At 36.6% G+C, this 144,179-nt stretch overlaps 1 protein-coding gene and 1 non-coding gene across 5 annotated transcripts; both read right to left on the minus strand.

Annotated features, from left to right (window-relative positions):
- Window positions 1-65,911: 65,911 nt before the first annotated feature.
- LOC131078108 (callose synthase 12) lies at window positions 65,912-117,308 on the minus strand. 4 transcript variants are annotated; one of them, XM_058015772.2, is made up of 5 exons: window positions 116,943-117,308; window positions 116,593-116,692; window positions 116,410-116,467; window positions 110,509-115,959; window positions 65,912-66,180 (listed from the first exon to the last, which is right to left on the minus strand). In XM_058015772.2, the coding sequence occupies exon 4, from the start codon at window positions 115,880-115,882 to the stop codon at window positions 110,519-110,521; it is 5,364 nt and encodes a 1,787-aa protein (XP_057871755.2). In that variant the 5' UTR covers window positions 115,883-115,959; window positions 116,410-116,467; window positions 116,593-116,692; window positions 116,943-117,308; the 3' UTR covers window positions 65,912-66,180; window positions 110,509-110,518. The 4 variants fall into 4 exon arrangements, with proteins under 4 accessions (XP_057871755.2, XP_057871751.2, XP_057871753.2 ...); XM_058015768.2 differs by having other exon boundaries at window positions 110,514-115,959; window positions 116,943-117,307; XM_058015770.2 differs by having other exon boundaries at window positions 110,514-115,959; window positions 116,593-116,745; window positions 116,943-117,307.
- On the minus strand, window positions 112,803-112,887 carry LOC131078124 (small nucleolar RNA J33). The gene has a single exon (XR_009113735.1). It is a non-coding gene; the product is annotated as a small nucleolar RNA J33 (small nucleolar RNA).
- Window positions 117,309-144,179: the final 26,871 nt, after the last annotated feature.

The raw sequence follows: 144,179 nt of genomic DNA on the forward strand, positions 1-144,179 counted from the left end.
AGAAAAAGTTGAGACTGGGACATAACTAAAGGTGAAATGTCTGAGATCTGACAGAGGAGGATAATTTTGTTTCGGTGAGTTTAATTCATTCTATGAGAAGCATGGGATTAGAAGACAATTATCTGCTCCTAGAACCCCACAACAGAATGCAGTTGTTGAAAGGAAGAACATAACTATCTTGGATGTTGCAAGGACTATGTTGATTGAAGAAAATGTTCCAAAGATCTATTGGAGAGAAGTTGTTAGCACTGTTGTCTACACATTCAACCGAGTGCATATAAAAGGTGATACCGGTAAGACTCCTTATGAGATATGGTTTGGTCATGTTCCTATTGTGAGATATTTCAGAATTTTTGGAAGCAAGTGTTATATCAAGAGAGATGAGGATGTAGGAAAGTTTGATGCAAGAAGTGATGAAGGAATTTTCTTGGGATATTCAACAAAGAGAAAATCCTACTGGTTCTACAATAAGAGACTAAGAAAGATAGTGGAAAGTGCAAATGTAAAAGTTGATGAGAATTTTGGAGAAGAAATCAGAGCATGTGGATAGGATGATGATCAGCATGTTGTTCTAACTCCTATTTAGACTGAAGAATTGAAGCAGAATGATCCGGTAGAGATTGCTAACCTGGATATTGTTGTTGCCAATGGAGAGGTGTAGGAACCTGAAAATCAAATTAATTAGAAGACTCTGAAGTATGTAAGATTGAATCACTCTAAAAATCAAATTATTGGTGATAAAAATAAAGGTGTGACGACTAGAAGAAGGCCAGTTGTTGAAGAGGTATGTTTAATTTCTAAAATTGAACCTAAAGATATTGTTGATGCTTGCAAAGATGAAAATTGGATAAGGGCTATGGAAGAAGAATTGAATCAGATTGAAAAGAATAACACATGGGAACTTGTGCCTAGACCTAAAGATAAGAATGTGATTTGTTCTAAATGGGTATTCAGGAACAAATTGAATGAAGCCGATGAGGTTGTCAAAAATAAAGAAAGACTGGTATGCAAAGGATACTCACACAAAGAAGGGATTGATTATGAAGATACTTTTGCTCTGGTAGCTAGACTTGAAGTTGTTAGACTATTACTTGAATTTGTTGCGTATAATGATTTCAAGGTATATCAGATGGATGTCAAGTAAGCTTTTTTGAATGGTGATATTGAAGGAGAAGTCTACATTGAGCAACCTAATGAATTCTCATTATCAGATAATGGAGACATGGTATGCAAACTGAAGAAATCTCTTTATGGATTGAAACAAGTCCCTAGAGAACAGTATGCTAGATTGGATAAGTATTTGTTGAAATTAGGATTTAGTAAAGGTATTGTTGATAGTAGTTTGTATTTCAAGATTGAGAATGATAACATCTTGATTGTTGAAGTTTTTGTTGATGACATTATCTTTGGAGGAGATGATAACTTGAGTATGAAGTTTTCTGGTGATATGTAGAAAGAATTTGAGATGTCTATGATAGGAGAGATGAAATGTTTCTTAGGTTTGCAGATTTCACAAACTAGAAAAGGTATTTTTATATCTCAAACTAAATATGTGAAGGAATCACTAAAGAAGTTTGGGTTAGAAGACTCTAAACAAATTGGAACGCCTATGGTGACTGGTTGCAAATTATCTAAAAGTGATGAATCTCTGAAAGCTATTCAGACTTTATACAGATCTATGCTTGGTGGACTACTATACTTGACTCAACCTAGACCTAACATTATGCATGTTGTGTGCATGGCTACTAGATATCAAGTTGATCTGAAAGAAATTCATATTATTGTTGTAAAGAGGATATTCAGAATACTTGAAAGGAATTATGGATTATGGTTGTGGTATTTGAGGAATGATGATTTCATGTTATGTACTTACATTGATGCTAATTGGGCTGGTGATTTTGATGACCGGAAGCATACCTCCAGTGGTGCATTCTTTTTGGGTAAGAAATTGGTTTCATGGGCTAGTAAGAAACAAGATTTAGTTTCCTTATCTACTGTTGAAGTTGAATACATTGTTGCTGCTAGTAATTGCACTCATGTAGTTTGGATGAAGCAAATGTTAAAAGATATCAGAGTTATCTATGATAAGCCTACTGTCATATACTATGATAATTCCAGTGATATTAATATGTCAAAGAATCTAGTGCAACATTCAAAGACTAAACATGTATCAATCAAATATCATTTCTTGAGAGAAAAAATCAGTGAAGAGGAAGTGAAGCTAGAATATGTGTCTACAAAGGAACAAATTGTTGATATTTTCACTAAGCCTTTGCCTGTAGATACATTATTTGAGAGACAAGTTAGGGTTATCTACCCCTCCTGATAGGAACTAGATGCATTGAGTTGCATCAATCTAGTGGACTTAACAATCTTATCCTCTTGTATGGATTAATGAGTTGGTGCTACTACTCTACTAGAGTAGTCATTGTGTTTAAGGAGGAGAGAATCATGATTTGCGAGGAGAGTGAGTTTGGTTTTTGGTTTTGAGAATCTTTGGCATTGTTGTCAAAGGGGGAGAGAAGCATGTGAAAAACTATTTTATCTTCTTGATCTTAGGGGGAGTCTGTTGGAGATGTTTTCTTTCTTTGCATTGATTGTTTTTCACATCCATATGTTTCCATCAATGCCAAAGGGGGAGATTGTTGGGCATTGTTGCTACTAGGATAAGTTGTTGTCATTGATGTCAACATATTCCTATGATTTATTGCTCTGGTGGATGCAGATTGGTTTATTGAGATCATGCTTTGGTGTGTGGAGTATTTCTAGTATCATTATATCTTTTTGTATTGGTTTCAGTGATCCAGAAACTTCAATGATCATATCATATGATCCAATTTGGAGTTTAGTTTTTCTAATCAGTGCTTTGCAGAGTTCGGTAATTCCTCCAGTATACTCCAGTGTGATTAGATCTTGAGCCAATATTTTGGGAGATTATTTAGGATGGCCTGTGTATCTTAATTTTAGATGGTTCATGATTTGGTGCTCCACAAGTTATCTTTCTTCGTGACAATTGTTGTTGTTTGAGTGTTATTGAGTTACAAATGTTGATCGATGAAGATTTGATAAGTGGTGTTGGTGCAGCTGTTACAAATAATTCTAACGTGCTTGTTGGTATTTTCTAATTGTGTCCTATTTGTTTTGATGGTTTACATTGATCGTTGTGTGAGTTTTTTGTGATTTTTCTCAACTCGTGATATTCTTCGTGTTATGCGGTTTTCTTGGAGGTGGAGCGTGTTGCAGTTGATCTTGGCGATATTTTTGGTGGTGATGCATGTTTGGAGATTTGATTTAAGTCCATTATATTGTTCCAGTGGTCAATCTTTGTATCGTGTGATGTAATTTTGTAATTGTGAGATGAGGATTTAGCCGACCTTATAGTAAAGGTTGATGAATTGTATAAATAGGTGGTATAGTCATGTAATTTGTGTGTCGATGTTGTGTTTGTATTATCAAAGAGTGGTATATGTGGTGCTTAAGAGAATTTATCCTTCGGTGTGGTGTATTAAGTTGAGGTTTTGCAAGGCAGATGAATTTTCTTAACCAGAACTGTCATCAAGCATTAGCAGATGTTATTATTGCAGTTCATTCCTTTCGAATTGTAGTCTGAATCTTGTTGTAAGTCAATGAGACATCCCTGAGGGTTGCATCCTTCTAGGTTATTATATCTTGAGTTGTGATCTCTAGGTAGTGTGCCTGAATACTAGTGCATTCCCCATTGTAATTATTTTCACATACTACTGTAGAGTATCATCTTATTGTGGGTAGGTTCCTCCCACCATGGTTTGTCCCTTAACTAGGTTTTCCACATCAAAATCTTGGTGTTATGTGTTGTGCTATCAATTTTCTTATCTTTGATGTTGTTGTAGTTTATTAGATTTGTATTTGTGGTTAAGTTTGTTAATCTGGTGAAAATTGATTCACCCCCCCCCCCCTCTCAGTTTTCTTTCATTATTGTTGCCAATAGTTTTGTGTCACGACAGTGACACATTTTCACTCCAGATGGGCTACGGTGAATTTCTTAATGACTGCAAAGTTGGGAAGCCCAATATGAGTAATACGTTGCTTAGATACTTCCTTATCCTGCCTAACTTGTGCCACCTTGTTCGCATGATTTTCCAGGTAATTGATGTAGAGGGTTAATAGAGACTCTATTTTTGCCACCCTAGAGAAATCTTTTGTTGTCCATATTTTTGCTTCTTTTACATGATCAATCTTTTCTTGGAAAGACTGAATTATGTTATGTATAGCCTCTATGGTTTTACCATCATCTTTTAAACATTTGACATCAATACATTTTAAATCATTCTTCATTGACAAAGTGAGTTATGTTAATTCTTTCAACAACTTAACTGATTCCTCATGTCCCTATTTTACAATTGAATTCCTCCATTCTATGCTTTTCTTGCATACATATAACACATTATCATCTAAACCAGGCACAGCCTTCTCTGTGAGAAATTTAATGATACCATACTTTTGAATTTCACTCATCTGAGTGATCATTGTCGTCCATTTGGCTTCTTTCTTTTTCCATGAGGCCATTTCTATTTCTAATTATTGTATTATCACTAGAGTCTCTTCATATACTTTTCTCAAATCTCTAATATATCATGTAACTGCTTGAATCACTCCCTCTAACCAATCAAGAAATACATTAGTTATCATTTTGCTTCTTTGAATCTGACCTAGCATCTTTTGATTGATTAGGGATTTGGGGTCAAAAGAAGTAGGCAGTTGAGTTATTGGTTGGGGGTTGGGACTATGAATTGCTTCAATGTATTCAACCATTAACTTCAATGTCTACTTCAGCTCTTATTTATCTTTTTCATCCTTCCAAGTCCTGGTGATTATCTTTTTGGTAGAGGCTTCCAAGTGATGTACATCTATAGCTCTCAAGGCAGTCCCAAGATTGATCTTTTCAACAATAAAATCTTTAGTTGTGGGGTTTTCTACCTCTTCATCTATTACTGGACAAGTTAACTCTGCAATCCAATTTCCTATGTCTGGATCGAAATCCACCCTTGAAGTAGTTTTCAATTTCTTAGACTTGGGGGTTTTCCCTAAACATTTGCTTACCATGTCTTTGATCGACAGAGATATTGGTACCCCATTCCTTTTCTTGTTGTTGAAAGAGGTTTCCAGCCATTAAGGGGTACTGGTTGCTTCACCCTTATCTGGAGGAGCCTGGTTGGGTGTCACTTCTATTACCACCATAGTGCTTATAGGATCTGACACTTCTTCGAGTGGTTTCTTTGCATCAATATTCTCCACAACAAGTGTTTCCTTGTTTTCATCAACTATTGTATCTTCAATCTCTTGAAGTGCCTCTAAATCAATGACCACCTTATTATTCAGACTTCTTTTACTTTTACTCTTACTCCTGGATCGAATCGCGCGGACGAGTAGTTGGGTGACAGAGGATTTCTTTGTTTTCTTGGTAGTTTTACCTTCAATTTTAACTTTAATAACACCAACACCACAAGATTGGATAGATTCATTAGATGAAATATTTAGGGCCTATGAAGGAGGATTTTTTATCATCACTTTTCCAATTCTTTGGTCCCTTAACCATTTTTCAGTTCTTCTTATCACAGGGAATGTCCTAAGACATATTTGATCTTCTTCATCTTTATCCTAGTCAATCTCTGGGATAGGATGACCCTGAACCTTTTCAGCATATTGCGGGTCTACCACATCCTCTCCTTCATATGTAAACTCAGAAACATTCATCTCCAATTTGAGAGTAACAATTTGGTTCACAGTGAACCTAGACCACATTCTCCTTCTGACTTCGAATTCATTATAGCAATCCTCCCAAAAATCCTCCAAATGAGGAATGTGAGAAAAACCTACCCTAAGGCTCAAATGAGCATGTGCATAACCTTTACTATCAAATTTTGGGTGAGATGTATAATACTGCAAATTAAGCTTTTTGAACTCCACTTCCAGGTTTAGAGAATCAAAAATTAACTTACAAATATAATACCCCAGCTCAATAGGGAAGGAAACACCTGAATTTTGCTTTGCTATTGATGTTCTACCAATGTGATGCAATTGTATGTAGATTTCAATCAACACAAAATGGTCTAAGGCATATCATGGAAATTTGAATGGCTCACCTTCAAAACCTCCCACCATAACATATGTGAATCTGGGAAATTGAATGAAATAGTTGTTATAAGTACTTATTAACTACATAGCTTCATATGACAGCCTTCTATTGACATTTCCCTACAACTCATGAACCAATCTACCTGTAAAAACATCATTCACCCTTCTAAAATTTTCATGACATCTCTGCAGCTATAAATGAGAGTGATACTCATAAATTTTCATTCCTTCGACTAGTGATTCATGATATAATCCTTGTGATGGTCTTATATAAGCTAAACAATAGAAAAGATAAGAAGGCATGTAGAAATTTTTATTTCCAAGATAATTAATTAGGCCTTCATGAAGTCTTTCAGCAATGAGTTCCGCCCAGTCTAAAAACCGCTCTCCTTCTAAAAGCACTTGGATAAAAAAGTACATCCAATCTTCCCAAAAAAAGGCCTGTTGGCTTCCTTTCACTCTGTGCAACAGAATTACAATATCTCTAACCTCCTTAATGAGGTGTTCTCTCATCAACAACATGGGTAACCTTGAACCTCCTTTTTGGAACTTCAGAAGCCAGTTTCTCACAATTACACTCCTATATTGGGCCTTCTTCTCATAAAAGAAACCATAGGATGAAGTTATGGTCTAGTATGCATAAGGTTATTTTGGAGGAATATTCATTACATCCATTATAGTCTCCCTATTTAAATTCAATAGTGTGCCCCCATCTGTAGACCTAATGCACCTATGCTCTAGATCATACATGTTCATACATTCAAGAACCAATTCTGGGCATTGCACGATTGTGGGAAAAGTAGCGGCTTCTGTAAGACCACTCTTAACAATTTTCTCCATCATAGGGGAACTTGCAAGATTTCTAGCCCTTTCTAAAAAGTCTTCTAGACTAGCTTGTGCTAAGGAAGTATCCCCAAATATAGGTAAATAACATGCAAGACCAGAGTTCGGCCCTAATTTTGGACAGATGGGTCTCATGGCGATGATTTAAATAGATAAAAAATGAAGTAATAAACCTAGCTAAAACAAATGCAAGAAATTCAACTAGCTTCCTTCTACTGCAAAGAAATAAGAGAGATGACAAGAAAATTTTAAAACTCGCCTTTCATGCAAATTGTATCCCTGCTAACCCTGAAGATCAAAACTAATTACCTCCAGTGTTGAATTCCCTTTCTTGTCAATTTTAGCTTCTTAATGACGGAGAAATTTATTTGAAATTTATAAAAGACTTAAAATTCGACTTCATAATTGTCATGCTTCAAATATCAAATATTCTCGTGCTGGGTTAATGTCGAAGTGACGTAATTTTGACACTTGCATTAATTACATGTAACTTCACTCAAGGAACTTACTGTGTAATGATCACTTTCTTTTATAGAAACTTTTAAAATTTAAATTCCCAAGATTCCTAGAATATTCCTCCTTTCCTTAAACATTTCCCTTCATTGATTACCCACCTTCATATTTACTTGCACCATGGCCTCAATTTGTTCATAAGATCATTAAGAGTTTATTTTTCATCATCATCACTCTGCATCTTTTCATGAAGTTATTTTCTTTTATTTCTAGAAATAGTGAGATTCTCCTCAAGTCCTTGAATAAATTTTTATGCAGTCCTCAGATCATCTTCAAGTTTGATATTCTTCAACTTCTTTGCATCATAGTCCGCAAGAGCTCCTTCTAATTGTTTTCTCAAGTTTTCCATCTGTACTGGTGTCAGAATCTTCCTCAAGTTGTTAGGCTTTTGAAAATAGAGGACCAGGCTCTGATACCAATTGTTAGGATTAATGACAGTCCCAAAGATACTGAGAGGGGGGTGAATCAGTATCTAATCGGTTGATAGAATATTTTGCCTTATTAAGTATTTTGCGTTCCAAAACAGTGTACCAGTAAATAAGAATTAATGCAGTAAATAGGAACAATAAAGACAACATAGAAAGCACACCATAACACAATATTTTTAACGAGGAAACTCGGTGTGGGAAAAACCTCAGTGGGATTTGTGACCCACAATATTCACTCTCTAGCCAATGAATGGATATTACTTACAATGTGGTGCCTGCACATGCAGGAAGGCCAATTGCCTAGAGCTCACTACTCAATTACAAAATGGAAGTCTCACTGACTTACAAAATAGATTATGAGAATCCAATATATTGTACTGCTACAATTCAGCATCTACTATGCCAGGTTCAGTACTGGTTTAAGCTCATACTATAACCACAAAATTCTGCCTTAATATTCACTCATCACTTCTACCTTATCCATGTGTCCATCCTATATATCAAAATGGTTTACAAGATCTCATACATATATGAGTCTATTACAATATGCCATGTCATCTTAACAAAATATATTTACAATTAAATACAATAAACAAAAGTTGTTCATGTCGGTTGGGGTGCCAATATACATTGTTGTCACTGTCGGTGAAGTGTCTGCCAGTGTCGGTGCCTACCAATGGTTGTGCCTGCCGGTTTACCAGATGAATGCCACAAGATTGCTTGAAGGTATCCACAAGGTGCAAGGTTTCCATCAATGACAACACCTTCAATTACCTTCAATTCTCATTAGAGTGTGCAATGCCAACATCAACACATAGACAAACCAGATGAACTTTGAACCAATGAGCTATTGAACTTACACACAGGTTCAAGTAGAAGGTTCACATGGAAAACTTAGGCATATAAAGGCCAAAACAAGATGGATTTATAATGAAACAACATCGGGATGGCATTAATGTATTCTATTTTTGCTTGAAAAAAGAAATTATCGAAAAAATTAAACATGTACAAAAATAGGGGTAATAGTTCGCATGTGATATTGTAGTGTATGTGGTTATCTTTTTTTAATTAGGTGGTGTGTGTTGAGTCGACCTTGTTGATCTTGCCAAGGTTGATGTAATGTATAAATAAATATAATATCTTCATAATTGTGTATGTCGTGGATAAGTATGTGAACGAATAATATATTGATCTTTCGAAGGCAGAGCAGAAGTGTGAGAAGGAAGAAGCTTTTATGTGCTTTACTAGAACAGTAACCAAGCATTAGGAGATGCTATTCTATCAATTCATGATCTTTCAAATGTGATATGAATCTATTTGTAAGACAGTGAGTCTTCCCTAGGTTATATACTTTTTTTGTGTTTTGAGAAGTGAGCTCTAGGAAGTGTGCCTAAATGCATGTGCATTCCCCATTGTAATATTTCATGTACTTCTAACAAAGTATCATCATATTGTGGGTAGGTTCCCATTGTAGTTTTTCTTTTTATCAGGTTTTCCACATCAAAAATCTTGGTGTTATGTGTATTATTGATGTGTTGTTGATTTTGTTAGACAGTTCAAATAACTGGAAGACAACTAAGAGAGGGGGGGTGAATCAATTGTCACCAGATTACTAGAACCTTAAGCAATTAAAACTAATTTAATATCAGAAACTAGAAGATCAATACCGGAATGCATAAACCAAATACCGAAATATCAGATAAATCAATTAAGCATAAAAAACAATCAGAGAATAAATACTATCCACATGACACCAATATTTGTACGTGGAAAACCCAATAAAGGGAAAAACCACAGTGGGAAGCCTACCCACAGTCAGATAATACTTCTGCAGTAAGTATATGATTACAATTGAGGGGCCTGCACTTGTAGGAAGGCCAATAGCCTAGAGCACACTGCTCATTACAAAAGAGTCTCAGTGACTACATAGAAATCCATACTACAATCTATAAGAATGAATGAACTGTAATGATAGCATCTCCTATGCATGAATACAGTTCTATTTAAGCTCAATACCAGAGGACTAAATCCTCTTACATAAACCCAACTCGATCACCAATGATTGACCAAATCCTCTGCATGAATGATTATTACATTATTCGCTCCTTACATATCCATATCCCTTATGTTGGCATTATGGATGAATTGATTATGTGTTGCATTTATGTTTTGTCATTGATGTCAACACTAGTTGATATAGTTGGTTACCGGCACTGGCAGACAGGTTTTGGTTACTGGTAGGATATCTAGTGTTACCGACAGATGAGACTATCTATTGGACACTTTCGACATGTTTGGATCTATGAGATATGTTTGATTTCATGTGGTACGTGCTCCTGGAGCATGTCTTAGTTAGTCGGTATGGACTTGGTAATTGGATTCTATCATACACTCTGGTAAACCCTTACTGGCATTGGTTTAAGGCATTACCGACAGAGCTTTCACTAAGGAATCTTGACAGTATGCATAAGTGGTGTTGGTGTGGCTTCTAGATGGATTCCAAGATGCTGAAGATGTTCTTTGATCGTGCTTCAAACTTCTTGAAAACATTGCTTCGATGTGGTGGACCCAGAATAGGTCTGGTACCTATCTAGGTTATGCACTGGTATCATGCTAACGTGTTCTCTACACATTACCGGGATATTGTGGGATATTCTATGGATTTGTTATTATTGTTTTGGTCTTAAGCCGACATAGCATATCATTGTAATATGGATTTATGTATTGATCTTATTGTAATATCTTTTAGGTGGCCGACCTTATTGGTTTAGGCCTTAGGGTTTGTATAAATAAGAGGTAGAAACTCTTTGTAAAGTATCATGGTTATTGGAAAGGTCATGGTCAAGGATTGTAATGTGTGAATATTGTAATATCATTCAGGCAGACGATTTGGTCGATCATTGGTGATCGAATTGGGATTAAGGAAGAGGATTTAGTCCTCTGGTACTAAGCTTAACCGGGACTATAATCAGGCATGGTAGATGCTATCTCTGGAATTTCACTCTATTGGATTGTTGTCCATTTATCTTGAGAAGGTTGTAGCCTCTTTGTAGTCAGTGAGACTCTTTTGTAATGAACAGTACACTCTAGATAGTGTGCCTTCTTGCATGTGCAGGCCCCTCATTGTAACACATACTTTCTGCACAAGTATCATCTAACTATGGGTAGGCTTCCCACCATGGTTTTTCCCTTTCCAAGTTTTCCACGTACAAATCATGGTGTTATGTGGTATGGTTTCTTTGCATTGATTATTTGTTTATTTGTTAAGTTGCAGTGTTTATCGGTATCTATTTCTGCTTTATGGTAATTAATTTGGTTAAAGGTTATTGAGTGGATTAAATGTTATAATCTATTAAAAACTAATTTACCCCCCCCCCCCCTCTCAATTTTTCACTGGTTATTCTAACAATTGGTATCAGAGCTTTGGTCCTCCTTTACAGAAGCTTAACTGCTTGAGGTAGATCTTATGGCTGCTAAGACTTCTAATCCACCGGCAACTATTTTTAGAAGAGAAATTCATAAGCTTGATGGAACAAACTATGGAATATGGAAGATCAGGATGGAGACTCATCTTAGATGTCTTGGCAAGGATATTTGGGAGATCACTGAGAAAGGATATACACCTTATGATCTGGCATCTGGTAATCCTACTCCTGCAGACTTGGATAAGAATATTGACAATGATTGTAGAGCTAGAGAAGCCCTCTTGTGTGCACTTAATGATCAGCAGATTATGGGATTAACTGATAAATCATCGGCAAAGGTTATGTGGTACGAATTGTAAACCCTCAATGAAGGTGCCCCTTTCATGAAAATTGCTAAACTTGATGGTTACCAGGTAAGATATGAAAACTTGAAGATGGAAGATAATTAAAGAATTGCTATGTTTATGGAAAGAGTAAATGAGATTGTTATGCAAATTAAATATTGTGGAGGATCTTTGAGTGAAGATGAAATAGTTTCCAAAGTCTTGAGAGCCCTTCCACTAGCTTACAAGATGAAGGAAGCTACAATTAATGAGTTGGGAACAATGGAAAACTCTTCAATTAACAGAGACCTTTTGATTGGGAAATTATCTGCTTTTGAGCTTGAAGAATTTGGATCTTCTGGAGTTGTAAAGTTTGAACCTTCTTTTCATGCATCATCATCATCATCAATTGGCAAAAGTGATTGGAAAGCCCTATATGCAAAATAATTAGAAGACATGAGGAAAGAAGAAGAAGAATTTGAGCAACTTGAAGCCTTATTTGCTAGAAGGGTACCTAAAGGTCTGACGGGAAGTAAGTATGAAGGAAAAGCACCTTTTAAATGTTTTGCATGTAATAAGATTGGTCATTTTGCTTCTAGATGTCCTGAAAGGAATGCAAGATTTGAGGAAAGAGTTAAGAAATCATTTAAGCCTAACCAGAATAGATATAGATTGAAGAAACATAAACAATGCTACATAGCGGATGAGGAAGGAGTAAGTGATGACTCTAGAGATGAACCGGCAGAAGAATCTGCTAGTACATCCGACAATGGAAAGGAATGGGTGTTCTATGCTTTAAAGGAAGATGAACAGGAACCGGCTATCAAAAATGAAGAAAAGGCCCTGGCAGCAAAAGTTGAAGATAAGGATGAATAAGTAATTGATAGTGGATGCTCACACCATATGACCGGAGATAAAAGAAAATTTATGTCACTGCAAGAATAGAAGGGCGGTCAAGTCATATTTGGAGATGACAAAGCATGTATGATCAGAGGTAGAGGTATTATTTCTTTGGATGGAAACCATAACACTAATAATGGCTATTATGTAGAAGGTTTAAAGCATAATATTTTGAGTGTTGGTCAACTGGTTGATAAGGGTTTCCAACTTTAGTTTAAAGATAGAAAATATAAAATCATTAACAAGACTGGTTTAGAGATTGCAACCAGTATTCAGACTGGAGGTAATATCTTTCACTTGAACACTGGTAATAAGACATGTTTGATTGCTCATATTGATGAGAGTTGGCTATGGCATAAACAGTTGTGTCATGTTAATTTTGATTGTATTGTTAAGATCAGTTCAACTAAGGTAGTTAGAGATATACCTAGGATTGTGAAGCCTCATAATCTGGTATGTAAGGAATGTCAATTGGGAAAACAAGTTAGAAGTTTTTTTAAGAGCATACATGATAAATCTAATGATGTACTTGATTTGATTCACACTGACTTATGTGGTCCAGCAAGGACTGGAAGCTTTCAAGGTGATAGGTATTTCATGTTGATTATTGATGACTATTCTAGAATGATGTGGGTGACTTTTCTTAGGGAGAAGTCTGAAGCCTTTGAGAAATTCAAGATCTTTAAGGTGAAGGCTGAGACAGAAACTAGATTGAAAATCAAATGTTTGAGATCAGATCATGGCAATGAGTTCACTTCTCATGAGTTTAACAGTTAATATGAGATAAATGGCATAAGGAGACAGATATCTACACCTCAGACTCCTCAGAAGAATGAAGTAGCGGAAAGAAAGAATAGAACTATTTTGGATGTAGCAAGATCTATGATGATGGAAGCTAAATTGCCTCATATCTACTAGAGGGAAGCAGTGAGTACAGCAATCTACACATTCAATAGAGTTCACATCAAAGGTGAAACCAATAAGACCCCTTATGAATTATGGTTTGGACATACACCTACTGTTAAATATTTTAGAATTTTTGGAAGTAAATGGTATATCAAAAGAGATGATTCTATTGGGGGTTTTGATCCTAGATGTGATGAAGGGATATTTCTTGGTTATTCAATTCAAAGCAAAGCATATAGATGTTATAACAAAAGATTGCAGAAAATTGTGGAGAGTGCTAATGTGAAAGTGGATGAGTAGTATAGAAATCAATATATATCATATGACAGGGAACCAATGGTGGAAATGATCATAACATAACCGGTAATGTCTCAACCAGTATAGTAATCTAAGATAGTTACACCGGCTCTATCAGAAAATTCCACTGTGACTTATGATCAGAGCAGTGAACCTGAAATTCAGAAGACACCAAGGTATGTAAGATTAAATCATTTTGAAGATCAAATTATTGGAGATAGGAACAAGGCAGTTATGACAATAAGAAGATTGGAAAATGATGAGGTATGTCTTATTTCTCAAGTTGAACCAGCAACTGTTATTGAAGCTTGTAAGGGTAAACATTGGTTAAAGGCTATGGAAGATGAAATAGATCAAATAGAGAAGAATGAAACTTGGACTTTAGTTCCCCGGCCTAAAAATAAGAATGTCATTGGAACTAAATGGGTTTTTAGGAATAAACTGAATGAGGATGGTAAATTTATAAGAAACAAGGCTAGATTTGTTTGTAAAGGATATTCTCAAATGGAAGGAATTGATTATGGTGAAACTTTTGCACCTATAGCTAGAATTGAAGTTGTTAGACTATTTCTTGCCTATGTAGCTTATAAGAACTATAAGGTTTATCAAATAGATGTTAAATGTGCATTTTTGAATGGTGAACTTGAAGAAGAAGTATACATTGAGCAACCTGATGGTTTTTCACTGACAGATGATAAAGATATGGTTTGCAGATTGAAGAAAGCTTTATATGGATTGAAATAGGCTCCTAGAGCTTGGTATGCAAGGTTGGATAAATATCTTTTGAAGCTTGGTTTTACTAAAGGCAATGCTGATAGTAATTTATATTATAAGATCATTGATAATGATATTTTGATTATTGAAGTATTTGTTGATGATACCATTTTTGGAGGAGAAGATAAATTATGCATGGAATTTGCTAACAATATGAAGAATGAATTTGAAATGTCTGTGATTGGTGAAATGAGATTTTTCTTAGGTTTGTAGATTACTCAAAATGACAACGGTATTTTTATCTGTCAAACTAAGTATCTGAAGGAATTGTTGAAGAAGTTTGGTATGGATAATTCCAAACTGGTAAGTACTCCTATGGTGACAAGTGAGAAATTATCTATCAAGGATACTTCTACACCAGTAAACCTGACAAGGTATAAATCTATGATTGGTGGTCTATTATATTTGTCACAGACTAGACCTGATATTATGAATGCAGTAAGTATTGTTTTAAGATATCAAAGTAATCCTAAAGAAAATCATGAATGTGCAGTAAAGAGGATATTTTGATATTTGCAAGGAACAAAAAAGTATGGTTTATGGTATTCTAAAAATGATGACTTCACTTTATGTGCATATACTAACTCCAATTGGGCAAGAGATACTGATGATAGGAAGAGAACTTCTGGTGGAGCTTTCTTTCTTGGAAAGAAATTGGTTTCATGGATCAGCAAAAAATAGTCATGCATTTCTTTATCTACTGCAGAAGCTGAGTATATTGAAGCAACAACTAATTGCACTCAGGTCTTGTGGATGAAGCAAATGTTGAAGGATATCAAGGTAAATTATAGTGAACCGGTAGTTATCTACTGTTATAACTCTGCAGCGATTGATATGTCTAAGAATCTGGTATTTCACTTTAAGACTCTGGTATTTCACTCTAAGACTAAGCATATATCAATAAAGTATAACTTTTTGAAGGACAAGGTAGAAGGAAAGGAAGTCAAATTGGTTTATGTGAACACTAAAGAACAGATTGCAGACATATTCACTAAACCACTGTCTAAGGAATCATTTGAATACTTGAGAGATGGGTTAGGGGTTTATGCCCCTCCAACAGAGACTTGATTGATGCAGTTTGTCATCAGTTCGGTATGCATTATTAGAGATATTATTCATTCGGGTACTGATGAGCGGTGCTACTACTCAGGGGGAGTACTCACCTTTAAGATACAAAGGTTTTCACTCTTTCTTTGATATTTGTGTCAGATTTTTGGCATTGATGTCAAAGGGGGAGAGATAGTGATGTGAAAAATAGAAAAATTGGGGAGAGATAATGACTGGGAGAGATGTATTCAGAAACTTACAAAGATTCATTCACTGGGGGAGAATTATTCAGGAGATTGATGGTTGTCTTCCATAGGGGGAGACTTGTTTGGCATTTCTTGGTACTTAGATGTTTTTTCACATCTAGTGTTATCATCAATACCAAAGGGGGAGATTGTTGGCATTATAGATGAATTGATTATGTGTTGCATTGATGTCAACACTACCTGATATGGTTTTTTACCGGCATCGGCAGATAGGTTTTGGTTACCAGTAGGAGATCTAGTGTTACCGACAGATGAGACTATCTGTTGGACACTTCTGGCATGTTTGGATCTATGGGATATGTTTGATTTCATGTGGTGCATGCTCCTAGAGCATTTCTTGGTCATTTGGTATGGACTTGGTAATCAGATGCTATTATACACTCTGGTAAACCCTTACCGACATTGGTTCAAGGCTTTACCGATAGATCTTTCACTGAGGAATCTTGACAGTATGCATAAGTGGTGTTGGTGCGGCTTCTAGATGGATTTTAGGATGTTGAATATGTTCTTTGATCATGCTTCAAACTACTTGAAGACATTGCTTCGGCATGGTGGACCTAGAATAGGTCTGATACCTATCTAGGTTATGGATCGGTATCATGCTAATGTGTTCTCTACACGTTACAAGGATGTTTTGGGATATTCTATGGATTTGTTATTATATTTTTGGTCTTAAGCCGACATGGAATATCATTGTAATATGGATTTATGTATTGATATTATTGTAATATCTTTTAGGTGGCCGACCTAATTGGTTTAGGCCTTAGGCTTTGTATAAATAAGAGGTAGAAACTCTTTGTAAAGTATCATGGTTATTGGAAAGTTCAAGGTCAAGGATTGTAATGTGTGAATATTGTAATATCATTCACACAAAGGATTTGGTTGATCATTGGTGATCGAATTGGGATTAAGGAAGAGGATTTAGTCCTCTGGTACTAAGCTTAATCGAGACTATAATCAAGCATGGTAGATGTTATCTTTGGAAATTCACTCTATTGGATTGTTGTCCATTTATCTTGAGAAGGTTGTAGCCTCTTTGTAGTCAATGAGACTCTTTTGTAATGAGCAGTACACTCTAGGCAGTGTGACTTCCTGCATGTGCTGGCCCCTCATTGTAACACATACTTTCTGCACAAGTATCATCTGACTGTGGGTAGGCTTCCCACCATGGTTTTTCCCTTTCCAGGTTTTCCATGTACAAATCATGGTGTTATGTGGTATGGTTTCTTTGCATTGATTATTTGCTTATTTGTTAAGTTGCAGTGTTTACCGATATCTATTTCTGCTTTACCAGTACTTAATTTGCTTAAAGGTTATTGAGTGCATTAAATGTTATAATCTGTTAACAAACTATTCAGCCCCCCCTCTCAGTTGTTCACTGGTTATCCTAACACCTTACACATATATTCTCATGATCTACAATGAGATCTTACATCATATATATACAAACCCTCGACCACAAACAATAAGGTTGGCCACCAAAAAATAAAACAATTACATAATTACAAAACATGTCGTCTTGAGACCAAACAAACAATATCCAACCCATAAGACATCCTGGAAACACATCAAGAAGTCCAATCCACATGTTACAATAAGTCAGTCCATAACCTAGATAAATCGGGACCCAATTTAGGTCCACACATGCTAAAGAAATGATCCCAATCAACCAAGTCTTGAACATGATCACCATCAACATCCTGAATCTCCACTAGAAGTCACACCAACACCACTTATGCATATCATCAAAGCTCTGTCAGTGAAACCCTCACCTGAGCAACAAACCAAGCTTACCAGCATACAGGATAGCATTCGATCACCAAATCAAAACCAACTGACTGAACATGAATCTGAGTAGCATGAATAAGCTAGTTCCATAACCCAAACATATCGGAGCATACCGGATCATCATGATCTAATCCAACCAGAGACCAAACATCTTATCAAGACCAAAAGAATATCGGTAAAGTAGCCAAAACAGCTAGTGTTGACATCAATGACAAAACATCATTCCAACACATAATCAATTCCTCCAAATGGCCAACAATCTCCCCCTTTGGCATTGATAGCAACACTAGATGTGAAAAATATCCAAGTGCCAAGAAAAGCCAAACAAATCTCCCACACAAGAATATAGCAATGAAGTTCTGATCCATACTCCCTGTAAATGATATCACAATTAAGTTCTGCAAATTTCTCTCCCTAATGTATATATCCCTTAAGTTTTTCACATGAATATCTCTCCCCTTTGACATCAATGCCAGAAATCTGACATAAATATCAAAGCAAAAATAAAAACCACTAAATCACAAGGCTAACTAGTCCCCCTGAGGAGTACCATCCCCAAATCAATCTAGAATGAATAATATCTCTTATAATGCATACTGGATTGATGCCAAATAGCATCCATCATTTCTCTGTCGGAGGGGCAAAAACCCATAATCTATCTCTAAGGTACTCAAATGATTCTTTAGGAAAAGGTTTAGTGAAAATGTCTACAATCTTCTCTTTAGTGTTCATGTAAACCAGTCTAACCTCATTTTCTTCCACCTTCTCCTTCAAAAAGTTATACTTAATAGATATGTGCTTTGTCTTAGAGTGAAATACCAGATTCTTTGATATGTCTATAGTAGCAAAGATATCACAATGAATAACTACCAGTCCAATACAATGCACTTTTATGTCCTTCAACATTTTCTACATCCATAGAACTTATGTATAGTTAGTAGTAGTAGCAACATACTTAGCTTCAGCAGTAGATAAAGAAGTACATGACTGTTTCTTGCTAATCCATGAAACCAACTTCTTCCCAAGAAAGAAAGCTCCACCGAAAGTACTTTTCTAGTCATCAACATCACCTGTCTAATCTACATTTGTATATGCACATAAAGTAAAGTGGTCATCCTTAGGATACCACAATGAATATTCAGATGTACCTTGCAAGTATCTAAAAATTCTTTTCATCGCACTCTCATGATTTTCTCCAGGATGACTTTGATATATTGATGCAATGCAAACAACATTCATATATCAAGCCTAGTCTGAGTCAAATATAGCAGACCTCCAATCATAGACTTGTATCTTGTAGGATTTATTAGTGCATATTCATCGTTCCTTGTCAATTTCTCACTTGTAACCATAGGAGTACTTACCGGTTTAGAGTCTACCATACAAAATTTCTTCAATAATTCCCTAGCATACTTAGTGTGATAGATGAAAATACCTTTATTAGTCTGAGTAATCTGCAAACCTAAGAAAATTTCATTTCCCCAATCATAGACATTTCAAATTCTTTCTCCATATTCTTTGAAAATTTCATGCACAACTTATTTTCACCTCCAAAAATGATGTCATCAAAAAAAACCTCAATAATCAGTATATCATCATCAGTGACTTTATAATATAGATTATTGTTAGCATTAACTTTAGTGAAACCAAGCTTCAAAAGATATTTGTCTAACCTTGCATATCAAGCTCTAGGTGCCTGTTTCAATCCATATAAAGCTTTCTTTAACCTACAAACCATGTTTGTATCATCTGAAAGTCAAAAACCATTAGGTTGCTCAATATAAACTTCCTCATCAAGATCCCCATTCAAAAAGGAACACTTAAGATCCATCTGATAAACCTTGTGGTTTTTATGTGCAGCATAGGCAAGAAATAATCTTACAGCTTCAATCCTAGCTATAAGTGCAAAAGTTTCACCATAATCAATTCCTTCCTTCCGAGGATATCCTTTACAAACCAATCTAGCTTTATTCCTCACAACTTGTTCATCTTCATTTAATTTATTCCTAAAAATCTATTTAGTTCCAATAACATTCTTATTTTTAGGCCGGGGAACTAAAGTGTGTGTATTATTCTTCTTTATTTGATCTAATTCTTCTTCCATAGCTTTCATCCAACATTCATATTTACATGCTTCAATTATTGATATCGGTTCAACTTGAGAAATTAAACATACCTCATTAACTGTCAATCTCTTTCTTGTCATCACTCAATTGTTCTTATCCCCAATGATCTAATATTCTGAATGATTCATCCTTACATACCTAGGAGTCTTCTGATTCTTTGTCCCTCTTCCCAGTTCTTCAGTTATTGTTGAATTTTTTGATACTGTTGGAGTAACTGGTTCAACATTATTTTCCGGTAAAGGTGTTACCGGTTCAATTATGATCATTTTCACTACTGGTTCATGCTCATAAACTTTGTTTTGACTTTTATTCAGCTCATCCACCTTGACATTAGCACTCTCCACCATTCTCTGCAATCTCTTGTTATAACATCTATATGCTTTGCTTTCATTAGAATAACCAAGAAATATTCCTTCATCACATCTAGGATCAAACTTGCCAATGAAATCATCTCTCTTGATATAACATTTACTACCAAAGATTTTGAAATACGTAACTGTAGGTGTATTGCCAAACCATAATTCATAAGGTGTCTTATCAGTTTGTCCTTTGATACGTACTATGTTGAATGTATAAATTGTTGTGCTCACTGCTTCTCTCCAATAGATATGAGGTAGATTAGCTTCCATTATCATTGTTCTAGCAGCATCCAAGATATTATGTTCTTCCTTTCCACAACTCCATTTTGCTGAGGTATCTGGGGAGCAAACAATTGTCTCCTTATACCATGCTTCTCACAAAAGTTATCAAACTCACCGGATGTGAATCCTCCACCATGATCTGACCTTAAACACTTAATCTTCAATCATGTCTTAGTTTCAACTTTAGCTTTAAAGATTTTAAACTTTTCAAAAGCCTCAGATTTCTCCCTTAGAAAAGTAACCCACATCATTCTATAATAATCATCAATGATTAGCATAAAATATCTATCACCTTGAAAACTTTTGCCTCTAGCAGGGCCACACAAATCAATATGAATAAGATCAAGAACACCATTAAATTTGTCTTGTATACTATGCAAAGAGGTTATGACCTATTTTCTCATTTGACATTCTTTACATACCAGATTATAGGGCTTCACAATCTTAGGTATATCTCTAACTGCCTTAGTTGAACTGATCTTTACCATGCAATCAAAATTAACATGACATAGCCTTTTATGCCATAGCCAACTCTCATCAATTTGTGCAATCAAACATGTCTTCTCATCAAAATTCAAATGAAATATATTACCTTTTGTCTGAGTATCGGTTGTAATCTCCAATCCAGATCTATTAATGATTTTGCATTTTCCATTCTTGAATTGTAATTGAATCCCTTATCCACCAATTGTCCTACACTCAAAATATTATGCCTTAAACCTTCAACATAATAAACATTATCAGTATTGTGCTTACCATCTAATGATATAGTTCATTTTCCTTTGATCATACATGCTTTGTCATCTCCAAATCTAACCAAACCGCCATCAAATTCTTGCAAATATAGAAACTTCATTTTATCTCTAATCATATGATGTGAACATCTGTTGTCAATTACCCATTCATCCTTATCTTCAATTTTAGTAGAAAGTGCCTTCTCTTTAGGTACATTCTCTTCCATTGCCGAAAAATCTTCCTTGATAGCCAAGAATACCCATTCATTTCCAATGCCCGACCTACTAGCAGAGTCTTGTGTCGGTTCATCATCAGAATCGGTCACACCTTCCTCATCCGCAATGTAGCATGATTTATCTATATTTTTCTTGTACTTATACTTGTTCTGATATCCAGGGTTAGGCTTAAAAGATCTTCTAGCTCTTTCTTCAAATCTTGAATTCCTTTCAGGACATCTAGATGAAAAATGATCTATCTTATTAAATGCAAAACATTTAAAAGGTGCTTTTCCTTCATACTTACTTCCTATCGGTCCTTTAGGTACTCTTCTAGCAAATAGGGCTTCAAGTTTCTCAAATTCTTCATCTTCTCTCTTCATACCATCCAATGCCTTTATATATAAAGCTTTCCAATCTTGTTTGTCGATTGATGATGTAAATGCATGAAAAGTAGGTCTATACTTCACAGCTCCAGAAGGTCCAAATTCTTCAAGCTCAAAAGCAGATAATTTCCCAACCAAGGTATCTCTATTGACAGAAGTATAGGCCATTGTTCTCAATTCATTAATTGCAGTAGCCTTCATCTCATAAGCTAGTGGAAAAGCTCTCAGAACTTTAGAAACTATTTCATCTTCACTCAAGGCTCCACCACAACATTGAATTCCCATAACAATTTCATTTACCCTTTCCATGAATGCAGTAATCCTTTCATAGTCTTCCATCTTCAAGTTTTCATATCTCACCCGGTAACCATCAAATTTAGCAATCTTAACAGTAGGGTCACCTTCATTAAGAGTCTCCAACTTGTCCCATATAGCCTTTGCTAATGATTTATCATTTAATCCCATTATTTTTTGATCAGAAAGTGCACACAAGAGGGCTTCTCTTGATCTACAATCATTCTCAAGCTCCTTATCCAAGTTTTCCAAAGAAGGATTTCCAGATGTCGGATTAAAAGGAGTAACTCCATTCTCTGTGATTTCCCAAACTTCCTTACCAAGACATCTCAAATGAGTCTCCATCTGAATCTTCCATACTCTATAATTTGTTCCATCAAGCTCAGGAATATCTCTCTAAAAGATAGCAGCAGATGAACTAGATGAACTTGAAATGTTAGTCGCCATAGGATCTTCCTCAAGTAGTTAAGCTTCTGCAAAGAGGACCAGAGCTTTGGTACAAATTGTTAGATAGTTCAAATAACCAGAAGACAACTGAGAGAGGGGTGGTGAATCAGTTGTCACCAGATTACCGAAATTTTAAGCAATCAAAACTTTAATACTGGAACCCAGAAGATCAATACTGGAATGCATAAATCAAATATTGAAATAGCGGATAAACCAATTAAGCATAAACAACAATCAGAGAATAAATACCATCCACATGACACCAAGATTTGTACATGGAAAACCCAGTAAAGGGAAAAAACACGGTGGGAATCCTACCCACAGTCAAATAATACTTTTGTAGTTTGTATGTGATTATAATTGAGGAGCCTGCACTTGCAGGAAGGCCAACAGTCTAGAGCACACTGCTCATCACAAAAGCAATCTCACTGACTACATAGAAATCCAGACTACAATCTGGAAGTATGAATGAACTGCAATGATAGCATCTCCTATGCCTGAATACAGTTTTGGTTAAGCTCAATACTGAAGGACTAAATTCTCTTACATAAACCCAACTTGATCACCAATGATCAACCAAATCCTCTGCATGAATGATTATTACATTATTCACTCCTTACATATCCATATCCCTTACACATATATTCTGATGATCTACAATGAGATCTTACATCATATATATACAAATTCTCGACCACAAACAATAAGGTTAGCCACCAGACAATAAAACAATTACATAATTACAAAACATGTCGGCCTGAGACCAAACAAACAATATCCAACCCATAAGACATCCCAAAAACACATCGAGAAGTCCAATCCATGTGTTACATTAAGTCGGTCCATAACCTAGATAAACCAAGACCCAATTTAGGTCCACACACGCTAAAGAAATGATCCCAATAAACCAAGTCTCAAACATGATCACCATCAGCATCCTGAATCTCCACTAGAAGCCACACCAACACCACTTATGCATATCATCAAATATCTCCATCAAAGCTCTATCGGTGACACCCTCACCGAAACAACAAACCAAGCTTACCAGCATATAGGATAGCATCCGATCACCAAATCAAAACCAACTGACTGGAAATGAATTTGAGTAGCATGAATAAGCTAATTCTATAACCCAAACATACCAGAGCATACCAGATCATCATGATCTAATCCAACCAGACACCAAACATCTTACCGGGACCTGAAGGATACCAGTAAAGCAACCAAAACAGCTAGTGTTGACATCAATGACAAAACATCAATGCAACACATAATCAATTCATCCAAATGGCCAACAGATTCATTCTTACATGATTAATAATCAGATTTGAGAATGAGTTTAATTTGTGTAAGTTTGTGAGACAACTGATTCACCCCCCCCCCCCCCCCCTCTTAGTTGTTTATCAGGAATCAATCTATTGCATCAGTTTATTGATGAAAAATAATAATAGATGCCCAAAAGGAGAAAATCTCAATTGTAGACAACTAGATAATAGTACACATCCCATTAGGAAAAATTACAAAAGAAACCTATGTGGAGGAAGTGAATGTGATAGACTATGAGGATGATGACAAAAATATTAACACCTATTGGATATTGTTGAGAAGTTTGTTGCAATGATGTGTTGTCATTGATGTCAAAATATTCCTCTGTGTGTTCTAGCGTTCCAGACAGATTGAGTGAGTTGGATTGGCCAGTGTGTTGCAGATGAGTTGTTGCAGATTAAAGGGTTTTGAGATAAGTATCTCTAGTCAATTCAGCTAAAGTTTCAGAGGTCTGCATGATGGTTTGATCTAGTTATGAGATTTAGTATTGTGGTTGGTTTTTTAGTTGTTTGTGTTGTTTAGTGTTCTGTATTTTGCTCTGCATTGCAATATCTTGGTTTGCAGATTTGGTAGAGTGTTTGGGACATTCATATGTGTCCTCAATTCAGACGGTTTGTGATTTGGAAGTCCGCAAGTGAATCTTACAGTTTGACAGTCAGTATAGTTGATGTTCTTGAGGTTCAGTATAATAATGATGAAGATTCTAGTAAGTTGTGATGTTACGGTTGTTGCTATGGTAATTCATGATGCTTTTGGATTTTTCTAGATCGTGTCCTATTTATGTTTATGGTATGTATTGATCATTGTTCTCATTGTTTATTTCTCTAGTATGTTTGTGTTATGCAATGTTCTTGGCCGACCTGATGGTTATAGCATGTTGGGGATGTTCGTGGCGTGGTCCTTGATGGTGTTTCATGATCGAGGTTGTGATTTAGGTCCATACTATGTCTTACCCGACATTGTTTTGGTCTGCATGTAATGTTGTAGTGTGTGTGATTATACTCTTATAATTTGTGATGTGTGTTGAGCCGACCTTGAAATATAGGTTGATGACTTGGATAAATACATGTAATACTCATGTGAGAGAAGTATTAGTGAAGGAATAATGTATTAATCATTTGGTAGTAGAAAAGAAGTGTGAAGAAGTGTGGCAGAGAATATCAGACTATGTGCTTAATCGAAACTGTAACCAGGCATGAGGAGATGCTACTTTATCAATTCATGATCTTCTGGATGTAATCCAAATGTTTCTATAATACAGTGATTCTTCCCAAGGGTTGTAGCCCTTCTTATTATTATTTTTAGCAGGAGCTCTAGGCAATGTGCCTGAATTCATGTGCATTCCATATTGTAATATTTCATATACTCCTAACAAGGTATCATCTCATTGTGGATAGGTTCCAACCGTGGTTTTTCTCTTAACTGGGTTTTCGACATCAAAAATCTTGGTGTTATGTGTGTTATTGATGTGGTGTTGATATATGCTTTCATTGTTATTTATCAAATCTGAAATTGTGTTTGAGATAGGTAAAGTTTCTGAGCAAATTGATTCACCCCCCCCTCAGTTTGTTGCCTTGTTGTGAACAATGTTAGAATCAATGACAGTCCCAAAGACACTGAGAGGGGGGGTGAATAAGTGTCTAATCAATTTACAGAATATTTATATTTATTAAGGTTTTTGCATCTCAAAACAGTGTACGGGTAAATAAGAATTAATGCAGCAAATAAGAATAACAGAGACAGCATAGAGAACACACCATAAGACAAGATATTTAACGAGAAAACCCAATGTGGGAAAAACCTTGGTGGGATTTGTGACCCACAATATTCACTCACTGGCCAATGAATAAATATTACTTACAATGAGGGGGCCTACACATGCAGGAAGGCTAGCAGCCTAGAGCTCACTGCTCAACCACAAAATAGAAGTCTCGCTGACTTACAAAATGGATTATCAAAATCCAATACAATGTACTACTTCAAATTGGCATCAACTATGCCAGGTTCGGTACCGGTTTAATCTCAATCTATAACCAAAACCTTCACTGTCAACTATATCACCTTATACAAAATTGCCTTATACTTCTCATATTTCCTCTATATAAAAAGACCTATAAGATTTCATACTTATATGAGTCTTTTAAAATATGCTATGTTGTCTTTTACAAGAGATGATTACATTATTAAAAAAATAAACAAAATTTTATTCCATGTTGGCTTGAGTGTCGGTATGCATTGTTGTCGTTGTCAATGAAGTGCATGTCAGTGTATGTAGAAGTCTATTGCCGGTGTCGGTAACTGTCAGTGGTTTCCAGATGATTTCCAATTGGTTTCCATCAACTATAACATCAACTATTCTCATAAGATTGTAGAATGCCAACAATCTCCCCCTTTGGCATTGATGGCAACACTCATGAGAAAAATCCAAAAATTGTTCCAAAAATGAAAGTCCAAAAAATTCCAAAAGGAAAAAGCTCCCCCTGAGAAAATGATCTCCTCTATATAATTATTTTTCTCTCCACTACTCCCCCTTTGACATCAATGACAAAGGTTGTCAAAAATAGTCAAACAAGTGCAAAAATTTCACCTCAAAGTCTGTAACCGATTGGTTACAATCTGAAAAATATCCACCACAATTAGATTTAGACTCTGCATAAACTTTTTGTTGTCATTCAAGGTTGCCTCAGTTTGTTGGATCATGTCGGTGAGATAGTACATGTGTTCTTCCGGTGATCACTCTCCTTGAAGTAATGCCTTATAAATTTCAATTCTTTGAGAGATAAGATTGTCCAACTTAGGACCAAGTTTATTTTTAAGTTCTCGGACATTTGACCTTATCCTTTCCTTCTCTTTCTCAAGTTTCTCTTATTTCTCCTCAAAACGTGTCATTTCCTGCTCAAAAACTAATATGGGTTCAGATGAACCAATTATATTATCAGTTATGTCATCAATTTCTTTCTATGTTTTGTTGATCTCCTTATCTATGTCCTCTGTCAAAAGGTGAGGTTTGCATGTTTCCCTATATAGATAGCTCTTTGTACTCCAAAATTGTAGAGTTAAGTACTAGTAATAATGTATTCAAGTTTTTGTGCACTTCTTAATGGTGTCTTCAAAGAATTTGTTTTTCTCCTTTTCAACTTTCTCCTTGGTTGTGTCCTTATTCACCTTGTCAATAGTTATTACATTATTAGCAATAAATTTGGACAATGTGTCCAATTTACCTAAAGAATCCTTAATATGATCTATGTTACAATTCGGTGCAATCAACTTAAGAATAGGCAATTGCCTTGTAGGCCAATGCATTGCAATCCGCTATCTTCTTGATTGAATCCAAAAGTATCTTTGTAACATTGGTAGGTCTAAATTCACCTGTAGATGTGTCGGATGTCTAACCAATTATCTATATTACCTCTGTGCTTCCATCAAATGTAACCATTTTGCTTGTATTTTCCTCTGGTGGATCAGTCTGGATTTGCATCTCAACTTGCAATGGTTTCTCAGACTGTTTTAATGTCACTATGATTGCCAGTTTCTCTATTTCTGTGAGTACCTCTGCCTCAGTTTGTTTTCCTGAAATTTCAATTGTTGGTATCTCTATCTTTGGTGGCCCTGTGCCAGCATCTTTATCTTCAGTAGTTTTTTCAGTTTCTAATGGTTACTCTGTCATGTTGCCACAACAATATTTACTTCTTGAGTATCCACATTCATGGTAAAGAGTATCTCAGATACAAGATTTGCATCATCATGTGTGATACCTTCAGTGTCAACAATTGGTGGATCAACTGAATGTACCGGTGCATTATCCAAAGGTGGTGGTGGTAGATTGTCAGTGATCTTGATGTTTGGAACTCCACTAATTTTTCCTTTTCCCTTGTCCTTGTCCTTCTGATACACTTTGAATGTCTTTTTAGGTCGGTTCATTTCCTCTTGTTTTTCCTTTTCCACAAAAAATATATCCCAATTATCTACAATCTCATCTGCAATCTCTTTCACTCTTCCTGCCATTAAGCTCACTTGTCGGTGTCCACTGGAAAATATGGATCAGTTAACCTCATAAATAAGTTCATCAATTTCTTCTTTTGAATTAACAGGATGTACAGCTAGAAGTTTTTCAATTTTTAGTTTCTTGTCTAATTCCATTACTGCTATCCTTTTTGCTTCCAATCTTTTATAAAGTTCATTTGGTAAATCATCCACAACTTCAATTAGAACCTTCTTATAAATGTCCAAGTGTAGAATAATGCTATTCTCAATACTCTCCCTGTCAGAATCATTAAATGTATTATATAGTTTGTGTCCATTAGCCAAATTGTTGTCATCAATTATTTCATTTAATAAATCATTCAAGGAAGGGGTAACCGGTTGTTGTTTCTTCTTTGGTGTTACTTTCTTGGGTGGTTCCCTTACTATCTGTTGTTTCTTTCTCAAAGTCCTTGTTCTCTTATGTGAAGGAGAGGGTACTAGTGAAGGTTTTCTCTTCCTCCCTTCAACTCTTTTAAATTCAACTGCCTTATCACTGTCAGTTCCAGAAGATGTGTCAACCGGTGAAATATGTGCCTCTAGTTGAAGTCCTTCAAGCTCGCTAGCTGATATGCCACTAAGGTTCATGACATTTTCTTTGATTTCCTTTACTTTCTTATAAGCATCTCTAATGTATTTTTCTCTTTTCTTTCTTTTCTTCAATAGATTTACATTACTCTCAATAGTCTTAGCACTACCAAAGACCTTTTTAAACAATTTCATTGATTCCTCAGAACCTAGTTCTTCTATATTGCAATGTATATAAATCCTAGGGTCTTCTGCAAATGCTACACCTTTAGGAATTTTCGAAAATGACCCTACAGAGTCATCTTGCTTCGCAATTTTGGGAATTATCTTAAACACGAGCCTAGGGCATTTCACATTTTCCACAATGGTAGGGTTTAGAATAAATTCAGGAATAGAAGAAGAGGCCATTGAAAAATACCTTTTACTGCCTGAAAATATTATGAATATCTAAATAAATCACTTCGCACCTTTGCCTTGAATGCCTTCGCTCATTTTTCGCACTCTCTGATAATTTGAATGTTCGGTGAGTCAAAAATGAGGGAAATCAACTGATTTATAATGACATATCTCTCACCAACTGCATTAAATGCTCATCAGTTAAGTGAAAAATTAACATATTTGTCGGTAAAGAAGAAATCTATCTTCTCACCATCAACCGAGGGTAATCTGCATGATTTTCAACTTGTTGCAATACCCCCAAAGGGTTACTTCTCAGTTGAATGAAGAATCTCCTATTAGTGGAGGATTACTCTGTTCTATCAATATAGAGATAGTTTCATCAACTTTCTGATCCCTCTTCTTAATCCATTATTTTGAAAATTCTTTCTTTACTTCATCTACCTTTTCGTTTCCTTTCAAACTGGATCCTTTATTGTTTGCCAGTGAAGTCTTGCTTCTACAAAATTTTGCAATATGTCCAATTTTTCTACAAGCATAACAAGTTACATTATTCCTCTAAATAGCCTTTCCATATCCTATGTCAGTTTGTGTTCTGCATTGATTAGATAAATGTATGTATCTTCCACAAACATAGCATTTCACATTCATTTTGCAATTTTCTGAATTATGACCAACTTTGTTGCATTTGGAACATTGACCGATGGGTGCATTAATATTCTGATTATTTCTAAATCTACATTGATTTTCTCTATGACCATATTTGTTGCAATTGAAACATTTACCATTAAATTTATAAGCATTAGATTGTCTTACCGGTTTTCTCTGATCTAGATTGTTTGCGGTACCAGAACTTTCTCCAACTTCAAATCCAAGTCCATTAGTATCTCCATTAGGTTTCTGACTTTTCAGCATGTCATCAAGCTCCTCTGAACTTTTCTTGAATTTGGCTTTGTGTTTATTTGTAGTAGCCAATTCATTTTCCAGAATTCCCATTTGTCTCATAAGCTCAGTTTTATCATGTTGCAAGTGAATCAGATATGTCTTCAACATATCATTTTCATGACTAAGTCTTAGATTTTCATTTCCTGCATCATTAAGTCTCCTATTCAAGTCTTCTTCATTCTTCTTCATGTCTTCAATATCTTTACATAACCTCATAGTCATATCTTACATTTCATTCTTCATATTATTGTTTTCTTGTCTCAACTTGTTTGCAAATTCTCTAAGAGTTTCTTTTTCATCATCATCTTTCTACATCTTCTCATGAAGTTCTTTTCTTTTATTTTGTGCTATAGCAAAGTTCTCCTGAATTCCTTTAATGAATTCTTGTGCAGTCCTTAGATCATCTTTGAGTTTTATATTCTTCAATTTCTCTGCATCATAATCTACAAGAGCTCCTTCCAACTATTTTCTTAAGTTCTCCATCTGTACCGATGTCAGAATCTTACTCAAGTTATTAGGCTTTTTAAAATAGAGGACCAAGCACTGATACCAATTGTTAGAATCAATGAAAGTCCCAAAGACACTGAGAGGGGGGTGAATTAGTGTCTAAACATTTTACAGAATATTTATATTTATTAAGATTTTTGCATCTCAAAACAGTGTACCGGTAAATAAGAATTAATGCAGTAAATAAGAATCACAGAGATAGCATAGAGAACACACCATAACACAAGATATTTAATGAGGAAACTCGGTGTGGGAAAAACCTTGGTGGGATTTGTGACCCACAATATTCACTCACTGGCCAATGAATAAATATTACTTACAATGAGAGGCATGCACATACAGGAAGGCTAGCAGCCTAGAGCTCACTGCTCAACCACAAAATAGAAGTTTCACTGACTTACAAAATAGATTATCAAAATCCAATACAATGTACTACTTCAAATCAGAATCAACTATGCCAGGTTCAGTACCAGTTTAAGCTCAGTCTATAACCAAAACCTTTGTTGTCAACTATATCACCTTATACAAAATTGTCTTATACTTCTCATCTTTCCTCTATATAAAAAGACCTATAAGATCTCATACTTATATGAGTCTTTTACAATATGTCATGTCAAATTTACAAGAGATAATTATATTATAAAACAATTAAAAAAAAGTTTATTCTATGTCAGCTTGAGTGTCGATATGCATTGTTGCCGCTGCCGATGAAGTGTCCGTCGATGTATGTAGAAGTCTATTGCCAATGTCGGTAACTGTTGGTGGTTGCCAGATGATTTCTAGTTGGTTGCCATCAATGACAACATCAACTATTCTCATAAGAGTTTAGAATTCCAACAAACAACACCTTTGTTAGATTGTTCACTATTATAAGAAAAGAAGAATCTAACTTCGAAGGGGAAATTGAGATCGATTAAACAAATAGTGACACAATACTCAAAGCTTGGATAGATGAGCAATCAAAGGTATATTATTGCAAGATCTTTGAATACTAAAGGGTGTTCATGATCATAAGGTTATTTGAAGATGAGTTACCAAAATGAGAATGTAATATAGATAACACATATGAGGAAGATTCCACAAATGAAGATACCAATGAGAAGGAGATACCATAAGATATCTGCACTAATAGTTGGAGTTATTAGGAGGAAGAAACACACCCAATAAAACCACTCACAAGAGGAATATCACATATTACACTAACAAAATATTTTGAAATTGGTGATTTAATAGCATATATTGATCTTAAAAAAAAGAACTTTCATAAATAAAGGCCATTGATTGGAGATTTATAGATATACACTATTTGCAATGTTACATGTCGGTTCAATACACATAAGAAGACAATTAGGTGTTGGGAGACCATTTCCATGCTACGTCCAAAGAATAAATTTTGCAAGAACATCTATAAAATATAGAGAAAATAGGAGAAGTAGTATTAAGTCTACAAAGCGTTATTCACATATACATAGGGACACAACACTCCCCTTAGCACAATAATTAATATTTTTGGCAAATACCTTAATAAGAGAGGTAAAAGAAAAGAAATAGAGCATCTAGATGGAAGGCAAAGAAGAGATACTAAAGTAGAAAATAGATGAATTCATATAGAGGAGTGACGAATCCCAATCAAAGATCAGTTCATAGATCTAGAAGCTACATGATGGAGTGTTAGAGGTCAAAGTGATTTATCAATTTTGTGAACAACAGCCAGCAACAACAAAGAGCTTCAAAGAAGAGATGTTATAGTTGGAGGAATTGATCACCCCGGATAACATTACATACAATCTTCTCACAAATATGAATGGGTAAAAGTGGATGAAAATAGAGGCACTAAATGGAAAGCTACAACAAGTTCAAATCCAATCGGAGAAGTTAAAGAGTCAAATTAAGGAGCTCTTCGGGATCATACACACACACTTGCAACATCTACAAGAGACCCTACCTATTGCACTTAGGCATATAAAATAATAATTTCAAACCCTAACAACAATAACAAAGGTAGAAACAATGACAATTCAAATATAGGGCCATATTTCAATGATGAAATAGGCCAAGAGCAATTGGTAAAGGAGTTTGAAGAAATTTAAGATAGTGTATCTAATAATCCTACCCTAAGCTTATGCCTTGAGGATAATACATCATTTCAAAAGGGAGTATGATGTTGACAGTGAAGACTAGGAACATAGCCAGCTTAGGCTAGTGCTTTGGGTCCATGGTATAGAAATAGACCTCTAGGCCGACTTGTAGAGTAGTAACCCAACATGAGAAAAGTATATAATAGAATTTTATTATACATCTAGAAGTAATAGAGTAGAATGAATATGAACTAAGATATATGACAGATGATAGAGGATATATTATGATCTAGAACTCTTGATTTGTACTTGAATATTTATCATATAGTATAAAGACATTGTTGTTGTTTTGAATATATGTGTTATGATCTTTTATGTGTTATTGAGGTATGAATGTTATTTTTTTGTGATTATTGTCATCTATGTCAGCTTCCTTCATTGCATCCTTTGGAGTATAAATACTGCATTAGGATCTAATTGGTGTACAAATCATCAAAATATAGTTTCCCCTTACTTCTTGTTAACAAATATCAAGGTGTTACCACAATCTTCAAATATGGATTTAAAATTAAGATTATCACAGGTACATAGATTGGGTACACATACTTAGAATCCATGAAGAATGATGCGTTTCATGACAATACCACTAGAAGGTATAATAAAATAGCTAACTTAGGGTTAGCTCATGCAACATGCTTCCCACAAGCAATACAAAGCCTTGAGTTGATAATGTAAATTTCTCAACATTACAACAAATACACTAGGTAGTGTGTAGATTCTAAAGGCACAATGATAGTTGATCTCACTCCCAAGATGGTGGCTCAAAATTTTGACTTAAGGTCTTCAATGAGTTCTCCACCTCAGATAATGAATTTTATCTAGTTTTTCAGAGTAAGCATATGCACCTCTAGTAGGTACAAAACCATCCACTATCTTTCCATCAACATTCTCATTAGATTTCTTCACTCATGTCTTCTATATCTTCTCCTTTATGTCATTAATGTCAATCTTCTTTTCTAAACTAGAGGTCTTTCCTCTATAGAACCTAGCAATGTGTCCTAATGTTTTGCAATTATAACAAGTGGGACCTTTTTGCAGACCACTTACATTCCTTCTAATATTATATATACACTCAATAGCCTTGTGCCCATATTTTTTGCATGCATAAAAATATCCATTAAAACACTCAACATTACTACAATAGTTTGTATTCACATATCCATACATCAATTTACTTATGCATTCATTTTCCTTACGTTCAAACTTATTGAAAGCATAGCATTGTCCATTAAATGATTGAGATATAATCTAACTTTTACATTCACTAGCTCTGTGTCTAAATTTATTGCATGTAAAAATTTTACCATTGAAATATGGGGAATACCTGGTTTGAGCAGGAGGAGACTTCTTGAAGTTTTTCTCATTTCGGACCTAAGTGAAACTTTTTTATCTTCATTCATTTTCTGAGATTCATCCTTCACCTTTTCCTTTCAGTTTTCATCTTTGCAGGGTATTTGAAAACATTTTCCTTTATCAAATCCAAGTTTGCCATTATCTTTAGATGGTTCTTCATAACTTAGCATCTCATTAAGCATATCACTACCAACTTTGAGCTTTAGGTTCTTATCAATTTTCTCTTTTGCCTCTTTCAATTCTTTCCTCAACATGGCCATTGCTTCTTCAATCATAGTGTGTTCTCCAAATTTTCTATGTAGCTTTGTTTCAAGATCATCAATGGTCTTTTTCCCTTCATCAATCTGTCTTTTCGGATGGAAAACATAATCTTCTACTTTTTTGAACTTTTTCTGATTATCATCAAGATCAAATAGAGCTAGCCTTAATTATCCTTCAATATCCCAAGTTCCATAGAATCCAAATCTTCAGATTTAAACATTGTGTTCAAATTTCAAATCTACCTCAATTGTTAGACTATTTCTTGAGAACCTTGCTTTGATACTAATTTTTTAACACTTGTGGATGTTGAGAGGGGTGGGGTGAATTAGCATAAATTAAACATAATCTACTTTAATCATTCATTTACCATTCATTCCAATTAACACGTGTAGAAGAAAAGAACTAAAAAATAAAAGATCAATCACACATGAACACCAAGATTTTATGTGGAAAACCCAATGAGGGAAAAACCATGGTGAGAACTATCCCACTAGATGAAAATGGGTTACAAAGGTTTAGGCTCAAGGTGAAGGAAGCTCATTGCTTCTGAGCTGGACTTGCAAGGCTAAGGCGCACAATTTTAGGGCAAGATATAAGAGACTTGTAAAAATTGAAGATCAATTCTTCAGAGAAAGATACAAAAGATCTGAATACATTGTTGAACTACAGAGAAATGCATCCTTTGAAATGTTTATTACATTTTACTATTGCTACACATCTAAAACTGATTTCATCACTTCTCAACAATACTTGCAAACTTTCACAATTACAAGATACTCCATACACAACATTTCATCTTTCTCATACAACATATATTACCCTCCAAATATATTTTGTCTTTATATACCATTTGCAGCCAACGAAACATCAATTAGGTTGGCCTAATTAGATGCAACATGTATGATATAAACAGTAAGTCCAAAAAATCTTCAAAGAAATATGAAAGGAAAAATTAAACATGTGAAGTATCTCACCATGGTGACACACCTTCCTATCCATCCTAGATCAACGCCTACAACTCCACTCACTACTGTACAGACCAAAACTAAACTAGTCAACTCCAAAGGATAGAACCGTTAAAGAACACCAACAAAACTTACTCAAAACATGATATGGACTACCAAAACTCTTGCAGATTGATGCAGGAACATCCCCAGTTCATAGAAATCTTGCATCAACCAAAAACATTTTCTTTCTATTTTTCTTTTTGTTTGCAGTTTCATCTTTTCTTTCTGTGTGTTCTAGTTTTGGCTCACTAGATCATGTCGAGTTGGATTCTACTTGAAGAATTGATCATATTTCTTAGTTCCAAACCGCATCGAATTTAGATCATTTTTTTGGCAAGATATCACTATCAATTTCCTTGACAGTTTCCTATTACCGGTTGACAGTTCTTGTTACTGGTTGCTTGGACCTATTTTGGTGATCTACCGGAACCCCTTCTAAAACTTGTGGAGACTTGGGCATTGATTCCGATGTTCCTTGGCATGTGGCCGACCTTTTCTCATGATCTACATTTCATCCTTTGGATTTTTTGGAGGAATCTCTTGGTGGAGGCCGACCTTGTTAATTTTACATGTTAGGTCTTGTTCTTCGAGTTTTGATCCCTTTTTGGGCCAACCGGATCCTTTGGATCGTATATATAATTTTAATTGCACATTATAATAGAATCAATTGAAGAATCAAGTAGTGAGACAGTACATAGAAGATAGATCTTAAGATTCAAGGTCTCGGTTGTGACCTATTATGTATATTCTACCACGCCTATAAGTCCGTTATGTTGTAACCCCGTTGTTACCGATTGGTTGTAATCAATTTTCATGAAATAAAACAATCTGTTATGCATTGCCTCCATCATACCTTTGTCTTTTCGTTGTGTTACTCTTGCTGACCGGTCTAGATTGATCTCTTTGAGGTCCCTCCTCACTGGTGATTGTTTCAAATGGTATCAAAGCGAAGTTTTATTCTAGAGGTTGTGTGTCCTAAATTTTTTGTTGTAGGGTGGCGAATTGTGGATCTGACCTACAGCTACAGAGGATTTGTGTAAACAATGGCGCGAAGAGGAGCTAGGAATGGTGGAGTGTGTGGGAATGCAAATCCTATTGTGATGGAGATGTTGCGAGGTATAGAGGCCCAGTTGGAAGTCATGGAGACAGCCCAGAGAAGAGGCTGCCATATTGAAGATGTAAGTGAATGTGAAGGATAATAAGCCTCGGCAAAACAAGTAAACCCATCGACGATTGATCCGGATGACGAAAGGTTTTTGAGGGTTTTGAGTAGGGCGAATACTAAACCTCATTTTACCCCACCAAAATATGATGGGAAGTTGTATTTGGATGAATTGATGGACTGGATCTCAGAGATGGAGAAGTATTATGATTTTGAAAATACTACACAAGAGAGGAAGGTGAAATATGCCTGTACCCGGTTGAAAGGTCATGCATCTATTTGGTGGGATCATTTGCAAGTTGATAGACAAAAAAGAGGTAAAGAGAAGATTAAGACATGGGATCAGATGATTGCTAAGATGAAGTCAAAGTTTATGCCATCTGATTATCAAGTGAATCTATTCTAGAAGTTGTAGAATTTGATACAAAAGGAATCTAGTGTGAAGGAGTACACCGAAGCATTTTACAAGTTGAACTTCGGATATGGACATGTTGATGATGAAGTTGAACAAGATACAAGATATTTGAACAGATTGTGGATGTTTATACAAGATGAACTCATTTTGATCAAATTGGAGAATGTTGAAGAGGCTTACCAGTATGCCCTAAAGGTGGAAGAAAAGATAAACAAAAGACATGAGCATAGACAAAGAGGCAGAGGTGGAAGGTTTACTGGAGGAAGATTTCAAGGAGGAAGAGGAACTAGTATAGATCAAAACAAGGACAAGGAAGTGAACAAAGAAGGTAATTCATACCGAAAGAATGATAAAAAAATTTACCAAAGGAGAGAACCGAATGGCTACCAGAATGAGAATTTTTGAAGACAAGACAAAAGAGCATTTAGAGGAACTTGCTATGAGTGTGGAGGAGAAGGACATTGTGCATTCAAGTGTAAGAAGATAGAGAATACCAGAAGAGTAATAGTGGTGGAAGAAAACCCCATCAAATTAGACAATAAACTGGAAGATGGAGAACTGTTGATGATGAGGAGAGATTTGTGTCATATCGAAGGAGATGAAGAGCCCTTGCAGAGGAATAATTTGTTTAAGACCAGATGTAAGGTATCTGGTAAGTGTTGTGAAGTTGTTATTGATAGCAGTAGTTCAGATAATCTTGTTTCAAAAGAAATGGTGAATAAGTTAAATTTGGAGAGACTAAAACACCCTAAGCCTTATTAGATAGCATGGATTTAGGATGAACATAAGTTGTTAGTAAGTGAACAATGTTTGGTGAAATTGAAAATTAGGAACTATCATGATGAATTCTTATGTGATATTATGTCTATGGATGTTTGTCATCTTTTGTTGGGTAGACCTTGGTAGTTTGATAGACAAGCAGTACATGATGGGAGGAAGAATGCATACATTATTATGGCCAATGGGATTGAGAAAACCTTGTTGCCTTTGGAGGAACCTTTGAAGAATGAAGTATGTACGAATGCTAGAATCTATTTGGTAGATGGAAGGAAATTCCCAGATTGATTGAGACATGAGAATGTGTGTTTTTCCTTAATTCCTAAGAAGACTGACAAACCAGAACCAAAAGGAGAACAACCAGAAGAGATAAAAGAATTGCTGACAGAATATGAAGACATCATTTCAGATAATAAACTTGATGGATTGCCACCTATGAGAAGTATTAGTCATTGTATGAACTTGGTTCCTAGAGCTAGTTTTCCTAACAAAGTTGCACACCGGTTGACACCGGCAAAGAATGAAGAGCTGAATAGACAAGTGCAGGAGTTGTTGAAGAAAGGTTTGATCAGGGAAAGTTTGAGTCCTTGTGCAGTGCCAATAGTATTAGCACCTAAGAAGAATGGAGAGTGGAGAATGTGTACTGATTCCAGAGCAATAAACAAGATCACAGTGAAATATTGGTTTCCTTTTCCTAGGATGGAAGACATAATGGATTGTTTGAGTGGAGCAAAATACTTTACAAAGATAGATTTGAAGAGTGGATATTATCAGATTAGGATCAAAGAAGGAGATGAGTGGAAGACAGCTTTTAAGATAAATGAAGGACTGTATGAATGGTTGGTGATGCCTTTTGGGTTAACTAGTGCACTGCATACTTTCATGAGGCTGATGAATGAGGTATTGAATAAATTCTTGGGTAAGTTTGTTATTGTGTATTTGGATGACATTATGATTTTCAGTAAGACAAAAGAGGAGCATTTGTTGCAGTTGTGACAAGTTTTGCAGAGGTTGAGAGAAGAGAATTTACTGATAAATATTAAGAAGTGTAATTTCATGAAGGATGAGTTAGTATATTTGGATTTACGATATCTGAGGATGGTTTGAAGATGGACCCTGAGAAAGTGAAAGTAATTGTTGAGTGGCCTACACTGGAAAGCATTGGAGAGGTAAGATCATTTCATGGATTGGCTAGTTTTCACCGAAAGTTTATCAGAAATTTTAGTTCAGTTTGTAACCCTGTGATTGAGACCATGAGAGGAGATCGGAAGGAATTCAAGTGGACCACTGGAGCAAACAAAAGTTTTGAACTGTTGAAGTAGAAAGTGACTGAGCAGCCTGTGTTGGCTTTGTTGGAATTCAATAAAGTATTTCAAGTGGATTGTGATGCAAATAAAACAACAATAGGAGCAGTCTTGAGTCAAGAAGGGAGAGCAGTAGCTTATTTTAGTGATAAATTGAATGATGCCCGGAGGAGATATTCAGTATATGATCAGGAGTTTTATGCCATAGTTCAATCCTTGAAGAAGTGGAGACATTACTTATTGCCTAAGGAGTTTTTGTTGTATACAGATCATCAAGCTTTGCAGTATTTGAACAAGCAGAGTAAGTTGAATCAGAGACATGTGAAATGGGTATAATTCTTGAAGAGTTACACCTTTGTGTTGAAGCATAGAAATGGGAAATCTAACAAATTTGTTGATGCATTGAGTAGGAGAAAGAATTTTCTGACAAAGATGAGAGTGGCAGTATTAGGATTTGAAGATTTGAAGACCTTGTATGATGAAGACCCGGATTTTGCATAACCTTAGAAAGGATGTAGAGATCTGGTTATGGTAGATAGAAGCAAGTGGTTGGATTACTTCATTCAGGATGGGATGTTATTCAGAGGAGTTCAGTTGTGCATACCTAATAGTTCTACGAGGGAGAATCTGATAAAGGAGAAACATCGTGAAGGACTAGCTGGATATTTTGGTATCAAGACAAAACAATAGCATTGGTGAGTGAGTAGTACTTTTGGCCACAGATTCATAAGGATGTTAAGAGATATGTGCAAAGTTGTAGAGTTTGTCAAGTTGCAAAGGGTAGTAGTCAAAATGTGGGATTGTATAAACATTTGACAATACTGGTAAGACCTTGGGAGGATATAAGCATGGATTTTGTACTGGGATTGCCTAAAACACCGAGAGGGAATGATTCTATATTTCTGGTTGTGGATATATTCTTGAAGATGACTCATTTCATGCCTTGTAAGAAGACATCAGATGCATTGCATGTAGTATAACTATTTTTCAAGGAAGTAGTGAGATTGCATGGATTACCTAAGAGCATAGTTTCAAACAAAGACACTAAGTTTGTTGGCTATTTTTTGAGAACACTTTGGAAAAAGATGAAGACAAATTTGAAGTTCAAATCTACTTTTTATCCACAAACTGATGGACAAACAGAATTATTTAACCCGAGTTTGGGAAATTTGTTGAGATGTTTAGTGGGAGATAAAACCAGAAGTTGGGATTTGATCCTTGCACAAGCAGAGTTTGCCTACAACAATTTAGTGAACAAGAGTACCGGAAGAACACCTTTTGAGATTGTTATCAGAGTGCATCCTAGAGGTATATTAGAATTGAGGGATATTAGCAGTGAAGACTGGAGAAGTTCATAAGCATAAGACTTTGCAGATCACGTAGCAGCCTTGCATATTCAAGTTAAGCAGCATTTGGAAGACATGAATAGCAAATATAAGGAGAAGGCAGATAAGAAGAGGAGACATAAGGAATTTGAAGTTGGCGATGAAGTGATGGTATATCTGAGAAAAAAGAGATTCTCGGTTGGAACTTATAACAAATTGCAGATGAAGAAGTTTGGACCTTGCAGGATTTTGAGGAAGTTCAGTTTTGGAAATGCATATGAAGTGGAGTTATCGGATAGCCTGAGTATTTCACCTATGTTTAACATTGTAGATCTTCATGAGTATCATGAACTAGAATTCAGTGAGGATGGAGACTTGGAGAAACAGTTGTCTTGGAAGGAACCGGATCAAATTGAAGACATTTTGGATAGTAGGATTGGGCATAGTACCCAGAGCAGTCAGTATAAAGAGCACCTTGTAAAGTGGAAGGACAAACCTGTTGAAGATTCATCTTTGATTTCTCAGGTGGAGGTAGACCGCCTTGGTTTTCCTCTTACCCCAGAAAAGTGAGAGGCTCACTTTTTCAATAACCTCGGATGTCTGATGTAGGAGCATCCCCGGTTCATAGCAATCTTGCATCAACAAAAAACATTTTCTTTTTGTTTGTAGCTTCATCTTTTCTTTCTGTGTCTCTTGGTTTTGGCTCACTGGATCCTGTGGAGTTGGATTCTACTTGAATACTTGATCATCTTTCTTAGTTCCAGACCACATCACATTTGGATCATTTTCTGGCAAGATATCGCTATCGGTTTCCTTGACAGTTTCCCGTTACCAGTTGACAGTTCTTGTTACTGGTTGCCTAGACCTATTTTGGTGATCTACCAGAACCCCTTCTGAAGCTTGCGAAGCCTTGGGCATTGATTCTGATGTTCCTTGGTGTGTGTCTGACCTTTTCCCGCAATCTACATTTCATCGTTTGGATTTTCTAGAGGAATCTCTTGGTGGAGGCCGACCTTGTTAATTTTACACATTAGGTCTTGTTCTTCGGGTTTTGATCCCTTTTTGGGCCAACCGAATCCTTTGGATTGTATATATAATTGTAATTGTGCATTAGAATGGAATCAATCGAAGAATCAAGTAGTGAGACTGTGCATAGAAGATAGATCTTAAGATTCAAGGTCCTGGTTGTGACCTATTATGTATGTTCTACCAGGCCTATGAGTCAGTTATGTTGTAACCCGGTTGTTATCGGTTGGTTGTAATCAATTTTCATGAAATAAAAAAAATTGTTTTGTATTGCCTCCATCATACCTTTGTGTTTTTGTTTCATTACTCTTGTTGACCGGTCCAGATTGATCTCTTTGAGGTCCATCCTCACCGGTGATTGCTTCACAGATGCACAATGTAGAATAACTTGACACTAGCATAGTTCAATCATTAAGCCGCACCACCAAACCTACTAAAGGTAGAGGAATGCAACACATTATTGCAAACTGTCACACTGTCATTGTACAAGCCAATACTCGAGCCATCACAAATTCAACTGTAGACAAAATGAGAACATACAAACTGGGATATGAGAATTGCAACTGCAAGAAATGATGAAGCAATATACCATAATGCAAACCATAAAACTATACCTAGTTTGACAAATTGTTCATCGGGATAGTCACCTTTAGCCATATTCAATTGTGGACCACAAAATACATCTTGAAAGTTTTGAGACAGCTAAATATACCATCTAAAGCAACCACAATCAATCTCCACATATCCACATTACTCTAGAACACAATTGATCAACCTTTCAGACCAAGTTATCATAAATGGCAACAAGTTTGACATTAATGACAACACAAACTTATATTTGGAGCCTCTCCATTTATCAAGTTCTCCTATATAATCTAGCGGTTTAAATGCACCAAATAGACAACTCCAAAGAGATTTCCAAAACTCTAAAATAGAGGGACACTCACAAGAGGGAACCCAAATAGCTTACCAGTGAATCCACCTCCACAACCAACAAGCCACACTCAAAAATATAGCCTCTTCAAAATATCAACAAGATGCAGACAAAAATGAGGCAAATAATTCCATGTGCCTGCAACACCAACCAAATTATCCAAAAAGAAGGCCTCAACAACTTCCACATCTCCTTCAGAATCATCTTTCCCTTCTCCTCCAACATATATAACTCCATCTACCCAAAACCCTAAACCCCACCTTGTACCTACTCCCTCTTAATATCCTCGTAGGATCTACCAAACATCTAAAATCAGCATAGAAAAGCCCCAAGAACCTTATAGTATACAGAACAATAGCTCCCAAAACTGCATGGGAGATCGCAACTCATAAAAAAGGAGATAGTAATGTTGAAAGCATGGATCTCTACAAAAAAAAATACAAGGCCCATAATAGCTATGTAGAAAATAAAGAAGAAATCCTCTCCAAGCACAAATAAACATGCCTCCAAAATAACTTCAAAACAACCCATCTCAAGACAAAGAATACAGAAATCCTAGGAAAAGGCTCTTCAAAGGCAAAGACCATAGCTTCAAAACAAACCATGCAATTGAGGAATACCAAAACAACCACACAAGGTTCAGCCAAAAAGGACAAAGAAAAAGAACTCACCTCTATAATCAGAACGAAAAGATGCTTCAACCATCATCTACTTCTCCATTCTCTACATCCCTAGCTTCCTCGAAAACCCTATTACCACTTCCTTCACTCGCACCACCTTCCATTATTGAAATCTATGTTCTTCTTTCCATTATAGGAATTATTTCCCAAAATATACAAGAATTTCTAGTGAGATTGTCTTTTGGATAACAATTCTAGTGGAGAATATGAGTGATTAAAGACGACAATAATCATTCCTTTAATAAATGATAGATAATTTGTATAATATATTTAAAAATAACATTAACTTTGGTTCCAAATCACAACAAAAATTCTTCCATAAAATATAATAACAAAAAGCTCCCCCTTTTTAAATTTCTCTGTGTGTTGAGAAATGTAATATTCTTATCAAATTAATTGCATTTATAGGATGGGAGAAAAGGGTAAAATTGAACTATAAAACTCTCCATGCAAGCATTTGGGAATTATTGTAAGTTTGGATTGCCAAAAGTGAACACTAAGTTTAAACTAAGATATGTTATTAAAATGATAGTTCTAAGTATTGTTAAAATATGAAATACATGGATTTTAGGTAGGATTTATAGGGAGATAGCTTTGAGAGAAAATAATAAGAAGTAGTTTTGATGAAAATGAATAAGATAAGAAGTTAAATAATAAAATATTCATGTCATTACTCTTGATTAAGATTTTGCAAATGGGATAAGAATCTAAGAGATATTTATTTAGAAAAATATATGATTAAATGCACTTGATTTGGGTTAATACTAGAATGAGTGACATCTCACAAAGACTTGGTAATTTACTATCTTGAGCATTCCTTATATGCAATGAGACTAATAGGTTGCTCAAAATAACTACTCATGAGATATGGATAAATTAGTATTTATAATGAAATTACACGTTTGAATCTCAATAAATTATTACATGATTTCACCAACTACAAAAATAAGGCATTTGCATGAAATGAATGAGTCACTTCAAACTCTATAATAAATTATGTGTATGGTGTAACATGTGTTCAAGGTTTTTCAAATGGGGTAGCAACCTAAATTGTCTTGTTAATGGGGAAATCCCAAGGTTAAGAATAATTGAGTAGGAGAGGTGTCAAAATGGATGATAATTCAACAAGGCACAATTTTTCACCCTTATGAACATCACTTATATGAAAAAAGTATTGTATGAGTCATCTAAGATCCTAAGAGATGGGTTCTTGGAGAACAACTACGCATGAAATATGAGTCAATAAGGATTGGCATGAAACCACATAACAATATAAAGAAAATTTATCTTATAACTTCAAAAATAAATTAAAATACCATTTATAGTTAAATATATTAGATGGGTGGGCTCTCTAATGAATAACTCATAAGGCACGTCTCTTGTTAAAAAAAATTGTAAATGAGGTAGCAAGCTAAGCAGGTTTGATACTATAACACTCCTCTAATCCTATCATAGTGTAGAAGGTATCATGGTACCAAACCTATGCTTAGATGCAAATGAAGTATATTTGATATTGAATGCTAATCAATGTGGTTAGAGAAATATGTTAGATTAAATGAATTACTATGATTTTGACTCCATTCAGGGAATAGTTATATGTTCATCATCACAATGAAATAATATTGATTTTATTAAGAAATGAAATTACCTAATTATTTAAATTTAATTATTTCCAAAAAATGAATAGTATGTTCTCTTAAAAGGGAAAAAGAATGCATTTTGATAATTAGCCAATTTTTTAAGAGAAAAAAACCTCTCCTTGCTTGATTTTTGAAAAAAGGAGATTGGATTGGATTATGGATGGATTCTTGTGAGATTGGATGCATTGGAATAGGAATTTGAAGATCTTCAAGTTGACCAATGGATTTACAAATTCATTTGGTATGTTGGGAGTTCATTGCATTTTTATTTTGAAGAAAAAAGAGGTAGGACATCTCAAATTTCCTTCATTTTGTCACATTTTAGTTTAAAATTCATTGCAAATGAATGGTAGGATGATTTAAAGCATATTTCCTCTTTCAAGAATTTTATTTGGATGAGTTTTAATTTGTATGTTTCAAATTTGTAAAATATGGGTTTATAAAGAGAAATGCTACTTAAATTTTATTGGATCATGGGAAGGGCATTTTAAATAAATTTTAATGTTGTTGGGTGCATAAAGACCAAGGGGTTTTCTCAGTTTTTCATTTGAATCATTTTGAATTTATAATCTTTTTGAGGTCCTTCAATGGAGGATGGTCTGTTGGATTGGTTTTGTCCAAAAAAGAGTTTTATTTCAAAAGTGGAATTTGAGTGTTTTGATGTCATAATATAATAGAGTGATAGGTTAATATAATAAGATTTCTTATTTGACTCGATTTGAATCTAAATCATATAGTTATGGCCATTTGAAGATTGGGTGTGCATTTGAATAGTGTAATTGAAATGTGAATTATAAAATGTATGTTGGATGATGGAACTAAATGTGAAATGGTGAAATTTAATGAGGAATGGTTTATTTATCATGATGAATTGATTTAACGTGGATTTAGATGTTTGATCCATGCCTTCTTGAGAATGGATGAATTGATGTGTTATGATATGAGCAAATGAGATGAATGAAAATGTGTTTATTGCAAAATAATTGTAATTGCTATCTTGAGTTTACTCTTGTGATTGTAATTAATAATACATCATCATGAAGAGTGTGATGATCCTTGGGTGTAGTTGATAGGGATGGTTGGGAAGTGGCTTCCAATGTGGCACCAAGCATGTGTTAACTCAGTTGGCCATTTGGAGTAATGTGAAACAAGTGGTTTGACAAGTTTATATAAGAATGAAATAAGTACAATGGATATGTGTGTAACCCCTCATGCCTAAGTTCTTGTTTGGGCTTGGGATGAGTTGGGAGGTTGAGATTGTCCATGAGAGATGGCTTATTCGTAGTGGACTCCTCATCCTCATGAGAGGATTGTTCATTACGCATGAACTATTGATGCTCCAAGATGACACTTCACTATTATTTACCATATCATCTAACTCCATTCTAGACTGAGTAGTACCCACAATGTATTGTATTCCATGTGCTTATGATGTTACTCTCTATGATCATGTGTTTTCTATGTTTACTTTGTATTTGGTGTGAGTGTAAGCCTCTTTCCCCAAGTGTCTTCTATGCTTGTTGTGTTTGGGTCATGTGATTGGGTAGCATTTAAAACCACCGTTGGGGATTGGAAACTTGGCATCGAACTCCATTTTCATCTTCTTCTTCTCTCTTCCTCTCATGTACTTATCTTATTCTATTTCATGCTTATGTACATATCTTAAGGATTCATGTACTATGCATTGTAATCTTGTAATAATGTTTAATTGACCCTCACTATAAAAGGAAATGTAATATTAGAATGATACATGTGGTTTAGTAGATTTATGTGATAATATGATGAAACAAACAAGGAGCCGGTCCACTACTAAGAGGGGGGTGAATCAGTAGATAGAAAACAAACTAAAATTTCACCAAACTTAATCCCAACTCAGAAACAACTTGCTAATCTAACCAGTTTAGTCACTATATCAAAAATTGCAACTGCGTTGTCAAACTTTACCAGTTGACCAAAACATCAATGATACAATGTAACAGATCTTAAACTCGCATACCATTTAACCAAAACATTAAACCACTTTACTAATATCAGTAATATCTCATTTCAGATCACTTTGGGTTATCTAAACATATCTAAGTGGCTTTACCATTTAATCATATCAACCATATCAAAACATATCCACAAAATCATTCACCACTTGACACAATGATTTCTCACGTGGAAACCCAAATGGAAAAAACCACGGTGGGGATGAATACCCACAAGTATTTTGAAATCTTCTGAAGTTTGCCTTGTTAGGAGCCAAGCCTTATTAGAAGCTTATACAATAATTTCATGTTAAGAACAGATCCGGTTAGGGACCACCCGGTTAAGGGATTGACTACAATACCCTGTTAAAGGCAATACCCTGTTAGGAGTAACCTCAGTAGAGGATTTCAAATCAAAGATAATGGATCACTTGGTTAAAGGATTTAGACAACACCAAGTCTGTTAAAGTTTACCCGGTTAAGGGATTTAACTGTTGTAATGGTTAGAGAACAACAGGGTCTTTGTTGATCTGGTAATAGCACTATCTTGCTTAGTCAGATCCTTTTTTGCTCCTATCTGCCTTGACAACATTCTGCAAACACTCCTTCTGGTTCAGCAAAAATCACACTACCACACTTAACCAAATTGCCAACACAATTACAAACAACTCATCAACCTTAAATACAAATGGGTGAACTCACAATACTGGTTCCCACTTTTTGACCAACTTTGACACTTAGATGAAAATTTTGAAAAAAAACCTTCACTTTCTGACACCTATAACTTTTAAACCATTAAGAATTTGAAGATGATGTAAACTAGTGATTTGTAACATCTTGTTTGTAAATTCTAAATATACTTTTTTCAATTTTTTTTTAATAAAATTTTATTCATTTTTCCATCTCCCTCAAAAAGTAGTTTTTTTACAGCAAACAACATTTTTTAAGAGTGATGTGTATCCTAAAACGCATAACTTTTTTTCTATAAGTGATAAAAACTTAATTCTTTTGAATTTTGGTTCCCAAGGCATGCAGTTGGTTTGATAGTGATATGTTGAATATTTTTTATTTTATTTAGTTTTGAAGTTCGACTAAATATAATTTAGATATAGGTGTACGTTTGAACACATAACTTGTTCTATATATATCAAAATTCAATTTTACTTTTTTTGTTAGAAAGAAGACATCAATACCTAGGGCATAGATATTTTTCAAAAAAGTTTTGAATTAGTTTACTATTTTTCCCAATGCATTAAACAAAGAAGTTCATGTTCAGTGAAAAACCTACATTCATAAGAAATAAAACAAAAATATATTAATGAAATTAAATATATTAAAAATTATACTATATGGAAAGCTTATAATAAGGACTAAATACTTTTAAAAACAAAACTTCTAAATGAATTCATTTGAACCCCCAAAAGCTAATGTAAAATTGATTTTTTTATCAGCATTTGATAGATGCAAAGGAGACTCAATTGCAAGTATGATTTAGAAGTAGAGAGGTTCTATCGAAGAAATTTTGATCTAAGAGCCTTTGATCTAACTCTCTTCAATTAATTACTTTAAATGGGACCTCTTAAAGCTTAAATCATTATATTTTCTAAAATATGTATGATTTCAGCAAAAATCATAATGTACCAAAAAGTGGGAAGTAGTATTGTGAGTTCACCCAAATACAATAGGTCGGTAACACATCACAGAACCTACAAATCTCATAGAGATTACAAACATATCGGTTCAATCATAACCGTTGGATTACATAGCAATCAACTACACATTGTTCTAGACAACTTCAACCGCCCCTGGATCACCGCACATTGGATCCTATAGCTCATCGCGCATTTTCCACTTCATGCTGTGCATTTGCTCATTTCCAAGATAAACGGTTATCTTCACGCACCAAAACCACTTTGAAACTCAACACGTGCATTGTGCATACATGGCCTCTTTATCTACGATCATCATTCGGTTATAGATCATCACAACTGATTCATCAAGCGCCATCAGTTAGGGTTTTTCTTATCAACTGGTTAGGGTTATCGGTTGATCACTCTGCTTGAAATACCAATACTGGTTTCCTTCATTGCTCTACTACCGGTTGTTTTGTTGCATCATTACCGATTGCAATACAACTCCATTACTGGTTGCTATTGACATCAATGACAACACTATACTTCATCAATGCAATCTTCATGCAATGCCAACACTATGTGTGTCAGTGTTGATATCAGGAATGAAGAGCATTGTATTATCTATCTTGTGATTTCAATGGTGTATTATGGTTTATCATAGGAACACTTCAATTGGTGCACTAAAATAAATATTTTTGTGTTTTGAGTAGCGATGAAGGTTGATTTAGTCATCTCCTTTTGTGGTAATAAGTTAATGGCTGAGTAATAGTGGATTTTATCCCTTTGGAGCCAATCCGATCTCAATTGAAACCACTCGATGGGTGTCTCATGGAGTCCTATTGTGGTTTCTAGTTGCATTGGAATGTGTTGTGTTTGGTTGTTTTTTTTCTAGTGTTTTGGGTTGATTAGTGGCGTTATGAGTCCACCTGAACTCTGCCTTGTCTTGCAGGAGCCATCTGGTGGCTTGGTGTCACTCAACTTGACTTGTTTTCACACCTTTTCATCATTTTCTCCCAATTCTTGGACCCTATATGTATGTTGACTTCATCAAGGGGTTTTAGGCATCCAATATGTTATACAATTCAACTAAGAAGCTCACTAATCCGGACAAACATGCATCTCAAAGGATGACAGTACAGATTACTAGTCTCAAGGGCACCATCATGTCTTAGGAATGTCAGCATATCCCAGGAACACAAGGACACTAGTGCACTATGCTAGTGTCCATCTATGACACCTAATTCCAATCTGAGATCATATGTATTGTCGTTCAATCTAGAGATGACTTTGGGAGCTAGGGGTGTCAAATGGACTCTATTTCTATTATGTTGTGAATGTAGTGATGTCTAGGAACCCTCATAGGTGTTTTGAGTAACTTTGAGTGGTTTTGTTTTATGTCAGGGGTGTCCATTGTAACTAGGGTTTTGGTAAAGCTCATTGGTGACACCTAGGACCTAGTAGGTGGTTTTGTTTGTCAATCCAAGTCTTGTAACTCTAGGGATGGTCTTGAGTGATCATAAAGACATTAATAGCTCTTTCTTATGGATTCAAAGACCTTTCCCCATGTTTAGTTGGTGTTTCTTGTGTTTAGTATTTCACTTGTGCATTGTCGTGTAATGACAAGTTGATCCTTCTAGAGGTGTGAGTGTTTGTTCTTAGTTGTGTTGTATGCATGGAACTTACTACAAGAAAAAAAATATTTTCATATATTTCTTGTATGTTTTTCTTTTGTCCTATTGGGTTCCTTGGTGAGGCATTAAAGGTTCTAAAGGAAACCCTACATGGTTAAATGTACTTGAGTTTAATTTGTATGGAAATAGGCCATATCCAAGAAAGTCTTGACCATTTACTCTTATGGGCATCATCTTGTTCTATTGAGTACTATGTGGACTATTTATGCTCATAATTAAGTTCTTGAGAATCTACTAAGAAAATATTGATAAATAAAAAGTGAATTGAAACCACTTTGTCAAACTCTAGTAAATCAACACATAAATTGATAAACTTCTTACACACTACTTTAGTAGGTCAAGGAGCTTTATAATAAGTGATTCATAGGACAAAACATTTGCTAAAGGTTTTTCTTTTAATGGGTGAACAAGTTATGCAAGTTTGATTGCAATGCACACTTCATAATTAAACATAATTGATTAAAAATAGCATTGAGATAGATGATCTCTTCTGAAATCTATATGCTTCATCTTTGTAAATATCATTTAAATGAAATGAGTACTAAATAAGAACAATTACTAAGAAAAAGAAAATGAAAGGTTAATAAAAATTAACTCAAACCTACTCAATTTAACACTGATAAATCATCGCATACCAAAGAGAATTGACTTGTAAAATGCCACTGCAAATCTTTAAAGAAGTTACAGGGATAGTTTTGAAAATTTTAAATGTGGATAATGAGTGAAGGAAGGAGATAATAACATCAATCACAGTGACGAACTCATATCAACTTGCACAAACAAAGGATGTCATAATCAAAGGGACATTCAGAATTTTATGGGACTGGAAAGGCTGAGCACCAGGTTTTATCGCTCTTAAACAATCGTACTACATCTGGTTGGTTTTCTGGCTGAATTGTTTTAAGAAGTCTCTGTTGAAATAATTACAAGTCTAAATCAAAATCCCGCTGGTTCGTTTTCAGCTTACAAGTGCATATAAAACATTATGAAAGTACGTCTACAAGTTGTAGGAATGGATTCAATTTGTATTATTGATCTACTGGTCTTGGAGGACCTTTTCAATCAAGTTGTTGTTCAGACTTTAGTGTAAATATACGTGGATATCTTAAATATTCCCCATTGCCAGCATCGTTTCATTAAGTAAACACAGATAGATAGCATGGAAGAACTTCCACCATCCAACAAGACAAAAATAAGCGTAGCCGAAGACAAAATAGATCAGAATTAAAGCACAAAATGAAAAGGAAAAGGTAGCAGAAGAAGAAGAGAAAACAAAAGGAATAATAGATGATAATAAAACATTTAGATCATTGTCTACCTCAAACATCCTCCTTACAACTGCACAATTGTATCTCTTGTTACGAGGGAAAAATAAATATGTAATAGAATAGGTTATGCTATTTTTCATCTGAAGTATGCCACATAACTTTCTGTTTTATTCTGATCTATCTCCCAACCTGATCTGCTTTATTCTCCCAATCTGAATGGTATGCTATGCTGTGGACATCTATTACGTCTGGTGGGATTGGGAAGGGCAAACATCCCTGCTGGATTTCTGAAAGAATTGGCCAAAGTTCTTAATTAAAAAGCATCGTGAAATACCTATCACCTAAAAGAAAGAGTGTTTTGCTATAATTATAGCAAGTGAAACTTTGATCAAAGAAAATAATGGACACCCTCTTAAAATAATCAAAAGAAGCAAAGAAAAAAATCAACCAAGAGATCTTGTAATACAATATTCTAAGAGGAATAGGAAAAGAAATGCAGAGGAAGAAGATAAAAGGAAGAACTAAAGAGGATAAAGAGGATAAAGAGGAGAAAAAAAGAAGCAAAATTTGAAAAAAAACAATAAGCATTGAGAGATACAATAGAAAATATTATAAGAACTATCTACCCCAAGGCTCTAACCACGAGAACAAGTTTCTCCATCCATCTCAACCTCACTAACACTTTGTACAAGAAATCAAAAAATTATTAGCGGGCAACGAAACTAACTTACCCCATCACAACCCATTTACCATTTTACCTTCCTATCTCTATAGATCACAATTGAGCTAACCAAAAAATTTCCTTTGTAACACACTATTAAACATTGCAAGAGAATATCTCTTACACCAAAATGTACTTTCCTCTAACATTATCCAACGATTCATCATCACCATCTATTTTAAAATAGATGGGTAACTGTATTTTAGTTAAACTAGTATATCTATATTTTAAAAATATATGTAAAATATGTCGAAAGATATCTTATAATAGAAGAGAATCATATGTAAAATAAATGTTCTTCTAAAATACTAAACGCCAAGAATACAAATCCATTAAAGTCTTCCATGCAAAAAATTGTGAATCTAACTGGAGCAAGTGGCGAGGGTTCTATTTTATTTGGAGTAATAAAATAACACCTCCACAAAAGCTGAAACATGGCATATTTTATGCATTTACTTGTCGTTTGCATGTCAAATTATTTCAAAACTGGATTTTTGTTTACAGACATTTTAAAGTCATTGTAGATGCCTCTCGGCATAATTAGTATATAAATAGGTCATATCCAATGATGCCTCGATCATTCACTCTTATGAACATCACTTAGATATAATTAGTACTATATGAATCATTTATGTTCATAAAAAAGTTGAGTTCTTAAAAACAACTACTCATAAAACATTGACCAATAAAGATTGACTCAAACCCACACAATTAGGCCCTAATAAATCATCACATATCTTGATAAACTCTTAAACACCACTTCTATAGGCTAATAAGCTTTATAATAAATGGTTTATAAGGTAAAACACTTGCTAATTTTTTATTTTGTTTATGGGTGATAAAACTATGTAAACTTGATTGTGAGGCAAACTTCATACTTGAACATAACTAACTAAAACATACAATTGAAATGGGTGACCTATCTATGAAAGCTATGTATTCAACTATTGTAAGCATCACTTCAATGAAATGAATATTTAATAAACAATTCAACTATTAGAAATTGTTATTATTATTATTATTTTAATGAGTAGGGGAAGGGTAGTAGTAGTAGTAGTTGTTATAGCTAACTTTGCGCACCCTAAGCTCCTAAATGGTAAATCAAGTTTTGGCGAATTATTTTGGTCTTTGTAAGCGACTTAGTGTTTATAGCTTTTATTTTGGCTTTCGGGTAGTTATGATGAATGTTATGCACGCAAGGGTCAAAAAGTGGTCATTTTGAATTGACATCCCATACATATTCATTATTGCCTCATTAACCACTTGCTTTGACCACCACAAAATTTGCACAATTGATCCAATACTTGTGCACAAATGCTTCAATAATCATGCACTATTAATACCAATAAAGTTGCACAATTGATCTAATTACTAACTTTTTTTCTAGCTACTAGATATATCAATGGACCACTATTGACCCACTAGATGATTTTCTAATGAACTTTTACTTGAGGAAAATCCATGAACAATTGAAACATGGATGTAGCTGGTCCCTTCCCCTAAATATTTACATTATCATTAAATAAAGAAATAATAATACACATATTCAACAAAACATAAATAAACATAAAATGACATATTCAACGAAAAATTGATAAACATAAAATCGCATTCCATTAATCCAAAAAAACTATATCCCAAATAAAAAAGCAAAGATGAATTAAAAAAAAATCCACTCAATTGAATACCGATAAATCATCGCATACCAAAGAGATTGACTTGAAAAATGCCACTGCCAGTCTTTAAAGAAGTTACAGAGAAAAGTGTGAAAAGCTCAATGAGATAAACAAGATCAATTACAGTGGCGAACTCATATTTAACTAAAAGAGGCATTTTTAGGGATGTCAAAAGTTGTACTCATAATCAACTTGCATAGATAAACGATGACAGAAAACAACATGATTTCATTTAGAAATTTGTGGGGCTGGAAAGGCTGAGCGCCAGATTTTATTGGTTTGCATTTTCTGGCTGAATTGTTGAAATAATTACAAGTCTAAATCAAAGTCCCGCTGGTTCGTTTTCAGCCCACAAGTGCATATGAAAGTACGTCCACAAGTTGTAGGAATGGATTAACTTGCATTAATCTGCAGGTCTTGGAGGACTTTTAAATCAACTTGTTGTTTAGACTTTAGTGTAAAAAGTCGTGGATATCATCAAATATTCCCTATTTCCAACGTCGTTTCATTAAATTTGCTGGGCCAGCTCTCCAAGAAAAACAATGCTGAATTGAAAGTAGGTAGTCATATCCAAAACTTGCACACTTTTCCAGTCCCATCACAAGCCGACTGCACACAATATAATATATGCAACGTTGTTTTCCTTTCTTTTCAGCGTTGTAAGCGTCAAAATGTACTTTTGCTCCTATCTCTTCAAAACCTTCTGGAGCTTTTCGTGAACATAATATTTTCTAGCAGTTTTACTAGATTTGGGTGTTTCGATGACTTGCAAACTACAGATATATTACTATGTACACTTCTGCTTGTGGAAATTAAAAATATTAATTTGTAACCAATCCCATAACGTAACTCATACAAATTTCCAGTAATTTTCTGGTGACTGATTTTAACTCTTTTACAAATCATCCATTTACTAATCTCAATGCCCACCCCCTTTGTTTTACTTTAATTGTTCAGGAGATCTAAAGGCAGAATAATTTGTTCTTGGCGGAAGCACAATTTTCTTGTGTATTGTTCTGATTAGATTAAATTGGGAGAGATCCAAACCGCTACATAATCGAAAAAGCGAGAGAAACCATGGGATTTTCAAGGATTGAGAACCCAAAATCCGAATACCAGTTGCCAAAAAGGAACAGAACCTAGCAGGCACCCAAAATCCAACACCACAAAACTAAAAGACTAGACTAGACTATAGACAAACAAAGTAAAAAACAAACAAACCCACCCCCACCGAAAGCATGAACCGATGGCCTAGGTGGGAGGCTTCTCAATTTTCCAATCTTGGCTCATAGCCTTCACCTTATCGGAGAAGGAGAGCCTCTTGTTAGATTCTTTACTACATGAAATAGCAGGGGACTTCGGAGTTACTTTCACCCTAGACATCAACACCTCTAAACCAGTAGTAGGGGACGATTCCAAATGTCGCTTCTTTCTTGCCCGCCTCTTGTTGATTTATTCCTGAATGGCCTATAGACTTGTCGAATTCTTTTTGAACATTTCATTTTTCTAAGCGATTACTTCCTCCATTTTCCTTTTAAAGCACACTTGGTTGATCTATAGCACCTCAATAGCCTTCATCGTCTCCTTCCTATTCTCCTTCTAGTCAATCTTATCACATAATCCCTTCAGTTCCTCCTCCATTTTTTTTCCATTTATCAAGCTTTTCTACCGAATTGTTGGCTGCCGCCCAAAGCCTCTGATCTTTGTCTTCCATTTCTCAACTAGAAGCTCTAGAATCCGCTTCAATGAGAGCTTCCAATCTATTAATTTTTTTTTGCCACATTAAGCTGACCTAGAAGCCAACGGATTACAGCTTCCTACTTGTTGTAGTCATCACATAGTTAGTTAACTTTATCTAGAAAGGCAAGGAAGTTCGATTTCCTCGATGAATTTGCAAGCGAGGGGGGAGGGGAACTAAAAGAAGGGGTAGAAGGGGTACCCGTTTTGTTAACAAGGTTATTTGGGGTCCACTCCGACCCAATGGACCACAAGGAAGTAGAGTCCTCAAAGGAATTTTCCTCTTTATTTGGCTCTTAAATAATGCATTTAATAGTGGGAGGGGCAGGGGGGTCTTAGATAGCCATTATGTTAGGGCTGGCCCGAGTAGGGGTCCCTTTGGATTTAGGAGTAGAACCAGCATCTTTTCTCTCTGAGATATCTAATAGCTCAACACATAGAGTGGGGTCAAAGGGATTACAAGTTGGTCCAAAGGTGGGGGTTAAATTCAGGTGAAAATTGTATAGAGGCATTTTCGTGTGTATTGCTTTTTATTAAAAAAGTAGCGTTAACTAGGGCGCCAACCCTTTACATAGTCAGGGACTATCAAAAAACTAGAATTACAAACAAACAGGCAAGCAAAGAAAGCCTATAGAAACAAAACATAGTCAGCCCCAATCAAGGGGGGACAGAGACATCCTGCCCCAATATGGGGGAAGAGTTTGGGGGGGGAAGAGAGGATTTCCCCTTTCGCCGATGACGAACAACCATCCAAGCAATGGAGTCATTAGGGTCCACAAACTGTAGATCATTTGGCAAGGAGTCGGTAGAAGGCGAATCAGAAGGGGTCTTCGTAGACAACAAGGGAGCCGCAGAAGCTTAGGCCAGAGCAGTAATAGCAGTGGTGTCCGGGGAGTTAAACTATAGATCGGGCTAAGAAGCACTGGAGTCATTAGAATGTCCCTTCGATGCATAGACCGTTAAATGGTCCAGAGTAGCATCCTTCCACCAAGTAGGAGCCCCTCGTTGACAAGAAAACGAACAGTTCGAGGCCAGGTGGCCAATCGAAAATCATTTTTGACAACGGAAGGGGAGGCCCTCAAAATCAAGCAGTTGTGTCCATGGCCACTCCCCAACCATCAGATACACATCACCAAGGAATGGTGAAGCAACATCAATGTCAACTAAAATTCCGGCAAAAGTGGAGTGGCCCATAGAGGAGGTGTCCTTGTCCACCAATAGAAAGTGACCAATGGAGTTACCAATAGCCTCATAGCATGACTGCTCCCAAAAATGAAGTGAAAGGTTCGGAAGGCGGACCCAAATTGGACGCACATTTAGTGGTTCAGTGAGAGGGTTGAAAGTAGTAGTCCAGGGTTTTCAAGAGAGGATGAGCATCCCAAGCCCACACCTTACTCAAAATCAAATCCCTATCCTCTAAGGAAGTGAAGGAGGCAATGAAGAATCCCTTTGCACAAGGAATAGATCAATGTTGTAAGCAATCAAGGTTTTCCATGAGTCACTTACCTAGCAGTGGAGATCTGATAGGGATGGCCAAAACCCAGAAAATCTGCACACCAGGGCACAACGTTGATAAAATCCAATGTTATCCACCAAATCCTTCCCAGAGACAATCACGGGGGATGTCTTGGCACAAGGGAGAGGACGGACACCAGAGGAGGAGGGAGCCGCAAAATGGGCCACATAGGCAAAGCTACGTTTCCCCGTCGGAGGAGCGGGATCAAAAGTGTGTTTACCAAGAGCAGTCATTGCACCACGATCTAGAGCCAAAGCCATCGAGCCCATGGGGTTTACCAGTGCCACAGTAGTTCCATGAGAGGTCAGGAAAGTGGGGTCCCCAACCCCTACAGTAGCAGCCGAGGCAAGAGGTGGAAGACTAGACGAGGAAGGGAAGGAAGAGTTCAAACTAGCGAGAGCGGGAGAGTTGTTGAGAGCCATTTTAAAAGAGTTGTGAAATTTGCATATTTATATCGTTTTTAAGTTATTTTAGGGTAATGTCTTATACATGATCATAGCCACAAATTGCATGATATTATGTGAAGTTGCAGTAATACTTGTAATATTTTCATACACATATATATTGGCATTATCCCTATGAATTCAGCCCCACCCTATCTATTTGCACACTCTCTTATATATTCATCCAATCCAGCTATTATCACAACCTATCTATGTACCCACATCTATTTAGCCATTTACCACTTAGACTTGACTATAATTCCATTAAGGATATGCAAACAATTGTGATCTTGCTCCTTTCTAATTTAAATTCAAAACATAAAATTCAAACTTGGTTGATTATCCCCCTAAAACCTTTCATCTTGAGCTGACTAAACACACTTTTAGTGCAATTTGATGTTATTTGATAATATTTAAATACATTTTGGCCATCGAATAAAGATCCAACAATCAAGTGTGTAATCATTCAAGTGAGAAACAAATAATCACACATTTCAATTTGGTTCAATAAAAAGAGTGATGAATGTGCATCATAGGTGCTTGCCAATTGTTTTCAATACTATTAAATTTCAAGTGGTTGATCAAAGTATGATGCCCTCATCGCTTAGTTGTACAACAAATCTACCAAGGTATATGTAAATACCATTAGTCCCAAAACTCTTAGAGAAGCTAAAGAAGAAGACCATATATCAAATGAAGTTGCAGAACCAATTCTATAAATGTTTGCAACAATTTGTGAATCCGGTGAGAATCTTTTTTTCACTAGTGTCTATGTCACAACTAATCTTATGGGAAAATTTTTGCTTTGGTCTCATATTAGATATTTTCACTCTCTTCCCCTTCTTTTCCCTTTGGTTCCTAGTTGGGGATTTTATAGTCTGGATGAGAAAAACTCTTGCCCTTCTTTTCCCTTGGTTCCGAGTTAGGGATTTTATAGTCTAGATGAGAAAAATAGAGGCAATTTCAAGCTTGATTTTTTTGTAGGGCTTGAGGGACAATATTGAGTTCTTGAGGGTAGCAGATGTTAAGCTTACTAATGGCTTGTTTACTTATAATAATAGAAGATGTGGAGAGGAGGCTATGGATGAGAGATTGGATAGATTTTTGGTTTCTTATTATCTATAGGATGGGCAATAATTAGGTGACTAGCTTTGAGATTTTAGATTGGAAAGGATCTGATCATTGGTTGATCAAGTTCATTGTTGCTCCCTTCTGAGTATCGAAAAATCCCTCCTTTAAGTTTCAGCTTATGTGGCTTTGGGATCCTTCCCTTCAAGACCTTATGCTAGAATGGTGGTGTGATGGGAAGCCTACTTATGGTACCACAATGTACTCATTTCTCAAGAAATTGCAATTCATTTATAAGATTAAAAGACCTGAAACTAGCAAAGTTTTGGCAATATCTTCTCGACTAGGGTGCATGTGCAATCTCAGGTGGATGCTATTACTTGGCTAATTAGAGGTCAAGTCTTATCAGAATATTAGTACAAAGAGGATTTCATCACGATAAAGGAGATGAATCATCAGGAGATTTATTGGAAGCAGAAGTTATGAGTCGATTTTCTCCAAGAAGGCGATGACAACACGAAGTTCTTTCACAACTCTGTGAAAAATAGAATCTATAGGGAAAATCCATTACTTCTCTCATATCCTCGATGGGAGCTCAACTTTCTTCCTTTAAGGTGTTTACACAAGAGGCCATTGGATTCTCTATGGCTTTGTTTGTTGAGAACTCTCCCTTCGCCAATGGAAGAGGGTCTCATATTTGATTGTATTCCATCTATAATTTCTAATGACGTGAATGAAGACCTTCTTGGACTTGTCTCTTTATCTGGAGTTGAAGAAGTTGTGTTTGGAATGAAAGGTAAAGCTTCTAGTCCGGATGGATTTCTTATAGAATTTTATCAAGAATTTTGGGAGATAATTAAGTTAGACCTCTTGGAGGTGGTGTAGGAGATTCATAGAAACAAAGAGATGTTAAGTGTTAATTGTCATGAATGTTACATTCCTTGACCTCGTTCCTAAAAAGGAATGAGCTAACTCTCTAGACTCCTTTCAACCTATAGATCTATGTAATGTGATTTATAAAATAATCACGAAGTTAATTGTAGAAAGGCTCAAGTTGGGGCTCAATAAATTAATTTTTGAAGAGAAAGGAGGTTTTCTTACAGTGAGACAAATTTTGGATGGGATTATCATTGTGACACTCTATTCATTCTATGATTATTTCTAAGGAGAAGGATTTGTTCAAAAAATTAGACATGGATAAAGCCTATGATAGAGTTAAATGGACCTTCCTGTCAAAAGTGCTTGTAGCCTTTGGTTTTGGCAATGGGTGGATCAATTTGGTTATGAGTTGTATCACTTCCTCTTCTTGTGTTGTTCTTATCAATAGTAAGCCTAGAGAGTTATTTAGCGCCTTTAAAGGTCTTCATCAGGGTAATCCTCCCACCCCTTGTTTATTTTAATGGCAGAAGGGTTGGGAAGATTCGTCAAGTCTTGCGTAAGGAAAAGATTGATCCAAGGTTGGAACTGGGGTAATGGCCTACCTCCTTACTCTCATCTTCAATTTGTGGATGGCATGGCTTTGATGGGTGTTGCCAGAATTATTGAGGCAACTAACTTTAGAAAGACTCTGGATATTTACTTGGCAACTTCAAGGTAAAATATTAATGAAGATAAATATTTTATCTTCTTTAATACCCCTTCACTTATTAAGGTCGGGATTTCTCTAATTTTGAGGTTTCAAATTGGTGTTCTTCGAGTTCCTCTTTCTGCAAGTCCTTTGCCTAGCTGGTTTTGGCAGGATATTTTAGATAAGATTCACAAAAAGGTCAGTCATTGGACCTATAGATGGCTCTCAACTACTTGGAGAGTGGCATTCTTGAATTTTGAGGTTCAAACTCTCCCTATCTATAGATGTTTTGTACAGACTACTCCAGCTAGTTTTTTTAGGAATTTAATGCCCTCTCGTAACAATTTTTATGGATAGGTAATTTCCTTTCTTCAAAGTGGAATGTAGTTTAGTTGGATTTTGTTTGTAAGCCAATATAGGATGGTGGTCTTGGTTTATGTCAAGCAACCATGAATGGTCATGTTTTGGTTGCTAATCTTTTTTGGAGATGGTGCATCAATCAAGATCATAGCTAGAGAAAAATTCTTAATGTGAAGTATTTAGGGGAATGGATAGCAAGGATGTTCCTTGATTCAATGACAGGCAAAGGCTTTATAATATAGAACACTCTAAGTTTGGGAGCGTGGTTAGTTAAGAAAGTTCTTTTTGGATATGTAATAGAGGTGTTGAAGCTTTGTTCTGGCATGACTCTTGAGATGGTCACCCACCCATTATCTCTCATTTTCCACAACTACATTTTTTATGTGATAGCTTTCTTAAGATAGGTTGGACTAGAGTTGATCATTTTTAAACTACCTTGAATTTGGGGCAAGGGGAAGTGGCTAGATGGAAATAACTGCATGAATGGCCTCCTAGAAGATCAATGGATGCTCGGGAGGAACTTGTTAGGATTTTGGTGGGAAGACTGTGTAATTTTTTGAAAGGAAACGATGTTCTAGAAAGATGGCAAGTGGTCTCCTCCGTCCTAGGGAGTCTTAAATATTAACATTGATGGTTCTTGTAGGGGAAATCTTGGGCATGTGACGATTGGAAGTATAGGCAAGGATAGTTTGGGGAATGTGATTATCCTCCTTTTTGTGTATAAGGAGCAGAAAACTAATAATTTTATGGAGGCTTATGTTGTTCTCTCTACACTCGAAAGAGGGTGTTCTCTAGGGTGGTGCAATATAATTTATGAATTTGATTCTCAAGTGGCCATGGATATGTTGAATGAGCAAGGGTTGATTGGCATTTGGTTGTGATGGGCAGAGAAATTATTAGTTTCAGGTTCTCTTTGGAGTCAATTTATTTTTGTTATGTTCCTCAAGAGTGGAATAAGGCATCTAAGTGTTTGGCTAAATGGGCTTCTGAGCGATTGGATGGTTGGAATGTGGAGGAATGGGATTAGTTGCCCTCAGATTGTGCTCAAATGTTTGATAAGATTGTTATGGATGGCATGATTGGTTAGTTGTTGTCATTTTTGGGTAACCTTTTGGTTGATGTTTCTTATTTTGTTCTCTTTGTTGGGCTAGTTACCCCTTTGTTTTGTATCAATCCTTCATATTAAATAAGTTTTTACCCCTCTTTTAAAAATTAAAAACAATCTTTCTTAATTTCTAATAATGATTTGATATCAATATATTTAGTATACCAAAATTTGATTTTAACCTTCCGAATAATTCTTTTAGAATATTTTTTTTAGATTTTATATAACATGATTTCCTTCCTATATCATTTAACATAATTTTCACATGTTTATTTTAATGATTACAAATCATGCAATCATGCATCATTTTACAATTTGTCTCCAAAATTTATTGGCATTTACAAAAGCATTTCAACAATACTTTCCAAAATAAATTCGTTATTTTCAACATTTAATACCACTTCATGTGGCACACAAGATGATCTAGTTAGAACCACATGCTTACCAAAAAAAATTGTATTCTTTTATAACGATCGTCTAAATTGAAAACATTACGTTTATACGAATTTAAACTAAAAAGATGGACAGTGAATCTCATCATCTATTATTCATTAGAATGTTTGTTTACATGGATTAAAATATCATGATATTTTTCTAAATAGCTAAGATTTGAAATTTATAAATGTGATTGTTTATTCCTAAGAATATATTTTAAAAATAATGAAATTTGACTCAAACCATAAATAAATTTAAAAGGGTTAAGTATCCCTAATCTTTAAAATCAAAGGAGATCGATAATTTGTATAATCAAAACCTACACAACAAGGGACACAATGCATCAAGTTCCTAGTTTTTGCCAATAGTGTTAAAATATGTGTTAAGAGTTAAGACTGGGTGGGATTACTAGTGTGATGTATTCATTTGATGAGAGTGCATAGTTTGAAAGCATGTGCTAGCTTGACTCATAATGTCTAGTTGGCAAGAATCTAAGACATCAATTGTAAATGTAAATGATAGAGCTACAAGATCTAATATGAGGTGGTGGAAAATTTATCACTATTGTAAAGATGAATATTAGTATGATTTTTATATCAATTTTGATAATCAAAAATAGTTGAATTAATAATAAATGCTTTAGATACTAACAATAGCTTCTTATTAAATAACTTTTATTTAATTTTTTTTAAATGAAATATTAAAAATAATTATTTTTAAATGAAATATTAAATAATACGTTTATTATTATACTAAATATATTTATATTTAAATACATATTCTATGATAAATTAAAATATATATTATATTTTAAATAGACTATTAATAAAAAAATTCTAATTAAATAACTTATAATTGATAATTATAATATAGAATACATTGTTATTTAACTACATATTCTATTCTACATAAAAATATATATTGTATTTTAAATAAACTACTAACAATAACCTCCTATAAAAATAGATTTTATTTAATTTTTTGAAATGAATTATTAAATTTTTTAATTATTTTATTTAAATGAAATATTAAATAGCTTTCTATTAAATGAGAAATGCTAAATTATACAATATAAAATAATAAATATAATGGAGAAAAACCATAACTTTAAAGTATTATATTATATTATTGTTTTTGATTAAAAAAGCAGTGTTAAATGGGCGCTAACCCTTAACCAAGAGACCATAATCCCTCTACAATTAGCGTTAACTATTGCTAATTGTTTTTGAAAAACCGCAGCGTTAAGAAAGGCGCTAACCCTTTACAAAGCCAAAGGCTATCAAATTAAGACCAAGCAGGGGTGCAAACCCCAAAAGGACAAAGTCGGACCGGCCAAACCAACCTGTCAAACCATCAACAACCCAACCCAAATCAAGAGGGGGGAGAAAACCCCGAATCTTGACCAAGGAGGGTTTGGGAAAGGTTGTTAGGTTTTCCTTTCCGCCTATGACAAACAACCGTCCAGGCAACACTATCAGTAGGAGCTTTCGAAGAAGAAACAAGCGGGGAAGACCCTGCAAAGTCACTTCCAGACTGTTGTTGCAAAGCGGCAACTAGCTGTTGCAACGGAGCAACAAGAGAAAAAATGTCAGGAGCAGAGTGAAGGTGAGAAGCAGGAGCAACAGGAGGAGGAAACAAGGGGGCAGAAAGGACCGCAACAACAGTAACATCAACCAGGGCTTCATCAACAGTAAGGGGCACCTCATCTTGAGATGAATCAACCGAAGCAGAATCTGAAGCATTAATCGTCAAGTGGTCTTCCATAGCATCCTTCCACCAAGTGGCAGCACCCTTGCGGCGAGAGAGAGAACAGTCAGAAGCAAGGTGACCCGTTGAGAAACATCTTCGACGGTGAAACAGGAGGCCCTCATAATCCAGCAGTTGAATCCAAGGCCTGTCCCCAACCATAAGAACCACATCCCTAGGGAGGGCCAACGATATGTCAACATCAATTAATTGGTGAGCAAAGGTAGAATGACCCATGGAGAACGTGGCATCATCAACCTTCAAGAAGCTACCAATGGAGTTACCGATGGCCTTAAAACAAGAAGATTCCCAGAAATGAAGGGGGAGATTGGGGAGGCAGACCCAAACCGAACGAACAGAGAGGGATTCCGTAAGGGGGTTGAAGGAAGGAGTCCAGGGCTTAAGGGAGAGAGTGTTCCTCCCAAGACCAAATCTTACCCAAAATCAAATCACGGTCATGAGTAGAGGCAAAGGAAGCAACAAAAAACCCCTTAGCACAAGGGAAAAGCTCAATGCCATAAGAAATATGGGGCTTCCAAGAATCACTCACCCAGCGATGAAGGTTCAGGGGGAAATGCCAAAACCCAGTAAATTTGCAGACCAGAACGTTGCGTTGATAGAAGTCAACATTCTCCATAACCTCACGGCCACAGACCATAATAGGAGAGGTCTTGGCACAAGGAAGAGGACGAACCCCCTTAGAAGGCTGGGCAGCAGATTTAGCCACACGTGCAAAGCTACGCTTCCCAGCAAAGGGTCTAGGCATAGCATTATCACCCGCAAGAAGGTTGTCACTAGCACCAATAGCAATTGCCAAGGTATCCAAATCCAGAGCTAGATCGAAGACACAAAGTTTTGGAGGAGCAAAACCACCAACAGGGATCTTGGCACCCCAACCCCTGACATTGGTACCCAGAACCGTAGGAGGACCTTCTGCAACAGCGAAGTCACCCAATGTAGCAGATAGAGACGCCTGGTGGCAACGCACCAGAACCTCCAGTGACCCACCCAGCAGTAGACCGAGGCACCAGTTCTGAAGGGGGAGCAGCAGCCGCAACCCCAGCCCGAGCAGAAGGACCCAACGCAGTCGCAAATCCATTTCCAGTCAAGGCCACGCCAGGAGAAACTCCCGCAGCAGCAGGCACATTCAAACTGCAGGGGGCAGGTGAGCCATTGGGGTGCGGGAGCAACATTTATTTGTTATCTAGATTTTGGTTTGTTATATTATTGTTATCATATAAAAACAAAGTTTAAAAAACAAAAAACAAAAAATCATTAAAAAAGATTAGTAAAACCGAAAAAAATAAATAAATAAATAAATTCTTAAAAAAACATAAAAAATAAAAAAAATTATAGGATAAAAGATTTTTAAAAGAAACTATATCCGCACCTTTGTGAAGATCAGATCTTCGAAAAGGATAAAAACACAGAGATCACAAGTTTTTACAAACAAAAGAGGGAAGATCTTCGAAAAGGTTTAAACACTGAGATCACAATTTTTTACAAACAAAAGAGCCTCCCTTGAAGATAGGAAAACGACAATAAAATTGTGCAATTTTTTGTCAAAAAACTCCTTGGCAATGCCAGAGAACGCGTTTCGCCCGTAACAACATGAAACGGAGTCTCTCAGTCGAATTTCTAATAAGAGGTGTAAATGTGAGATTCTAGTAAGAGAGGAGCAAATGCGAGTTTCTAATAAAAGAGGTGTAAATGCTGAGGGTACCTCACGTCTGAAATAATTCATTGCAAGAGTACAATATTAAATTCTAATTTTGCTTTTGGTCCCATAATATTAAATTGAATACATAAAAATGTACATTTTTAATAGAAAATTGAATTTTAATGTTATTGTAATCAATAGAATGAGACAAAATAATTTTTTTTAATTATTAAATAAAAAAATTAATTGCAAACTATAGAATTGTTGTGCAACTTTTTAATTCTATGATTTACTAAACTATAAAAATTAAATTGAATTGATACAATAGCATCCTTCTACAGAAACTAATAAATATCAAAATGTGTATCCTTATAATAATTACATAATGTATTTTAATTTTTAGGAATACCTTTTTAATGTTTTCCACTAGCTGGTCTTAATATTAAACTCCAAAATCTCACAGGATGTTCTCACGAACCCCATCGATGAAGGGGAGAAACTAAAAAGAACAAAAAAATTGTCATTGTAATGGTATTGGTTATTGTCAATTTGGAAGTCCATCTTACATGACTTATAATATATTTATAATATATAAAGGATAAAGGATGCCTTGGTGCATTCTAGGGGCTGCATTGGGGTTTCCGTTGTAAGAGACAGGATTGTTCCTCAATGGGTTGAAGACGTCTAGATGAAATACACCCCATGACATTACTATGAGTCGAACCTGTCTTGGACACCCCTGCCAACTTTCTAGGCTGTCACGTCTGCTAACCAGTTTTTAACAATTATTAGCATGCCCAGTTATTATGATATTTGTGGAAGCCTGTAACTTTAAACTTCTTGGAATTTATGTCTACATATTTGTAATGATGACGATAAAGGGAATTTGTTCTTCAAAGATTTGTTAGTCATTTACATTTTATTTCAAAGAACTACTTTGCTTCTGAATGAAACTCAACCAAATATACAATGAAAAACAAAAAGAAAAGCAAAATAGAACTTGTTTTGATGGCAAGTTCTATAATTTTAATACTGAGAATACTATTAGTTTTTCTAGCATAGTCCTACTTCATTCCATTTACAGTTTATTTCAAAGAACTACTTTGCTTCTGAACGAAACTCAACCAAATATACAATGAAAAACAAAAAGAAAAGCAAAATACAACTTACGATAAAGATTTAAAAAATTTGCAGAATATCAGAAACTGTACCCTTGAACTTCTCCCAAACATCAAATAACATGCTATCATTTTTTAGAAGAATGATAATGAATCACTATTAACAGATATTATACAATCAAACTGCCAAAAACTTTAGTAGTTGCCTCTCAGCAGGCCACCACACCATATGCAAAGGAGTACCATTCCAAACCTGGGAAATCAAAGGAAACAGTTTCTTAGATAACATAGAAAAAGGAAATCACCACTTCAGAACTTCATTTCTTATCAGTATATACGAAAACTACACAAGTTCGAATTCAATCATATTAAGATTGACATTTTGTAGCTTAGCATAGATCTCAGTCAATCCAAACGCATATAGTACACTCAAAATTGAAGACCATGCAACGTATTGATATTAATTATTCTATTTAACTAAAATTACATGCTCTTAAAATCTATGCCCTTGCTCTATTGGGATCCCCAAGATATATTTCTGAAAATGAATCAAGAAGAAACATCCATTGCTTGCAACAAGAAACAAAGGGTTTTGGAGAAGCTATCCCAGGAACAATTTAAAAAGGACAATTGGTATATCATGAATGAGAAAGTCTTCCATGGTCTTAAAAATCTGCTATCATGTAAATGATGTTTGGCATGGCTTGAGCTTTACAAGTTCTACAGTGAATTTGTGAGATCCAATGATCTGAATTAGGCTGGTAGTTTAGAAGACAATACACTAGTTGAAGAATCTAATGTATTATAAGCAGCAATTAGACAAAACAAGGTTGACAATTACCGAATAGTTTAACAAAGTGAATTCTCATTTCAACTGAACTTACACAAAATCGACGAGCTCTGTATGACAATGTACTGCCTTCTACTCTAATAATATTATTTGAGTATAGCTATTACATAACTATACATTACAAGAAATTGATAACTTTAAAAAATTACTATATTAAGGTTCTTGGTAAGAACCTAAGAGTCGCCACATTTTGTAGTAACCAGCTGCTCATTGGAAGTTGAAATGGACAGTCAGACAAGGTCAAACTTGCTGGAAAACTGAATAAGTTTGGAGTTATCTAATTTTGGTGACCGCTACTCAAAATTTGAAATTCATGTGTTGGAAAGCTTAAGTCATGAACTAATCAATCCAGCTAAAAAGCATAGCATGATGATGGTTGAACTATTTCATCACCAAATTCCACTCCAAGAATACAGAGAAAAATACTGAAAAAAATATATATTCACGAGTCTACCCAAAATAGTGTTTCTGATTTTCTAGGATAAGAGGATGCAAGGAAGTAGAAATGCCATTTTAGGTACAACAAAAACTTTCCCAAATTCTATGAATGGTGAATATTTAGGGACTGCTATTAAAATAAGTTAAACAAACTAAATTCAGCTTAAGTTTTACAAATAAATACGATGTGTAGACCAAGGACAATCCTCCTCCCCCTTTTAGCTTTTTAAGGCCTTTCAGCATTCCTTTCCCTTAAATAGTTACATTTTTTATTCTGTACACCAAATTTACTGCGTCGAAATTACTGGATAGAGTTGAAGTGTCCAGTTGATTCGTAATTTGAAAATTTACTAAATAGAGATTACTAGAACATGAATTATAGTAGATGCTACTTCTTTGAACAAATGACAAGTCCTTGGAGGAATAAATTGTTGCTCAAAACAAAGAAAATTACCTGCTGGAAAGTAAAGAAAGTTGCCATAACACCCATTAAGGAAAAACTAGCTTAGTAGTAGCACTTACACTTCTATTTTAATGTTATTGATCTCCATAAACAAGTCTAGAAAGTGAATTCGATTGAAAACTGCTCCTATGCTCTAGTCAATCTCAAGAATGACTAAAACCAATTGAGTTTAACCTGTTTTCACTACAACACTCACATGAGCCTCCCGTGATCAAGCACATCCTCTACATGCCCTTAAATAAATGTTGGATGTTGGAACATCCACCTCATGCACTACAAGGATACAAGAAGAAAAATTGCAAGTGAACAAATCACACTGCTACTTCAAAATCTAGATTCAGTCAATGGTGACAAAACCACCAATAGTCATCAGGTGGCAATTTCTTTTCCACCATGGTGATTTCATTTATGTTGTCATATTTTAGAATTCACCATAAATTAATTGTATTCTATTACTCACCACTTACAATATTTGCATATCGATGATCTTAAACATTTTCCAAATCCTTATGGATCACAACTCCCTTCTAAGAGAGACTTCTGGGCCCACAAAAGCTTAATGAGACAAGAGGCAAAGAATTCTACCAATTTCTCCCTCGACTACCACTTTGCTTGCCTTAACATTTTTCCCTATGTCCCACTTTCTCCTTACACTACCACTTTGTTTACCTTATCATTTGCCCCTTGATTCCTCAAGACTCTTGAATTGTGTTACAGGTCTCCATTGTCTTCCATTGCAGCATTACATCCAGTATAAGTATTGTTTGATTTTCAACAATACCAAGACCTCCAAGGAAAGTAGTACTCATTCTTCCTTATCCAACTGAAAGATAAAATTTTACCTCCTAACGTTGTTTAAAGATAATATATTTTCTATGTGATTACTATATTAAGCAAATCAAATTTAAGATCATATTCAGAAAAGCATACAACATTCAGATGTGAAATAAATAAATAAATCACAAAAACGAGGAAGGGAAATAGATCTTGACTACGCCATATAAGAAATTGAGCGTAGAGCTAGATAAACGTGTCTGGGCAAAAATTCAACATTGGAAATTGACTTAGAAAGACTATAGGATCAAAGACTTAACAAATTTGGTGACTTCCTAAAAAACTTAAGTCTCCAGCTCTAAACGCTCTTCCAACATTCAAGATTTGTTCTTATTAGAATTTGAAATTAATATTACTACCATATCTGGTGCATAGAAGTGGATTTTAGCTAACTAAATGAAACTTAAATTAACATGAATTAGCTAAGTTTTGTGATCTGAGATTGCTCACAAAGTGTTTGCTTTCACTATTTCAAATGATGGAATGAGAGTTACAATAGATAAGCGAAAATCCAAAAAGGAAGGAATTGCTTATCAAAGTTTCCAAATCCATGAGGACAAGAAAAAAAGCAAAATCCCATGAATCTGCAACATTATCCTTCCTAACTGAAGTAGAAAAAAAAAAGAATACCTAAGTAAACTTAAAATAAAATGTGCAATAATATACTTAGATTAAAACATATCCTAAAGTTATAGTATTACACTAAAGCAAAAGATGCAAGAATGGGTCCTGACAAGAAAACCACGTTGGGTACCCATGCACAAACTCTCATTATAATAACCCCTCTGATTTTTTATTTTATTTTTAAGTATTTGATATGAACAGTAACACAACCAATAGAAAAGTAATTTGTTGATAATAAAATCAGAATTAACTCTTTCAATACAAAACAAATTTCCTGCTACTATTTCATTGTTTTCATTTTATCTTTTACATTCATTTCATAATACATACTGAGGCAACTAGCTATCAGCTTTCGCACTGAAAGAACATAGGAAATATTAAGCAATACATATTGTTTCAGACCAGTAATTTAGATCAGACTGCATACGACCAAAGTCTCCACTCAAAACTGCTGCTATGGGCCCTAGGCACTGCTCCAGCAGGAGTGATTATGATAAAAAATCCATAACTGATTGACTTCTTCACAAAACCTTTCCATACTGCAAACAAGGATTCCTTATACCAGGGCATCCACCTCAGCGAAGAGATTTGCAGCTTTTGAACTTCTGAAAACCCTAGCCCAATTCACAAAGTTACCGCAAACTGTACGGCCTGCCTGGGAAGGATGATTTCCCTAGAAAATTCAAACTCTCACCAAACTTGGCAAACAACCTGTCAATCTTTATTGCCCAGCTAAGGAATGAAGATAGAACCAATGCCCAGAAGCATTCAAACAATATTTGCAAAGTTGTGAGCCAAAATATGGATTCTAAGGTAGCTGGAAATTGTACTGCCAAACCTGGAAATCTTCACCAAACAGCAACTCATAAATTTGTCTTGTTCACAAGATTTCACAAATTTAACCTTCAATTTGTACCTGTAAACCCTTTGAAATAATTCTATAAAGCACCACACTGAAACACTAGCATAGTTCTGTTGTGACCATTTCACACATCGTCCCATCAAAATGGGGACCCCCTCTTGTTTTTAGGTCTTGTTTTCTCTTTGCCTAGCTTTTCTCTGCTTGTTAGGTGTTTTGAGTGAGTTAGTGGTGGCCTAGGTCGAGTAAGTTAGGGTTTCCTTCACAGAGCTTGCCTAGGGTTTTTTTTAAGGTCAAAATTGACCTAAGCTTAGGGAAAGTCATTTGTTATGTGCCTAGAGCCCTGATATAATTTTAGCAGGATCTTGCCTTAGAAAGATGGAGAATGTTTATTTTGCAAGGAGGTTTTGAAGAGTTTGAGTCAGGATGAGTCAAGGTTGCGTGTTGTTAGGCCAGAGTCTTGTCTTTTGTTGAGTCAGAGTCAATTGGATGAAGCAAGTGATCGAAGTGTGGGCTCGAAAGACGAATGATAAAAGGAGCAAGCTTGGAGAGATGTAATTATAAGGAGTTGGCTTGAAAATTTGAGAAAAAGTTAAGGATGTGAGCTCAAAGAAGAATTTCGCTCCTGACCCTTCCAAAGGGTCCAGAGCGAATTCTACTAAGAACCTCCCTTGGTCCTAACTTGGGCTATAACTTTTGCTCCCATGGCATCTTTGAAGGGGATAAATGCACTTGGAACGAGAGGCGATGAAGAAATTGAGTCTAAACATCAATTTTGCTCCTGACAAAGGGTCAGGAGCGAAATTCTACTAAGAACCTCCCTTGGTCCTAACTTGGGTTATAACTTTTGCTCCCATGGCATCTTTGAAGGGGATAAATGCACTTGGAACTAGAGGCGATGAAGAAATTGAGTCTAAACATCAATTTTGCTCCTAACCCTTCCAAAGGGTCCAGAGCGAATTTCCTAACACCTCCCTTCCTGGTCCTAATTTGTATAAAAACTTTGTCCTTATGGCATGATCAAGAAAGAATTGATGTATTCAACAAAGCAAAGTGATGAAAAGGTCAAGAAATTAAGCATAATTGCAAATTTCGCTCCTAACCCTTCCAAAGGGTCCAGAGCGAAATTTATTTAAGCTCCTGACCCTTCCAAAGGGTCCAAAGAGAAAATTCCCAAAGGACCTAATTCTTCACCAAAATCATTGAATGGTTGGGCAAATTTACAAGAATATGGAAGGAAATGGATCAAAGATCAAATTTAAGACAAAGCCAAGTGAAAGAGGAGGTGAATTGAGCCTAGAAGAGCAATTTCGCTCCTGACCCTTCCAAAGGGTCCAGAGCAAATTTCTTCATAAGGCATTCTACCTTGCTCAAGCCTATGAACTAATCCTTTTCCCATGCATTTTTGAAAGCAAAGCACTTGTTTTGATAGGGGAAAGGTTGGAAGTGAAGTCAGTGAAGTCAATTTAAGCCTAAAGCATTAATTTCACTCCTGACCCTTCCAAAGGGTCCAAAGCGAAATCTTCAAGATAGCTTATTTCCTCAAAAAAATAAACGTTGAAAAGAATATCACCTTAGAGCAAATTGGCTTGAGTATGATGAGGTAAAAGTCAAAGGAGGTTTGGAAGGCAAGTTGAGTGTAAATTGAGTCAAGAAAAGAAAGTTTCACTCCTGACCCTTCCAAAGGGTCCAGAGCGAAATTCATCCAAGCTCCTGACCCTTCCAAGGGGTCCAGAGCGGAATTCTTAGATGGGCTCCCAATTTCACCTAGTGCACTAAGGCAACCTTGTTTTGGTGGCAAATTGACTTGATTATGGCGAGAAGAGATTGGATAAGTCAAGTTTGGGGTGATTTAAGGGAAAAGGAAGTGCAAAATAAGCCCAAGGAAGAATTTTGCTCTTGACCCTTCCAAAGGGTCTAGAGCGAAATTCCCAAAAACCTCTGATTTGCTCATGATTGAGATCAAGATCTTGATTCCTAAGGCATTGGTGGAGAGTAGATTCATGTGTACTTGCCTTGAGAGAAGTGATTTGGAGCAAACAAATGATAGAATTAAGGCTAAATCACAAAAATCGCTCCTTACCCTTCTAAAGGGCCCAGAGCGAAATCTTTAGGACTCTTCATTTTCATCTTGTTTCGAGCCAAGGATGGAAGCTAGTTGCATAATCATGATGAAAGGAGGTTTGAAAGGTTAAGTTCAAAGGTGAGAAATGATGAAATGTGAGGTAAATTGAGCAAAATAGCAAAAATCGTTCCTGACCCTTCCAAAGGGTCCAGAGCGAATTTTCATAAGATCCTCCTTCTTCCTTCAAATTTGGACCAATTTTGTGCCTTGGAGCCTTAGTTAGGGGATTATCATATCTTGGGAGCAATTGGAGGATGAGAAAGTGGAAAATTTGAGTCTAAAGAGCAAAAATCGCTCCCAACCCTCTCAAAGGGTCCAAAGCAAAATCCTAAGATAGCCTAATTTCCCACCAAACACTTTGAAATTGACATCACTTTAAGGATGGATGAGCTAGGTTGAGATAGGGAGAGGACCTAAAAGCCAAGCTTAGATTCCACAATACTTTATTCCTCTCCTAAATCGCTCATCAAACCTCATTTTGAACAACTAAGCAAATTCGCCTTGACCTAACACTTTTTAAATTTAAAATTCAAAAGATTTACCCTTTGGCGCCAAAGTTTTTTTATATAATTTTAACAAAGTCGGCCAGCTCAAGAGGGTGAATTAATGATTTTTTTTTATATATAACAAAGTCGGCCTCTTGAAGGAAAGGGTGGAAGCGCCTATAAAGGGAAGTAAATCTCAAAATCATTAATCATTCATTGATTCTTCCAAAAGTGAATTCAAGGAGCAGACTTGGAGAAGCGAACTCCAATAGATAGAAGGCGAATTTCAGGTTTAAGAAGGCAAAAATCATATAATAAATCAGGCAGATTTAACCTTCTTAATCTCAGACCTGATCCTCTCAAGGACAACTTAGAAGATCAGCAATCCTTCGAAGGTGAATTTGAGGTGCAGACCTGAAGCTTTTAGCAGAACAAATTTCTTTGAACAGCATTTTGGAAAGAGGTGAATTCAATAGCAAGGCATTATTTCCCCCCTCTTTTCAGGTTCATTCCTTTTAAGGTTCAAAAATCAAGGTTAAGGTATGTGCAATCTGATTTATTTTGAAGAGGATTAAATGAAGATCTGATTTTATTCAATATTTTTGTAAAGATAGGTCTTCTTATTGATTCATTTGTAATTTCAATTTGTAAATTTTAATGCTTATTCATTTGAGTGCAAATTGAAGTTCAATTGTTCTTTTAAGGTCTTGAATCGCCTATCTAGGTTACTATACCTAAAACTTAACTTAAGTAACAAATGGCGGCCCCCAAGGCAAGTGGATCCTCTACCCGGCAGTCTCTCATTAAAGAAGATCAAAAGAATGAGGACTTGGAGACGAGGATCGTATCCAAATGGAGCAATATCGGAGACACCAACGTAGGAAACTTCAATGTGAAGAAGTTTCGAGAAGCACCCTACATCGGCAAGCCATCACCCATAGCCAAGAAGATAATTGAGAGTGGGATCATCAAGGCTGCAGGTTTACCTCCCGCAATCAAATGTCATGAGCTAATGATCGATGTGCCAGGCACTATGATTCACATTCAAGGACAATTGTAGCCAAAGATGGAACTATCCTTGCCTATCTCTCAGAAGGAGCTATAAGTGAAGTTTTTTCATCTTCCAGAATAGAGAGATATGATCTACAAGAGTCTAGAAGGAGCTAAGTCTATCTACGAGGATGATCCTGATACCTGTCTAAACTTCATCAAAAAGAATTGGTTGCTCAAAAGTAGGCCTCGCCTAAATAAGATACCCAATACACCTCACAGAATTGATTTCCAAGAAGAATTCAAAGACTTGATAACCATGCTTAATCGAATTGTAGGTGCCTCTTAAGCCTTCTTTTTCGACAGGTGGATGTTCTTTATACAAGTAATTGTTCAAGGGAAAGGGATGTTCAATTGGGCTAGGATTATTAGTAACAACCTAGATGTGCACTTGAGGAGGCTAGTTCCTACTAAGTCATTCCACATGAGCTCATATGTTATATATTCTTTAGCCAGATGCTTTGAATATGCAGGACTACCACACAGAGGAGTTGTTGGGAGAGGACCCGAAGAGATAAGGGTATGTGATTCTTATGCTCAATTGCATCATCCGCCTAAGAATTACTACAAGCTAGTCAACGATACCTTCACAATGCATATCACCAGGACTCTACAAGGAGGAATTCACCTACATCGGGATCCATGGATGTCCTTCACCTCCTTATATGTTGCCAAGGTATCCTACAGATAGAATAGTACTACTTGAGGTGACTAGACAGCTGGCAGCTTGTGCTAAGGCATCAAGACATAAGCATGGGAATGGTATCCCTATACCTATCTCACTTGGAAATTCAATTGAAGTATGTCCTAATTCTCAAGCAGCTGAAGATGCGGAAAAGGAGCTATCTTTCTACTCATTCACATCTTTTGCCTCAAGAGAAAATTTTGATCCTAATGGTCATATGGAAGAAACAGTTGGGAAGAAGTACAAGCATGCATTTCAAGTAGAGGACTTTTGGATGAATGTTCAGGATGATGTAGAGGTAAAAAGAAAGATGCACTCTAGATTGCCTTTGGATCTTATCAAGAAATGCAAAGTTTATAGAGTAGCAGATCAAGCACAAGATAGTGGTAGATATCTTCAATCTTCCTATGAGAAAGAAGACAAAGAAGTGAAGATAGATTGGTATGAGCAAGAAGTCACAGACTTAAGAGCATTGATGGATCCAATCTTGAGTTGTACTCGCAAATGGGTAGATGTTCAACATCAAAAGTTGAAGGAACCAAACATAGCTATGAGATTCAGCTTAGAAACAAGAACAGAAGAAGGAGAGGCGAGTGCAAGTGAGAACACTTATCATTCTAAGGGGTCGAAGAGAAAGGAGGGACCTGGAAAGAGAGAATCGTCCAAGAAGAAACAAAAGGTAAATCCTGATCATCCCTCGAGTGCTTATTCTAGGCATGAAAAGGAGATAAGTCAAAGAGAGGGTCAAAGAGAGAAGGTGTATGATATAGATGAGTCTATGGAATCCACAGTACAAAATGACAAACAAGACAAAGGAAGGACACCTCAACACTCATCAAGTTAGTCTCTTCCTCTCCAAGTTGATGTTAAATGAGCAACAAAGAGAAAGCAATGATGATGAAGCGACATCCCCTTTTAGAGACGAGAAGCCATTGCCTGAGGAAGTACAAGTAAGAGAAGGAAAGTCTTCCATTCCAGATTGACTTAGAGAAAGACTTACAAAGGTAGTTGTGGTTGAAGATGAGGAGTAAGTATTTGATTTGGAAAACCTTTTAGGCAATTCTCAAGAGGAGATTGAAAGGAAGAAAGCTACAAAGATGTCAAAGGTAATCAGAGATGATACAGGATCCAGAAAGATGAGATCATGGCAAAAGAATATGATTTAGAGACATTTGATCTTGGCCCACTTACCTCCGAGCAAGCCATGGAAGATACGACTGATTCAATAAGGGCAATTAATGATAAACTAAAAGAAGAAATGGAAAAGAATAAAAGGTTGGAAAAGGAGATTAATGCTCAGAGGAATTATTTTAGCCACCGTAACCAGCCGTTAAGGCGACAGTATCCAGTAGTCTCAACCTTGCAGGCACTCCCTCTTGAGTCAATAAATTAGGCAGAAAAGATGAAGAACTTAGCCCAACTCATGGATACATGAATTGATAGATCCTACATGGTAGCTAAGGAATTTGTTGGAAGAATGATGAAAACAGTCCACAGAGCCATCCAAGTCCTTGAGATCATTCATAATCTAGTGGTAACTGTCGATGCATTCACTCACACTAGAGACATTGTCATCCCAGTATTGCAAGTGGTAAGAAGGACATCAAGACAGGTTTTAGCACAAGAAAGGATAATTGATGGAGGAACCCATAATCTCCTACAATGGTCAACTTTGCTCCAAATGAAGGAAGTTCTATTCAAGGACATCAATAATAGGTGCAGCCGAGTTGAGGACACTATCCATCCTATTCAAGATAAGGTGTTTGATGTACTGTGTACAATCCTTGATAGAAGGATAGAGATTGAAACAGATGTGGACGTCCAAGAATTGGAGGACAAGATCAAGGTCATCTTTTGTAGAGAGGAAGACATAATCACAGAAGAGCGGCGAGATCAGATGTATACTACTATGTTCCTGATTGAGAAAACAAAAGAGTTAGAGCATGGATGGGAGATGACTCTTTTTTCAGCCTTTGATGAGGTCCTTCACTTGGAAGAGTGGTTGAAGAACCTGCTTGAGTTTCCCATTGCAGAGGTTGAAGGTATTACGTCCAGATTCATTGAATATGCCAGAAAGGAACAAGGAAAAGGGAACAAAATTCTAGATGAGAAGTTGTTATGAAATGATGTGGCAATTCAATCCCTATTGGACGATGCTTCCTCGTTATTTGTGCCAATTTATATTGGCTATGTTATGATAATGCTTATCTAATTAGGGTTATTTTTGTAACAAACCCTAATTAGGGTTTAGGTGTCAAATCTCAGCCCTCGATCTTCTTTAAATCTGGGCCATTCATTGTATTTGAGAATGATATATAAGCTCTCGCTCATTTCATTTTAAAGGTTAGAGTTAAGAGGAATAAGTTTATTAGAAGCAGAGAAGAAGAGTAGTTATACAAATTTGGTGAAGAGAGAAAGTTGAACAATTGTTGTTATATATAGCTATGAGATCAATGAAATATTGAAGTTATGGTGTTTTATTGCAATCTTTGTGGCCTTTTTCATGGTTGTTCATCTCCGTGAATCACTCTTATTGAAAATAGTATTTAGATGTTAGAGTTAGATTGAGTGATAAATGTTGTGTTGGATCTTTTAGTGAAGCTCATAGTCCAAACCACTAGCCTCTTACTGATTGTAAGTGTGCCCTCTGTGGTCAACTGGAGATATTGAAATTGTTTAGGGTTCAAGAATTACTTGAATACTGATATATATCCTATTGATAGTATCTATGTTCATTAATGATTCGAAAATCTTTGTATTCCCTTTGAAGATCGCACCGATTCCAATAGAGTTGTTGTTTTATGGCAATACTGAGATTGGTAGAGTTTCACTAAGATCGCCCTTCATTTAGTCATTCTTAGGCTTAGTTTAGCATAGCCCTCTTGAATCCCTTATCTTTTGCCCTTTTTTTGAAACATCGGTTAGTATTAGGAAAATCCAATTCTCATCAGTAAAGTAGTTGCAAGAACCAGCTTTCATAGAAAGTACGTAAGGCCCCTTGATGAAATAGCAAACACAACGAACACTGGTGCTTATCCACAAGTAGAGAACCTACATATTAAAACCTTGGAGTTCCCTCGATTGATCCTTAGGCGAAATCTTCAGCATTCGGGGAAGCTTTGTTCAAGAGAGGATAAGGTACCTTTGGGTATTTTATTCTATGTTTGATCGTGTATAAAAGACACATCTTCAAGTTCCTGTGTGAAACTATCAGCAAATCAACCCAAGAGGATCTTTCACCACTAAGGAAGATAATCTTCTTAAAAGGTTTTTTTGTCTTCAACAAGTCTTGGAGGAAGAACCCCACAGAATACCAGCCTATGAAAAAAAGCTTCAAAAATGCCCTTTTATTTCCTCCCATAAAAGACACATTTATTTTTTAATATTTTGCCTCCAAAATTCAACCCCCACCTTTTGGAGAAATAAATAGACTTTATAAAAACTAAATACTTGTGTCTCCAAGCCCCCAAGTAATAAATACAAAGTCACTTTAATAACTGAAGTAAATATTTAAGTGACTGCATAATAAACTATTATAACTTTTAAACTCGGGCATTTAACTAAATTTTTTCCATCTCACCCACGAAAACATCGTCGGAGCATTGAATCTCAAAACTAACTATGCTGAACAGAAACTGGCCACAAAAAATTATAATTGAGGCCATTATGGTGGCTTCCCAAAAATACCAATAGGGCTCCTTAAAAATTGGATAGACCAGATGTCCAATAACACTCATGAATTCATCATACCAAAGCATTGCTAACAACTGAATTCAATGCCATGATTAAAAACTGGAAATGTGATGAGTAAAAACCCCTCCAAGAACTATGGAGCTCCCTAAACACTCAGTTAGCCTATGAGAACCCGTTGAAAAGGATAATGATCAACAAAGTTGACTGGGCACAAGAAGGGGACATTACACTCATATATGGGAAAACGAGAAAACTTGTAGGAACAAAATACCCCCGCCCCCTAAAAAAGAGAATGGAGTAAGAACCCCTTCCAAAAGAGGACACTTGCGGCTCCCCAAGCAAAGCTTGCAAATGAAGGAACCTTCAATTTGTGAAAGTTTGGTAAAAATGTTTACAATCTACTCTAATGTTGGACAATACTGAAGATCAATGATATAATCATGAATTAACTCTCAGATGTAGTGCATGTGTATCTCAATGTGTTTGGTTTATAAGTGATGGATTGATTCCCTTGAGATCTATATTGAACTCATGTTATCACAAAAGATGACAATAGGCTTTTGGAATGGAATTACAAATACCAAATATTCTAAAGCCAAATGGCCTCAATGGCAACATTAATTGCTCCTTGATAATCAACCTCTATAGATGAAAGAGCAATTGTAGACTACTACTTGACCAACAAATTGGACCAAAACTAAGTGAAAAGAAATATCCTAAAGCGGTCTTGCAATCCTATGAGTCCCCTTGCCCAATCAAAGTCAATTAATACTGAGCGCTCCATTACTCAACGACAAATATAACGACTAACATGCACACAACCGAAAAACCTTGGTGCCCCACGTAGGATAACATGCAAAGGTACATATGCCAATAGGCACAGACATGCAAGTCCAAGTGGTCCCCACTCCAAAAGTGGACACCTACTAGCTACAACCAAACTTGCATCCACCTCTATGAATCTAATTATAATTTGTACGAGGTAAATAAATATTAAATATTTTTATCTCTCATGACCCTAAGCATTCAACTACACAATCTAAAGATAATGGAGACACATGAAAATGACTTTCACGTGATCCTAAAAGAAGAACCAGATACTCTAAAGTGTTTTACCATGGATTTCCTACAAGTACAAGCTTGAAAAGGAGTAGCCACCTTCATAGCTCAATGAGGTACACGATTCTAAATATAAACATACACAATTGATTACCTCTACCCAATACTAAGGTGTGAATGATTTGGAGTGTATCATACACTTAGTCATCTCTATCAAGGACCTATTCTTGTGTTCTGCTACAACATTTCGCTGAAAAGTGTATGGAATTGTGTGCTACAAGTCAATACCCTCAAAAGTACAAAATAGTTCAAACATATGGTTCACATATTCTCCCCCAAAATATGTGCACAAAATCTTGATGGCATTTCCTGATTGTTTCTCAACAAATGCTTTTAAGTCTTGAAAACAATCAAACACTTTAATTTGTTTGAGAAAGTATACCCAAGTATATCTAAAAAGATCATCAACGGAAGTTAAGACATACCTAGCCCTTCTAAAAGATAGATTTGGGAATGGCCCTGCAAGTCACTTTGTACTAACTCCATCTAAAAATTAAATAGAAGGCAATCCTTGGCAAACTCCATCGGAAAATTGAATACATGGCAATCTTCCAATTGTGTCCTATCGACTGAGTTCTAGGTAATGATAGTTCAAGTGGCCGAATTGTTGATGCCATAAAAGGCCCACCTCATCTCAATGAGTGAGAAAACCTATAGGAGTGTCAAGTACCTGTTAATGGTGTTTTTACGCAGTATGCAACACAGAATAAAATATTAAGTATTCTATCCTCTCTTGAACAAAGACTCCCAAATGCTAAGTTGTGTGATCAAGTAGGGCAACTCCAAGGTTCTCGAATGTCAAGTCTTGACGTGCTCTTGGATAGACTCAGTTGTATATGATGTAATATTGTTGGAATCACAAGGTGTACTTACGTTGAATGCTTGAATGCTCGAATGATGTTGGAACATGGGATTTCACTTGAACAAAAAAAAAGGAAAAAAGGATGAGGGTTGAGAAAGCTATTCTAACTCCTATGAATGTGAGAGCAACGGACAATTTTAACGAAATTCAACTAAGTCCTGCTTCAACATGTAACGAACATCTCCACAAGGCTAGTGCAATCTCCTAAGGTAGCTTCATGATTTTCAAATCACCACCACAAGCATAGACACCATCAAGTTGATGCATATCAATTAAGGAGCGATGATTGAAGTTAAGCTTGGCTAAGATAGATCCAGTTGACTACGCAAGGCACTTTACCATCGGCAAGGTGTTACTAGTATGGATCATACACAAATTTCTTCCATTCAATTAACCAACATTAAAATCAAATTGAGAAGTAGAGACCATGCAAATTGTTGAATCAACATATAAAATTCACCATTATTATCTGCTATTGAGCTACTATTCTCTATTCACTATTAACTTTTACAAATGAAGAAATGGAGCCTTATATAGTGTTCTAATTACAATTCAGTGGCTCAAATTGATTCACAATCAATGGCCAAGACCGAAAGATGGAAACCCTAATTAGGGTTTGTTACACCCATTGCAAAGCATTTAATGCTTGACCAATGATAAAATTACATTTGACAAGACACATCCTTTGAAAATTCAGCCAATAGATAACAGCAATTGGTGCATCAAACTTTGTGCCCATGTGGTAGTTATCTTCTTTGTAGGATGAGTCAAGTTCATTGAATTTGGACACCTTATCTTAGAATGTTTGGATAAGTGATGACTGGGCACCACCTCAGCTTGCTCAATCTTTGTAACTCATCACAAGTGTTTGAACGAATGAGGCATATCTCTTGATACTCAACATTTCCAAGCTTCTGATGTGATGATGACTTTGCTCAAGTCAATCTTCTAACTTTGATTAACTCTTACAAAACTATCTCTTGTCTTGATCACATGCATTCTCGAGCTTTCGTCTAGCTATACTGGCAATCATTCTTTATTTCCAAAGGAAACTCAAGATTGTGAATTTTTTTCTCTTGAATGCTTGATGCGGGTCAACCATGCTCTACCTGAGAGAGTTGTTCAAGTTAGTCTCATGATAGGATGCCAATGTTTGCAAGTAGAATCAATTACCTATACTAAGAATTCATGACAATGATAATTCATCAAAATCTTTCATTATCATCTAAAATCCTAGGCACGTAGATCAAAACCCTAGTTTGTAAATCTGATTCTTAATTGACCATGAACATTAAATCAATAAATAATGCCTTGGACTCTTTCTTGGATGATAGAAATGTGTTTAAAATTTAAAGCAATCCAAAAACAAAAAACCTGATGTACACAAGGAACTGGATCCGTCTTCCAATAAGGCCTGATTTTGTACAAAAATGATTGAATGAACCTTAATTCAGACCTACAAATGCTTCAAAAGGGGCTGATAATGTAATCTGATTGCCTTTGGATAGAATCGTCTTCTCCTTGGATGAATATGTCTCTCTAATCGGTTGCTGGATCCGACTGAGTTTGCTGATGTAATTTCAATGATTTTTCAGACCTCACTTGATTCCAAAAGGTTTGCCTTGTTGTGGATAATGATTGGATTTGATGCCTTATACTCCTTCGCCTCAGCCTAGACAAAATCGCATTCAATCAATACGTGGATTTGCTGTGGTTTGCAATAATGATCATGCCGATGTCTGATCAGAATTAGGATCGCTATGCCTGGAAGCAGATTCGTTGTAGATGTTGATCAATTCGCTGTGTTTAGTTATCAATTTTGTCTTCTTGATCAACTTCGCCCTTGTTCCAATCTAAGTCAAGTCGCCTTCAATTGGGGAGAAGAATTCGCTATGTTTCCAAATCTAAACCGCCTCTCACTGACCTTGTTCTTGCTTGGATGGAAGTCATTGTCAATAAATTCGCCCTTGATGACCTGATTGAAATCGCAGTATACAAGCAATATCGTTTTATTGGTTTGATCAAATGAAATGATCAAACCATCTTTATAGGCATTTAGAGAAGGATCCCACCCTCACATAGAGTCGCCTTATAACCCACATTAAAATTAGCAATTAATTCATGAGTTCCAGCAACATATATTAAATGCCTTGTAATCAATTCATGATGCTAAACTTGGGATTTTGAAGCTCACATTTTAAATAAAAAACACTCATCTTACATTGTAGAAAGAATTCAAGTAAATGACGTTTTAAATGTGTTCCTTTGTTTTGATCGAATCATGCTCACCAAATTAAATGCCATGTATACGTTTTACTAAGGGCAATTTCAATTATTGTCTATCGTGCTTGGTCAAAGGACGCAATGTCCTTGGTCAAATGACGCAATGTCCTTGGTCAAAGGATGCAATGGTTTGCTTGAGTGATGGCGTCCCTAGCCTAAGGAAGAAACGTCCTTGGCCAAGGGACGAAATGTCCCTGGCCAAGGAGACTTGATCATACAACTGTGTGGATGTCCTTGGTCAAGGGACGATATGTCCTTGGTCAAAGGACTGGATGTCCCTTAAATTTCATGCCTTCGCCAAAATTTTGATGGTTGTGCCCAACTGGAAATTACAAAAACCTTAAGTCGCACATTGCCTAAGGCAAAGGAACTCATTCTCATCCTTAATTTGCCCTTTGTCATTGTCTCAGCTGACTTAGCATAGCAAATGGAAATGATTAATCTTTAGCCCATCTTTTTTAAAGGCCCAATTGGAAATCACCGATTCATAGTTCGTTGTTTAGAGTGACCAAAAGAAATACGATCCGTGCCATTGAATCGTCAAAGGGAAGTCACGAGGCTTTAATTCGCTGATCTTCAATGGTAATGTAAGTGGTGATCTGGCTGATGTCAGTGGTTTATGGAGTGGCATTGCTAATGCCTTAGAAACACTTCGCTGTCCATTGTCCAATTGGTGGGGCCCAAACATAAGATGCGATAGAAAAGAGGAGTCAAAGGAAATCATAATGTCTTGAAAAGCTTTTAAATCTCCATGTTCAAGTTCGTGGTGGGCTCAAGCAATGGCACACAGTAGTGGGAATGGGGTAAAGTAAATATGGTGAGGTGGATGGATGCGATAAAGAAGGGAAAGCAAATGCGGTGAAAAGGAAGGGCTACGGTAGGGGTAGGTGTGTGTGGGAGATGTGGGGGTAAGGTAAGCGACATGGTGGGAGTAATAAGGAGTAAAGGGGGGTGGTGAAGGTGGTGTCGAGTGTAGGATGTAACTTATGATAGGAGAGGTTATGAGGGGTTAGCAAGGGGTTGACGGTGGGTTAGGATAGGTAGGCTAAGGTGGGGTTGGGGTTAGTGAGAGTAGAAAGGAAAGTGGGAAGGGATGGGATAGGGGTAGGAGGTAGGGTAGGCTAAGGGGATAAATGGTATGAGGAGTGGGGTAGAGAAAAGGTAGTTGGGAGGTATAAGAGGTAGAAGATAAATATGGAGTGGGGGTAATGGAAGGTAGGATAGGAAGTTATGAGGGGTAGTAAGAAGTGGAAGATAGATATGAAGTGGGGTGAGATGGAAGGAAGTAAGGATGGAAGGAAAGAAGGTGAGGGTGGATAAAAGAGAAGATGGAAGGGATGAATGATGGAGAGGGATGGTTGAGAGGAAAGGGAGTTGGGAAGTGGAAAGATGAAAGAAAATGGAAATGAGGGGAGATGAAAGGGAAGCGATCGGGTTTGGGCACCCATCGGTAGTGTTGGGAGAGGCAGGTCAAAAGCGGCAAAGGAAGCATCGTACCTCATTTCATCCTAAAGAGAGAGAACCATGTCTTGATTACATCTTAGCCACCTAGGATACTACACTTCTTCCAAATGAAAGGTTAGTAGCTAAAAGACTCAACAACTAACCTAGAAAGCAGAAAAGTGGGGGTCCCCATTTGCAATGGGGCGATGTGTGAAAATGTCACAACAGTACCAAACATATAGTCTTGACTTAGTATCCACTTTGCCTACAACAACTGCAAACTCACTGTGTGTTTTTCTTATTACCACGAAATCTAGTTTGAACTCAATTCTTTTTCCCCATTCAATGTGAGTGATTTGATAAACAAATAGGATACTAGTTGATAAATATGGAACTCAAAGAACATCATAAAATGCTAGCCTACGTCAATAGAACCTCTCACATGTACTTTATTAGAAGTATCACCCATTAATATGGATGGCATGGAACATAGCTCTAAGGAGGTGAAATCATTTTGTGAAGAAGCCATGTGGTGAGAGGCACCCAAGTCAATGATCGAAGAATTTAGTTGTGAAACAACAACTAAGGCCTTGCCCTTTCCTTGCTTCTTACTAGCACTAGTGAGCTTTGAACATTCTTTTGTTGAATCTTGCTTATTAGCTGAATCGGGTACTTACATTATTTTTTTTCAAAAAGATGAGTAAGATGAGCTAGTTATTTGTTCACGCACTTATGCTCACCATGCCCAAGTTTCTTAAAAAACGTACACTAAAGAACTTTCATCAGTTGTATTCAAAGCAACTTGTTTTTGTTATTTCTTCTCCTCTCCTTGATTATTTTGTTTCTTATCTTATTTATCTACCCCTTTCCGATCTTTAGTACCTCGGTTTGCTGCCAAGGCTCAAGGCTTAAGAGGTTATATTGCCCATTTGAATCAACTTATCATGTTCCCTTGTAAGTTCATTAGCAAAATCATTAAGAGAAGGCATTGTGTATGTGTAACCTAAGGCACTTCTTGTCGCATAAAATGTTGAAACAAACACTAACTATTTTGGACCTAGTTTTGAAAAAGTACTTAAAATTATTTTTAGACCAAGTAATCCTATAAAAACATACCGCAAACTTCTTTTTGTCTTGCAATAAGAAAATGATAACTCTAGACACCTAAAAATGTCCCACGCTTGCAAACATCAATTTTACTAATTTTCCTCTTAAATTAATTAAATAATTTTAATTATTTAATTAATCTAACACCTCTCTTCTAGATTCAGAGGGGAACAAAGTGGTGGTCAGACATTTTGTGGTTTGGAATGATGGTGTCGATTGTGAAGCCAAAACTGAGGAGGCGTAGGTGGGATGGGAATCCCTAAAAGACTACATTCAGGAAAAGGAAGTGGAAATGAGAATGGCATAGGCAACGAAGCAAAACAAGCAAAGAAGACTGAAATTGCTCGGGAGGACTATTGGGTCAGTGGCGCGCGTAAAAAGAAAAAGAAAATATAGATTGTCTGTAGTTTTTTGCAATTTTTTGTTTAAACTTTTCATAGTATTGAACGTTTAAGTCTGTAGTTTGTAAAAATGTCTGAAGCCAAATTTTGGGTGGCAGTATAGTGAACTATAGCAGAATTTTCTCTGTAGGTGGGTAGGTGTGGGGTACCGGATGGCATACATGGCTGGGTCTATGACAGCTTTAGGTTAATCCCTAATTTTGGTTATTTTGAATAAGTAATTGTATGAACTATTTTACTATTAATATAAAACTATCTTTTACCAATCAAAAAAACAAACACCTCTCTTCTAGATTCAAATTCATAAACCAAATTTTCCACCAATCTCATTATTAAAGGATTTTTAATTATCTCATCACCCAATTTCCTTTTAAATATTAATTAAACAATTTATTGTTTGATTAATTCCTTTTCACATCACTTTAATTAAATAATCCTTATTATTTAATTAAATCAATTTCTATTTTCTCTCATAATTAAATAATTATTTTAATTATTTATTTAGTTAATTAAGTCTTCCATAATTAAACAAATTCTTTAATTCGTTTAATCCCTCTTTTTCTAATCAAGATTTATTTATTTTTCTCTTCCAAAATTAAATGAATTTTTTAATTCATTTAATATCTCGCTTTTCTAAACACGTCTTTCTTACAATAAATAAAATCTTTATTTTATTAATTAATTCAATTTTTATGAACAATTAAATAAATTCTTTAATTTATTTAATTCCTCAATTTTTGAAAAGCAGATTCTTCTAAAATAAATAAAATCTTTATTTTATTTATTTGTCTTTCTCATGCACAGTTAAATAATTTTAAATTATTTAATGCTAATTAAGTCTTTAATTACATATCATTTCTAAAAATAAAATCTTCATTTTATATATTTATCCACTCAACTTGCTTTCTTTCTAATTTGAAAATGCAAACAAATATCTTTATTTGTTTTAATTGATTTTTGAATTTAATCAATTTAGCAACTTATTTTATTTTTTCAATTTTTAAAATGGAAAATAAGATATGCACATCTAAAAATCTGAAACTTTCCATTTTCTTATCCGATCTTTATCTCCTCTCATCCGATCTTGGCCATTCATCCTTATGGGATGAAATCAATCTGAATCATTCATTCAACCCTCAATCATTATTTAAACCCCTCTCTTCTCTCATTTTTCAGCTAGTCACAATCATGATCAGAATCACACCTTCGATATCTTCCCATTATTGTATCATCTTGAGCTTTGATTTTGTCGGTTTGTGCATACAAAAATCTGAGAGCACCTTTAGAGAAGAATAAGAAGAATAGCGGAGGCTTCATGAATCTGCTTTTTATTTTCATTGCATTTGATTTCGTTTTATTCATTGGTAGGATTGAATTTTAGTATGAATTTGGAGTTCTGTGGTTGCTCTTACATTTTCTGCTATTTGAATACTTTCTGATCTTACCATTACATAAAGTTGTATTTATGAGAACATATTGTTGTTATTAAACTGATATAAAAATCAGCATACATTATCTGCTGTTGCAACTGAACATGACAGAAATTCAAAGACACATAATCAGAAATACCATGAAAAGAGGGATAGAAATGTATGTTACAGGTCTGAAACATCAAATAGAACAAGCTACAGGTCTGCTATTCACAACTTGTTTGATGGAGCAGACATGAATGACTTCAGAAATTACTCCTTGTTGCTCATAGCCTCATAAAACACCCAAAGCAATGTAGAAAGATGCATCCATTCTTCCAGCTTCATTCAACACCACTAATACTCACTGAGAAATGAAGAAACACTCACCAAAGCAATCCAAACAGCAACATTCACATTTTGGGGTGCTGGTTATAAACATACAGCACCTTCAAAATCCATTTAAACCCCTTGCTATCCCCAAAAACCCATCAGCAAACCCTTCCAATAAAATAATAACAACAAAACATTTGTCTAAAGGCTCCAATCTGACCGCCAAGCAAATAGAAGAAATAACCCAGATTTATAAAATTGTTCCAGTTCTTTTTACCAGCATTAAGAACACCTAAAAATATCACCAAAATACAACCAAAAATCTTTGCTAATCACCAAAAAGCAACCAACAGACCTGCAATCAAAATACTACTAACATTTTCATTCTTTAATTTGGAACCTTGAATGTCCAAACTCCATGAAAACATTGGTGAATCCTGCATGAAATCACTCTACCAACTAGGGACGATCTTCCACCACCAAAACTAGGGACTCGATGAGGGTTTTTGTCCTTAAACAATCTTGGAAGAACTTCTTCATTCAATCCAGCGACATCCTATTATGCATGCAAACTTGAAAATAATGAAATGAGAGCCAAAACTCCAATTTATAGAGTTTGGAGGGAATTAGGGCACTTTTAAAATTCAAAATTTTTTTCGCCTTTAGAAACCCTCAATATGTTTTTAAGAAAAACAACTTAAGTCTCTCCCCAACATCACCTAAGCATCCAACTTTGGGGGACAAGACATAGCACTTTAATATGTAAACATTAAAGTGAATAGTTAAATGTCAATTACTTTAGTGTAAATAATAAAATAATATGAATCACCTTATGGAAACTCGCCAAGACACTGAACATAGAAAGTTGATCGTAGCATAACATAACCAATGTTGAAAGATGATGATTGGTGCCAACATGAGCACTTACTATAAATAGCAGTATTCTCCAGGGACTAAAAACAAACCCAGAAAGACTGGTGCTAGACGATCACTTACTATAAACAGCAATGTTCTTCAAGGAGTGAGGAGAACAAACTTGGAAAGATTAATACAAGCACTTCTTATAAATAGCAATGTTCTCTAGGGACTAAGGAGAACGAACCCAAAAAAATCCCAAAAATATCGGTGTCAAAGGAGCACTTACTATAAATAGAAATGTTCAATCAAGGAGAACAATCCCAGAAAAAACTAGAAAGATCTTGAAAAACACAAAACACTACAAACAGCGTTGTCACCAACTGTCCCAAACTATTGTCAGAAACCAAGAAACTATAACCTAAGCTCTCCAAGAACATTGGAACCATAGATTAGAAAATCGCCAAACTCGGCGAGTCCGAGTCCGAGTCCGAGTCCGAGACATGCTCGTCGAGTCTATGGAACTCGGACTCGGGCTCGGCCGAGTCTGGCGAGCAAACTCGCCAGACTCGCCGAGTTGGCGAATTTGGCAAAAACTCGCCAAACTCGAAGAGTCTCGAGCCCCAAACTCATGACAAAAAAAATCAGTTTTAAGAGCTTTTTCAAATCCATTTTTTTTGGTTAATTATCTCCTACCCCTAAAAGTGAACTTGATTTCATTCACTTGCAAAAATAGGAGTAAAGTGAGTTGGGAAGAAAAACAAGGGTGCATAGAAGAAAAACCAGCAAGGAGGAAGCTCAAGTTTTCTTCAATTTGTCACATTGGAGCTGCATTGTGCTTGGATTTGGTGCATCAAGAGTTGGATAGGAAGAGTTTGCAGCTCATTTCAAGCTTGTTGTAAGAGGTAAGATTGTTTTTTTGAAGATTATTTTGTTTCTTGTATGCAAAAATTCCATTTTCTATTCATTTATTTTGAAAGTTTTACATTTTCTTCCAAAATCTTTTCTATGTTTGTATGTAGCATGTAGTATGTAGTTGTACTATGTAGGGTTGTACTATGTAGGGTTGTATGTAGGGTTTGTAAATTTTTTTTTAAAAAAAGTAGGGTTTGAGAAACCCTACTTTCTAATGGGGGGTCTAGAAGCTGAAGTAGACATTGTAGGATAGTTTTGTGAAACTTGAAGTTGAGGCAAATAATAAAGTGAAGTTTGCCGCAATAAAACATTACAAATACAAAATAAAATTAATACATACATTAAAAAAAACTAAAGTAGGGTTTGTAATTTTTTTTTTAAAATTGTAGGGTTTCTCAAAAAAACTAAAGTAGGGTTTGTAATTTTTTTTTTTTAAAGTAGGGTTTGAGAAACCCTACAATTTAAAAAAAAAAAATTACAAACCCTACTTTAGTTTTTTTTAATGTATGTATTAATTTTATTTTGTATTTGTAATGTTTTATTGCAGCAAACTTCACTTTATTATTTGCCTCAACTTCAAGTTTCACAAAACTATCCTACAATGTCTACTTCAACTTCTAGACCCCCCATTAGAAAGGACCCTGCTTGGAAATATCATGAGGATTTTCCAAGGCAAGGAAAGGGGCAAACAAAATGTACATTTTGCAAAACAATATTCCATGGAGGTATATATAGACTGAAATACCATATTTCTAGTGTGTGTGGACATGATGCCGAACCATGCCTAAAAGCAGTGCCTGAGGCCGTACGTGAATGTTATGTAATGGTTGAGGAAATTGAAAGGAAAAAGAAACAAAAAGAGGATCGAGCGGCCATTGGGAGAGAGGCAAATTTAGGAAGAGGGACACAGTTAGGTTGTGTTGGAGGTTCTTCTTCCTTACCTTCATATCGTCCCACTCAGTTTGCTACTACTGGTGCTTCCGCTTCTACTTCTATAAGTGGCAGTGCCACCGCCACTTCTCATGCTCCTAGCAATAGTAGTTGTAGTGGGAGTGTTAGCATTGGACCTAGGATTCGTAAATCTAGGTAGGATACCTTCTTTGTGCCTCGCACTACTCCTGGGTCCCAACAGTCGCTTGAGGGCATGGGTTGGAACAAGGAGGTCCGTGATGCTGCTAAAATGGCAATTGGCAGGTTTTGGACCTACAGCAGTATTCCATTCTTTGCAGCCAGGTGAATGTTTTATAACTTTTATGTTTGATTGTTTTAATTTTTATACTTAACTTATCTCATTGAGTTTATTTGCGACAGGTCTCCTTATTGGCAAGAAATGGTTGATGCCCTTACCATATGCGGGGCGGGATTCAAAGCCCCTAGTGAGAGTGATTTGAGTGGACCCATTTTGTCTCAAATGGTGGATGATGTGAAGAAGGATTTAGATGAACAAAGCCAAATATGGAGCACTAAAGGTTGCACCATCATGACTGATGGTTGGACGGATAGGAGAAATAGAACTCTCCTTAATTTTCTTGTTTCTTCCGCAGGTGATTGATTAATTTTAGTTTCATATAGTCTTTAATTTTTTATTTTTTATCTAATGGTTTATTGAATGATCATTGACCTAGCTTTATTTTTTTATTTCAGGGGGCACCGTTTTCATCAAGTCCATTGATGCCTCCGCCCATTGCAAGAATGCCACCTACCTATGTGAGCAGATAGAGGAGGTGATTGATGAAGTGGGTGAGGAGAACGTGGTACAGGTGGTGACCGACAATGCAACAAATTATGTTGTTGCGGGTAAACTTTTGATTACAAACTAATTTTGTTTGCAAATTAATTACTATCTTGTAGTTTGGACTCCATGTGTTGCTCTTTGCATTGAAAAATCTCATGGGTCAAGAGATGTGTAGAATGGGCAAGAAATGTGTGCAAATTTGTATATAATCATTCATGGGTGTTGGCTCTTATGAGACAATACACAGAGCAGAAGGAGTTAGCTCGTCCAGGAATCACAAGATTTGCCACAAACGTCATCACATTGCAGTCCATGCTTAGGTCTAAGTCGGCCTTGAGACGTATGATTGTTGATGAGGAGTGGTCTTCCTCATCCTATGCTACCACCCCTGCAAGGGAAGATATGGCAGACTGCATTTTTGATGAACGAAACTTTTGGGTCCCTTGTGATGAGACAGTGAAGGTAATTTTTTTATAAATTCTACAATTTAACTTCATGTTTTATAACTTATTATATGTATTCTCTTATTTGCTCATTTTTCTAAATTACACAATATTTTCAATTTTGCAATTTGTTAAGCCCTTGGTGGTTTTGTTGCGAGTTGCGGATGGAGAAAAGCCCGCAATGGGCTATATATATGAGGGCATGGATAGGGCGAAGGAGGGCATCAAATTCGTCTATGGAGGAGATGAGAGCAAGTATGGTCCCATTTGGGAGATCATTGATAGGAGATGGCATCATCAGCTTCATAGGCCCATCCATGGAGCAGCCTATTATCTGAATCCGGCATTCCATTTTATCCCTTCTTTCAAGGCTGATGTGGAGGTCCTTAATGGGCTATACTCAATTATGGAGAAGATGGGACATGCTGTTACTACTCAGATAAAGCTTATTCGAGAGCTACAGTTGTTCTCAGATGCACAAGGGGAGACCTTCTCTCGTCCTGTCGCAAAAGACGGTAGGACAACTATGATGCCAGGTAAAAATAAATTGTAAGGCTTAATTTTAGTTTTATTGTATATTGTAACTTGTTAAATGAGTTCATGAGTGAGACTGATTTTATTTATTTTTCTCATTTCAAACTCAGATCATTGGTGGAGCTTTTTTGGCCCAACGACACCAAATATTCAAAAGTTGGCCATTCGCATCTTGAGCCAACCATGCAGCGCATCAAGTTGTGAGCACATACACTCCAAGAGGCGCAATAGATTATCTATGGAGAAGATGAATGATCTCGTCTTTGTTCACTACAACCTTCGCCTGAGAATGAGAAAGAATGCATTAGTTGACATCTCTCCTATCATTCTAGATGAGGTTGATCTTGAAGCAGAGTGGGCCGATGAGAGTCAGACAGATCCTGAGATTCCTGCAACTGTCTTTAGTGATGATGACACTGATTGGATCGACCAGGTAGATATAGAGGCTGAGGCTGTAGCCATGGCAGAGGAGGAGCAGAGACAAGAAATACTGAGAGTGACACAATTGTTCCTGATGTTGATGAGCATGGCATGGTATCATGAGGAACGACTATGGCTGTTGAATCATCCAGAACCTACCTTAAACGCCTTCGCAGGGGGCCAGGGCGAGAGGGTGCACGCTCCTCTGAGCCATAGGCTTGTAGTTGTATTTACCTTTGGTATTTGTGTGGAACATTTGATGATGATCATATGATGACATGGATTTTTTATTCCATGAGTTTTGTAATATTGTATACATTTGACAATATTTATATATTTATGTTTGTTATTTCCTTCAGCTACAATTTGCGTTTATGCTTATGTGATTGATGTATACTTGTGTATGTAATCAAATGAGCTGAGTTTGATGATGTTATTGTGTCTTTAAGGTGTATTCAATAAAGGGTGCATGAAACAAGTTTTAAATCTTTAAAAATCTCTAAATTTCTTGAGTTTTTCACTTTCCCGAGTCCAGCCAAGTCTGGAGCCGAGTCTGACTCCGAGTCCCGAGTTCGAGTCCAACCGAGTCTGGAGCCGAGTCTGACTACGAGTCCCGAGTCCGAGTCCAAGTCTCGTTTCTTTGATTGGAACACTTCCCACACGCCTGGGTGCTTAAGGCAAACCTCAAAAACTAGCATACACTCGCAGAACAAAATGGTGCAAAAATGTCCTATGGCTTTTAGCTTTTTGTAAGGAATTCTTGATTATTATTGAAGTTACTAGAACTTAATACTATTAACTCCTTCTCTAGTTCATGACCTCTCAACTTATCTTGTGTACCAAAGAGTTTTTCCCAAGTGATTCATACAACATTTGGTGTAGAGGCTAACTCTATGTGAAAGAGCAATATGGAGATATAGACATGCACAATGTACCAAAAGCTTCATACAATTAAAGTTGATTCAATTTCAAGACCCCCTATTACCCTGTGAACCTTGCTTCTTTAGACAGTCATCTTGGAGTTCCAATCAAAGTAGTTGTAGGGAGTTAAAACAAGAAATGTAAGTTCATTCATTTTAAGCAAAAAGGAAGATTATACTAGTTGTTTGTACTTGTGCAAAAACAAATTGCACAATGCTTAAAAAAGAACACACAAGACGCCCCTCCCCCTCCTTTTCACTATATTCAAATTCACCCTCTACAAAGATTACAAGTTGGCACTTCATAATTTCAATGTGCTTACAATATTTTCCTAGATTACAAATTTTAATGGCCCAAAAGTGGCCAAAATACAACATTTAATGACAAGAAATTTGCTTTGCAATATGGAAAAGGTTTATGTCTATCTTTGTAGTGCTGTCTAACAACTTTCCAATGCCTATTCATTTGCAAAAAATGCAGCTACAAGGCACAAGTCATGGCTTGTCAAAGAAATGAACACAAATCAGCTTAAACCTACAATTCTAAGGGGAAAAAACAACAAATTTTGAAAGAAATCAACAAGGCTGCAAACTACTCATCACCAACTTCCCATCAACTATTCATTTTTGAAAAATTTGACACCCAAGCTAAAAGTTATGCCTTATCAAAAAAATACTCTTTTAGCACTGAAAAATTGATGGCAAGTGAGTAGCCAGCGGGCAGCCCATTGGTGGCATTGCCAAGATGGGTACACGGTTGGTAGCTAGGCCAAAGATAGCGAGGTGTAAAGTGTTAATAGTGCCTCAACAATCTTTTGATGGCCATAGATGTGGCCCTCTCTATTGAGCTACTAGTGACTTTGGAACCCACATGGGCTAGTAATTCAATTAACTAGCAATCCTCAATTAATAACACCTTAAGCACTATTTTTCATTGTTAATTTATGTTTTTTAAAACAAATTTGTGTGGCATAGTACAACATTTGTATGACCTATATGTCAAAAATAAAGTATTTTATATAAAAATTGGGATTTTGGGGGTTTCTGGCTTGAAGACACCCCGAGTAACAGCTGATTACCAAATTTTGGATTTAAACCCCCTCTTAAAAAACTATGTCCATTGAACTCCAAATTTGATGAAACAAAAGCCAATCTTGACTTTTTTAGACATTCTACACACAACAAAAGAACTTTCAAGCCCACCGGAGACACCCAAAACCTCGTAAAAAGAAAAGGACATGCAATAACAAGGGTTATTTTTCTTTAAACCTTCCCAATTCTCCCAGTTCTCAACACCTATGTTCCAATACAATGTTAGAATTTGAGATAAATTCTACTACCAAAATCCAGTGCATAAAAGTAGATTTAAACTAACTAAATGAAACTTAAATTAACATGAATTAGCTAAGTTTCCAAATTTGAGATTGCTCATAAAATGCTTTCTTCATTATTTCAAAAGATAAAGGGAGAGTTACATCATACAGCCTTAGAGTTTCCAAATCGGATGAGGATAGGGATAAGGAAAAAGTTGAAAAAGGAAGGTATTGCTTATCCAAGTTTTTGAATATGTGAGAATAAAGAAAAAGGCAAAATCCCATCAATGTGCAATATTATCCTTCATAACATAAGTTAAAAAAAAAACTGAGTTTGAATAAAATGTGAAATAATATACACGGATTAAAAGCATAACCTTAAGTAATAATATTACACTAGCAATTCACCTATTTATTACAGGCTCTTCTACATGTGGAAAACCCTACCATCGATCTTACTACTCAAAAAATGATGCCAGAACTATAAAGAGGGTAAATTTTGGTTAGTGCTAAGGACAAACTATTGTCTCAAGAAATACCCTATTTTGCATATGCCAACATTTATTAGTGTCAAGTGACTTGTGCACCTTGCAAAACCTTGTAATGATATGTTGTGATATCATTATAGTGTCAGCTAGCTAGACAATAATATTTTATACAGCAAATAAAAAATAAGGAAAATTTTAAGATACGGGAAATTTCAATTACTCATATGGTAAGGCATTCATCATGCTCATTATATAAACATATTGCATAACATCCTAATTATTGGGTTCGCCAAAAATGGTATCCATACCAAGCCCAAATAGGTTTGTGTCTAGTTCCAGGACCATGTATGCCTATGGTGTGTACAACTTTGAACCCGAAAAAGAATCAAAACACAAATTTTCAAGGGTTGTTTGGCTCTGTAGATATTTTTTTTTAAATGTTTGTGAGTATCTGAAGCATAAGCACATATAACATTGGAACACTCAAATGTTGCATTTTTGCTCCAAATGTCTACAAAACAAAATGATTCCACTCTTTAGAAACTAGTTGCTAAGTTGCTTGATTTTCAAACACTAGGTGGAGGACAAAAAAATATTGAATATTTGTATAGAGGTTAACAATGCATGACAAGTCAATAAGGTACACCAACATTGTTGTTGAATATAACCACGGCTATCTTTACAATGAGGGTACCATCAAAATGCACAAATAGTGTTATAAAAGATGTAGGATTGATTAAAGTGGGAATAAATTGTTATAAATAAAACAAATAAAGAGGCCACTACTTAGAAATGTTTGATTTATAAGTTGCGAGATCTATAGATCTCAAGCAAGCAGGATACAAATGAATGAAGCAAATGTGTACTTTCCTTTTAGTTGCTTTCACGTTTACAAATGAGAAATGGGTGGGTTGGCTTTAGTTCTAGGATGGATATTGAATTTTTATGTCGTGGGATATATAAATAATCTTTTTTCTATCAATAAACTGCAAAAGCTGGAGAAAATTATATTAATAATAAAAAATTTACATAGTTACAAAGAGAATGACTAGTAGCCGGACAATCGACATTTTCTGAAAGCACCCAAAAAAACAGTCCCACAGAGACCCAAGCCGAAAGACTAGACAAGAGTGTCAAACCAAGGTTATAGCATCAAAAATTGTCAAAATGAATTTATATCCATCGTTGAGGGCTCAATCGACGTTAACCAACAAAAACCCACCAACCAGAACCCATTGATACGAAACAGAGACAAAAACTAGGGAAAACAACAACATTCATCTATCTACCTCCTAGTAAAACTTATCAGAGCAAACCACCTCAACAAAATGGCACAACCACTACAAATTGTCCTAGGAGTCAATAACAACCACCTACCTGAGGAAGTCTCTACCCAAAGTGGCCCAATGGCGATGTCAACCCAAACCCTAAGTGTCCAAATTAAGAAAAAAAAGTTGTTGAGCAACCACCATCCCAAGCTGGAAAAGTTTAGGGATGTCTTTCACCCACGGAATTCTGACCTCCAATTCAAACAAAACCACAACATCAACATCATCCAAAAGAACTCCTAGTTCAGAAACTTCCCTCAACTGCAAAAGAATTTCAACCTTCATTCCTCTTAAGTCCAACAATGATGCCAACGAGACAAGATATTGGAATCGACCTAGTATTTGTCTATGAAAGTCAAAAATTCCCATCCAAGCACCATTCAAATGCCTTCCATTGAGAGCAAACATGGATTCTTGCAAATCATCTTCAATCTTTGATCCGAAAGAGACCCAAAAAGGCCATATGCCTTTTGTCACACAAAGCTTGATAGGCGTGTCCATTAATCTTCAAAGAGATAAATCTAGAGACAAAGGCATGAGTGAATGCGGAGAAATCAGCTCCCAAACTACAAATTTAAACTCGTTTCGCACGAGTTGCCAGAGAATAGTAATAAAATCACACCAAGTTGGGAAATTAATTCCATGTCCTTGAGATAGAAAAAAAACGCCATGTCACCCACAACCTCAAAGATTTAATAGTCTTGACAAGACATGATCTTTCAATTTTTCAATAACCAAATCCTCAACTAGCTATGAATTAAATGTGAAAAAGGAAAGAAGTGACTGCTACGTACTCCAACCTTACGAAAGACTAATTGGGATCTACATCGGCACCTACAAATAAGAGATCAGTCCCATTTGTCACATCATTTGCCAATTTGTTTGCATCAGCATTGCCTTCCTTATATGTGTGATTAATAGTAAACTTTTGAAATTATGAAGGATTTCCAAGGACGTGGCTAAACTAGCGCCAAAACGGCACTATAAACTGTGTTATTGACTCCTTCGAAAAATCACAGTTGTAGCTTGCATGATCAACGGTCTATAATGCACGACTAACTTCGTGTTATTGACTTTCCATGGTACAACAGTGTAGTTTTGGAGCCAGTTTAGCCGCGGCCGATTTCCAATGCCCTATCCAACAAGGCATTTAATTTCCAATTCAATGTTGAACTGGCATTAATTGCATTTATTACTAAAGAGGAGTCCCCTTCAATTGTAACTCTTTTAATTGCTAGATTTTTACAAATATGGAGTCCGTGAATCAAAGCCATGAATTTTGCTTCATTGTCTAAAATCCCCAGGTTCCCCCTAGAGCACCATCGAAGTTGAGTTCATACCAGCCATTTGGGGGTAGAATCCAAGAGACACAGTCATTGGCAAATAGGGAAGCACTAACCCCAAATCCAAGGAGCCACCTGCCTAAGCCTACTATTGACAACTTCCACGATGGCAGACTCCACTTAATTCCTAAGAGAGGTGATAAGCATCTCCTTGTCCAATGAATCTAATGTCTAATAATGCCTTAGGGGGCAATGGAGAGAAGTTGAGCATTAGTCAGAATCCAACTAATAAATTTGTTCCAAATTGTGGGAAGAAGAAACCGCAAGGTAGAAAGTCTCTTCAAGAGAAAAGGGCTTTGGATGGTGAGGCCAAAGGTCAAGCCAAAATCACAATGCCACTAAGATTTGGGAAGGGAGGCACCCTTCCCGAGGAGCCATGAGGCTCATAACATGGAATTGCCCCTAATAAGCAGTGCTTGGTCAAGCGCAGAATTAACAAGACTAGTATGCAGGTAGACGGATTCAACATAACCAATCCCTACTTGGCCAAAATAACTCACAACCTCACAAGAACGGTGCAATCTTCAAGGGGACTTAGAAAATTTTCAGACTGCAGGTGCATGCCCAAACACCCAATTTTGGCGCAGCTCAAACGAACAACCTGCAATTGAACTAAACACAATTTTAATGGCTTAGACTAACCATACACAGGGATACAAAATCAGCATATCCCCAATGGTATAAACCTGAATCCATCAAATACCTGCACACCAAAAAGATCTATCTAAACTGTTGAAACCATGCAAACAGAATAAAATCAAGATGATAAACACCAAATCAATGTCCATTATATTGATTCCAGTTGCTATTACAACAATTTCTGCAGCATTTGTACTCTATTCCTAAATACTAAATTCTAACCTTCTAACAATCTAACCTATTCTAACTATCTACAAAAACTCTAACCTTTACAATGAGAGGCATCCTGCCTTTTATAGATTTTACAATTTGAATCGATGGCTAGGATTGACCGCATCCAAGGGCCCTAATTTGCCTTCTAGAACTTGGCAGCTATGCCTATTCAATTCTCAGTTATCCACCCAACCACTATCTCAACTACCAACAACTGTTTGGATTCAATTTGGGTCTATTTGATAGTTGGACATGACTGACCTGTGTCCCTTTGTTTTGAATACATTAGGTAGGGCCCACAAGCAATTGTTTACATTAAACAAGTTCAGTTTTCAAAAACTCAATTTTCTGGAATTTCTTCTAGCAGTGCATTTTTCTGAGAATGCACGTTTTGTAGCATTCTGTGTTCTCGGTCTTCAATCTTGCTAGTGGACTTCAACTTGTCGTCTGGTGATGGCGCGTTTCCCCATGCTCTGTCTTGCACTCTATGGTGCGTTCCTATATTTCCTTCCGATGTTGGTCACAATCAAGGCTTCAATTTGCGCTTTAGGTTGTCGTCAATCTGCAAACAGTGAATTCCACTTTTAATAATCATTTTGAAAAATTAAATAAATTAATTTTAACAATCATTAAATTCTATCTTTAAATGCCCCTCTTCTCCAATATGAAGTTCGGTCCTTGCTCTTGATTTTCGGCCGAATTTGGTCATTTTCAAGACTTTCTTCTCAATGTTTATTTGCCTTTTTACCAAATTTCGGGCCTGAAAGGCCTTTCAAGAGATTTTCTTTTAAGTTGAAATGCCTTGCACCTTAGTTATCGGCCGATAGAGGTGAAATGTGAGATTTTATATTAAATGCTCATTTGCCTCCCTTTTGTTTTTTGGCCAAATTTGGTCCTTTGAGAGATGTTAAATTTTAATTTAAAAGTCTCTCTTGCAACAAAATTCGGACCTTTTCCCCTAGGTGAGAGATTTTAAAGAACCCCAAATGCCTACCCTGCCTTAGTGAAATTCAGGCCTATGGTGGGAGTGTGCGATTTTATTAATTGGCCGACTTTAAACTTTAGATCGCCCCCCCTTAGTTACATTTCCATGGGCGAAATTGGAGAGGCAAATATCGGGCCTAAATGGTGATTTCAAACCTTGAAACAAATTCGGCATCCTATGGTGTTTGTGTGCCCTTTCTCCTTCTTTGCTATAAAAGTCGGCCATTTAAATCAAAAAGCGCAACTTAGGGTTTGATAAATTTTCGGCCATTTCACTATAATCGTGCAATTTTGGCTCCTTAGCTTTAAACGCCCATTTTCTTTGCTTCAAAACTCAGGTATTTTGCTAGGGAAGGGCAATTTCGGTGATTATCAAGCTTATTGGGGTTTATGCACAATTTTATGTTTTGCAAAATTCGCAATTTTGTTTGGATTTGCAAACTTCGACATTTTCCATGAAATCGCACGATTTGTTCCTTAAGTTTTCGGCCCTTTGAAGGTTAAAATACGACTTGCTCTTTGGTTTTTCAGGCCAAGAAGTCGTTTTGGGCAATTTTAAACTCATATTGAATGCCCTTTCTCAGCGATTTTGGGAAGCCTCCATGATTGGCTTAATGAAATACTTTACGTGATTTGAACCTTAGAATTTTCGAAGCCAATTTTGTGAAATTCACGAACTTCAGGAGTTTTGAACAATTTTATCACTTTCAACGAGGTTTGGAATTTTAGACGTTCTTCTCAATTCGGCCTTAGAGATCATATTGGGAGCCTTATCTTGCATTTCAGCCTTAGAGGCCACTTTTGAGCTTTTAGTTGCATTTCGTCGAACCCTTGCTAGACGAAATTCGGGATTCACAGGGCGCTTGGAAGGAACTCGGAGCATTTACCTCATCTCTCTACACAGAGCAATGGGCATAATCCAAAAAAAAATCGAGAGTCCCCTATCACAGACGAAGATGTGGTGCAAAATGCACAACAAGACAAACAAATCAACTGAGATTTGTTATGAATTTGCAGAATTTCAGTACAACTAATATAGTTCAAAAAATGACACCATCAAACTTAATCTTCAGTAAATGTAAAATCTCAAGTCTTAGCAAACTGAATTATCCCAATCTTGTTTATTTCTATAATAGTAATATGAGAGTTTTTCTTTACATACAAGCCTTTGATTCCCAACACTCCACTATGGATCTGTTCTTGTTACTAGTGCCATAACTGGCCTTGCCCGTCGAAGACACAAGGTTGATCGTTCAACTTCAACCTGCTTGTTGTGATGTTAACCGCTACAGACTTCATCTATGGTGTAGTTGCCCAATCAGGTCAATCCAAGGAATAGATGGACGATATGACTTGCGTTTAAGGGAAAGTCAGAATATGTATCGTTGGGTTCCGCCTCACTGCTGGCACGAACAGGATGTTGCTCGCTCCTTTGAATGTCAATGACCATTGTGCACTCCTTGCCGAAGTTGTCACACAACCTCTGCTAACTTGGTGCCTATGTAAGGTACCGAATATAATTGAGGAATGATTAGAAGTTCTCGCAGATTGCTCAAAATGAAATAATGGAGAGAGGGGGATGTCGTCACACCTCACTAGATTACGTGAATGATCGTCCCCACGATCAGCGTTGTGCATCGCACTTTTATTCCAAATCCAAGCATGCTCCATCCTTCATTTTAACACCAATATATAGGTGTTGATGCCTCATTAGGCTGTGCCATGTTAGGAAGTGACCTAAAGTCGATGAGCACAAACAAACAAAAATAAACAAATAAATTAACTCCTACTAAGCCAGGTCAACCAAGCCTGATCTAGGAAATTTAAACAATTTTATTTGTTTAAAATTTCCTTTTTATTACAAAATGATAAAATCAAAAGAGTTGAGCAGGGTGTTATAAAACACTGCACGGGCCTTAAGGCCTCCCCTAAATCGGGTTCATTACAAGCCTCCCATCCTCAAATTGCTAGACCTCAAGCAATTTCAAGTTAGGGTGATCAAAGATTTTGATTCCTTCCCAAGTGGCATCCTCAGATGGCAGCCCCTTCCATTTGATCAAGTATTTTGGAATAACCTTGTTACGTAGTCTCTTTTCCCTTACATTAAAAATCGCTCCAGGTTCAAGAATCAATTTCTCTTCGTAGTTGAGTGGGGATAACTCCATTGAAGGTGTTATCTATTGTCCAAGAGCTTTCTTCAAGCAAGAGACATGGAAAGTATTGTGGATTCTAGTATTAGGTGGTAACTCCAACTCATAAGCAACCTGCCCCACCTTTTTGATTATTTGGTAAGGTCCATAGAAATGCAGTCTCAACTTCTCAATCCCACTCCCTTTAATGGATGACTGCCTATAGGGCTGCAGCCTTAAATATTCCATGTTTCCTTATTCAAAAGTCCTTTCAATTCAATGCCTATCAGCATACATATTTTGCTGATTTTGGGCTTGATGCAAGTTCTCCTTGGGGGCTTCCAAAATATCTTTCTTTGTTGCACCACATCCTTAGCACTAGGAACTCTACTATCAATAAAAATCAAGTCCACAAAAGAAGTAGCTTCATAGCCATAGAGTGCTTTGAAAGGTGACATCCCAATTGACATGTGATAAGTTGTATTGTAACAATATTCGCCCAAATGCAGCCATTTAACCCATGTTGTTTGCTGGCCGGTTACATAATTTCTTAAATAGCCTTCTATCCATTTATTCACTATGTTCGTTTGTCCATTTGTTTGCGGATGATAGCTAGTACTTGGTGTTAGTTTTGTCCCAATCAAACAAAATAATTCTTGCCAAAACAAACTAAGAAACCTGATGTCCCTATCACTTACAATTCTTTTCAGTAATTCATGGAGTCTGAAAATTTCTTTGAAAAACAAATTAGCCACTTGAGGTGCTTTGAAATCTGAAGTTATAGCATAAAAATGAGCATACTTCGTAAGTCTATCAACCACCACATACAAAGAATCTTTACCTTGAACTTTTGGCAATCCAATGATGAAGTCCATGGATATGCTCTCCCACTTTTGATTGGGAATGGGCAAAGGTTGCAATAATCCTACTGGAAACATATGCTCAGCTTTATTCCGTTGGCACTCTTTACATTCTCTTGCGTGCTACATTACGTCTTTCTTCAATCCCTTCCAAGAGAAGTGCTCCCTTGCTTATAAGTCTTGTAGAAGTCGAGATGACCAACTAGTGGGGTATCATGGCAAGCTTTTAGAATCTTTTCTTTCATCTTAGATTCAGGTGTGATGTACACCCGTCCTTTGTAAAATGATCAACTCATTTGCTGTATTGTACCTTCTATCTTGCACCTTGCCTTCCAAGACATCATTAGCGAATGCATTTTTAAGATACTCTGCTATAATCAATGACCTCCAATCAGCAGAAATTTCAGTGATGGAATGCAAATGGGGTTTTCGAGATAATGCATCAGCCACTGCATTGTCATTTCCTTTTACATACTCAATGTCAAAATCAAAGGCCTGAATTTTGCTCACCCATTTTTGTTGCCTATCATTTAATTCTCTTTGGTTAAGGAAGTACTTCAAACTGTTATGATCAGTTTTAACCAAATACTTATTGCAAACCAAATATTGTTTGAACTTAGTCAAAGCATGCATGATAACCAGCATTTCTTTGTCATAAATTGAAAACTTACACTCAGCCTCCTTAAGCTTCCTACTCTCGAACAATATGGGATGTTTATTTTGCATCAAGACATCCCCTATCCCTTCACCGGATGCATCACATTCTAAAACAAAAGGTAATGAAAAGTCTGGAATGGCTAAGACCGGGCACATACTCATCACTTCTTTGAGTTTATCAAAGGCTTGTTGAGCCGATGAAGTCCATACAAATGCCCCCTTCTTAGTCAAATTTGTTAAGGGTGCAGCAAGCTGCGAAAAACCACTTACAAACCTCCTATAGCAGCTGCATAACCCAACAAATCCCTTTAGCTTTGTTAGATTGCTTGGCCTAGGCCACTCTTGGATAGCCTTAATTTTCTTCATCTACACTTACTCCATGTTTGCTGATTTTGAAACCCAAATATAAGATCTCTTGCAACCCAAACTCACACTTAGATGCTTTGGCATGAAAGGACTGTTGTTCTAAGATGCTCAACACTTCATCCAAATGTTTCGAATGCTCTTCCCAAGTTTTATTGTAAACTAAGATGTCATCAAAGAAGACCAAAACAAACTTCCTCATTTGAAGGATAAATACTTGATTCATACATGATTGGAAAGTTGTTGGAGCATTTGTTAATCCAAAGGGCATCACCAAGAAATCATAATGCCCATAGCAACACCAAAATGTTGTCTTGTGTACATCCTCATCATGGTCTTTGATTTGATGGTAACCTAGGCATAAATCAATCTTGGAAAAATACTTAGCTCCATGCAACTCATCAATTCGGGGTATTGGATATCGGTTCTCAATGGTCCTCTTATTGAGAGCACACATCCTCATATTTCCATCTTTCTTCTTAACGAGCACTACCAAATATGCAAATGGACTAGAACTAGGTCTTATGTGCCCCATTTCCAGCAATTCCTTGATGGCCTTCTCAATTTCTTCCTTATATACCTTCGGGTGGCAATATGGAGTAATCATTACTGGTTTTGCCACTTCTTCCAGTTCAATAATGTGCTGGAATCCTCTATTAGGGGGCAGACCCAGAGGTATGTCCTTGAATACTTTGTTGTGCTTGACTAAGATAGACTGAATTTGCACATTGGTAGCTCCTCTTTTTCCTGTAGCACTTGTATTGATGATGAGACATTATGCTGCCCATGCTACTTGCTTCTTGTGGAAAACCCTTTCCATCCTCTTGGCTGATATTTCCATGTTTCCTTTGTTGGACAACCCATGCAACACTACCCTTTTTCCATTGTGTTGGAAAGAGATCTCCATCTTGCAATGGCTGGTCTCATATTTATCAATTGTATACAGCCATTGGCAACCTAGAACCACTTCCATGTCCATGCCAATTACATAAAAGTCATCCTTTGATTTATAATCTCCCATAGCCAACTCCATTTGAGGTACCTTTTGAGTCCAAGAAAGAGTGGTTTCACTAGCTACCTTCACTTCAAACCCTTCAATTGGAACTGTGTTCAGACCAAGTCTCCTTACCATTTCTTCATTGACATAATTGTAGGTAGCTCCATTGTCAATTAGGATAATTACTCGCTGCCCTTTCAAGACCCCATTGATGCGGAACGCGCTATGGCGTGGTTCGTCAGGAAGTGCAACAAGTGTGCCTCCCTCAAGTGCCTCATTTCTTTTTGTTTCATTTTCAGAATCAGCCCCTTCACTTTCCGTATCATTATCAAAGATTACCTCAATGTAATGCACTTGACCTTTCCCCAAACATCAATGCCCAAGCTGCCATGCTTCCTTGCATGTGAAACACAACTTCCTAATGGTAGGATTTAAGGCTTTGAGTAGCCCTTTGAGTGGTTCAACTAAGCCTTCAGCAAAGAGTATTATCAGCCTCCTATCCATCACATTGGGCACCATTACAGCAAGTTTTTCAAATTCTGAAACATACTCCTCCACCTTGCCTTCTTGCCTCAGTTGAGCTAGATTCCTTAAATGCACCTTCGGGTCAATTCTATTAAACCTTTCAATCAGCCTTTGACTGAACTCCTCAGTGAAAGTTATTGCATCATGCCCTTGAATCACAATCCTATGGTACCACCATTCATGGGCAAACTTAAGAGCTTCTTCCTCAAGCATGGGGTTTAGGGAGAAGTATCCAATTTCTGCAACCATGACCTTGTTGATGTCTCATTTGTTCCATCAAAATTAGGGATTGTGATATGTGTCTTTTCTTTCTTCATACCCTTTCCTCCTATGACCACCTCTTGATTTCAGACTACAATATTTTGCGTAGGTCATGTCATTCTTGACGGCTTCACTCAAAGAATGATATTCAGCATGGGGCTGATTCATTCCACTAACTTGGTCTGGTTGATCTTCATTAACCTCCTCATTTGTCGAAAACTTCGTTCTGAAAGATTTGGTATTGACTGAGGCTTTTTCTGTAACTATATTTCCCCCAACAGAATTACTTTCTTCCACTTTTTCGTAGGCAAGTTTGTCACTGTTTGGTGGTTGTTTAAGGTCTCTCAACAGCTGTGCTACTTCCCTTAGGGTTTCTGACATGGTATTATGGAGTTCCTCAGATCTTCTGAAGAAGGCCTCTTGGCCTTGTCATCTGTATCAGTCATGCTAGCAGGAGTCGAAGCTCTGATACCACTGAAATATTCGGACTTGTAAACAAGAATTTAAACAAGAGGAAACAATAACCTCCAACACAGAATTTAGGACACAAACAAATCAACTGAGATTTTTAATAAATTTGCAATATTTCAATGCAGCTAATATAGTCAAAAAAATGACACCATCAGACTTATATCTTCAGTACATGTAAAATCTCAGGTCTTAGAATTACCCCCGTCTTGTCTATTTCCATAACAATAATATGAGAGTTCTTCTTTACATACAAGCCTTTGATTCCCGACACTCCCCTATGGATTTCTTCTTATTACTAGAGCCAAAACTGGCCTTGCCCATCGAAGATGCAGCAAGGGTGATCATTCAACTTCAACCTGCTTGTTGTGACGTTAAGCTTGTTGTGGCGTTAACCGCTATAGACTCCGTCTATGGTGTATCTGCCCAGTCGCATCAGTCCAGGGAACGGATGGACGATATGACTTGCATTGAAAGGCGCAAGTCATAACATGTATCGCTAGGTTCCGCCTCACTGCTGGCACGAACAGGATGTTGCTCGCTCCTTAGAATGTTAATGACCATCATGCACTCATGCTTCTTGCCGATGTTGTCACAGGATCTCTGCTAACTCAATGCCTGTGTAAGATACCAAATATAATCGAGGAATGATTAGAAGTTCTTGCAAATTGCTTAGAATGAAACAATGGAGAGGTGTCATCCCACCTCACTAGATTGAGTGGATGATCATCCCCACATTCAGCGTTGTGCATCACATTGTTATTCCAAATCCTGGCATGCTCCATCCTTCATCCTAACACCAATACGTTGATGCCTCATTAGGCTGTGTCGTGTTAGGAAGACAGCCTAAAGTCAGTGAGCACAAAGAAACAAAAATAAACAAATAAATTAACTCCTACTAAGCCAGGTCGGCCAAGCCCTATCTAGGAAATTTAAACAATTTTATTTGTTAAAGATTTCCTTTTTATTACAAAACGATAAAATCAAAAGTGCTGAGTTGGGTGTTATTAAACACCGCGCGGGCCCTAAGGCCTCCCCTAAATAGATTTGCCCTAAACTCTCTCTCTATCACTCTTCCTCTATCCCCTCTCTCTACCTCTCTCTATCTCACTCTCTCCTCTCTCCCCAAAATATAGACATATCTTTCTACCTCTCTCTCACCCTCAAACCCCCACAAGGGATGCTACCCTCAACCTCATTTTGGTGTTGCCCACAAACCCCCATCAAACTTTGAGACTAAGCAAGTAATAGGCCAACAATGAATCGTGATCATAAAAATCTACATGATACATATCTCTTGTTGCAAATCTCTGCATATTCATAGTTGATACAATGAAACTTGAACTCAATATTATCATTTTGATATTGAACTTGAAGTATGATGCTATGATTACATGTTTATGGTGGTTTTGTTGTTTATATGATGCTATGTGATATTCTACTCTCAATTCATGCTTTTGGGCTATATATACATATGTATATCTATATATATCGACATATATCTATATATATACATAGAAATGTATAGAAATATATATATATATATATATATATATATATATATATACACACATTATTTTTGTACTAACGAACCCAAACAAACCCAAAACCCATTTTCAAAATTTTGCTGAACCAGTGAACCAAGTCCTCAAATCCGAATCTGAACCCGAACCGGCAACTTCGACTGACAATATCAACAACATGATAAGTACCATTTAGTGCTTAATTCTCTCTTACAAGAACACTTTGTCAAGAAAAATCCCTCATATAGCTACAACAATCCTAACATCAAACTTGATCAATATAAGGTTTTCCCTCTTCAAGTTGTATTGTACAGTCCTACAATAGCAGGTGTCTAGACTAATGACATGAGCATCTTGAAGTTATCTTTTGATGTGCATTTTTCCCTCTTAACTGGCCATATAATCTGTTAATGTAGAAATGACAGCAGGTATACAGAATGATGACATGAACATTCTGAAGTATATTTTTATATTTTCCCTCTTAAACTGGCCCTAAAATATGTTAATATTATATAAAATGGTATTCATTTACATTTAATGTTGAAGTTGCTCATTTATTACCTAGATTTATGATCATTTATTTCTCATATACTTTCTACGGTAGAAAATTAACATAGCTGGGTTGAACCTCCCATAAACCCTCAACACAGGATGTAATGTCCCCAAATTGGGATGTACCTGTTTTTGACCAAAATTAACAATCCAACAATATAATTTACTTAGCAATAGCATTCTAAAGTTAACTCATTTAAGTTATTTTGAGAGTTAATGAACAATTAACATCATATGAATTTGGAAAGGAAAACCTCGAAAGAGCGCTCTAAGACTATTCAACCTAATTAAGCCCAAGAGCACAGCGCATCCAACTATAACAGCTCACCCCTTAGCCCACAAGTGGCATGAAGATCCAGCTAAGACAATTCCAACACTACATCTCCCTACATTATTTCCTTCCATTCCACATAACTCAAGGGAACCGGTCTACTACATCTAACCTACTTAATTCAAGGGAACCGGTCTACTACATCTCCCTAACTTATTTCCTTCCATTCCACATATGATTGCTTGTGGGAACAAGGAATAGATGAATTTTATTAAATAAAGAAACATAATAGATTGACAAGGCTTATTAATAACTTAGTCAAAGATATATTAAAGAGTACAGATGTCTAACCACATTGCATACCACTACACATACACATCAAACATATTTACATTCTCATCCATACCAATCTAATTCAAAATTCTGCTATTGATTGTTGTATACACACACACACACATACATATATACCATCTGCTGTGGGATTCCTCTTAGTACCGATCTGCCCTATATATCCTTCATAAGGCAATGAAGAGTTATGTCACTTCTATGAACACAACCCTTCCAAAGGTGATGTCTTTTTATAACTGTCCGCTGCCTTTTCACTAACCAAACCCTAGGAGCTATTTTGTGCATTCTTATAGCTGCTGTTTTGCTCAGTGCAGTTTGTGTATATATCCAAAGTCCAATCTTCTTTCATGCCCTCTCTCCAATGAAGAATCTGCCTTATATACCTCTTAAGAGGGATGAAGGGACATATCTCTTGGCCATGATCACCTCCCTTCCAAGTGAGGCAACTCTTCCAACTGACTGCTGCCCTTCTCCAACTCATGGATCTTTCAAATTGGCTGATTAGTGTTTGTTTTAAGATAACTATCTTTTGGCAATTGCTGCCCCTTCATTTGCAACCACTGCCTTTTCCCTTGATCTTTGTAATAATCAGTAAAACTCCTTTTCTTATCGCTTTGCTAGATTAATATTTTTCCAAGAATCATCAGTGATTAGTGCCTTTGTCTTCCATACAAGCCAATCAATATAGGTGTTATTTTATATTTATATTATTCTTATTTCATTACGGTAGCAGGCATGACGCAGAAAATGAGGCTTTTAATTACCTAGATATACTTAAAGGAATGCAATATCACCTGTATGGACTGAGATATAAATAACATGAAAAGCGTCTTTGAGGGCTTAACTCTCTTTTACACCAACACTACGTTAAGAAAAGGCCTTCATACAACTATAACAGTCCTGCTATTAAATCCGACTAAAGGGCTTCCATATCGTAGTAGTACCATACAGACATGTGACAGCACAAATAAGGTAGAGACTACAAAATTAGCATCTTAAAATTATCTTTTGACGTGTGTTCCTCCCTTTTAAAACAGTCCTCAAATCTGTCCAATGAAAAATAAGGTATGTGTTTACATCTAGTGCTAATGGTTGATGGTTCATCCCATCTGTATGGAGTCAAAAAAGTGACTGAAAACATGTCTGGGCCATAGGGGATGGCTATCTGTCTTCAGGACAGTCAGGTTGGCCGTCCCCTAATGTACCTACGCATTTTCTGGAAAAAATACAAGTAACCAGAACATTTCCTGTTTTTCTATAAATTCAGAGATGAGGTTGGGGGCATTTCCTACCCATCCCAAGTCTCCAAAATGTGCCCTACAGGGGACGAGGCCAAATTTGGTGGGGGACACATCCCTAGGGAGCATAGAAAACGAGTTATGGAGGTTTAATTGCTAGATTGGGAAACGTTGTACCCACATCAGCAACATCAAAGAGTATTTGCCATGTCCATGTTAGGAAAGCATGCATTGTTTTGACTTTCGAGTCATGGGTTAATTTTTGTACGATAAAAATTGTGTGAAAGGGACCATTTCAATGCGGGCACTCTTTAAAATCTGGAAGTTGTCATGAGAAAAGAAACTATAAACATAAAATGGTCCATAACAACAAGAGCAATTCACCACATAAGAGAAAAATAGCAATATTATATGGGCTACGTTTTGCTTTGTGTGCTTGCATAGAAGTGATTTTCCATCCACATTTACTAAATACATCCACAATTATATCAAAACAATAATATACAGCTAAAATATCAACACTCTCGGAGATAATGAAAAATCTAAACAGATAAAATTTATAATAAATAATAAGATATTAAAATGATATTTATATAATATGCATTATGTATATAATTGAGTTGTGTTTTGCAGAGCAGCAAATTCTGGTAGTTATCAGGGTACTGGGAGCTCCTTCTGTTTCTTGGATAACATACTTAAAATGCAGAGGTTAAGCATAACGGGCAACTTTATGGTGGCGGTAGTTGGAGCCTTTTTTTTGCTTGGATAATTTACTTAGAATGCAGAACCTGGTTTTTTAATTCTCCTGCCATCCCAGGACATTCTTTTAATGTTCCTGCTGTTCCAGGGACAGAATTTTTTTCATGTTCCTGCCATCCAGGGACAGCTGTGGAACATCATTGCCATCTCCAGATGTTTCTGGCCGGCTGAGTGGGTTTCTACAACGTAGCCAGACCAGCAGGAGCTATCAGGTAGGCCTTTAATGTGAAAAACCATAAAAATTTATAATTGCAGATATTAAAAGAGCATTTGACTTTCTTTCTATATTCTGAATATCAATAGGCATTTCACTGACCATGAGAAAATATAAAAGATCTGATAATAGCAATTGTTATAAATGAGAAAAATCGAAGGATTAGATTCATTAGTCTATTGACTCTATTCAAACAGATCTCTCCAGTTGCTAAAGTTCTGACCTTACCTGGGCTAGTATCCTGGATTAGACCTCTTGCCAGCAAGGATACGGGATATCTGAAGTCCCCTGCTGAATGCTTCATTGAACAATATACGAGTCTGCATTGACTGAAAGCCAGGCAACCAAGACAGTACAGCCATTGGAATCATAACAATGATACCAAATGTAACTTCATATAACCGCGCCACAGCAACAACTGTACCCCAAACTACAGAGGATTGCAGGAAAGGCTTGAACACTTGAGCAATTAAGATCAGACCCCAGCCAGTTGGTATGAATGCTAGGATACTTGTGAACAAATCCGTAAATTTGAAATTGGTTAACTGCAGCAAAATTACCACTACTAAAATAGTGAAACTGACAACCAAGGATTGAATGGCACGGTAGTAGATATGTTGTTTTGCTGCATACTTATCACGAGCATATGAAATAACCACATAAATCACAATGGCCACAACCACATAAATCCAGGAAAGAAGGTACACAAGAATACTTTTGCTTCCCCCAGAAATACCCAACTGGTAAACAACGCCATACTGGAAAAAGAAAAAACGAATATCTAGTATGATCTCTAAAACCATTCCCCATAGTCCTGTTGTTCGTAAATGATCATTTTCCTCATTCCACCAGACTTCCCAACTTTGATCTGACTTAGTTAAGATCCCCCCCTTGTACCATATCCAATTCATAAAATCATCAAAGTCGTAGACTGCTTTCAACCAATCAAATCCTGATGGATTGAATAAAAAGGGCGCCATAATCCATGAGAGAACAAGAAACCAACTTGAGATGGTTAAAAGAATATAAACAAATGTGTCAGTCTTGAGAACACTGTATGATGCATAAACTATCAGTAGTAAGCCAAGTTCAATAGCCTTCACAAAATGACTACGGGCATAAAGTCTATAATTCTCAGCAAATCGTTTATGCTGTACAACAAAGCCACGCCCTGTAGCGCGATACTTTGCACCCCCATGAAGTATTGTTCGACCAAAGAAGTGAGTACGAGTACCCATTGAAAAAGTATAAAAAACAGATGCTAACTGCAACTGCATGGTTAAAAAATCCCATATAGCTTTAAGGAAGCCATGCTCTAAAGAATTTTCTACAATCATTGGAAGAGCTGTGAAGAGACCAAGCTGAATGATAAACTGCTGATTGAGGATTGTTCCAAGTGCCTTGTTGTCTGTAGTATCTGCTTTTTCTTTTATTGCTTCTTCAATTCCACTGAGAGTCAAATAAACCCGACCCCAAAGGAATGCATACACAGTTAGGACCACCAGCATGGTATCAAAATAGAATCCAATGGTAGAATAGTAGAAAGAGAGCATGCGAAAAAAGTCTAGACGGTGACCAAGGCGATACACATCCCGACTCAAAACCTGCTCCCCGTTTCCACTGGCAACCTTCGCTTCAAACATGGATATCTGATTTAAACCAACATCTCGTCCTTTGCCAACTTGGATGTATTCATGATGTGTGACATTTCCCCCACGCAGCGTACAATTAAAGCCAGCAAATATGTCCTCACTGATGTTTATTACCCTTGAAGCTTTACTGATGCCTCCCCTACTTAAGAACCATAAGCGATCAAAAACATCAGGATGACCATAGTGCATCCGGATCTTTAAAGGGTTTGCTAGTACACGTTGTCCAAGGGTTACAAAACTCGTTTCTTGAGCAGACATAAACCAAGCAAGAGAAGAAACAGAACCGGTGAATACATGCTCACGGACTCCTAAAATTGTAGGCTTTCTGATACCATAATATCTTGTGAATTCTTGCAACAGATTGCGCATTTTCAGAGCCTCTTCAAAATAATTGTCTTGATTCATATCAATTGTCTGCACAGCATCCCCCCTTGTAAAAATCAATGCGTGATTTTGATTTTCAGGCTTTCCTTCACCAAGTTTTAGTGGCCCTGGTAGCCTCACCCTGTAAATCTCCACCTCTTTCTCTAAGTGTGGGTCATACTTAACAAGAACAGAAAAATATTCCACACCATCCCTTCCTGTCGAGACCTCATCAACATAAGCAACCCGAAGAGCCTCATTATTCTTCATTAAATACAAAATATCCTCAGCTCGTGGATCCTTCTTTGCCTTTTGAGCACCATAAATCTGGCAAGCAACAACATAAGTGAATTTCATGAGTGCTGTAGCACGTTCATGATCTTTGAATAACATTCCCACTCCACTGCTTGAACTGCCAATGCTTCGTCCAGATGGAAAACTCTGGGATCTCAATCCACTGGCATCTTCTGTTCTTGAAGCAGTGGCAACAAGCTCCTTGAAGCCATTACGAATATCCATCTCTGATGCTGAATCAAGAAAAGCCAACATTTGGAGAGCCTTGGAATAGTACATCATTCCTCTAACAGTTCGATTCAATGTCTGTCCTCTGTATGATGCCCACAAACGAAGTTCCCTCACATAAATCGACCACAGTTTATCATCGTTTATATCTTTATCTTTCTGGCGCATCCGCTCCAAGAAATTGTCCCACTCATCTGGATATATCTTCTGCAGATAGAATAGAATTGAAACACCATCTTCATTTGCTGTACGCAGCTGTTCTTTATTGTACAGAACATCCTCATCATAGTAGGGAGTCAAGACACTGAAAGCCAGCATTTTCTCCACCTGCGGTGCATGGGGCATGTTCATAAACAAAGAGTTACTGAAAAACGCAATACGACGCCTTGCTTCCAGATTTTTTGGGATATTGTGCATTGAATCTGTAGATGTCAGAATAATGTGCAAGCGCCGCAATTGACGATAGAAGGATTCATCTTCTTTAACAGGTAATTGCACAGCATCCTCAAATAACAACTTACCATCACTCCTTTGAGAAATAAGTCCTTCTTGTCTCAGTTGCTCAATACTTCGCTTATCTTTAGGAAAATCTCGAATGACAATATCATAGAGATTTTGCAGAGCATTAACTACCTTCTGCTGATCCTTCACAGAGGGTTTTTTCAGGATATCCTTGACCAATGATATTAATTTGTTATGAATTTCAGGCAGCTCAGTCAATTTGTATCTCTCAGTGAACTTCTCCGAAGTAACTGATTTATCAAATTCATCAAACAAACTGCCAACAATGGAGTATTCTTCACTATCTTCCTTAATGATTCGCTGGATCAAATGCTTCACACTGTCATATGCTTCTATCACTACACAGCGACGGTACTCATTCTTGCTTATCTTTCTCCATAATATCTTGTCAGTGCCCCCTAACTCCCTAGCCTGACTTAGAGCAAGCAGCAGCTCATTACAAAGCAATAAGCATGGCCATCGTATGACATGTACATTCCAGGAGTTTGGTGGAACCTCCAATAATTCCACCTCCAAGTCACTGACAATATCCTCTTCTCGGAACGTCCTCACAATTTCATTCCAAATAAGAGCAAATCTTCCTGCTTCAACCTGACTAGACTCAATTTTCTTATACTGAGTACCAAAACCATATCTAAGTTGCAACCGCCTGATGGCATCCCTTAATTTTACTCTCAGATTCCCCTGGGTTCTGAATAATGGTTCTTCTGGCATTAAATTGAATTGAATAGCACTGGCAAAGAACTGGAACCGCAGCCTGAGCTGTTGAATATTCCGAATCTCCCCAAGATGGGAAAACAATCCCACCAAGGCTCCAACTACAGATGACAATATTGAATACCATATCTGTGTGTCCATAAAGTAGATCAAGATAACTGGTGCCCACACTACCCCAACAGCAAATCGGTTAGTCTTCTTGAAAAACTCATGCCACTTGTAAGGGATTACACCAATGCCCAGTATAGCCTTAGTAGGCTTCACCATAGGTCTGATCTGAAAATAGTAGCTAAAGGAGAATTTGAAAGCCAGCAACACTACCCAAAACAGAGAATAAGAGATGTTGTCAAAAATCCCCTCCCGAAGCCCACGTCCAACAAATGTTCTTGACTGAAACCACCATGTCAAAGCATGAAAAACTCTCCAGTTGCTTTTCTCCATAAAGTTTCTGACCCAGGGAATAATAAAAAGAAGCAAGGCCAAGACTTCAGGAGCGATGAATACTAAAGCAGCCTCCACAAAATTTAACAACATACTGTTTGCCTTAGACGACCAACCAAAATCATGATTTTTCTGCTTCCACATCCGACTATAGAGCACAGCAAACAGAATGGTCCACACAGTTGCCACAATGATCTTCAGTAACATTCTTATTCCTTGCAATGGTGTCTCTCTTGAAACTAAACTGTACTGCATGCCAGCATCAAGGAAAGATTGTAAAAGCCGAAGACCTGCCCAGGTTATGAAGACACTAAGCATCTTAACTTGTGTATCTTTCTCTTTTAAATTTACCCAGGGAAGTCCCTTTTTTTCCCATGCAACAAGAATTGCAGCTTGCAGGAAAAGTATGTACATAATCCAAAGACGATCAAAACTACGGAAAATATTCCAATAGGAGCGTTGCTCTACAAAACCTGTCTTTCCTACCTTCTGTTTTCCCAGCATTCCTCTGAACTTCTGGAATCCAACCTCTTTATTTTGTTCAGTAGTAGGCAGAAGAATAAAATTGCTATCCAATTTAAGTGGCCATCCCAGCTGTTCAAAGCACCTACTAGTCCAAAAATATTCATTGATATCATCATAATTTCTCCAGGCTGAATGAGGTTCCTTACCACCATGGCTTGCTTCTGCCTCAAGTTTGACAGTTAGATATAGTGGGGTGACAACTCTTTGCAAGAATGCATTTTCTCCCATATAAGCAGGTAAAGCTGGCTGTCCTGTGCTCTCATCCACATAATCCTCTAGAATCCTATTCAGCTCCATCGCCATATGATGGAAAATGTAGCACAAACACTCTGGCATAAACTTCAGATTCGCAGCCTCTCCCCAAATAAGAAGATAAAGAGAAATATAAAGCAACTCCCTGCGCTCGTCGCTCCTTCGATCCGAGATCCAAACATTAGACTTCCGTGCCAGAAATGCACACCAATTGTTGTAGTTCTTGAGGATTTTCTTTCGCAATTTCCGAACCACAGTGGACTCAAGCTGGTCTATAATATCTGGAGGCGGTTGCAGCCGCATTTGGCTATTAGCCAGGAGCAGGATAAGATGTTCTCGCTGGTTTCGGACATTATCCCTTTGGAATCCAAAGAAGGCACCGAGCCAGTCAAGAAGATCCATGTCCGAATGCCATTCAAAATATGGAGGGATGCGGAGGTCACCTACAGTTTTCAGTGCTGTGGCTGCTGCTCTGACCTCTGGAAATCGCAGTGCAGGATGATCTGCCAGCATATTGTGCACAGGAAGGATGTTGTAGACCTCATTCTCACTGCTTTCAGAAGAGTACCCCCTGTGGACTGGACGCCTGTGTGCAACACTCATTTCCAACAGAACACCTGATAACTTTTTTCAGTGATTTCAACTTAACTTCTCAAACTTCAGTGCTCCAGCCCCAGTGGCTAAGTTACAAACCAATCCAAACCAGATAATATATTAGTTATTGCACTATTAATTTTGTTCACTAAGTTTGAACAAAAAATTAACTTAAATCATTCAATTAAACCAACCGAACGTAAAGCAGGGCAATCTTCTACCTTTAACAAAATGCCTGGTATATTCTTCACTGTTATTCCAACTGATTTTTAAAAATTACCTCTCTGATGAAATAAATAGACTCCAGATACCAAACCTGAACCCTGCCAACAATACCTAGTTGATTCTCTACAATAATTTCACCTAATTTCTTCAATCTCCCACTATGTTGACTTACTAGACTCCCGAAACAAACCTGAAACTTAGCTTGAGTGCTTCATCAGAAATTCTCTCTCATGTTTTTAATTATATATTTTGTTAAATAACAAAAAATGACGCCATCATATCCGCCAAAACTAGGAGGAAGCATCTCTTACCTTCAAGGGAAATCCTCACAAATGGTCCACAGTTTCTTCCTTTGATTAATCTAAACTTCTGTAGAAAGCCAGTGCCCCATGTTTTATCAATCTTTTATCCACATTTTTTAATCATTATATAGCTAAAATCGAGATCAAAACCTCAATCAACTTTACGAAAACTACAGTCAGCAAATCACGTACCTTCAAAAGAACAATTGCCAAAATCTTCGTTTTATGCCGACCGATTGCTTCCAATCTCCCTCATTCAAGCCCGATGAAAAAACAACAACCAGGTTTAAACCTTACACCAGTTTAGACCAAACTATACGTTAGGTTTTCAGTACACGTTTGAATCTGGTTCACATCCAGCAAAAAAGCGGGAAAAACAAAATCACGTTGAAAGTACCGTAACAATTTTGGAACTATTCGCAACATTTAGCCTACAGTCCTAAAATTTACTCCAAAAAACACAACGAACAACGAAAAATCACAAAAAGTCAAATCCTTTAAAATTAGAAGTAAAAAAACTGAATGCATATCCATATCCATACCTTGTAACAAAAGCATACGATCATAAAACTTCCTCTTCGTCGGACAAATCCATCGTTACTGTAACGCTCCTTGGACAAAACAATCTCTGCGTTTTTAAAGTTGCCTCAGACAAAACAAAGATAACTCTCAGAAAATCCCGCTCGTCGTAAAACCGCTCCGCTTACAATACGAGTTCCTAAAACCACAAAAATACCCGTTTCCTCACTGCCGTTGGGAGTAGATCGCAGTGGTTCAACTTTTAATTTTTAAATAAAAACGCCTCTGAAACAGAGAATGCCGTTATTTTTCAGCAGCACACGTGTGGGCCCCGCCGGCACGTTGGCCAAACCCTCTCCGCCGGATACGTTACGTTTTCGGGCCCTGCGCGTTTTCCAGCCGGTATGCGTTGTTTTGAAGTAAAGTGGCCTTTGAATTTTTCTTGCCTTTGAAATATTTAATTTTTATTGTTTTTTTCATCATTTAATATGGGGACCAAAGTACAAAGGATTTTTTTAATTGGGTAAGGCTGCATCTTATTTTTTTCACTGAAGTCATCACATGCGACAGAGAGGAAAGCGAGTTGTAAATGTTGTTAAAGAAAGTTTCATCTCTAATCTTTTGTATACAATAAGATAGAAGGACAAAAAAAAAACAAAGAGTGAATCATACTTTTCCGAGAGAGGGGGAGGCGGGACATGGAAGAACAAGGGCTTACGTTTAAAGTTTGATGACGGTGACCTAATTTTTAAAAGTCTTTTTTGGATGCCTATTTTTTTAAAGAGGAAAATAATTGTTTATAGGAGGTGATCTAGGTTAATTCATATAAATAAGTATAATTTAATTTAGGTGAGTAAATGATATTTAAGCATAGATAAGTGGTAAGGATTGAATATGGATGATGTAAATAGAAAAAATAAATGTATAGTTTTAAAATTGATATGGATTTGAATTTTATATATTTTGAAATAGAGGTAAATAAATGATAGTAGGTATTGATAATCAGTAATATTGAATATGATTGATGTAAATAGAAGATAAATGTATATGTGTAAAATTGATATGGGATTGAATTTAATATATCTTGAAATCTAGAATAGCAATTAAGAAATTGGTAGTTTGTCTAAGAATCAAAATATTTTATTTTTGATGGAGGATTTTATATCATCTACAAGCTTGTTTTGCTATTAGATATGGGAAAGCATGAGCCTTAGGCTGAAACCTCTTTGGGACCCAAGGATTGTGGGGTATCTATTCTACCAAAGTCACTAGAGACATGATTTCAACTAAAATGATAGTTCAATGTTGTATTAACAATGGAGACGAAGGCTCCTTAATTAAGCAATTACAAGCAAAGTTTCTAAAACAAATTACTAACTACCCTTCCAGATTACTTAACATAATATGCATGTCATTTGGCCATGAATGCATAGAAGGTTGCCCTCTTCTCCTCAGAACGCTCTACAACATGAGCTTGTTGAGACCCTCCCTTGGTTCTACAAAACTTCTGGATATGACCAAGTTTACCATAATCCTTCTACCACAATCCTTCCAACATGATGTTGGGTAGCAAATTCATCTCTCCCTTTATCTAAAGACATTGAGATCAACTTCTCAAAACCTGCAATTTTGTATGAAAAAGTCATGCGAAAAATACATCATTTTTTTTTTTTAAATAGTGAAAAAAAGAGCGATGCTCTGCTTAAATATGCAATATGCAGAAATCAAGGCACTAGCAAAAATATGAGTCTAATCTTGCATTCAAAATTAATAATGGCATCTAGAAATTGCGGAATGAAGGAAATAAAAAATTTAGACTCGAGGGGTACTGTGAAACTATAGCTCTCCCCAGATGTGCATCAGGTCCAAATAAGATCCAGATAGGTGTAAACAAACCTGCTCAGAATAATGAAGGTGGCGAACATACACCTCAGTGGGTTTTTCAAATGGGTAGACAAATGTAGGGCTTTATACATCCCTCAGCAACCAAAAAAATAATAATTTTTCGAAGAGGTCGTATTCTGAATGGCAACCAGTTATCTTGAAAAGGGAAAAGAAATTACAACACCAATTTAATCAACCTTAAGTGTCAAGCTTCAAACAAGAGAGGGCTTTTCTTTGTCCAAATAGAAACACTAGCGACCCTAATATTAGGGCATCAACAACAATTCCCAATAGTGGGTTTAATAACATGCAATTCCTCAACTAAAGTGTGGGAATTCGTAGAGCCCCACAGGCACAATTCAAAAGCAATTCGGTTAAACCTAAGAATAACTCTAATTATCGAGCCAACCCTAAGCCAAATCCTCCTAAGCAGAAGAAAAGCTACATCAATAGCAGGAGTGACCGAAGTAATTTTAGATAGAGATGGAATGCCAAGGCCTTCATCATCCAGAACAAGACCATGATCCAGCACTGGAGCCAATGTCAAAAATTCAAGGTTTTTGCAAAATGGCTAGGTTCGGGACAAGATATTCAAGATATAGCAGACTGGTGGAAGTTGTAGACGTATAAAAATGACCATATTCCTAAATGAATATTTAATGTTCATTTTATTCTCATTCTTCTATTTAGTTAAATCTAATTTAATTAAATTATCCACATTCCTCTATTTGATTAAATAAATTATTCAATTTATTTATTTAAAGTCACTTAAACCTTTCACATCATTTAATTGAATAAATCATTTTATTTAATTAAATCCCTTCTCTCTACTTTTAATTAAATTTACATTTAGTTAAATAGTTCACCCCAAATAAATAAATCTAATTTATTTAATCCTCCACTTGCAACCACAATTGAAATAAAGCAATTTATTTTAAATTCTATTATTCCTCACCCACTTGCATTTTCCTGCATCTCCCACTTGCCTCCTAAACCCCCTTCCTAAATTCTTTTAGAACCCATCTAATCCTAATCAATCAGCCTAAATCCTTCAATTATCCCCTTTCCCTAAATTTGAGGATGTCACTTCTCAAATTTAGAGTAAAGTCTTCAAAGGCATTAAAGCCTTTATGCCTTCAACAAGCTAAGTTGTTGAATACCCCCAAATTTGGAAGGACTCTTACAAATTTTTCCCGAAGTCTTTCAAACCATTAATGGTTAACTAACCCTTTGTGGCATGGTTAGAGACTTTTTTGCCCAACTCAACCCTCATCTAACCTAGGGGTCTCATCAAGCATTCATTGCTTTGACCATGGTTATCCCTTTAACCCTTGCACAAGAGTTTATCCTTTGGGTAAAAACTTTATCCAATGGGTAATCTTAACCTAACCTTAACCCTTACCTCCTAAGATAACCACGAGGTCTTCTCAAGCATTTAATGCTTCTTACATCCCCTCTCAAGCAGTCTTCTGTTGACAATTATCACCATTTCATTGGTGAGAATTGTAAACATGGATTGATAACTTTCAATCCTGACCCTTGATAGGTTCATCCAATCCTGACCATCCATTTCCCTATTTCTCCGATAAATAGAGCCCTCATCCCTCATTCTCATCATCCAAGTCTTTAGCATCATACTTATACTCATTTTTAGCAAGCATATTAGCCTCTCTTTGGAATAGAAATAAATGTAATAATCATTTTAGAAGCATTTCTATCATCTTAGTTAAATCATATAACTAGTATATCATGTTAGGATAGTATTTTACTAATCTTGTCATCTTTTCATCTAGTTTAGTTCATTTGTTAAGAATCATGCATAGATAGGATGCATTCATACTAAGATTGATCAAAAGCATCCCTCATTCTTACAATTGTCATCCCTAAGTCACTTTTCTCGGTGATCTGAGAGCAAAGGCATTGGCTTGAGGGGTCTTGTGAGATAGAGAACAATGGAAAACCCCTTGGGAAGTTGAGTTATTCCACATAGCTCCATAACTTGCACCAAGAGTCTCATTGGTGTGTGGGCAAGTCTTTGAATATTTTTTGTAATTTTTGTTTCATTGTATCGCTTTTCCTGCATACATTTCTGGCACCCACTATGGGGCATAACCCCATTTATCAAATCGGTTTTTGAATGGGACTAACTTTGCAGGTACGCGAGAAACGAGAATCGGCACGTAGAGAACATTTCCTAGCGCATTTGGTCGACACTTCAGCACATCTGGTCTACTATTTAGCGCGTTGGAATCATCTCTTAGCGCATAGGAACCCATCTTTAGCGCATAGCCTTTTAATATTTCCTGTAGCTTTCAGTGTCTAAATTTAACAACCCAGAGCATCTGGCAAACAGTTCAGCACGTCGGGTCTTTTTGATAGTGCATCATGTATTTTCTGTAGCGCATCTAATGCATTCTAAAGCACATCACAAACATAAAGCAGGAAATAAATTGTAACAAAGACCTCGAAAATTAGACTTGTAGAAGTCCACGAAATAGTTTGTTTTTTTTTCGACTAACTGGTTTTCTGCAGGTGACTAACAGTTTAATTGCAGGTTGTGAAGTTTATTTTACTTAAGGATTGAAGTAGTTTAATTTTACTAACTTTGTTAAGTTAGTTAAAGCTAAAATTTCTTTCATTTCTTGTTAAACTAAAATTGAACTCACATTTCACTTTGGATACCTAAAAAGAACAACAACAAAAACATTTTTTGCTTTCTTAGGAGAAAATTTTCATTTTGGGCATATAAAAAGAACCAACAAACTTTTATTTATGCAAAAAGTTTTAAAAAGAACCTCGCCATCCTTTGGTGTTTAAAAGGATCAATTTTAAATGTTTTCAAAGTAAAAGAACCTCACTTGTCAAATTTTATTCAAAATAAAAGATAGAAATTCTTCCCCTTTATCGATTTATTTTTGTTGACCAAATCGAACTATTTGCTTTGTTAACCAAGTTTCTTTTCACTAGATTAGAAAATCATTGATCTGGGGAAATAAAATAAACACCATGCTTTTGTGGACCAATATCTCCATATAGACTTTAACAAATCATTGTGATAAAAGGATAAAAAGAACACTTGTGTGCCTTGCTTCGAAAAGTGAAAGATATATGCTCTCCCCTTAACTAGGTGATCAAAAAGTCAAACCACTCTTACACTTTCAGTGTTTTAAAGCATTTTTAAATCCTTTAGCAGGCCTGCCCTCCCAAGGAGTTAACAACTCTTAAAGCCATTCTTTGGCTGGTGTGAGGGGAACGACCTAAGTGGAAAATGGCTTTGACACCAAGTGTTCCAATCCACTATAATCAAAAGTGGAGGGTGACAAAAGTCCCTTTCAACGGTTGCGTGTAGCGATTAGCCTTCCCCCAGTATCTTTACGATACGTAAAGTCTTTGTTCTAAAGAGGTTGGGAAGCCTCCTGAAGGAGTTTATCATTGACGGTCGAATAGGAAGCCTGATTACAAACCTTAGCATTAAAAACCTTGAGCCGAGTCAATATCCAAACATTTGCAATATCATAGTGCAAGGGTGGGGAAGAATCTGCCCCCAAGATTACTCACCATATATCTCCCAAGATAACTACTCAATTGTGAAGCAATTCACTTTGAGTTAATTTCTGGCAAAAGGCAAAAGACGGGCGCCCCCTAGGGGGTGACAAGGCTGTTTGAGCTGATGGAGTATCGAGACTAGTGGGCTATGGTATTGTCGATGACCCTTGAATAAAGAGTCTGACTGAATTGTATTTTCTGTATCCAAACTTGTCAAAACACTGGGGATTTGAACACATCCTCACAAAATATACACTCTTTGTTTAGACTAAGCAAAATGGTTATCTCTTTCATGTTGTGTTTTCATTTTATACTTCAGAAAATCATCCATCACAGTTGAGAAAAAAAGTTTAAAAATCATAGAAAAACAAAAAACCAGGGCAAATTAGCGCATCAAAGTAACATCTTAGTGCTTTGGAACCATATTTCAGCACATACAAGCTTCAACATAGTGCATCAATTCTGAATTTTAGTGTGTAAACAATCCAAGCATTCCATAATTCAAACCTTAGCGCTTATTGAAAATAGCCTAGCGCTTTGGAGCAACAGCTTAGCGTATTGAGATCAAACATTAGCGCGTTGAGGTCAAAAGTTAGCACGTCAGCAGAACATATTAGCGCATAACTTTCAAAAACTAAATCAAAAGCAAACAGTCTGAATTAGCGTGTCAAAAGGGCAGCTTAGCATGTTGAGATCATTCTCTAGTGCATTGACAACATTCGGTAGCGCATTGGGTTTCTGGCTTAGTGCATAGCGGAAACTGAGAAAATAGAGAACAAAACAGAAACTTTTTTTGGAAATTCTAAAAATAGTTTAGGAAGCCATTTTCCCTCACTCAAACTCCATCAAGAAGAAACTCAAAATCAGAGTATCAAAACTATTCTAAGAACAAGATTTTTTCTTATAACAAAGTTGTCAAAATCCAAAAATTAGTCAAAACATAAACATATTTTTCCTATCAAAATCAAGTAACATCATCACACACATCAAAAGTTCCTCCAATCAAATGGATTTTATCCCAAAAACATACTTGTTTCAAACTAAAGTTGTCAAATCGAGTTTCCATATCGGGAAAGCTCTTATTCCACAACATCTAGCGCACTTTGTCGTGAGGGGGCATCTAAATCTTCATTTGATAAAAGTAGACATAAGTTTCCAAACAAGATATCTTGAATCCAAAACAAATCAAAGGAAACCATTGATCACCTGTGCATGACTACTCATATTTTGAGAAGAAAGAGTATTTATCGCAACACTAAGTTGAGGAAACAACAACCTAGTTCTCAGAAACTTGCTAAATGGAATAGGTTTCTATACATCAATCGCCAACTCTTCAAATCTCATCAAACATTCCTCCGTCATATGCGCTTGTATCTTCAAGACAAATCAAACGAATTTGACGAGGAACCATTAAGGAGTAGAGCATTCTGTCAAAAAGCGACATTCAGCTAGCGCTTGAATCGTGGAGGAAAAATCAATCCATCTTTCTTACCAGAAGTTTGCATTACTTACAACATACCTCAAGTAGAGCTACCAACTCCTGAACAAAACACATATGAGGAATTTGTTCCCTTCATCACAGAAAGTTTCTACTAGATGTCCGTTATCACTCGCTCTCAACAAAACAAACAAAGCAAAACACAACCAGAATCCAGTATGGGGTGAAGATTATCAAATCCCTTCGACTATCCAAATCTAGAAGACATAGAGATCACTGAAGAACTCCTCCAAGAATGTCAAGAAAGTGCCTCATTCCAAAGACTTCTGGAAAGACTCATAGAGGCTAACAAAGAAAAATACCTACTCATGCTCACAAGCAAAGGAATTAGGATTCCTGAAGACTTTGATACAAACACTTTTAGAACAAGGTCTCGACTCTATACTTATCAAGAACAACAAAGAGAAGAGGACACATGCGACCTTGAGCAAGACATACCCGAGCAAAACATCCCTGAGCAAAACATACCGCTACACACACCATTCCAAACTAGAAACAATAAGAAGGAAGAAATCTTCCCTCAACAAACAAATGCACCCTTGGTTGCTCTCACACAACAAATGCAAATGCTGCAAAAGCAAATGCAAGACATGCAACAAGGATCAACAGTACGGTATTCCTTGAATGAAATTTGTCCTTATCCTTTTGACAGAAGGTTAAACATGGTACCTTTTCCCCCAAATTTAGACATTCCCAAATTTGACAAATATGATGGGAAAAGCAATCTGCATGATCATGTTCGGGAATTTTGTACCATGAGCCTGTAATTTGCCCATGATGACACCTATTTGATGAGATTATTCCCAAGAAGCTTGGGAGGGAAAACAATGGAATGGTTATCCAAAATCACACCTCTTATCAGATCCTTTGATGAACTAGTCAACAAATTTATCAGTCAATATTCCTACAACATTCAACATGCCATTACCATGCTAGATGTATGTAATACCAAACATAAGAACAACAAAACATTCATGGTATTCCTTCAATGTTGGTGACGAATGGTTTCAAGATATCGTCGAGATGTGCCGGAAAAAAAAAAGATGGAAATTTTTATTGACAATTTGAATAGCGAGATGAGTTACATACTCAAGCTCCAATGCATACCATCTTTTGCTAAATTGATTGAAAATGGCATCCAAGTAGAGGAGGCATGTGTAAAGAAAGGAACATTGAATTTTTTTAAAGAAGGAACAAATTCATCCAACTCTCATTACAATAACCAAAACAACAACAACAACTTAGACAAATCCAGGTTCTCGACAAGAAACAAAAATGCTGGAAATGAAGGAGGAAACGAAGCTAGTGATGTAAAATCCAAACAACCAGTATTAGCTTTATCAGGCAATCCTCAGGCTACCAAGAATCAAAAAGGTTCTAATCAAGGCACTAACACTTATGCACCAAATACCAATCTAGAACTTTCAAATACGAACAACACCAACAATACCCAAAACAATAACGTGAATCAAGGACATAATACAAACTCACTAGGTAATGCCAACAACTTTCCTAAACGCATTTACACACCATTAGGGCAATCATTGAAGTTCGCATTCAAAGAGCTCTTGGCAAACAAAATTATCCCCTTACCAACAATCAACAACTTTGAACAACAAGTCAAACCACCTTGGTGGAATGACTCACACCTTTGTGATTTTCACCGAAACAAAGGACATCAAACAAATGATTGCATGAGGCTGAAAAACATTGTTCAAGACATGATTGATAGAGGTGATTTAACATTCGATGGTCTCAAGACAAATGGTGACCATGGTGCCTTTAAGAATCCTCTTCCTAACTACAACAAGAATGGAGCTTCAACATCAAATGATACGCATGGAGCTCGTATCAATCACATATACAATAACACCATCAATCATATATCAACAAATGACAATCAAATAAATGTTATTACAATCAAGGACAAACTCGAACATGAATCAATCGATGTAACCACCAGAGCTCAAAAATATGTCTTGAAGGGGCATACGTCAGCAACAAACATCATCCCCAAAATTCAATATGATCTGGTCAGTCAACTGTGCAAAACTCCCTCTCAAATATCTATACTTGAGTTACTGAAACTTTCACCAAAACACAAGGACATCTTGGAACAGGCACTCTTGGAAACAAATGTACCTCAAGACCTAGATACTGACAAATTCCAAGCCATGGTGGCTCACATGACAGGGCCTCATAATATCACCTTTTTTGAGCAGGATAATATTTCATTAAGCCATCCACACAATACTCCACTCCACATTGAAGTCTTGGTCTACAAACACCGAGTTAAAAGAGTATTAATAGATGGAGGAGTTGGACTCAATATATGTACCTTAAAACTTATCCGTGCATTAGGCTTCTCTGAGCAATCTATTGATCCATGCAAAAACATCACTATCAAAGCATATGATGATGAAGAAAGATCATCCAAGGGAACAGTGGTGTTGCCAATTCAAGTAGGACTGATACAAAAGGACACTATGTTCCAAGTCTTAGACATAGACCTCGCATACAATATTTTATTGGGTCGACCTTGGATACATGAAATGCAAGCAGTACCCTCAACTTATCACTAGTGTGTTAAGTTCTCATACAATGGACATGAGATTGCTATATCAACAAATCACAACCCTTTTCAACATTATAATGCTATGGGGGGCAGCCCAAGACAGTTTGGTTCCACATAACAGAGAAAAACAAATTTCCTCAGCACCGGATCTTGAGCAAGAAAAGCCCAAATCTTTCTCTATGGATTTCAAACAGAAAATGAAAATCAAAGAACAAGGCATGGGAGAGTACTCTTTAGAACCCTTGTGTTTAATCAACTTACCAGCATCGCCTAAATCTCATGGGCTACCTTCAACATCAACACATCAAGCAACACAGCCCATCACCAAGTTTGATGGCAAATTTATTCAACTAGGCACACTAGCTCATGAATCAGAAGAAAAGGATATCCTTAGTTGGTTATACAAGGATGAAGAAGTCGGAGCAGCTACTATGGAAGTCGCTATACCAACACAACTGTATGGAAAAGGCTACCTGATCATGCAACAAATGGGATACACTGGCAAAGGACCTATCGACAAGCGTTAGGAAGGTGCCACAGAACCATTGGATCCTCCTTCATAGTTTTCTAAAGACAAAATAGGATTGAGCTATGAACACACTCTACCCCCAAAGAAGATACCAAATAAATATCAAAAACCTCAGTGGATACGAAAGGAATGTGAATACCAGGAAAAAGAGAAACAACACGCGAAGTCAACCATTCAAGAGACACCTTGTGCAGAAGTACGTCATGTTCAAGAACCTGTTTCAAACAAATAAGAATCACCCCCTAATAACATCACTACTCCCTGAGGAGAGATAGTATATGAGCATATGCAAAGAGTAGAAGCAGGATCTAATACAGAATCAGAGAAAACTATCAGACTAGTATCAATCATCAAAGACCTGTTTTCACCCTACAACATACCAGTCCACAACACTGAAAGAATCTGGGATAATACCTCTGAGACTGATTCAAATGAATATGAAGAGGGTAGTTGTTCAAATTTTACTGAAGATATTGCTGCAAATGCCAGTCATACACCCCTTTCTCAAGAAGAACAAGGCACAGAGCTTAGATCACTTGAATTTGGTCCACAAAATATCTATGACGCCAAGGAAAACAAGCAGCAACATTACGAGCAAGTCTACATGGAGGATGATACCATCAAAGACCTCAATAAAATCATTAACTTATTTAATATCCCACCCAACCTTGATGATACCTCCATCCTAACACTTTCAGCAGCTGAACTCGACCCACCCAATGACTCTTTACCACTCATCTTTCCTGACCTCATAGACTGGGATGAACCTGAAAATCATGACATACCAATTTTCCCAAATGATGATTCCATTATCCATTACTTGTGTACCATCAACCTGGAAATAGACTCTACCAGTGAACAAAGTAACGACATCTGCAATCAAGGGAGTGCCAAGTCTCTCAATTGCAAAAATGAAAGAAATAAAGGATCTACTGCTGAAAACCAGTCAATGGCAGCACTAGATCACAAAAAAGTAAAAATAAAGGACGCATCTGCAAGTGAAAATCTTTTTGAGGCACCTAAAGATGAGAGACTTGACACTCTTCCTAAACACTATCAGGAGCGATCGCCCATATTTATTGAGCCCACTCAATCAATCAACATTGGTACAATAGAAGCAACCAAAAACATACACCTAGCAGAATCTCTGACAGACACAAAAAAATAAGAGTTTATCAAATTCTTTAAAGAAAAGCAAATCAATTTTGCTTGGTCATATGTAGATATGCCTGGGATTGATCCACACTTAATCACGCATCACTTATCCATTGCTCCGGGAGCCAAGCCAGTTAAGCAAAAATTGAGAAAGATGAATCCACATGTAGCACTCATGGTTAAAGCTAAGCTAAAGAAACTATTAGACATCGGATTTATTCGACCTATAGACTATGTTGAATGGATTTCCAGCATTGTGCCAGTTTCAAAACTAGATGGTAGTATCCGGATATGCACTGATTTTAGAGATGTCAACAAAGCCTGTCCAAAGGATGACTTTCCTTTGCCCAGTATCGACATAATTGTAGACCTCATAGCAGGACATGCAATGCTATCACTAATGGACGTTTTTTCTGGCTATAATCAAATCAAGATAGCTCTAGAGGATCAAGATAAAACATCGTTTACCTATCCTTGGGGAACGTACTATTGGAATGTCATGCCTTTTGGCTTAAAGAATGTTGGGGCAACTTATCAACGAGCAATGACAACAATCTTTCATGACATGATGCATACCTTCATGGAGGACTATGTGGATGTTTTACTAGCTAAGTCATTTACTCGAGCAGAACATCTAGGCATATTAGAGAAAAATTTTGAAAGGTTGGAGAAATTTCAAGTCAGGCTCAACCCTAAGAAGTGTGTCTTCGGGGTAACATTAGGCAAGTTGTTAGGCTACATTGTCTCAGAAAAAGGTATTGAAGTAGATCCAGCAAAGGTACAAGCCATCATGGAGATGCCACCACCTAAGAACATCAGCCAACTTAGATCCTTGCAGGGATGACTCCAGTCAATCAGGCAATTCATCGCCCAACTAGCAAATAAAAGTCTACCTTTCAATCATTTGCTACATAAGAATGTACCATTCAGATGGGAAGCCAAATGTGTAGAATCATTCTATCAAATCAAGCAATACCTAATGAACCCACTAGTTCTAGTACTACCAATAGCAGGGAAGCCACTTATTCTCTACATATCAACAACAAACATATCATTGGGGGCACTATTAGCACAAGAAAATCAAGAAGGAAAAGAAAGAGCTATCTATTACATCAATAGAACTTTGAAGGGATATGAGCTCAATTATACATTCATTGAGAAGGCTTGTTTGACAGTGGTATTTGCTTCTCAAAAGTTCTGACACTACATTCTAGCTCACACAATCAAGCTAGTAGCAAAAATTGATCCTATAAAGTACTTATTCAACAAAGCAGCTCTCACAGACAGATTGGCTAAATGGGTAATGATTCTTAGCGAATTTGATATCCACTACACAGAGCGTTGATCTATTAAAGGACAAGTAATTGCAAATCAATTAGCTAATGCACCACTACCAGATAAACAACCAATGAAAATCAAATTTCCAGATAGGGATGTTCTTGCTATTTCCATCAAACAATGGACCCTATACTTTGATGGTTCCTAAACTCAACATGGCTCAGGTGTTGGCATTCTGTTCATCACTCCTGACAGACACACCATACCAAGATCATATAGGCTCATGTTTCCATGCACAAATAATATTGTTGAATATGAGGCACTGGTTACAGGGATCAAAATGGCCATGGAATGGAGAATCACAGAATTAAAAGTCTACGGAGATTCACAACTAGTCATCAATCAGATCAACAATGATTATCAAATGAAAGATGACAAGTTGCTACCATACAAACGAATGGTGGATGATTTCAAAAAATATTTTGTACACATCACCTTCAAACAAATACCAAGGTTGGACAGCAGAGCAACCGATGCAATGGCTACTATCGCTTCACTCCTACAAATTCCAGAACAACAGAGTAGTTACGAGTTTCTGGTAAAGCAACTGTTTTCCCTGGCCTATGACAATTCCGCATCCCATGTTATCTATGCCCTAACTGGTTTAGACTCTCCATTATATGGAACAATATACGACTATCTCAAAACCAATACCCTACCCATTGACCTATCTCAAAATAAAAAACGTAACTTTATCCGGCAAGCCACCCGTTACACTCTAACTGCTGATACTCTTTACCGTCAAGGTCTAGATGGTACTCTTCTCTGTTGCCTTGATTGTAACGAATCTGACTCTGCTTTACAAGAGCTTCATGAAGGTATCTATGACACACATTCAAGTGGTCCTACTCTTGATAAAAAAAACTTCTCAGAATGGGATATTACTGACCGACAATGGAAAAGGATTCTTATCATTTTGCAAAGAAATATCCTAAATGCCAAATCCATGGAAATCTTATACATGCACCAACACAGGAATTACAACCATTCACAACATCCTGGCCCTTTTTCCAATGGGGACTAGAATTAGTAGGTAAAATACACCCTTCATCTTCAAATGGACACAAGTTCATTATCACTGCAATAAAATATTTTACGAAATGGATTGAAGCGGTCCCCATGACCACAGTCACTGGAAAACAAATTGCCTCTTTCATTCTTAATTATCTGATCTACAGATATGGCATTCCAAGTTCCATCATCACGAATAATGGATGACCTTTCAAAAACCAGGATGTGTGAGAACTATGTGAACAATTCAAAATCCAACATCGTTTCTCTACACCTTACTACCCGCAGGGGAATGGTCAAGCCGAGGCATCCAACAAAACAATGTTAAAAATCCTCAAGAAAACAGTAAATGATGCAGGAAAAGATTGGCACGTGCAACTCAATCCAGCACTTTGGGCATACAGAACTAGCATTCGCACACCTACAGGAGCTACGCCATATTCATTGGTGTATGGATCAAAAGCAATTTTACCCCTGGAGGTAGAAATCCCATCTCTTAGAGTATCTTTGAAAGGCCTCATTCCAGATGAAGAGTATCGAGTAAACCGACTGCAAGAGCTAGAAATTCTAGATGAAAAGTGACAACATGCCTATACTCACCTCAAAGCATATCAGCAACGCATGTGCCGAAGCTACAACCACAAGGTCATCCCTAGGATTTTTAAAATCTGTGATCTCCTACTCAAAGAGAATCCCTGAAATCAATAAGATCAAGAAAAGAAAGGGAAGTTTGAACCTAACTGGTTAGGTCCCTATGTCATCATATCAGCCTATGGATTAGGTGCCTATCAGCTAACAACTTCAGAAGGAGTTGTGATCGATGAACCAACCAACATCATTCATTTGAAGAAATACTATACTTGAGCAGTCTAATGCACAGAAAAGTAAAAAAATCAAAAACATCAAAAAATAAAAAAACTACAAAAAATTCAGAAAAAGCAAGGTACAATAAAAACAACTAGTGAAAACTTGGCAAACAGGCACTATTGTGAGAGGACAACTCCTCAATCTATCTATACTCTCAAACTTTTATATCCACAATCAAGCACTATCGGCCATCGCCCAACACTTTATCAAAGTAGCATTATGTAGGATATACTTAGCATAGTCACTATCCTGGTTTATTCCAAAATTATTTCATCATATCCCACCATGGCTTGGTGATCACTGCACATATCCATGTCAGGAGGTAAATTTAGCTAGGGGAAACATTGATCAACATTCTGTCCTAAGTCAAAACTTGCGGCAGACTAAGAGCATCATGTCCAACAAAAAAATCAACAATCAAGAGAACAAAACATTGATCATTTAACATATCCACAACACATGATGGATGATTTTTTGAAGTATAAAATGTTTGCATTTTGCATGATGTTTTGAATATTTTTGCGCTTGAACTCTTTTGAACTATTGGATCCCCTAAATTTTCTCAACGATGCATTGAGCTAGAGAAAGTGATTGGGACTCCAATATTTTTTAGTTTTCTGTCTGTGAAGCGATCACTTGTATTGTGCAAATACTTGTCTCGCGACGTGATTCAAAGCATATCACTGAAGACATGGTTCCACTTTGCGCATACAAATGGTTTAATCTTGTCTGTTTATACGCAGGCCACACTCAGGTCATCTTGGTTCAATTATACCTCGATGTTTGTGCCATCTTGCAAAATAAAAAATCATGTAAATTTTTCTCAAGTCATTATAGTTCAATTATACCATTATGCTTGTATAAATTTTCAACATATCCCAACAACTCAATGATGATAAACACAAAAAAAGCAACACCATGTGACTATACAGGAATGACAAACGAAAGAATGAGGATGATCAATTAGTTGCATATTAGTTTACAATTAGTTGCATAGCATTTTACAATTAGTTGCATATCATTATCATACATACATCTCACATCATCTCATTATCATACATCTCATTTTCAAGATACATCTCACATATCATACATCATGCATCATCATATCATATCCATCAAATATCAAATCACATGCATCTATCTAAGCATTGCAACATCATCATAGAGTCATCAAGATCATATATAAAGCATCATCCATCAAACACATCACATGTGGATCAAAGAAAACGGTGTCGTATATATATATATATATATATCTCAAAAATGATCAAGTACACAAAAAATGTCATGTCTGTCCCAAATACAACAAATGATCAAAATACAATAGAGACAAGGTCTCTCAGGTACGACACTCTCCTAAGGGTGATGGTCTCGTGGCAGATGTCCCAGCACCTGGATCTCCAAGTGGATCATGTTGAGGTGGCCCAGTCACACCCCTACTCTCTGTCCCTAACTGACTCTGAGATGACCAACTAACATTAAAGCTAGTGGCCCTCTGTTCTCTAGGGACTAGGTCCTCATACAACCGCCTATAGTACTCAACCACCATGGTAGTGTGTCGTATCTCCCTCAGTGTGTCTCGCATCGGGGCACCTACTGTCGCTCTCTGCAGTCTCTCTGCAAGCTCCTCTACTCGACCCCGACGCTCTCTCTCTGTGTTTCGCTCTGCAGTAAGCTGAGTAATCTGACGTTGATGCACCAGTAACTGTGTCCGTAGATGTTGCACTGACAACTGTAAGGATCTAATCTGAGCATCCTCTTGGTGAGTAGGAATCTGAATCTAGAGGGGTACTTGTGTCGTGGTACCCCCTGTCCATCTCCCTGTCCTCGGCAATGGTGGGGGTAGAACATCTGATCTCCTCCTCTAAGTAGGTTGTCTGAAATCATCTGTCCCACCCACAACTGCTATCACCTCCCCTGCTCGCCTACCACCCCCAACTCCAATCGCTAAACCTCCCCTGCCTCTATCCTCCACTGCCCGTTGCACTACTCTCTCAACCCATATCCCTCTATCCCCACCAACTCCACCTCTATCTCCTCTCCTCCCCCGATCTCCTCTCCCTGCTCTATCTCCATGCTGACCTTGGCCACCTCCTCCACCATCTCCATCGTCATCGTCATTGCCTCCACCATCCCCACCTCCCTCATCAAAATCCTCTCCCTCTTCTCTCTGTCTCCCTAGCCTCTCGGGTTGCTCATCCTCATCGTCATCAAAAGCGGGAATCATCTCCACTGGATCAGATATCCTAGCTACGACATGAGCCACAAAAAGCGCTGAGAACTCCTCAGTCATCCCCGCATCCACTATCCCATAGGCATAGTCCCATATCTGGTCGGCTAGGTGCATATACTCCTCAATAGCTGCACTATTATCAATGGTCAGGTCCCACTCTGGCACATCCTGCCTCCGTTGAGCATATAAGCATGCTCCCTGTGGAATCCCCTACTGTCATCCATACTGCCACTGAACTCGGTTGTGCAAGAATCTCTCGATAACAAAGGGCATCAACCCTATCAAAAATCGGGACATGTACACATAGGGAATCTCTAGCCCATCCTCCTCCCACACCTCGCAATCCATATACGGTCTTCGGACAAGCATATCAATATCATCAAGCACCCTCCTCCAATGCTCTAGTTTGCCTAGCTTACGCTGGACAACTATCCTTGTATATCCATATGCATAGGCCTGTCCAACTGGCCTATCCTTGTCTGCAAGTGGCCTCGTTGCGGGAATGTGCTCCCACACCCATACCTGTAACAAAGTAATCCCAACTGATAAACTGTTATACCCCAAGTATACCACCTGATGCAAGTCTCTATATAGGTGGGTCAACATAGCAGACCCCCATGCAAACCGACGACCTTGTGTCACCATATCATCCAAGACCAAACCCCATCCCACTGCCAGTCTCTTTGACCTACGGTCGGGACATAAGAAGCCACCTATGAAACCTACTAGTATTGATGGTAGTGGACCATAATCCAAATCAATAAAATCCTGCCAGAGGATCTCATATCCACAAATCATACCATCCTGCAGAATCCGGCAAAGAGCCTATGTCTCGCCCTCCTCAGTCTGCTCATATGGCAAAAGTGCACCTACCACAGGAATCCGTAGAATCCGATAGCAATCCTCTGGTGTCACTATAATCTCACATGTCTCCAAATGAAAGGTGTTGGTGTCACTATGCCACCTCTCTGCCAAAGCTGTCAATAAACCTTGGTTAATGATATATCGGGGCATCTTTAACAAAGAGGATAATCCACATCTCTCAATAATGTCCCTGTCTGCCTATGTCAATCATGGAATCAAAGACCACGACCTCAAAAATCACTCTCGCGACTGCACAACACCAAGCCGCTCCTGTCACAAGCAAAACATGTCCAATATAAGTTCCCCCATCAAATCAAAAATTCATATCAACATCAAATCCATATCAACTTGAAACACTAAAAATCTAATCAAGTTTCACATAAAATCCATATCAACTTGAAACATTGAAAAACAAATCAAGTTTCACATACATACCAACTTGAAACACTGAAAATCTAATCAAGTTTCACATCAAATCAAATTCACATAAAATCCATATCAACTTGAAACATTGAAAAACAAATCAAGTTTCATATCCATATCAACTTGAAATATTGAAAAACAAATCAAGTTTCACATCCATATCAACTTGACACATTGAAAAACAAATCAAGTTTCACATTCATATCAACTTGAAACACTGCAAATCATATCAAGCTCATATCAACTTGAAATATTAAAAATCTAATCAAGTTTCATATCAAAATCCACATCATATCCAATCCATATCAACATCACATTCACATCAACTTGAAACAACGTAAATCAAATCAAGTTATCTATCAAAAATCCATATCCAAAAACCATATCGGAACTCATATCGGCCATCAATTTTTTTTCAAAATAACACACAATAGGCATGTAGATTAACTATCGCACCCATCCAGGAAAAATTGGGAGACACCTACTTACCCTAACCTATCTTCATTCATCTCAAAAATCCCTCCGCAAATCTGAATTTCCAATACATTTTCTGCCTATGCGTTAAAAACTTTTTTCTATGCGCTAGCCAAATCCCACCATGCGCTGCTGACTTTACCTTATACGCCAAAAGTCACCTATGCGCTAGCCAAATCCCGCCATGCATTGCCAACTTTACCCTATGCACCAAAAGTCACCTATGTGCTACCCTGTTCTACCCTTGGGCCATCCCTTTAACCCTATGTGCTAGAAAACCCCTACGCACTATCCTAATCCACCCATGCGCTGCAACCCTAACCCTACACGCTATCTTATTCTACCCTTGTGCCACCCCTTTAACCCTATGCGCTACCCTTTCCCCCCTAAGCGCTATCCTGTTAGCCCTCTGTGCTAAAAGTACTCGATGCGCTATCCTAAACTACCTATGTGCTACGCACCCTAACCTCGATGCTACCCTAGTTTTTAAAACTCTACGCGATACGATTTTTATCGTATGCGCTAGGGTGCAGACCCTATGCGCTAACCCGTTAAATTCCGCGGTAAAAAATGAAAAACATGACCAAAAATGACAAAACAAAAAGCAAAAAGGGGCAAAAATTGATGACTTATTGGTGGTCCATATGTGGTGGGCCTCCAATACCGACGAACGTGCTTGAATCGATGAGAAGCATGGGGAACCGACATTTTGTCTTTCTCTCCAAATGTCACTTTCTCCAAAGTCAACAAGCACAAATGATCCAAATAAAACCACTTTTTACCTTTTTATAGGGTCAATGGAAATTAGGGTTAGGCGGTGGAACATGTAAACTACTCATGGTCTCGCTTCTAACCCTAACAAACATCATTATCGGGAGATGAATCAAATTAACACATTCAACATAGACAAAATTTTAAAATGCGATGAAATTTAACAACAATTCTCAAAATCACATCAAATTTTCATTTTTTTGATTCATCTCCCGAGGGGGTATTATCAACATCATTTATCAAATCTGGGGCAAGACATGAACATCTCGATACACGACATCACACTGATCATGATCAAATTTTGACGACACATCAATTTTCTTTGAATCAACATGTGCACACACGTCACTTCAAAGAGCGACAAAATGTAGACGTATAAAAATGACCATATTCCTAAATGAATATTTAATGTTCATTTTATTCTCATTCATCTATTTAGTTAAATCTAATTTAATTAAATTATCCACATTCCTCTATTTGATTAAATAAAATATTCAATTTATTTATTTAAATTCACTTAAACCTTTCACATCATTTAATTGAATAAATCATTTTATTTAATTAAATCCCTTCTCTCTACTTCTAATTAAATTTACATTTAATTAAATAGTTCACCCCAAATAAATAAACCTAATTTATTTAATCCTCCACTTGCAACCACAATTGAAATAAAACAATTTATTTTAAATTCTATTATTCCTCACCCACTTGCATTTTCCTACATCTCCCACTTGCCTCCTAAACCCCCTTCCTAAATTCTTCTAGAACCCATATAATCCTAATCCATCAGCCTAAATCCTTCAATTATCCCCTTTCCCTAAATTTGAGGATGTCACTTCTCAAATTTAGAGTAAAGTCTTCAAAGGCATTAAAGCCTTTTTGCCTTCAACAAGCTAAGTTGTTGAATACCCCCAAATTTGGAAGGACTTTTACAAATTTGTCCCCAAAGTCTTTCAAACCATTAATGGTTAACTAACCCTTTATGGCATGGTTAGAGACTTTTTGCCTAACTCAACCCTCATCTAACCCAGGGGTCTCATCAAGCATTCATTGCTTTGACCATGGTTATCCCTTTAACCCTTGCACAAGAGTTTATCCTTTGGGTAAAATCTTTATCCAATGGGTAATCTTAACCTAACCTTAACCCTTACCTCCTAAGATAACCATGAGGTCTTCTCAAGCATTTAATGCTTCTTACATCCCCTCTCAAGCAATCTTATGTTGACAATTGTCACCATTTCATTGGTGAGAATTGTAAACATGGATTGATAACTTTCAATCCTGACCCTTGATAGGATCATTCAATCCTGACCATCCATTGCCCTGTTTCTCCTATAAATAGAGCCCTCATCCCTCATTCTCATCATCCAAGTATTTAGCATCATACTTATACTCATTTTTAGCAAGCATATTAGCCTCTCTTCGGAATAGGAATAAATCTAATTATCATTTTAGAAGAATTTATATCATCTTAGTTAAATCATATAACTAGTATATCATGTTAGGATAGTATTTTACTAATCTTGTCATCTTATAATCTAGTTTAGTTCATTTGTTAAGAATCATGTATAGATAGGATGCATTCATACTAAGATTGATCAAAAGCATCCCTCATTCTTACAATTTTCATTCCTAAGTCACTTTTCTCAATGATATGAGAGCAAAGGCATTGGCTTGAGGGGTCTTGTGAGATAGAGAACAATGGAACACCCCTTGGGAAGTTGATCTATTCCACATAGCTCCATAACTTGCATCAAGAGTCCCATTCGTGTGTGGGCAAGTCTTTGAATATTTTTTGTAATTTCTGTTTCATTGCACCGCTTTTCCCGCATACAGGAGCATACATATGTCAGTCAAGTAAGTATATCCATCCTCCCAAATGATTTCATATTTATTATTTGTAATAGCAAAGCTTTGAGGAATAAATTGTTATATGGATTGAAGAAGGGAAAATGTAGCAAGGTAAGATTAGATGGTTAGTATTTAAATGAAGCATTCAAACACATAAAACACAAAGAATAACCATTTATACCTTGCTATTTTACCTTCTCCTTTGGATTGAGCTTGATGAAGTGAAGGCGCCCCTTGATGATGCTCCACTTGATGTGCTCCTTGGATTGGTTGATGTGGAATGCTCTCCAAATGCTCAACAAGATATATTGATGGATTATTGGATTGGATTTGAGTGATGGATAAGAGGATTTGGATTAGAAAATTAAGGATGCATGGATTTGATAGAGGATTATGAAGAGGATGAGAGAAGAAATAGGGAGCATGACAATGTTGGTATTTTGGTATGGTTTTGTCATTGATGTCAACACTTACTAAACACTTATCAACTCTGGCACTTTGGAGATCTAGCAACATTCATCGGCAAGCAAGTGACTAATGCACAGTCACCGGTATACGGTACACCAGCAGGATATAGTGATCACCAGCACTTGGAATGGCATGGAAAATACTTGTTAATATCGAAGACATTGTTTGGATATCATATCTTGGAAAGTTGTTTATCAGCATATTCATATTTGCATATTTGCTTTTACCGACAAATAGGTCCAGGGTTATCTAGGGTTACACCGACAGGTTTATCTTTTCTAGATTAGCATGGCACGCTATGGAGATGATTAATTAATGTTGTAAATGCATTAAGCCGACATGTTCAATTGGTTATTGCATCGGATATTGTATTGTTTGTAAAATGATTTTATTGTAATATCTTGTAGAGCCGACCTACTAAAATTGGTCTTAGGTTATGGTATAAATGTAAGATCAAATGTGGAATGTGAAGAAGGTTGTGTGTGAAGGTATATGCGAGATTAAGCAGAGCTATACACGAAGACACCATTTGAAGGTATTTAGCTAGGGTTTTGTGAAGCATATCAGCATTACATCGGTACTGAATCCAACATATGAAGATGCTATTTTAAGCAGTACATTCTTATTGGATTTAACCATACGATTGTAGTTAGTGTGACTCCCATTTGTGTTTGAGCAGTGAGCTCTAGGCGCTTGGCCTTTTTGCATGTGCAGACCCCATTTATGTACACTTACTATCTGCAGTAGTATCATCTGATTGTGGGTAAGGTTTCCCACTATGGTTTTTCCCCTTACAGGGTTTCCACATACAAATATTGGTGTTATGTGTTGTGGATGACTTTGTCTTTTGGTTTCATGCATTAATCTTTACTGGTATTGCATTTATCAGTTAATTTATCTCACTAGTATCACAGACTGTTTCACCGGTATCAAACAGTAATTTGATTAAGTGGTTTTTGGTTTAATATTATAAGACAACTGATTCACTGCCCCCCCCTCTCAGTTATCCATGGGACCTAACAATTGGTATCAGAGCCTAGTCCTTTATTTACAGAAGCTTAACAACTTGAGGAGATCCAATGTCTAGCAATTATTTCAGGAAGGACAGTCCTAAACTTGATTGAACCAACTATGGGATATGGAAGATCAGGATGGAGACACATCTGAACTATATTGGAAAAGATATCTGGGAGGTTACAAAGAATGGCTATACTGCTGCTACTACAAGTCAACCTAATCCACCAAATCTGACTAAAGATGAGGAAAATGATTGCAAAGCAAGATAAGCACTTCTGAGCGCATTATCAGATCAGCAAATCATGGGACTATTAGATAGGTCTACTGCTAAAGCTATTTGGGATCATTTGGAAATATTAAATGAAGGAGATTCCACAGTCAAAATTGCAAAACTTGAAAGCTTTTGGGTCAGGTATGAAAGTCTGAAAATGGAAGAGGATGAAAGAATTTATGCTTTTATGGAAAGAGTAAATGAAATTATTTTGGGTATAAAATGTTGTGGAGGAACCTTAAGTGAAGACAAAATTGTTTCAAAAGTTTTAAGAGGACTACCACCCGCATATAAAATGAAGGTTACTACAATAATGAACTTAGAACAATGTCTAACACATCATTAACTAGGGATACATTGATTGGAAAATTATTAGCCTTTGAGATTGAGGAATTTGGTCTTGTTACTACTATAAAGACAGATTTAGCTTTTAAAGAATCAACATCATCTGCATCATCATTTGACAAATCTGATTGGGAAGCCTTTTATGCAAGAGAACTTGAGAAAAGCAGGAGAGAAAATGAAGAACTTGGAGCACTATTTGCAAGAAAAATGCCTAAAGGTCCAGTTGGAAGTAAATATGAAGGTAAAGCACCCTTTAAATGTTTTAACTGCAATAAGATTGTTCATATGGCTTCAAGATGCTCTGATAGACATGCTAGGTTAAGAGAAGAAGCTAGAAGGACATACAAGCCTAATCCTGAATATCAGAGATACAGATTCAAGAAGAATAAGGATAAATCTTGTTATGTTGTTGATGAAGGAGTGACTGATGATTCTGATGAGGATCCGACAGACAATGGATGAGTTTTTGTTGCTATAACAGAAGATCAACCGGCACCTGCAGTGCAACCGATACAACAGGCCTTGGCAGCAAAAATTGAAGTAAAGGATGAATGGATCATTGATTCAGGATGCTCACATCACATGACTGGTGACAAAAGAAAATTCTTAAACTTTCAAGAATATAATGGAGGTCTAGTAAGATTTGGAGATGACAAAGCTTGTTCAATCAAAGGTAAGGGTTCAATATCTCTTGATGGTAAGCATAACACTGACAATGTTTACTATGTTGAAGGTTTAAAGCATAATCTTTTGAGTGTTGGTCAATTTGTTGAGAAAGGATTTCAGTTGCAGTTCAAAAATGGAAAATGCAAAATTATGAACAGAACTGGTTTAGAAATTGCAACCAGTAATTAGACTAGAGGTAATATCTTTCATTTGAATAACAGTGAAAAGACATGCTTGATTGCACACATTGATGAAAGTTGGTTATGGCATAAGAGACTCTGTCATGTAAACTTTGATTGCATGGTAAAAATCAGTACTACTAAGGCAGTTAGAGATTTACCTAAAATTGTCAAACCTCACAACACAGTATGTAAGGAATGTCAATTTGGAAAATAGGTTAGAGCTAGTTTCAAAAGTATTCCAGAGAAATCAAATAATGCTCTTGATTTAATTTATACTGATTTATGTGGTCTAGCTAGAACTAAAAGCTTACAAGGTGATAGATATTTCATGCTAATCATTGATGACTATTCTAGAATGTGTTGGGTTACTTTTCTAAGAGAAAAATCAGAAGCACTTGGAAAGTTTAAACTGTTCAAAGCAATGGTTGAAAATGAAACTGGTAAGAAAATCAAATGTTTAAGATTAGATCAAGGAGGTGAATTCACATCTAAGGAATTCAATGCATTCTGTGAAGTGAATGGAATCAGAAGACAACTATCAGCACCTCAGACACCACAATAGAATGAAGTTGTTGAAAGGAAAAACAGAACTATCTTGGATGTAGCAAGAAGTATGTTATCTGAAGCAAACTTACCACATGTATATTGGAGAGAGGCAGTAAGTACAGCGGTCTATACATTCAACAAAGTTCACATCAAAGGTGAAACCGGTAAGACCCCTCATGAACTATGGTTTGGAATTACTCCTACTCTTAAATATTTCTAAATTTGTGGAAGTAAATGCTATATTAAAAGAGATGAGTATATTGGAAAATTTGATCCTAGAAGTGATGAAGGAATATTTCTTGGTTATTCATCTAAGAGAAAAGCATACAGATGTTTTAACAAAAGATTGCAGAAAATTGTTGAAAGTACAAATGCAAAGATTGATGAACAATTCAGAGGAACTTCAAGGTATATGGATTTTGAACTGGCAACAGAAATTCTATCAAATGAATCCACACTGAACCCACCGGCATAGAATGAAGATCCAGTTACATCGGTATCATCTAAAAATTCTACAGTAATTGAGGAACAACAGCAAACAAAGACACCCTAGTATGTAAGATTGAATCATTTCGAAGATCAGATAATTGGAAACAAAAATAGAGGAGTTATGACAAGAGGAAGATTGGCAAATGAAGAGGTATGCCTTGTTTCTCAAATTGAACCATCATCAATTAATGAGGCATGTGAAGATAAGTTTTGGATTAAAGCTATGGAAGAAGAATTAGAACAGATTGAGAAGAATAACACTTGGACATTAGTTCCCCGGCCTAAAGATAAAAATGTTATTGGAACCAAATGGGTGTTTAGAAACAAACTTAATGAAGATGGTAAAATAATTAGAAATAAAGCATGACTAGTGTGTAAGGGATATTCTCAAAAAGAAGGAATTGATTATAATGAAACCTTTGCACTGGCAAATACTTAGAAAGTTGATGTTTGTCATCAACCGGCATAATTAACAGAGATATATTCTTAATCCAGCTTTGATGAGGAAGCTACTTCTCAGGGGGAGTAGTTGGTATTTTGTATATGAAACTAACAATTGGTATTTTGTTGTAACTTTGGCATTTGATGTCAAAGGGGGAGAGATTGGTATGGAAAAACACAGAAAGAAACACAGAAAGATACATGTTACTCCTAGGGGGAGAGATTGTTTATTTTGGTTTTTGAACTCTGTAATGATCTTTTTGGGAGATTGTTGGTTTTTGGTATTTGGCATTTCTGTTTTGGCACTTTGATGGTTTTTCCATCTTGTATTGCCATCAATGCCAAAGGGGGAGATTATTGGTATTTTGGTATGGTTTTTTCATTGATGTCAACACCTACTAAACACTTATCAACTCTGGCACTTTGGAGATCTAGCAACATTCACCGGCAAGCAAGTGACTAATGCATAGTCACTGGTATACGGTACACCGATAGGATATAGTGATCACCGGCACTTGGAATGGCATGGAAAATACTTGGTAATATCAAAGATATTGTTTGGACATCGTATCTTGGAAAGTTGTTTATCAACATATTCATATTTGCATATTTGTTTTTACCGGCAAATAGGTCCAGGGTTATCTAGGGTTACACTGGCAGGTTTATCTTTTCCAGATCAGCATGGCATGCTATGGAGATGATTAATTAATGTTGTAAATGCATTAAGCCGACATGTTCAATCGGTTATTGCATCGGATATTGTATTGTTTGTAAAATGATTTTATTGTAATATCTTGTAGAGCCGACCTACTAAAATTGGTCTTAAGTTATGGTATAAATGTAAGATCTTAAATGTAAGATCGAATGTGGAATGCGAAGAAGGTTGTGTGTGAAGGTATATGCGAGATTAAGCAGAGCTATACACGAAGACATCATTTGAAGGTAAAGCTAGGGTTTTGTGAAACATGTCAGCATTACATCGGTACTGAATCCAACATATGAAGATGCTATTTTAAGCAGTACATTCTTATTGGATTTAACCATCCAATTGTAGTCAGTGTGACTCCCATTTGTGTTTGAGCAGTGAGCTCTAGGCGCTTGGCCTTTCTGCATGTGCAGACCCCATTTATGTACACTTACTATCTGCAGTAGTATCATTTGATTGTGGGTAAGGTTTCCCACCGTGGTTTTTCCCCTTACAAGGTTTCCACGTACAAATATTGGTGTTATGTGTTGTGGATGACTTTGTCTTTTGGTTTCATTCATTAATCTTTACCGGTATTGCATTTATCAGTTGATTTGTCTCATCGGTATCACAAACTATTTCACCGGTATCAAACAATAATTTGATTAAGTGGTTTTTGGTTTAATATTATAAGACAACTGATTCACCCCCCCCTCTCAGTTATCCCTGGGACCTAACAGACAATGCATGAGAAGTGGATGATTTGTGAGGAGAATAAGCTCCAATTTATAGATTGGAGAAGGCCAATGGAGGGCCAAGATTGATTTGATTATGAAGGGTTGAGATTGATTTGAGATAGATGGCCTGGATCAAGGGTGCCTTGGGAAAATAAACAAGAATATAAAATTCCTTTGGAAAAAGGGGGGAGAAATTTGAATTTCAAACATGAGAAATTAAAAATTCCAAAATAAGGATGCATCGAGCGACTCAAAGAAATTTGAATTTCTTTGAGAGGCTCAATGTTGATGTGACATGAGTGGGAAATTAAAAATTGAGGGATAATGAGAGATTCTAGAAGGATTAATTAGGCTACGTGGGATTAGGAAAAGTGATTTGTAGGAATCACAT

Source organism: Cryptomeria japonica, chromosome 3, assembly GCF_030272615.1.
Source record: "Cryptomeria japonica chromosome 3, Sugi_1.0, whole genome shotgun sequence".
Classification (NCBI taxonomy): Eukaryota; Viridiplantae; Streptophyta; class Pinopsida; order Cupressales; family Cupressaceae; genus Cryptomeria; species Cryptomeria japonica.

Coding starts and splice junctions, on each gene's coding strand:
- LOC131078108 (XM_058015772.2), bottom strand. CDS start 115,882: ATGAGTGTTGCACACAGGCGTCCAGTCCACAGGGGGTACTCTTCTGAA.